The sequence below is a fragment of the Chrysemys picta genome, chromosome 1 (assembly GCF_011386835.1).
Source record: "Chrysemys picta bellii isolate R12L10 chromosome 1, ASM1138683v2, whole genome shotgun sequence".
NCBI classification, from domain to species: Eukaryota; Metazoa; Chordata; order Testudines; family Emydidae; genus Chrysemys; species Chrysemys picta.
Window position 1 is genome coordinate 85,562,896 of NC_088791.1, and position 144,179 is coordinate 85,707,074.

The following is a 144,179-nucleotide window of genomic DNA, read 5'->3' on the forward strand; positions in this document are numbered from 1 at the left end:
GTGCTGAGAGCCATTGAACCAAACTGTAAACCCTTCAAGCCAGGGGCTGCTGCTGCACCCCCAGCACCTCTAGTTCCAGCACCTATGTCCCCAAGACCTCAGCATGGATTGATGAGAGGAAGTTAACTAAAACACTGACAAGGAATTAGATTTTAATACTCATAATGATTTTATTGGAATATGGAAATGCTGATGTAATTTAAGATATTAACAGTTTTTCTTGTTAATCACCAAATGGCTAAGCCATGCATTCCACTAATAAGCAGATAATTTATTAGACTTAAGTTTCTTAATATTAATTAACTGGCCAGTTTTAAGACCACTCCTTAAATGGCATCTTCTAATTAACTGATTTAAATATTTTCTCTGATTTCATAGGTTTTAGTTCTGATTGCTTACCTTGCCCATCTATAAACTGTCTGGTTAGAGCTCACCAGCCTTTAAACAAATTTGTTTGCCTGTTTATAAACAGTCTTCATTTTCTTTTGATGCACTAAGACTGCACTCACAATCATTTGGGGAAATAAGAACTTGGTCTCAATTTACCATGAAAAAAGTACTCCCACCAAAGCCCAGGTAATCTCTTCTAAAGGCTCTACACCAGAGGTGGGCAAACTATGGCCCGTGGGCTTCTTCTGCCCAGCCCTTGAGCTCCTGGCCCGGGAGGCTGTACCCCCTCCCCCTGCTGATCCCCCTCTCCCGCAGCCTCAGTTCACTGTGCTGCCTGCACAATGCTCTGGGAGGCGGGGCTGTGAGCTCCTGGGGCAGCGCAGCTGCAGAGCCCGGCCTGACCCGGTCTCTGTGCTGCGCAGTGGCGAGGCTGGCTCCTGCCAGTCGGCGCAGCTGCCTATCCTGCTGCTCTAGGCCGCGCGGCTGTAGCACGGCCAGCCACTGGTGCTCCAGGCAGCATGGTAAGGGGGCAGGGGAGTTCGGGGTGGGGGTGGTCAGGGGGCGCGGTTATGGATCAGGGTCAGGGTGGTCAGAGGACGGGGAACACCTGATGCGGCCCTCAGGCCAAAAAGTTTGCCCACCCCTGCTCTACACTGAGAGGCAGACAGAAGAGCTTGCAATGGAATTCACCAGTTAATCATTTATGTTCTGTCATTTGTTTTGTTTTGTGCAATGTTTTTCTTTTCATTTCTCTAATAAATAAAATAGCCATGATTGTTAGGGTACGTCTATACCCAGCCGCTAGTTCGGCGGCTGGCAATCGAACTTCTGGATTCGACTTATCGCAAGTGCTCGCCGTCGACTGCGGTACTCCAGCTCGGCGAGAGGAGTATCGCGGAGTCGACGGGGGAGCCTGCCTGCCGCGTGTGGACCGAGGTAAGTTCAAACTAAGGTACTTCGAACTTCAGCTACGTTATTCACGTAGCTGAAGTTGCGTACCTTAGTTCGATTTGGGGGTTTAGTGTAGACCAAGCCTTAGTTGTGATGTGATGTCTGCTATGTAAAAGAACCCCAGTGATGAAATAGTGGGAGTAAGTAAGAGAGACAAGTAGTATGAGCTGAACTGCCATTTCTTGTTTCTCTAGACTAAATATTTTTAGTAATTTGGGGGATACAATTACTTGTTGTCCAACAATTTAAAATTACCCCTTTCTACACCATACCTGAGTACATAAACAATACTACATACATAAATAGAGACAATCCACAGTTCTACTAAAGCCTCCAACAGTTGCATGTTGGTGGTGTAGTGTGTATTTGGAAGGCTTAAACCAAAGTGGAGGTGCCTGTTCGTGTACAAACACAGTTCAGTCAGAAATGTGGGTATCATCATGTTTGCCTGTTGTATTCATCACCATAATTGGTTAAACTCCCCCACTTGCTCTTTAATAGACAGTGGAGTAAGGAATCTGAGAGCTTTCACAGACACTGCCACCTGTATCTTATGTGCATGATACCTGCTTTAGGCAAGTGAACCAAATCAGAGATCCATTGTGCACATATTTTGCTATGGCAGGGTTGTCTGTAGCTATGGGTGCTGGTGTGGTCTAAGGCAGGCAGAATTAAATGTTAGCCTTTGGTGCTATTAAATATAATTGTTTCCTGTAGCTGTGGTGATGAGTCACCTTATGGATCAAATATACAATTCTTCTTATAATCATTTTTTAACTTAAGTGACTTTGGATGATTGAGGTTATGAAGCAGTGAAGTGGTGCTGTACTGATGATAAATTTAAATGTGCTTGATGAGTTGAACAGAGAGAAATGCTGCAAATCAATTTTCTTAAACACACAAACATGCATGACAAATGCAATAATGCTGCCAGCCCAAATGAGTGCCTATAAAATCTTATATCACATCACATTTGTCATTTGGTCTCTTTGTATATATGTATATGAAAGAGTGGGCCGTCTCTTGCTCTGATAAAATAAGAAACCCTCCAAATGTTCATCCAACACTGGAAATGAATCAAACTCCTTTGAGGGTTTAAAAAAGTTTGTTTACATGTATTTGTCATTATTTGTATGCCATGTAGTTGTAGCCGTGTCGGTCTTAGGATATTAGAGAGACAAGCTGGGTGAGGAATTATCTTTTATTGGACCAACTTCTGTTGGTGAGAGAGAAGAGCTTTCAAGCCACACAGAGCTCTTGTTTAGGTCCAGGAAAGTATCTTCCCCAGAAGAAGAGCTCTCTGTGGCTTGAAACCTTGCGTCTCTCATCAACAGAAGTTGATCTAATAAAAGATATTACCTCACTCACTCTGTCATTATTTCTCATTTTCAAACACTTCTGTGCTGCTTTGGGAACTGGAAATAGAAATATCTGGAGTTGCACAAGTAGGCATGTTTTCACAAGATTTCAAGCCCAAATCTATAGGCACAAGAGAGGGGAGGGATTGCTCAGTGGTTTGAGCAGGGGCTTGCTAAACCCATGGTTGTGAGCTCAATTCTTGAGGGGGCCACTTAGGGATCTGGGGCAAAATGAGTACTTGGTCCTGCTAGTGAAGACAGGGGACTGGACTGGACTCACTGACCTTTCTAGGTCCCTTCCAGTTCTAGGAGATAGGATATCTCCATTAATTTATTATCCAAAGCAAGAACCAAAGTGATCTCCTAACCATTAGAGGTTCATCCATCACTCCTCTATAGTAAAAGTAATGGCTGCAATTATATCCTTGACTACAGTTAAAAATAGCAGCATTTGAACTCAGTGATGTGTTTTATACAGTGCCAAGCACTGTGTTCTTTTAATCCCCAGCTGAGCCTTTCCCCCCCTTTTTCAGCTGTCTTCCAGGACCCCTTGATGGTTCCATGTGCTTTTTCCTAGCTTCTGCTTCTAACTCACAGTGAGTCAGGCTCACCTGGGGAAACTCTACACCTCCCAGGACCCAATCAATTTTTCACATCAATTACTGAAACTAATAGCTAATTTAACACACTTCCCATTATAGCCTACAAATGCTTTATTATACACAAACCCCCAAATTCTGTACAAGTTTTTCCTCCATGAAATAGTCATTCAAAAGGCAGATCTTTCAAGAAAAAAAAAAAGAAGAAGAAGAAAGGGGAATTTCCCAGGGAGAAGAATACCCCATTGCAAGAGGAGAATAAAGAGTAAACAGTGTGATGATGACTTATTGAGCAGAACTCTGAACCTCTCACTTACACCAGGTTTACACAGACATGGCTCCATTAACTTTAATGGAATTACTTCTGATCAACACTTCTATCAGTGAAAGGAGAATCAGGTTCGATGCTATACTCAGGCGGCTAGACTTGACCTCTTTAGGTCCCTTCCAGAGCTACATTTCTATGATTCTATACTGGTAACCTTCAAAGGGTCATTCACCCATAGTTGCTACAATGTCTGAAGTTATTGCACAGTCTAAGCATAGGAGGAAAGGTCTGTGTGTGTGATTCTAACTAATCCAATTTGTGAAACCAGAAAGACTATACAGATTCTTTCCTGGCCAAACACAATGCATCTGGCTAAGATGCCAGGAGAATCTGTAAATGTATCACTATTTCTGTCTAGCCAGACAGTGGTGTGTTGTTTGTTTTGTGCCAAAAACATTTTTCTGGTTAGCTGTTAGCTGAAATGTAGTGTTATGAATCTCTTTCGAGTCCAGTTTCAGAGGCTCTGGGGGCACAGATGTTCCCTTCTGTGCCTCTGTACTGCAGTGAACAGAAGAACAAATGTGCACTAAGTGCATGCAAAAGGGACCATTTAGATCAAGTGAAATGTGGAACACAGCTATTATTAATAATAATTATTTGTGTTACAGTAGCACCTTGAGGGCCCAACCAAGATTAGGGCCCCATTGTATTTGGCACTGTATTCAATACTTAGCATAGGACAACTCCTGTCCCAAAGAATTTGCAGTCTAAAGAGACAAGAAGAACACAGGGTGGGAGAGGAAACAGAGTCACAGAAACATTAAGTGACTTACCCAAGGTCATATAGCAAGTCAGTGGGGAATACAATACAGATCTCCTGGCTCCCAGTCCAGTTCCCGGTCCACTAGACCACACTGCCTCTCTCTCTAGGGGGGTATTCTCTTGCTAGTTTGTAGCTGGCATCATTCCCTCTGTGACAATAATATAAATTTTAAGATATTCATTCTTGTGGCAGGCAAGTGCCCTGTGTGATATGCTCCAAATGAAAGGGTCTTAATTTATATGCCAGATTACTATGCATGTTAATGATGATTATTTCAATGTTATCTCCCTCTCTTGGTGGGGGAAGAAGTGCTTAATTGTAGTAGGGGAGTAAATGGCAGCATGACAACTAGCTATCTATGCTGCCAGGGGAGTGGGTGGAAAGAATTCAGAAGATCTGTCACTAAAACCAGATGGCACATTGATGTCACATTTCCCATGGATCCTCCAACTTTACAGGGAGTAAAGCGTGAAGTGCTTTTTCCATACACAGAAGGCTACTGAGTTCTAAACACTCATTTTCATCTTCTGTGCATTTTTGCACAGAACGCGATTACTTGCGCCTTGAAAATGTGCCCCTGAATGTTGAGCTTCTGTTTTTTATTTATTTATTTTTATTTCTGTAGCATTTTGCATGAACTATATTTGCTAAGTAAGGTGCCTCATTATTCCTGGATGTAATTCATTTGAAGCAACTAATGGGTTTTGATGTGTGGTTCTTTTTTTTAAAGATGGGACAGTACAGTAACCTTTTGGTAAAGCTCCATCTCATTTGTTGGCATTTCTGTCTATCCTGATCTCATTTGGGTTTTCAAGTGAACTGGATGTACATGTCTCTTTTTCCACTTTCAACAACAACAAAAGAAATTTTCAAAAAATAGGAAGGAACTGAATATTTCACTTATTTTAAATGGCATATTTAGGTGTTCTCTTGTGTCTGACTTGCAATTTAGAACCACATTACGTTTTGTAATAAAAACACAGTGTGTCCTATATAGTTCATTTATGATTTCGTCTGAGAGACAACCTCCATGTGTGTTTTTAACCTTCCTTTCCTGTGGCTTTTAAATGCTTTTGTTTAGCTTTTAGTTCTTGTCATGTGTTAATGAAGATGGGATCGGTAGTTAGGGAGACTAAGTAACATTTCACTTTCATGTGTTAGCTCAACACATTGAAAATAGATCTTAGACTTTAGCGCTTCATATCCATCTCCATTTGGCTTTTGAACACGAATGAAAAAGTGGCATTGTAATTTAAGTTGTTCTGGCAGTAAGCTCTGTAGAGCTCTCATCTCTTTGAAATGTATTTGAAAGTGTGTTGTTTATTGTTTGAAAGTCTGAAATGTCATTTTAGCCATGTGGGGTTTTTAGTACATGTTTTGAATTGTTGTTTTTCCTCTGACACACATTTGTGTATTTTCTGCCTGTTTTCTTTTTGAAACTGCCAGTTCTCATTGTTGATCTGAATTGCATTTATTGTGTAATAAATTTCATTTTTGTATGGTATGTGCCTTTATATGGCTCTGCAGCAGCCTAAGTGTTTCAAATGCATCCCTGAGAACACCTTCCTTGCCACCATGGCTGTCACCTTCTTATAAACCAACATCCCTCACCATGACAACATCACTGTCTGCCTCAAATACCTACGAGATAAAGTATAACACTTGGAAAACTATTCTAAACAAATTGCCAAGATCATCCATTTCATCATCACCCACAACAAATTCACATTTAACAACACTTTGTCCAAACCATGGGAACAGCCATGAATATTAGGATGCCTCCCCAGTTAGTCAGCCTCTGAATAGAATCGTAGAAATGTAGAACTAGAAGGGACTTCAGTAGGTCATCTGGTCCACTTGCCTCCACTGAGGCAGGACTAAGTATTATCTAGACCATGCCTGACAATTGTTTGTCTAACCTGTTCTTAAAAACCTCTAGTGATGGAGATTCCACAACCTCCCTAGGTAAGTTGTCCCAGTGCTTATTTACCCTTACAGTTAGGAAGTTTACCCAAATCTCCTTTGCTGTAATTTAAGCCCATTATTTCTTGTCATGTTCTCTGTGAGTAAGGAGAACAATGTATCACCATCCTCTTTATAACAACCTTTTATGTACTTGAAGACTATTATTGTGTCCGTCCTGTCCCCCCAACCACTCAGTCTTCTCTTTTTCAGACTAAACAAACCCAATCTTTTCAAATCTTTCCTCATTCGTCATGTTTTCTAGACCTTTAATCATTTTTGTTGCTCTCCTCTGGACTTTCTCCAATTTGTGCACATCTTTCCTGAAGTGTGGTGCCCAGAACTGGAGTCAGTACTCTAGCTGAGGCCTTACCAGTGCTGAGAAGAGTGGGAGAATTACTTCTCATGCCTTGCTTACAATGCTCCCACTAATACATCTGGGATAGGGTATCCACCCCACACATGGCCTGGGCTGGGAGTGGGGAGGGGGAATAAAAGAGCCAATTAACCCTATAGGCTGCACCTGGAGGTAAGCCAGGGATGGGTAAAGCCTAATTGAAGATGAAGCCCGGGAGCAGGCTGAGCTTGTATAGAGCCAGGAAGTTGAGACAAGAGGGGCTGCAGGGAGTAGCTCTGCAGTCACTTCCTAGAGAGAGAGGGAGTTTGCTAGGGTCAATGCAGAGTTCTAGGGGAAGACTAAGCCCTGATATCCTGCTCTGGACTACAGAGTCTCCTTAGAAGCTGAGAGGGGGAGTAGCCATTGGCAGCGGAGAAGCTAAGGCTGGTAAACCCAGAGATGGGCCAGAAGATAGAGAAGTGAGGTACAAAGGAGCCCAGGGAAACAGCAACGGGGTCTGAGATTGAGTAGATTGTGGTTGCTGGCCATAGGGTCCCTTGGCTGGAACTTTGAATATTGCGTGGGCCTGAGTTCCTCTACTACCCATGGGAAAGTGGCTCCTGACCTGGATTTGGACCAGAAGACTGCTTGGCATGACATAGGACAGCTTGCTCAGTGGGATTTTAACACCTAACAAGGGGAAGACTAATAGTGACCTGACCGGAGAGCCAAATCATAAAGCGGGAACACCCAGAGTCCCAAAGAGAGAAAGGCCAAGTGTGAGCAACTGATAGAATGGGGTGCCAGACCAGGTGAGAGCTAATCCTTAGACCCTGCCACAAAGAGACCCCCTAGTAGTGAGTGTATCCTGTTACAACATCCCAAAATGATGTTTTCTCTTTTTGCAATGGTATAACATTGTTGTTTTATATTTAATTTGTGATCCACAATAACCCCCAGATCCTTTTCTTCCAGACTCCTTCCTAGGCAGTCATTTCCCATTTTGTATTTGTGCAACTGATTATTCTTCCCTAAATGCAGTACTTTGCATTTGCCCTTACTGAATTTCATTCTATTTATTTCAGACCTTTTCTCCAGTTTCCTGGGCCACTTTGAGGAAGAATTTTTGGAAAAATTCACCATGAAACCAATGATATAACTGAGGTATTTTGATGATATTTTCATGCTCTGGACAGACGACCTAATCTCCCTCATAGATTTTCACCACAATAACCACTGCCCATCCGTCGAACACTCAGATACCAGTGTGAGACCCTGGCACCCCCTCATTCATCACTGTCATATAATTAGGATATGTTTTGCACAAAGTATGCCTTGTGAGGTATCAGTCTAAAAGTCTTGATCTGCTAGACTTTAATATCTTGAAGTTTGGCTAGGTATGTGTTACGGAAACATGTTGTGAGATTGAAAACACCCACAAGCAGCCTTTCACGTACAACAGTAAAAAGACCAAACAATGTTAATGGCTTATTGAGGAAAGGCACACAAGCACAAGGATTACCCCAGGACCTGTGTACAATAGAAACCTCTCAGAGATAGCACTACACAATGGGAACTGTTTAACCCAGGTCACAGCAAAAGAGCTTTCCAGCAAGTGGGAAGAAGATATAAAAGGGGGAAATGACATCAAGATGGGACCTCACTCTCCCTACAACAACACACCTGGAAACACCTGAGAAACAAAGACTGAACTGGAGAAAGTGATAGTCCCAGGCTAAAGAGATTTATAGTCTGTGTATGAAAACCTGGGAAACCCAAACTGCAAAGCAAAGGCAGCTTGTATCTTATGAAGCTGCCACCCTGTTTATCACTGGTGAGAATTTGCTAATTCATATCCTACCTATCTAGTATGTTGAGCTCAGTTTGCGTTTTTGTTTATTTACTAGGTAATCTGCTTTGATCTGTTTGCTATAACTTATAATCACTTAGTTAAAATCTATCCATTTTTCCAGGGCCCCCCAATTGGCTGGGCCCCATTGGGCCAGTGGCTAATTCACTACTGCTCCTTGTATATAGTAAGAAAATGGCATTGTCTGCCAAATGACTGCTCTGAGAAGGTAGGTGTACTATATGCTATATGGCAGGAGTCGGCAACGTTTGGCACGCGGCTCGCCAGGGTAAGCACCCTGGCGGGCCGGGCCAGTTTTATTTACCTGCTGATGCAGCAGGTTCGACCGATTGCGGCCCCCACTGGCCGCGGTTCGCCGTCCCGGGCAAATGGGGGTGGCGGGAAGCTGTAGCCAGCACATCGCTCGCCCGCGCCGCTTCCCGCCGCCCCCATTGGCCCGGGACGGCAAACCGCGGCCAGTGGGGGGCCGTGATCGGTCGAACCTGCCACGTCAGCAGGTAAATAAAACTGGCCCGGCCCGCCAGGGTGCTTACCCTGGCGAGCCGTGTGCCAAACGTTGCCGACCCCTGCTATATGGTCTCAGCTTTCAATGAGTTAGGTTGGGTGGGATAACCTAACCCAGCTAACCTTTGGCTTTGCTCTGGCACTAGTGAGTTACATGATCAAATTAATTTTGCTCTTTACCCTAGTGACAGATTGGAAGGGTTAAAAATGAAACCATGGTTCTCTGTTCAGAGTCCGTCAGTACTCCCATACTCTGTTCTAGTAGTATAAGAAAGGTTGATTTTTTTTTTTAAATTGAATGACCAATTGGTACAAGCATTTACCTTGACTACATGCACAAAGCTGGCATTTCTGTGTATATTTAGCAGGATTTCATAAATACATCTGGTATTTATGTGTGAACTTGGCCCTTTATGTGTCAAACTTTCTATTTGCATGTACAAATACCTAATTTGTGTATAAAAACCACACAGAGATGTCCATTTTTGAAAAATAAATTGATACTATTAGGTTTGAGAGTCAAAACCCCATTGGGATGTATCAGGGCAGGGGTTTTTTTAGAGCTATTGTTCCTGACTGTCCTATGCACTTAGAGAGCTCTACACTGGTGGATATGAGGAAGGGTTATTTTACAACTTTAAAGGCTGCAAATTTTTACATTAAATTTTGCTAAAACTGAAGGAACTCTCTCAGCAGTGTTGGTTCTTTGCACTACTGAGAACCAGCTCACCTTGCCTTTTGTCTTTACTGTTGTATGTTAGGATTTAGACAATAAGCTGTGAGGAGCTGGCATTTTTTAAGTTGTCGCCCTCAGAGATCTTTAACAGAGACTTTGATCCCCAAACTTATATATGTTTTAGATGATGAAAGGCCAGAATTTTACTTTTATGTTTCAGTAATAAATTAGGATCCCTCTGAACTGTTTAAAATAGCAATTCTTATTAATTGTAGGTGAAGGTTTAAAGGGGGTTTAAATAAGGGAAGCTAAACTGATTACTTTAGTGATGGCTCTGACTGCATATTCCTTTTTTTCATTTTCTTTTTTCCAATTTTCATTTCTTGTCTCATGACAGTCCTCTCTTTGATAGCATCATTTCTGACCTCTTCCCAAGGGTTGTCTTACCAACTCCTAACCATGGCATCCTGGATGTATCCATCAGGGAAATCATGCAGAAAATGAATCTGTAGGCTGTTCTCTGGTACATCAAGAAGATAATACAAGTCAGGCCACTTCTCTTCTAATTCTTTACAGCCTGAGTATGTAAACTGAGTAATTTGGTTTTAAAGTAATATAAAAGAACTTGAAACCATCCTAATATATTAATATTTGAAATGCATATGTAGCTTTTCTTATAGTGGTAGAATTACTATTCTGTACCGTTTAAACAACTTGATAAACACTTCTGGTGTAAAATCTTTACAAATGAAAATGGTTTACCTCTGGAGGAAAAGAAAACTCCCTGTTTAGGTTTTCTTTATTTAGGGAAACTGTGATCTCGCTCTTTAGAAGAACTGCTTCCATTTTGTATAATTTATTGCATTTCTTAACTTTTAGATTCATACCATAACTCCTTAGACTAAATTTCTACAAAGCCCTCCCTTTTGGGGGAAAATTTAAATCTTGTCTTTTTAGAGAGGAAAAAAATTAGAATATGCACAGCTACTACTTTTATGGGGAAATGAGTGATCCCTCTGGGTTAAATATTTCATCATTATTATATAAATGCAATTTTTTTTTTACAAGAGCTACAAAATCATGCTAGTTCGGCATGGCTTTATGTTGGTAGGAAGCCCTCTAGGGGGTAAAACCTCTGCTTTGAAGGTACTTGCTGGGGTTCTTGAACAGCTGGAAGCAAAAGGTCTAATGGCTGAACATAGAGTGGAATATGTTTTCATCAGGCCGAAAGCTATCACTATGGGACAGCTGTATGGTGGATTTGATCCAGTTTCACATGAATGGAATGATGGTAGGTGTTTCAGAAAGCAGAACAGAGCTCCTGTAGTGAAAACTACTAACTGTTTTAATTATATTTTCGTGTTTAGCCTATTTTGTAGTGCAATTTTCCAGAAGGGCTTGCCATTTGATTTCTAAGACACAGGAGATTTGTTTGGGTGTTGTTTTGTTTAATTAATTAACAGCTGGTGATTTTTTTTCATTGTAAAATTAACTTAATTTGTTTAAACCCACTTTTGAATTTGATAGCTAAATGGTAAGAGGACAAATTTCACATAGACTATTTTTAATGTGGCTAAGTGGACTAAAAATAGAGTGACTGGTTCAGACAAACTTCTAACTATTGCTCGCTTTGGGTTAGGAGAGTAGTCATGAAAGTATCTTTGCAGTGCAGGAATAAAAATAATAAAAGTGATGAGATAGCCAATTATGGAAAATCCTGTTCTGATTTACAGCCTCTGCAGCCTCATGGAAGTAAGGGCGTTGCCTGCTGTCAAGGCTGATTCCTCACTCTGGCACTTCGAGTGCAGAAGGTGGGGGCCCGCAAGGATTTAAAAAATTAATACTGGCCACTCCAGGCTTGTATTAAACTCCCAAGGTTACAGCTTCTCTCTGACCTCGGATGGGTAGATGCTGCTACCACCCCACATTTCGGAACCCAAGAAAGCGCACTTGGGAATTTCTTCCTGTGGGATACCCTCAAGCCCTTTCATCCCCCCTCTGGGGAACAGCTGAGAAAGAGATCAAAGGAAATGAGCTGTTGCCCCCAGCTAATTAAGCAGTGTATGCACAAACCGATTAGGACGCCAAAAATCCAATCCTGTTCTTAAAAAAGGTAAATTTTATTAAAAACAAAAAGAAAGGAAATACATCTGGAACTTAGGCTTTTGCTAGATTTAAAAAACCCACTTACAAAAATTAAACATCAAGAATAACCTTCTTGAGGTCCAGCTTAAAGGCTACAAGCAAAACAAAAGCATTTGGGGTTAGCACAGAGGAGTCCAGAAGCCAATAAGAAATAAACAGAAATAAACCCAATTGCGTCTTTTTAGACATTTTCTGATTTATGAGTAGGTTTTAGGTATGATTTGATGATTTCCATACCTGACAAAAAGATTTTTACAGCATAGTCCCAGTCCTGTCTCTGCTCTGTCCCTTCTGTCCAGAGAACAACAGAACAGACAAAGGGAAGTTTTTTCCCAATTTTAAAAAGTTCTAGCCCTCCGATTGGCTCTTTTGGTCAGGTGCCAACTCCCTTCCTTTTACCTGTGGGCTTAGAGAACAGCTATTAAGAGGGATTTTATAGCTAACTGGCTGGCTGGACATCCATAAAAGGGAGCTCCCCTCCCCACCCCTTCATTTATCAAACCTGCATTGAAAATCAGGGCAGAATTTGGCCACTGGATTGAGATTGAAATTTAAATCCAGCTTTTTACAGTTCTTAGATATTGAGAGGGGAAACTTATTAACTCAATCATTTAAAGAATATACATGCTTCTTTCCTGTAATACCCAATTCATTGCAGTGCTAGAAAGAGGATGTATCATAAGAAGATTGTTTTGTACTATAGTTTAATCTATTTCTAAACCGAACCAGTCACAAGGGAGCATGAGGAGGAAGCGGTCCAGAGAGGATGGGAAATGAATATCAGGAAGCAAAGACATTTAACAAACAAGAATTTCCAAAATGAAAACAAACATGTGGCTTGAATCAGCAGTGCACGGTCATGAATGTGCTCATTTTCATAATGCCCTAGAAGCAAATATGCCATATGAGAGAGAAGCATAGTATATGACACAATGGCAAAGGCAAGACAAAAAGCTCCCTTCGTACAAACTGGATCCAGAAGTGTAAGACAACATTCAATAATTAAGTTACAACATTAAAATATACAGTGGTGGCACAGAAAGAGAGAGGCAAATTAATAAGCCTGGGCCAGGGAGAGTGACTGTATTGTTAGCAGTGTTTTGCAATGATATGAAGAGACTGTCAGATGGATTGAGGAAGACCGTTGCAGGTAGTAAGAGTTTGGGAGGGGAAAGTCTTTTAATGAGAATAACAGGATTTTCCAAAGAAACAGAGAGAGGGAGGCAGCGCTAGGTTAGTGAGAGAGGAAAGCAGAGAGACAGAAAAGTAATTGCACAATTAACGTGTGGTAATTTGGTGCTACATCCGTCTCTTCATCAGTGAAGGTCTCAGTCATACTTTTGTAGAGATAGCTGTTGAGGCTCTCAGTATTTTCCCTAGCAACGCATTGCCCTCACATAAGGAAGTGTAGATAATAACTGAAAACTGTCCCAGTCATGCAGGCAGAAAGACAAGATGTGAGAGGATGTGGTTTAAATAGGTTGCAACTTTATTAACTTAACTCATCTGGGAACTATCCAGCAATAACCCATTCAGTGCAGGTCATCTCTCCTTCCCTAATCTGCTCATTTGGCAGAGGGCAGCTGTTAGCCTGCTATCCCTGGGGCCCCATTGCCCTCCCCAGGGCGGCTCCAGGCACCAGCGCAACATGCACGTGCCTGGGGCGACAAGCCGCGGGGGGCAGCGTGCCGTTCGCCATGAGGGCAGTAATCAGGTGGCCTTCGGCGGCATGCCTGCGGGAGGTCCGCCAGTCCCACGGCTTCGGCGGCAATTCAGCGGCGGATACGCCGAAGGTGCAGCACTGGCAGATCACCTGCAGGCATGCTGCCGAAGGCCGCCTGACTTCCGTGCTTGGGGCGGTAAAAACATAGAGCCACCCCTGGCTCTCCCCTAGTATGAGGGTTAAGGGGCTAGGGAAAGAGGGTTGTGTCCTCACTGTACCAGACATAAGGAGCCCAACCATGATCCCCACTTTCCTTAGGAGATGCTTTCTCCTAAGTCCACTCCCAATTCCAGTTTATCAGGGACTCAGAGCCCTGTGGAACAAGTATCTGCAGTGGACTCCTACCAAATTGTGACAATTTGAACTGCACCTCCTGACCTATCCACTGCATCCTGGGGCTGCTATGAGGAAGGCAAGAAAACCCACCCAGTCTGTCAGTGAGGGAAAAATTCCTTCCCACGCCCTAAAAAGGTAACTAGTGCAACAGCAGAACAAAATTCTCAGGGGTGGGAACAGTTGATCTGGGCATGCAGTGGTGTCTCACTGCAGGCAAAAGGCTTATATGACCTCCCCTTGTGTGTGTAGGAGCCAATGGACTTCTGCTGAGCCCTCCTACAACCAGCCAATCTGCTTGGCCAATGCCAGCCCCACTCCCAGCTGCTCCTCCCTCAACCACAAGGGAGCTGGCTTTTAGAAAAGGGGGAGGAGGAAGAAAGATGAAAGAAGAGAACCCCTTCAATGGGCCACAACCCTTTTCCTCCTGCTAGGCCAGACAGACTCCACACCTTTGAGGCTGTATAGATGCATTTGTACTCCCTTTGGACAGTTGGTTCCACTCATGGCCCTACCACACACCCTACATCTGTGTTCACAATAATCATCTGATATATGCCGGTCAATTTGTTCATTAGTGTAACAGGTGTGGCTATCAATAGAGATGTGTTGCCTGATCTGTGGACTTCTTATCAAGCATAATGCAAACTACACTGAAATGGACTGGGCAACAGAATGCCATGGGTGGGTGGCAGGGGAGCGAAGAGAATAACAAATCAGAAAAACAGATAAAATAAAGATCAAAAAGGAGACGGTGTGATCAATTTTTGATTGTTTAACTTTAATGGGACTACTTGGAGCGCATAAAGTTAAGTAAGCGCTTAAGTCTTATTGGGATATTTTTGTTTACGCAGGTGCTCATCTTGCCATACATACATTTTAATTTATTTAATGAAATTGACAGTACTGGATTTCCTAGGGACTGGTACCAGTTGAGTCAGGTTGTAGCTTTCCTGAGTATTTTAGGATAGAACAAATGTAAAGAATATCTTACTGAAAATATTTTACATATTAAAAAACAAGCCGAGGGAGGGGGGTGGGGGGGGAGAACATAAAAGGATGCAAAAATCTATAAAAACATTCACCAACAGATGAACTGTTGTTTTGCTAACTTGACTTTTTCCTATGTGTGAAATGTTTTAGATCAGATATCAGGTTTTGCTTTAGGAAAGTGGTAAAATTAAATTACACATGCTATGTTGATGGTAAAAGTTAATAGAAATTTTAATGAAAGTGCAAACTACATAGGGTTTGAACTCAATATCCTTGAAATATAAGGACTTTATCCCCCCTGGCGACACAGCTTTTGGTAACATCCAAAAACATGAAATGTGGTTTTTCAAGGGATCAGAAAGAGCAGAGTTAATACTCTACATGAAATGTTCCTTCTTATTAAAAAAATTGCATTAATTAAATGCAATTAAATTAAGAGTTGAAAATGTAGTGATCCAGTTATTATTATTTTTCATAGTGGGGACTACATTTTAGTAGAGCAATCACCTCCTCTCCAAACCTCCCAGTTATGATTGCACAACATCCCTGGAGCAACTGCAATAAATGTGTACATAGAAAAGTATTATTAGGTAAGTATTTACATATTTTAATACACTAAGATTTTTATGTCTTCTGTCACTGTCACACTTTGGGGCGCTATAAAATAATAAATTGTGCATCTTTAATGAAGGATCAAATGGTGTCTGCAATATGTTCCGTATTCCGCATATTTGCAGCCACAAAATATTGAAGTGGCTGCTTCCGTGAGCTGCTAAGAGCAAAAAGCAGGGGAACAGGGCAAGGTGTGTGGGCACAAATCTTGTCCCCTCCCCCAACAGAATCATCATGGGGGAAATCTGTGGAGCAGAACCTCAGCTGGTGCAATTGTGTAACTTCAATTGTGTAGCTGGCAGACCTTTGCCTGAGACCAAATCTATGTTTCCCACCTGCTATGCAGAAATAATCCCCGCTGGAGACAATTTGGACCTATAGGTCCGTATATCCTGAAATACAGTTTGGACATATGGCTCAGTTGCCTGCAGCTAAAATATCAAAATAGAATTGTATTATGTCTCATTTAGATGACAGAGATACTGTTAACATGTTGCAAGAATAATAGCTTAGTACCGTGTAGAAGCAGACAGGAGATGTTTCTTCTTATGTTCTATTCATAGCTTTTTTAATTTAAATTTAAAAATACACTTTTCAAACTCAATTCTGCCAATCTATGCAGGATGGCTACACTTCAAGGACTATTTATTTATGTAGATCTATTAAAGCCCTGATCTGTGAAGCATTTAAGCACATGTGTAAGTCCTATAGGCTCCAATGGTACGCAAGCATACACTTAAAATTAAGCACGTGTTTAAATGCTTTGATGAATAGGGATGCACTTAATTATGTCCTTAATGTTAAGCTTGTGCTTAAATGTTTTGGGGCCCAAAATGTGCTATCCAATATTCTTGGTCAGCGGTTCTCAAACTGTGGGTCAGGACCCTTTTAATGGGGTCGCCAGGGCTGGCGTTAGACTTGCTGGAGCCTGGGGCTCAGGCTTTGGCTTCAGCTATGGGTGGCAGGACTCAGGTTACAAAGCCACCACCACCACCCCCCACCCAGGGCTGAAGCCTTGGGCTTCGACTTTGGCCCCCCTCCGGCCCAGGGCGGCAGGGCTTGGGCTGGCTCAGGCTTCAGTCCCCCCTCCTGGGGTCGTGCAGTACTTTTTGTGGTCAGAAGGTGGACACTGTGCAATGAAGTTTGAGAGCCCCTGCTCTAGGTGCAAATATGGCTTTTTAAAGCTCATGGAAAACATTCAATTGGATCAATATCCACAGAAAAGTTCCTCTTCAGCCCACCAATAATTGTACATAGACATTGCACGAAGAAGAGGCAGATGATGACTAGAAATTGCAAATTAAATGTCATCCATTCCCAACCTGCCTTGGAAGTTCTGTGCTTTCACACGAATTTCGCAATGAATATTGCAGTAAATTCTCCTGTGTGAATTTAAAAGCATTGGCTATTTCATGCGGAGGAGGGAAGTAACTGCTTCAGTGCAGCAATGTAATTCATCGGGGGAAATTCACATGGGTGCAGATGGCCAACACAAGAGTGTCCACAAGGTTTTAAATCTGTAATAGGGGGATAGACGGTGGAGCAGCAATGGAGGGGAGGTCTCTGCACCCCTGTACATTGCAGAAGTAGTCTCCATGCTGTCCCTATATAGGTCAGTGTGGACAGTGGCACTGGGGATGGGGTCAAGGTTGGCTATGAGATCCAAAATCACGTGAACCAAGTGGTTCCCCCTATCCTGTGAAAGTGAAGCAGCGGGGCTGAAACCAGTATTCCAGCCTATAGACTGGTCCCAGGGTTATCTCTACAGTGCCACCTCCTTACATGCACACTTCACATGTCTACAGACCGATTGTGCAAGCTTTGTACAAGTGACATGAATGTCCTACCAGCTGCACAATTACCAATTTCTTTCGCAGGAAACAGAGATGGGCTAAACTAATTCAGAAAAGTCCCAGTTCCTCTGAATGTGGGTATAGGGCAGGATACTCCCACAAACCACAGGGTAGATCCTGAGAAGTGTTGAGTACCAACAACTCCCAGCAAAGTCAATGCGAATTATGGATGCTCATTAACTTTAAGGATTCAGGCTTCCCATCTTCAAGAGAACGTTATAGTGTGTTGCTGTTTGCACTGCCTGTTCATTAACTCTAAGTGAGGTTTTGCAAAGGCTTTCCCATATGCCCAAACCCCCTTGTTCTGTCCTGTTATCACTGTGACTTTCCAGAATGGCCAGCAGCAATTTCAGTTTACTGCACACTGTAAAACAACATTGTTTGTCTGGCATCTGTTGAAATAAACCACGTGAAAATGTTTTCATTTACAGTGCTACTTAACAGTGCTTCTCATTTTTTAAATCAGTTAAGAGATATCTGGAATAGTGATACATCAGTCTCTCTCTCTCTCATCATCTGTAAAAACAACAACAACAAGCATTGATAAGGAAGTCAAAATTAGAGCTGTGCAAATAACAGATTTTCCGGTTCACTGGCAATTCTGAAAAATAGGGGGGAAAGTTTGTTTTGCATCGAGCCAAATCACAGCTGAAAAAAATTGCTTCTGATTGAATGAAACTTTCCATTTTGATTTTTAACATTTTAAAACACTATTTAATTTTTCAAATAAAATTAAAGGAAATAGCAAAACATAAAGTTGTTTTGAATAGAAAAACTGAGATGTTTCATTCTGAAAATGTAAAAACAAAATGTTGAGACTCTTTTGGATTTTTTGTTTTGTTTTATTTTTGACCAAAACAATTCACTGAAATCAGCACAAATGCACACGCATTTCAGTTGAACCAAATCTTCGTTTTTCTCTGAGACACTCAGGAGGCCTGTGGCTGGACACTGAATGGCAGGAAGGCCTTTCTGGGCCTGATGCAGCCACACTTTCTCAATTTGCTCTGGGTACTGTTGCCCCAGAATGGAGGGGTGTGTTACCCCAGAATTTGATCAAGCTAATTGCAACCATATTCTGTGTATTCCGCCACCATGAATTAATAAAGTAGAATACCACATAGTTAAGGGTTAATTTGAACAAGCCAGGCTGCTGGCAGCAAGGTCAAATGCTAACTTCAGGCTTGCAGTTTCTGCTAATCAGAATGGAAGGAGGGGAGCAAAGAGTCAACAAATTGAAACTGAAAGAAAATAAGTGAATGGAGACCTTGAGTTTAGGCCCCTTTGATCTTGAAGCTTATTATGACTAGGGCCCTACCAAATTCACGGCCGTGAAAAATGTGTCAGGACTGTGAAATCTGGTCTCCCCCCGTGAAATCTGGTCATTTTTGTGCTTTTGCCCTATACTATACAGATTTCACAGGCGAGACCAGTGTTTCTCAAATTGGGGGTCCTGACCCAAAAGGGAGTTGCAGAGGAGTCATGAGGTTATTTTAGGGGGTCACAGTATTGTCACCCTTACTTCTGCACTGCCTTCAGAGCTGGGCAGCCAGAGAGTGGCGCCTGTTGGCTGGGCACCCAGATCTGAAGGCAGCAGCACAGAAGTAAGGGTGACAATACCATACCATGTATCAGAGGGGTAGCCGTGTTAGTCTGAATCTGTAAAAAGCAACAGAGGGTCCTGTGGCACCTTTGAGACTAACAGAAGTACTGGGAGCATAAGCTTTCGTGGGTAAGAACCTCACTTCTTCAGATGCAAGTAATGGAAATCTCCAGAGGCAGGTATATATCAGTGTGGAGATAACGAGGTTAGTTCAATCAGGGAGGGTGAGGTGCTCTGCTAGCAGTTGAGGTGTGAACACCAAGGGAGGCGAAACTGTTTCTGTAGTTGGATAGCCATTCACAGTCTTTGTTTAATCCTGATCTGATGGTGTCAAATTTGCAAATGAACTGGAGCTCAGCAGTTTCTCTTTGGAGTCTGGTCCTGAAGTTTTTTTGCTGTAAGATGGCTACCTTTACATCTGCTATTGTGTGGCCAGGGAGGTTGAAGTGTTCTCCTACAGGTTTTTGTATATTGCCATTCCTGATATCTGACTTGTGTCCATTTATCCTCTTGCGTAGTGACTGTCCAGTTTGGCCAATGTACATAGCAGAGGGGCATTGCTGGCATATGATGGCATATATAACATTGGTGGACGTGCAGGTGAATGAGCCGGTGATGTTGTAGCTGATCTGGTTAGGTCCAGTGATGGTGTTGCTGGTGTAGATATGTGGGCAGAGTTGGCATCGAGGTTTGTTGCATGGGTTGGTTCCTGAGTTAGAGTTGTTATGGTGCGGTGCGTGGTTGCTGGTGAGAATATGCTTAAGGTTGGCAGGTTGTCTGTGGGCGAGGACTGGCCTGCCTCCCAAGGTCTGTGAAAGTGAGGGATCATTGTCCAGGATGGGTTGTAGATCACTGATGATGCGTTGGAGAGGTTTAAGCTGAGGACTGTAGGTGATGGCCAGTGGAGTTCTGTTGGTTTCTCTTCTGGGCCTGTCTTGTAGCAGGAGGCTTCTGGGTACACGTCTGGCTCTGTTGATTTGTTTCTTTATTTCCTTGTGTGGGTATCGTAGTTTTGAGAATGCTTGGTGAAGATCTTGTAGGTGTTGGTCTCTGTCTGAGGGGTTGGAGCAGATGCGATTGTACCTCAGTGCTTGGCTGTAGACGATGGATCGTGTGGTGTGACCGGGGTGGAAGCTGGAGGCATGAAGGTAGGCGTAGCGGTCGGTGGGCTTTCGGTATAGGGTGGTGTTAATGTGGCCATCGCTTATTTGTACGGTGGTGTCCAGGAAGTGGACCTCCCGTGTAGATTGGTCCAGGCTGAGGTTGATGGTGGGGTGGAAGCTGTTGAAAGCATGGTGGAATTCTTCCAGGGCCTCCTTCCCATGGGTCCAGATGATGAAGATGTCATCAATATAGCGTAGGTAGAGAAGGGGCATGAGTGGACGGGAGCTGAGGAAGCGTTGTTCCAGGTCAGCCATAAAAATGTTGGCATATTGTGGGGCCATGCGGGTGCATCTTCATCATCTGGACTCAGGTTCTTCACCCCTGTCCAGGCTAGTGCCACAGGACAATTGGTTGGCCCGTTAACCCAGAGCATTTGGGAAGGTTAGCTGGCACCCCCGTCTCACTCCAGCAGCAATTCCCACTCTCCTCTCGGATCGAGGATAGGGGATTGGAGTATGGTTTGCAGAGGCTTTGGCCCACAGAGCCCCACTTCTAGATTTGTTGTTGCTGTCTGTACTTTTCTTGGCTTAGGTTTTCCTTTCTCCCTAAGTCATTCTACACATACACACACACACACACACACTACCCCCTTCTTTTACTCCCTCTCTATACGTTTCTTGTCTCTTCCCCTTCTCTCCACTTCCTCTCTCCCACCTCCTGCTCCTTCTGCTTATTTCTCCCCCATCACCACCACTTTTTTTTTCTTTTTGTGTGTGCTTTTTGTTTTCAAAGTTAAGGGTTAAATCCACAGTTGGCTTTACTGAAAATATTTTATTGAAATTGGAGTATCCCATTCATATAATCTCGAGTCATATTCTTTACCACATTGATAATCCACAACTGCATTTGCATGCATGACAGGGACAAGGAAATATTACTCTGAAGGGCACCAACAGCCTGTAGGAGTTGGAGGTGGTCCTCTTCTTGGGATTGCTCCTATTCCTCTAAACCTGTGCCACCGCATCCTGTATGGAGCTTAGCTGATCTCAGGATACCTTCAGGAGTTGCTAAATCCTTTAGATGTTGACCCATTGCATTCCTTTTATTCACAACCACTTCCTCATTTATGCTATGTGTTAGGACATATTGCTGTTGTCTATGTATACATTTCTAAGGCACTGATTCACCACAGCAATCAGGCACAGATCTGAAAGCTGATACTGAAAGGCCCATGAGGGCCAAATTCAGATGATGTCCTCTTAGGAAAGGAAATATTCCCAATCGGGCTTCTAGCAATGGAAGTAGATATCAGACATTAAAATCCTAATATTGTTATATACACAAAAGCCATTGGGCAACTTCTCAAGTTTTCTAAAATGTGCAAGGTAATTTTTTTCTCTCCCTTCATGGCCTATACAGTGGTATTTGTGCTGCTAAGACATGAGGTTTCATAGACAAAGGGATAAAAAACAGTACCTTTAAAAGAAAATGCTTTAAAATATTTCTAAAATAGATTTTCTGCAAAATAGGTGGGATATACAGAATACATTATTCAGGAATAATGTGGCTATCCAGAAACTGGGACTGGCAGCCGGGACTGGAGACTGGGACTTGGAGGTGGGTGGGGGGGGGGAAGGACAGGAGTGGGGACTGGGAACAGTCGTGGGGGGGACAGATCAAATGAGGATCCAGTTGTGTATGAGACTGGGATTGATTCAACAAGGAGGCTGGCAGCAGCGGGGGATTGGAAAGAGGAGCCTAGGGACGGGGGAAGGAGACAGGTACTCAGATGGGGAGATTGGGATTGGGTTGAGAAGCCAGGGGCTTGGAAGGGACTGGACTGAGAGAGAGAGAGAAAATGCTGAAGGGAAAAATAAGCAGCTAAAACCAGAAAATAATCAAAAGAAGGGGGGAAATTGCTTGATAAGAGGAAAGGAGGGTGGACTTAGAGAAAAAATATGTAAAACAGCTTCTTAGGGAAAACACATCTGATGAAGTGGGTTTTAGCCCACGAAAGCTTATGCCCAAATAAATTTGTTAGTCTCTAAGGTGCCACAAGTACTCCTCGTTGTTTTTACAAACACCAAAAGCGTCTGAGAAAAGGAGAAAGCCAGACACAAGAGAAAAGAGAAAGTGAAATGAACAGAGGGGGTTGGGGAAAAACAAAGTACACATAATTTATTCAATAGAAGGTTTGCTGCCAAAATGTTGTGATGAAATATACACATAATTGAGCAATGAGGCATGACAGGGTGCAATTAAGGTCTAATAATTACACAACTTGGTGTTTGTTAGGTATGAGGACAAAGGCTGAGGCTTGCTGACTGCCAAGGTTTCTTTATTTGGTTTACAGATTTCTGCATTTACTCTGCTCTTTTTTCAGCATTACTCTCCTGCCCCGTTTCTACACCCTCTGTGCTCTCTTTGTGTTCACCTGCTTCCCTATTAAATCATACATGGGCAGTGGCTTTAGCTTCAGCCCGTTGCACTGCAGCCATTACACTCTTGTTTGCAAATTGCAATAGAGATTGTGTATGACATACCCCCCATGGATCTTTATTTGTCTCTCTCACTATATATAGATCACACGTATAAAAACTATGTTAAGAGAAAATTATTAAGGTTGCGAAGTTAAGCACTCAAAAGTTAGGAAATGTCCGATGCTTCAGAAGAGATTACTTTCTGACGAAGTGGTATTCACCCACGAAAGCTTATGCTCCAATACATTTGTTAGTCTATAAGGTGCCACAGGACTCTTTGTTGCTTTCTGATTGGGAATCACTAACAGGGTGTGGTGAAAATGATGGGGAGGAGGGGAAATCAAGATGGTGGACTGTGTGAAGAAGATTAAGAATAAAACTGCAAATAAGGCTGAATTCATAACTTGCTCTGTGACTATTTAGCTGAGTCTGTTTGCAAAAGTTCAGATGTCGTCCAGTGGAAAGGCAGAAAAGTTTGAGATTAAATTGAGAATTAGCAATGTGCAAAATGGGAATGCTGGAGCATTCTAAACAAGGAATGTCTATTTATTTATTCTAAATGAGAACTATCAACTTGAAGAGCAAATTGAACCTTTATTGTCTGAGCCTTATGGCTTCCCTGAAAAAGTCTTCAATTTGTGAGCATAAATACATTAGATTTTGTGACACTATACTGGTACTATAATGATAGGGGCCCGACAAGTATCAAGGATACATTGAGCAATAGATTTTATTCCTCCAAAATCCACACTCACACTTTAGAATCTATGAACTTCGAAAATATGATTCTGGAGTGCATACTGATGATTCTCTGACCCTGAATTCTTTATATATCAACATTTAGCCTTATTATAAATTGGATCTACTGAAAAGAAAAAATAGATCAGAGCTGGAAAGTTTGCATCTGGAACAGAATCAGAATTTAAACTTACTCAGAGGTCCTGGGTGTTCATATTGGTTGATACAGCTCAAATTATGTGAGTCACAGAGTTCAGATCCAGATCTGGATTTGGACTTCCCCAAAGGTTTTGATTGGTGGTTTATGGATTTGATAATCTGGTTTGGGTTTAAAAGCCATAACATTATTTATACAAGAGAATGGGAGAGACCCAGGCTTTTGTATAATTATCTTGTAGCTACCACAGCTTTCAGTTGAAAGCAAGGGACAATCCTATTTCTTTCTCAACACTAAGGATGCAATGACATTTGTGCAATCTAAGTAACTGGTGGGTGTGATGTTTTCTAAAGAGCCATCAGATCAAGGAGAGGACTCAGACTGAATTCTAACCAATGAAAATTGTTTTCCTTCTTTCCAGTTCATGGGAAATTTTCATTTAATTTGCAATAGGTAGCTGTGGCTGAATGGATAAAATACAATTTCAGGGGGACCAGATTTTTCTAGCTTGTCCTTGCTGATATTTGTTATCTGTACAATCTCTCTCTCATGTAGGCTCCTAAAATGAGATGATATCTTTCCCCAGAAGGAGGTAGGAGGAAATTTTTTTGCCTTAGTAACAAACATGTACATAATGTTTAAATGTTTCTTAAGTTATCCTGGCAAGTCAAAATTAGTTAAATATGTGGGGCCACAGGTCAGGGCCAGATTTTCAAGTGCTCAGGACCCAACATTCTCAAAAGAGCTCAACAGCCAGCAGTCACCACTGTATTGAGCTCTTTGAAAATCTGCCCCAGATTGTGGGTGAAGGGCCAAAATCCATGTGCTGTGTATGTAAAACCCAGACACAGGCTCTGTCGGCAACTTTTTACAGGCCCAAAGTCCAAAGCTTCTTCAAGAGGCCTGGGGCCTAGCAAACAATGAATAATATTAGCTAAGAGAAGTTGAACAAACAAGAGACAACTTTATTTTTTACCAAAATAAGCATGGTTAGCAAAACTCCAGATGGGGAGCAGTAATTGGCATCCTTATCAGAAGCTACAGGCAGACCAAAGTATTGAAAGGGGCCCACTATGTCTATGTCTATGTCCACTCCTTCTGCAGGAAGAGATAGCCATACCCTCCCCCCATACCAACCTTGAGTTCATGGAGAGGCTAGATATGACATCCTCCCTCCTAATTGGTGCACCCCCACCCTCCGAATTGCCAGTGTCTGCCTTTGGAAACACAATGGGGCAACCTGAAAAACAATTTCTATTGCCATGTACTTTTCAATGTCTTTTTGTTTTAACCCCCAGGAATGTACCTGTTGGACAATCAGAGGAGCTACCTCATTCCTATAGACCCCAAATCACAATTCAACATATATATTTTATAATTATACACTTTATACAGTGTTTAAAAGAAAACAACCTGTGTACTAACAGTATGTTACATGTTAACCTGAAACCCTGGGCGGAGACATTATGTAATCTTTAGACTATTGGCTTACTGTGCTTATCTTGGCTTGCTGCTAGACCTGTCCAGGGGCTCGGGACCTCCCACCCCGTCCCTTCCCTCTGCCCAGGAAGATTCCATATAATCCATTGTAATCAATGGCTTGGCAGTCTCTCTGAGCCTAATAAGCAAAGTGACACTCCGCCAGCGCTGTGCGTAATAAACCCACGTGCTTTACTCGACACGGTGTCCATTTTGTTCCTTCAGTGGGTGTTGAGCTAGTTTTGAAAATTCTGGCCTGAATATGTTGCTAGTATGTGAGGAGACTGTGGTCACTGGCAGTGAGTTACTATCCGCAGTCAGTTTTACTCCTGCTTTGTGGTGTTAAGGTTTGTTTAGTAGTGTTAGGCCAAATTCATTAGGGGTTTAGGATGGGATTTTTAAATGAGCCTAAGCGAGTTAGGCACCCAACATCCATTGAAATTCAGTGGCATTTGGATGCCCAAGTGCCTTAACTGCTTTTGAAAAGCCCAGGCTTAGATGGTGGCGTAAGTTACATGTGGTGCGTAAATGGGTCCAAATACAGTAAATGTGGGAGTAGTGTAATTTGCAACAATTTTGTGTTCAGTGGGTGTAAAATAGGCCATGTCTCTGATGGTGTAAATAGATGCAAGTCCATTGAGTTCAGTGCTGTTTCACCCATTTACAGTAGAGATTTCAGTAGAGATTTTGACCCAAGGAGTACAATTTACAAGCAAATGGAGAGAAGGGAGTATAACAGGACAACCAGCTAAGAGGAAGGTATAAGTTAAAGGGTGAGGAGGGCCTGTTTCGTTATATACCCTGCTGTAAGTTGCTTTACCAGCGGCACTCCCATAGTGAGTGAGTTACCCTAGTTGCACTGTATACATTGCATGCTGCACAGTGTACTTGCCAATCTTGGGATATTTTAAGGGCGTGTCTGCACAGAGACTTAGGGTATGTCTACACTGCAATCAGACACCTGTGGCTGGCCTGTGTCAGTTGACTTGGGCTCGTGGAGCTCAGGCTCACGGGGCAGTTTAATTGCAGCATAGACATTCGGGCTCATGCTGGAGCCCGAGCTCTGAGACCCTCCCTCCTGCCGCTATCCTAGCTTCCCCTAACCTGCATATTCCCCCCACACTCGCACCTGACAGCAGTAGTGCTTGTCTCCAGCACCCACTCTTCATCCAGTCTGGCAGCATGGACATTTCTTGCCTGCTTTATTATAAGGTGACTGCTCCCTTCCTGTTATTCCCCCTATTAATGAAGCAGGACTGAAGGGTACTTAATACTTCCCCATCCCCTCCCAATTGCAATGAGCTCTCCTGGTGAGTCTCCTCTTGCCCCTCAGAGGGTGCCATGGGACTGCCTGACCCTACTGGTCCTAGGTGGTAGCCCGAGGGGGCTCCTTTTCAAATGAGAACTGGGTGTGGTCTCTGCAGTCCCCAAAAGCACTTATTTTTGTGTGCGTGACTCTCGTAGTGGGCAATTCTGATTGCAGGTCCCTTAGTACTAAGTGAGCACCAAGGAGGACGCAGTAGTTTACATGAAATGAGAAAAGAACCTGTTTCTGTACCTTACCTTTCCCTGGATTATGCTCAAAGTTATACAAAGGTGCTCTGAAAAATCCAGCAAGTTCAACCTCCATTATTTTCCTGTGGTGCCACTCTCCCTGCCCAGTTATTGGTGCCACAAGGCAGAGTGCCAAGAAATCCATCAGTATGGCAGCTGTGGGCTTTTTTAGGCTGATCCAGTAAATATTTGCTGGGCCATTTGCACCATCTGCCACACAAATGTCAGTCAAGGGGAGGATAGCAGACACCTGGGGATATCCATGTTGAAACACCATTTAAAATGGAAATACCAGTTCCAGTGGCTGTGAGAACAAAGATGCTGAGGCAAGAAGTGAGGAGGAGGTGAAGTCAGAAATGATACAATTCCTGACTCCTAGAGGATCTTCTGCATTCATTTTTCCATCATCCCCTCCCTCCTTCCTGCTTTATAGCTCCTCTGAAAATGAATATGCTGGTGTAAAATAGCTCCAAACCCTTCCACAGACATCAGTGAATTCAGGAAATCAAGGACACAGGATCATGGCTCTGCACTGGGGATGGGAAAACTAGTTTGGATAATGAAAGGGGGAAAACAGAATCTTTGTCCAAAACTAACAACAAAAACGGCTTTTCTGTGATTTGAGAAACCTTTGGTTATCACTTTTGTTATCTTCTTATTTTCTCTTTCAAATATGTTCGGATGTTGCTGCATTTCCAGCCACAACCAGGAGGAACTGATATACTGCACGGAGAGCTATTGTTCTGATGTGGCTAGTACAGCCAAAGCAAAGAAACATTAAAAGTCATGTGAGAGAGACTGATTCCCATTTTGCTTTCCAGGCCAAAGAGGTTCAGATATATTGAAACATGCTGAAGGTAAGTATTTGAGGTCTGATGCTCCTCTCATTTATACTAATTTTAACCTCTGTCCATCTCCTTGGATTTGAAGGGAGTCACTCCTGAGTCACACTTGTATAAAAAACAGAAGGATCAGGACTCAGAACTTTAGAATGCGTATCCTCTTAATTCAGAGTGGTAGCCGTGTTAGTCTGTATCAGCAAAAAGAACAAGGAGTACTTGTGGAACCTTAGGGACTAACAAATTTATTTGAGCATAAGTTTTCGTGGACTAAAACCTACTTCATCGGATGCATGCAGTGGAAAATTCAGTAGGAAGATATATAGACACAGAGAACATGAAAAAATGGGTGTTGCCATACCAACTGTAATGAGAGTAATTAATTAAGGTGAGCTATTAAGTGGGCTATTATCAGCAGGAGGAAAAAAAAACGTTTGTAGTGATAATAAGGATGGCTCATTTCCAACAGTTGACAAAAAGGTGTGAGTAACAGTGTGGGGGGGAGGGGAATTAGCATGGGGAAACAGTTTTTACTTTGTATAATGACCCATCCACTCCCAGTCTTTATTCAAACCTAATTTAATGGTGCCTAGTTTGCAAATTAATTCCAATTCTGCGGTTTCTCATTGGAGTTTGTTTTTGAAGTTTTTTTGTTGGAGTATTGCGACTTTGAGATCTGTAATTGAGTGAAAAGGAAGGTTGAAGTGCTCTCCGACTGGTTTTCGAATGTTATAATTCTTGACATCTGATTTGTGTCCATTTATTCTTTTGCGTAGAGACTGTCCGGTTTGGCCAGTGTACATGGCAGAGGGGCATTGCTGGCACATGATGGCATATATCACATTGGTACATGTGCAGGTGAACAAGCCTCTAATACTGTGGCTGATGTGATTAGGTCCTATGATGGTGTCCCCTGAATAGATATGTGGGCAAAGTTGGCAACGGGCTTTGTTGCAAGGATAGGTTCCTGGGTTAGTGTTTTTGTTGTGTGGTGTGTGGTTGCTGGTGAGTATTTGCTTCAGGTTGGGTGGCTGTCTGTAAGCGAGGACTGGCCTGTCTCCCAAGATCTGTGAGAGTGAGGGATTGTCCTTCAGGATATGTTGTAGATCTTTGATGATGCATTGGAGAGGTTTTAGTTGGGGGCTGTAGATGACGGCTAGTGGCGTTCTGTTAATTTCTTTGTTGGGCCTGTCCTGTAGTAGGTGACTTCCTCGCTTACAGACAGCCCCCCTACCTGAAGCAAATACTTTATATTTTCCTACTGTATTTTCCACTGCATTCATCCGATGAAGTGGGTTTTAGCCCACAAAAGCTTATGCTCAAATAAATTTGTTAGTCTCTAAGGTGCCACAAGCACTCTTCGTTCTTATCCTCTTAATGGAACCAACCTCTTTTGGAGTTTGTTAGATACATACAAGATTAATTAATATTCACTAAAGTTTTACAGATTATATATGTCTCAGGGAATAGTGAAATCCCATGGGAGTTGGAGGAATACACTGTGGCAGGGAGGAAGGAAACAAGAAGCTATTATATCTTTAAAGGGGCTTGTATCTCACACTGATGGATGCAATATAAAAACCTAGGTAGATTATGTTTTCTTTTTCTGTGAAACACAAGGCAAACCAGTGAAATGCAGTATGTTAGGCGACTCACCACTCTGTTGCTGCTGCTTCTGTGCCATGCCATGCTATGAATGCACACGCCTGCTGCTTGACTTAGAATTGTTGAAGTGATTGAGAAATTGCTGAATTTCACTTTGCCCCACTGAAGCATTCTCACGACATTTGCCATAGTAGCAAATCATGTTACCAAAAAATGAGGTATTCATGTCAAGACAGTGGAACAATGACTTACAGACACTGAAAGCAACTGGAAACCAAATACTCAGTACTGAGAGCAGTGTTTACTAATGGAAGAATGGCTGTTTCCATAGAAAACCCCAGAGAAAACTTGGCTCTCCCTTGGCAAAGTAATAAAGTAAGCTACCACCAATAACTATCTTGGATAACAAGGATTATTAAATCAAGATGTATCACTTTTCATATTAAGAATATCCAGTTTATACATTTCAAATTAATATTTGGTGATGGAATTTAATTATTATAGATCATAGATCAAACCTTTGTACAATAAAAATTGAAAACAATAAAAGCCTTTAAGATCAGCTCAATTTACTGGTGATACTTTGCTGACCAAGAGAAACTGGTCATCTGTATCTTTTTGCTAGTGTGATAGGGAAGTTAAAAAAAGCACCCTACTATTGCAGAAAAATTATAAATAAGTCAGGCATTGGTAAGAAATAACTGAATATTATTCAGGAAACCTACTTTACTTGTTCATATTTTTAGTGCAGGGGGACAAAACTATTTTTACAACATATGATTTTTTTCTGGGTTTGCTGTTACAGGTAGATATTTTTCATGTTGTTAGGGAGGAGAAGTAAGAGAAGTGTTATTTTTTTTCTTTCCTGTTTGTAGGGGAACAATGAATTCATTTCCCTAAGACATGGAAAAGAGAAAGAGTAAACTAACTAAAACTAAACTAATGTTGATAGGCAAATCAGTGGCATACTTTCTTCCTTCCATGCTTCCTTTGCTACTGTTTAGGCTATCTGTGTGAAAAGGAATTGTTATACCAGAGGTGAAGTCATGCTAGTGGATTAGGAAGAGGATACAGAGGTGAGTGAGTCTGAGACTGTTATCTTTCTATTGTTTGACAAGACAAAAGGTAATTTTTAACTCAACCCTGTCTGTCATTCATATGTATTCTGCATCCCCTGCAGCCCAGTCCATCTGTCACCATCACTCAACCTGAGAATTCTGATGCCCATCTCTAGGAAATGGAAAGCATATATTAAAAATAATGAGCATAGCTTTTTGCAGTATGCTTTTTGCAAAAGGTCCCATTGATGGGGGTGGCTTATTTATTTGTTCTGATTGCTTATTTCCTCTATTATGTAACATTGGTAAAAGACTTGCCAGCTATCAGCTGCTAATTGATTTATCATGATGGGGAGAAGGTCAGTCTCTGGTTCTTTCGAATTTTGTTTTCAGACAATTTCTTTATCATTTTTATGCAATGGGTTCACTCACCATTCATTCCTTTACTCCTTGCTATTACAAGGAGGCACTTTTCTCTCCTTCAGGATGATCAACACCCAGATCCAGCAAGATGTTAAAAGTCACAGTTCCCCTATATACTTATCTGCCCTGATTGCTCACAGTGGTCACAGACTAACTAAAGGGATCATATCCTTAGAGATTACTAACACTGAGACATGAGAGAGTGTTCTGATGTGCTCCCATACCATTACCACAGTGGACCAGCCATATGAAAAATAGAGAGAAAATGCTATGTATTTTCCTAAAAGGAATTTACAGTCTCTGAAAGACAACCAAGTTTGCTAATTTGTGTCTACCTAATGACCAACTCTAGGAGATGGTTTACCATATAATATGTGATCTTTTCTTAGGATCCCCACTGTTAATCCTGTGCAGGCAGAGCAAACACATACAGTGCCTCAGTAATTTTGCTTTTGAAGGGCTATCATACACTTTGGCGTTGAGCAGTCCGTTTCTATTGTACTTTTTTGGGGTGATTGACTATTGTTTGGGGGCTAGGGCATAACTACAGTATTAATCTTAATTCACATCTTTGTGGTTCATTTTGACTATAGTGTCATTATGTGAGGACATTTTAAAGACAGTGATTTCTTTAAAACTGCAGACAATTAGATTCCACGCAAAGTGTCCATGAAGTTCCAAGACATTCACTGAAATAGAAACTTGGCAGTCTGAAATGCCTGTAAATGCCACATTTTCCTTATCTGCCTTGTTCTGGTGGCCTAGTCTTGGCACAGTATTAACAACAGGTGTGATCAAGTGTAAAGAGGCCTTTGATGCCAGCACTTTAGTTCTTGTTCAGCGTGGGGATCTATGGCAGAAAAGATGGCACTTGCAGGGTTAGGCAGAGTGCCATGTAAAGCTTGGCACAAATCTTCTATGCCAAGGTTCTGGGCAACTTTTGAATGGGCATTGTGCCTTCCAAACAGATGGACATGAACATAGGCAGGCAAGAGACCATTTATTTATATCAGCTTTGTTTGCTGAGGAAATTATTCCAAATTGGAGACATCAAAACTACATTCTGTCCAAAGCTTCTGCAGCTATGATTGAGAGGATGTATCATTGCGAGTCCAGCTAGATTAATTTTGAAAAATAAGAACAATATATCTGCAGCACTTAGGGACATCTTGTTGGCTCTGTATAATTACTTGGAGTTTTGCACAGGAGTGGTGAATTTAATGAACTTCCACCTCCGGTCCCCTCTTTGGCTCTTCATGGGAATGAGCCAAATGAGTTTTCACAGCTAGTTAAAATTTAGCCAGAATAGGCCAGCCAGGTGTAGAAACCTACTCTGTGATCTTTTCCATAAAGAAATTTTCAAAGGAAATAGAGCTCTAAATGACATGGCTTATTTTCCCATTAGAAAATTAACTTCTGGAAACAAACCCCCTTTAGTACATACTTAATTCCTACCTAGACAACTGGCGCATCTAGTCCAGATCCAGCAAATGATCCCCAAGTTGTTTCTTGCTTTCTATGGTTAAAATCTCTTGGCCTGAAAAACTTCTCTCATTCCCATTCAATCCAGGAGCAGTTACAGACTCAGCTGGAGGGCTAGCTTCCCCCTTTTCCAAGAGGACTTGGAAACTAGAAATCACCATCAGGAGGCTCCAGCAGAAATTCTTAATCTTCTGCATGTGAGTGATGAGGTTCTCAGTCTCTTGACAACATCGGGATCATTCAGTATTATTCTTGGAGTCTTCAGCAATTAGTACTGTCACCTCTTTAGTCAACAAGAGAGGACCTGAAGTCTAGAGGCTTCCATCCTCTCAAGATGAAAACTCCTGGGTCAGAAAGACACACCCCGAGGCCTGGTCTACACTAGGAGGTTATGTCGAATTTAGCAGCGTTAAATTGAATTAACCATGCACCCGTCCACACAACGAAGCTATTTAGTTCGACATAGAGCTCAGCAGCACTGGCAACGATGCAGAGTTCTCCAGTAGAGCTGACCATGCAATCTCAGAATAGAAAGAGGGCCCCAGCATGAACTGATCGGGAAGTCTTGGATCTGATCACTGTGTGGGGCGATGAGTCCGTGCTTTTGGAGCTGCGATCGAAAAGATGGAATGCAAAGATCTACGAGAAGATCACAAAAGCCATGACAGAGACAGGATACAGCCGGGATGCAACGCAGTGCCGCATGAAAATCAAGGAGCTGAGACAAGCGTACCAGAAGACCAAAGAGTCAAACGGATGCTCCGGATCCCAGCCCCAGACATGCCGTTTCTACGAGGCACTGCATTCCATTCTACGTGCGGCCGCCACCACTGACCGTGGACTCTGAGGATGGGATATTGTCGACGGCCGCTTCCTCGGAGATGTTAGTGGACGGGGAAGATGAGGAAGGTGAGGAGGAGGACAAGGCAGTCGACAGCACTTACAATGCTGATTTCCCAGACAGCCAGGATCTCTTCATCACCCTCACAGAGATCCCCTACCAACCGTCCCCAGGAGTTAACCCAGACCCTGAATCAGGGGAAGGATCAGTCGGTAAGTGTTTTAAACATGTAAACATTTATTTTGGACAGAACAGGAATATTAACAATGGGTTTTTCATGATTTGTTTGTCCTAGGCACTTAACGTTTTAGTCCTTGGCAGTGCAACTAGTGCAAAAGAATCTAACAATGTCCGGTTTATCATGATTAGTTTGCCCTAGGCGCTCTACTTTTTAGTCCTTGCCAGTGCAGCTACTGGAAAAGGTCTATATGTCCGGGGATAGAGCTGAAATCCTCATGGGACATCTCCACGAAGCTCTCCTGGAGCTAATTGGAAAGCCTTTGCATGAGGTTCCTGGGGAGAATGGCCTTATTGTGTCCTCCATGGTAGGAAACTTTTCCTCGCCAGGCTATCATCAAGTACTCTGGGATCATTGCCTTGCAGAGCATGGTGGCATACGGCCCTGGTTTTTGCTGGCTTTCACGCAGCATGCGTTCTTTCTCGGTCTCAGAAATTCTGAACAGAGTGATGTCACTCATGGTGACCTGCTTAGAATTAGGGGAATGTTACTATTGGGACTGCTTGCCTGTTCCTTTACAGAACTGTCACCAGCAGTTTACAGCCACGCGGTGGAGGCGGGAGAGGGGCAGCATACAGGGATCTTTCCCGGGGACAGCCGCAAGGGGGTGGGACGGGGCAGAGTTCATGCTTGCCGGATTGCCGGCAGCAAGAACTGGCCAACAATAGGAGCATTGCTTTGAACGTGAAAGCAGGGCACTGCTCTAATTTAAGTTTTAAGCAGCCAAAAGTCTACAGCTTACCATGTCAGTCTGCTACCCGAATTCTGCTGTCCTGCCTTGCTTGTCTGATCTCCACTGCAAGACCCCAGGCACTGAATGCGAAGGCCAAAAATTCGACCTTGTCCTGAGTGCGCATGTGATAGGTGCTGTGCATGGTCTTGTTCACAGAGAAAGACTATGTTCATTGTTCACAAAAAATTATCTTTGTGAGGAATTCACTCCCTTTTTCCCATCCCACAGCTGCGACTGTCTCCTGACCTACCCTGGCATCCCCCTCGCAGAGGCTGGCGCAGATTAGGCGGAGAAAGAAAAGGACACGGGATGACATGTTCTCAGAACTTATGGGCTGCTCCCAAGCCGATGCGGCCCAGCAGACCCAGTGGAGGGAGAACATGTCGCAATACCATTGAGCACACAGTGAACGGGAGGAGAGGTGGCGGCAGGAAGACAAGCAGGCGACTCAAACACTGCTTGGACTAATGAGGGAGCAAATGGACACGCTCCGGTGCCTTGTGGATGTTCTGCAGGACCAGAGGCAGCAGGACAGAGCCCCGCTGCAGTCTATCTCTAACTGCCTTCCCCCGCCACAAACTCCCATACCCCCCTCACCCAAAGTTCCAAGAAGGAGGGGCGGCAGGGGCCGTGAAAACTGTCACTCCACCCCTACAGACTGCTCAAGTACCAGAAAGCTCTCATTCCCAAAAATTTGAAAAGTCCTTTCCTTCCCGCCTCACCCAAGCCCCCGTCCCAGTTTCATCGCCTAACTGTGTAGTTGCTAATAAAAGATATGTTTCTGTTAATTACTGTTTCCATCATGTTCTTTTAGGGGAGAGTGTGTTTGAAGGGGGAGAAGGGGGTTGGTAATTGGAGAGGACAATCACCTTTACCAGGGTACAGACACGGGGGCAGGTTCAGCAGAAGGTCACACACACATTGCAGTCACTAGGCACCCTGGTCAATCTGGGAGGTGGTTTTCATGTTCTGGGGGGGGGGCATGTGACTTTGTGGCGGGGGAGGGCGGATAGAGATCTTATGCAGAGGTCCTTATCCTGGATCACAGAGCCACTCAGCAGGGGATCTGTAACCGTCCTCCCCCGCCACAAAGTCACATAGCCCCCACATAAAGAGTCCCGAAAAGGAGGAGTGGCAGGCTCCGTTGAAACAACCAGTCCACCACCGCGGACCACTCTAGGAGCAGGAGCCTGTCATTCCTCGAGTTTAGAAGCGTTCTTTCCATCACTACGCCTGCTCCCCACCACAGTCTGCGTCCCAGTTTCAACACTTTACCGCGAAATCCGTAATAAAGAAAATGGTGTTCATTAACTACGTTCCATTTATTTTATTTTTAAACGTGTGTTGGGGGGGGGACGGGGTGAACAGGGTATGTAGCTGGAGAGGATAGTCAACAGTAAGTGGGTAAAGAAACGGGGGCATGTTCAGCTTCTCTTTAAACAAACTTAATAGTCACAGGTTACCCTGCTCACTCTGGAACCTAGCTTTCAAAGCCTCCCGGATGCACAGCGCGTCCCGCTGGGCTCTTCTAATCGCACGGCTGTCTGGCTGGGCATAATCAGCAGCCAGGCTATTCGCCTCAACCTCCCACCCCGCCATAAAGGTCTCCCCCTTGCTCTCACAGAGACTGTGGAGCACACAGCAAGCTGCAATAACAGTGGGGATATTGGTTTCGCTGAGATCAGAGCAAGTCAGTAAGCTTCTCCATCTCCCCTTGAGACGTCCAAAAGCACACTCCACCACCATTCTGCACTTGTTCAGAAGGTAGTTGAAGAGTTCTTTTTCAGTGTCCAGGGTGCCTGGCGCCTTCATGAGCCAGGGCATTAGTGGGTAGACTGGGTCCCCGAGGATCACTATAGGCATCTCCACATCCCCAACAGTTATTTTCTGGTCCGGGAAGTAAATACCTTCCTGCAACCATCTAAACAGACCAGAGTTCCTGAAAACACGAGTGTCATGAACCTTGCCCGGCCATCCTACGTTGATGTTTGTAAAACGTCCCCTATGGTCCACCAGTGCTTGCAGCACCATTGAAAAGTAGCCCTTTCGGTTAATGTACTGGCTGGCCTGGTGGTCCAGTCCCAGGATAGGAATGTGAGTTCCATCTATAGCTCCACCGCAGTTTGGGAATCCCATCCCGGTGAAGCCATCTATGATGACCTGGACGTTTCCAAGGGTCACTACCTTTGACAGCAGTAACTCAATGATTGCATTGGCTACTTGCATCACAGCAACCCCCACGGTAGATTTGCCCACTCCAAAGTGATTCGCGACTGACCGGTAGCTGTCTGGCTTTGCAAGCTTCCAGAGGGCTATGGCCACTCGCTTCTAGACAGTCAGGGCTGCTCGCATCCGAGTGTCCTTGTGCTTCAGGGCAGGGGACAGCAACTCACAAAGTTCCAGGAAAGTTCCCTTCCGCATACAAAAGTTTCGCAGCCACTGTGATTCATCCCAGACTTGCATCGCTATGCGGTCCCACCATTCCGTGCTTGTTTCCCGGGCCCAGAATCACCATTCCACAGCATCAACATGATCCATTGCCACCATGATGTTCACGGAGCGGGGTCCCGTGCTTTGTGACAGGTCTGTGCCACTCTCAGACTTAATGTCTTCACCGCGCTGCCGTAGCCTCCTTGCCCGATTTCTCAGCATCTGCCTCTGGAAAAGGTGGATGATAAGATGCGAGGTGTTGACAACGGCCATAACTGCAGCGATGGTTGCAGCAGGCTCCATGCTCGCAGTGTTGTGGTGTCCGCACTGTCACTCACCAGAAAAGTGCGTGAACTGATTGCCCGCCGGCGCTTTCAGGGAGGGAGGGCGGGAGTGACGGTTGGATGACGACAGTTACCCAAAACCACCCTCAACACATTTTTTTCCCCAGCAGACATTGGGGGTTCGACCCAGAATTCCAATGGGCAGCGGGGACTGCGGGAACTGTGGGACAGCTGCCCACAGTGCACCGCTTCCAATGTCGACGCTTGCCCCGTTAGTGTGGACTCACAAAGTCGAATTACTGTCCTTAGTGTGGATACACATGTTCGACTTTGTAATATCGATTCCACATATTCGATTTAAGTACAATTGAACTACTCTCATAGTGTAGACATACCCTGAGAGTGTGGTTCTAGGCACTGTACCAACAAATAGAAGATCGTAAGAAAGAAGCACATAGGAAACTGAGTTAAGCTAAACTATTTTTACATCAAATATTTCCCAATCAATTAATTTTCTTGCTACTACTTATTTATAATTATGCTATAGGTCAGTGGTATAGTTATGTAACTACATAGGTAAAAAATCTTTTTCCATTTGACCAAGTCAACATTAAATCTGCTTGATTTTTTTGGTCCAAATTCTGTTGACTTGGTCAAATGGAAAATTATTTATTTATTGACCAACTATTGTTAGAATATGCAAACTAAGGATTATTCAAATGTTTACTGGTTGAAAATGTAGGGCCTGATTCCTCTAAGACCTATGCACATGAGTACAATTACTTAGGGGTAAGTGGTCCTTTGAAAGTCAATGAGAGGGAATCCTCATGTGAGTACACTTACTCACATGCAAAAGTTTTTGCAGAATTGGGCCTTCAGTCAGTCAAATGTTACAAGCTATAGGGTGGACCAGTTAATTAATAACTGAATTAGTTAAAGTAGAGCAACTCATTCTATGAGATAAATATTGGCGGCTGTATGACAGTAAATATCTTGGTTTCGTGCTAAGCATGATCAAACCAAATAGGAACTGATTATAAACCTGAAACAATATTTTACTGGCAAAAATGAAGTATTCTGTGAGAAAAGAGTATCCACTTTTATGAAGGAATTTATTGTAATGTATTATTAATACACAGAGGATAGCTAAAAACTGAAACTTGGCTAGCTGTCAAATAAAAAATGCAGAGTGATTCAAAAATTTATAAACCACTATTGAGTTATTACAATTCAGTTATAGATATCAGTAATCATTTTTGCTGAAATATACTCCCTAGATTATTTTACTGCTGAGACATTAGGCTCCTCTATCCCTGCTACTCTTTCTTTTGGAATAGCATACAATTAAAAATTTTAATTTTTACACAGTAGATGATTTAGCCCCAGTTCAGACTTGGATTGAATAAAAACAATAGAGTTAAAAATAATGGCAGTATTTTTCCTTTATGGACTGTATTTTGCTGACTTACATGAAAAATTACTACTATTATATTCAGACAGAACGAATTGCTTTACAGAATCTGTAAACTTAATTTGTTCACACACTCAAGCACTAGCAGAACACATGATACTGTTCAGAAAAAAAATAACCTGGTAAAATGCTTTCCCATCTATGGATTTTCTCTGGTGTGAGTGTTTTAAACTTTTATTACCTATGTCATTCTTATATATGAGTTCTGTTCTTTGTGAATGCCTGGATCTTTGGTGGATACATTCTAAAATGGGCATATGTGACTGTCAGTATCTCTCTATTTGTACCTTCCTCTATGCACAACTGCACCTGTATTCCCACTCTGTGGTCCAGCAAGGGCATCCACTCTCAGGCTTCTGGCTCCCCACATATTGCCTCTTTTGGGCAGAGACATGCATCTCTCTTCCTGCTGACCAGGGTATGTCCAGGCTGACAGCTCCCTCCCTTAAGCACACCTGCTTTACCTACCTTCCCCAGACACTATAAATAATGTAATTGCTTCGATTAAGCTATCACACAGCTCTTTCTAAGCAAGCACATTTATTCTTAAGGTGAAGCACTACAGAGAAAACATATTTAAAACAATAAAAGAACCTACATGCATACAAATAAGCTTACCACAAATCACCCCAACTCCCAAAAGGGCTCTGGCCAGTGAACAGCCCTTCAAATCCCATCAAGAGGTTTTCCTGTGGTTACAAGTTCATAACCACTTGACTCACCCCCATGAATCTGTGAGTCACGTCTTTGATCTGTCCCCATGTAACAGGTGATCAGCACATAAAAGGTCCCTACCTCAGAAGGTAGCTTCAAAAGGCTGAGTCTGGAGGTGGGAAATTTGCATTCCCTTGCCCCCTAGGAAATCCACTTAACTTTAAAGGTACACGTTGTTTCAAATAGTGCTTTGAGGCTCATAACACTTCCCAGGGTTTATATTAGTCAGAGCTCTCCCTTGGAGCTGTTACTTACAATCTCACAGTAATACATAAACATTTGCATTTTTAATACAATGAACTCCTAAACTACTTACACTTGATTCAATAATGTTTAACTTAATTCAGTAAGGTTTGTCCAGGAAATTATAGGAAATTGACATATCTGTCATAATAGTTGAAAACAAAGATAGCTCGAAATAACAATTCTTCTGCTAGATTTCTGATTTGTCTGTCTCATTCAGAATCAGCAATTTTGTATTACCAAAAAAGTAAAAATTTGGCTTACATAGTTTAAAGCAATTGAATTCAGAACGGGGCTAAAACTTCACCTTCTTGTCTCCCATTGTACAGCAGAAGTCTCAGAACAGAACATATGCTTGCCAAATAACAGAGCTCCTAAATACATTAAAAAAAGTGTTCTTAACTTGGTTTAGCTAACCCCAAGTTAGCAAACTCAGGTTAAAATAGCAGTGAAGAAACAGCAAATTTGCTTTCAATTTAAGTTAGCAGTTTGAGTTCAACCCCTGAATCCTCTGTAGGTTGTAACTCAAGCTGCTAACCTGAGTTTAAAAACTGCATTGCTGTGTCTTCGTTGCTATTTTAATCCAGATTAGCTAACTCAGGTTACCTAGCCCAAGTTAAGAGCATACCTTTTTTTCTGCAGTGAAGACAGAGCCCTAAGATTGGAGGCCTTAATTTTTTAATTTACTTGCTTTGCTTTCATCAGATTGTCAGCCTCTGCCTTTATTTTCATGTTGATTTATTAATTATTTTAAATAAAATAATAGTCATCTACCTTTTAATTATTTTTCATCATATGAGACAAATTGGAAAAAAAAATATGCTACCCAGAAAAGGAATCTTTAGGACCACCTATTCCTGTCATGATTAATTCAAATTTTTGGGAAGGAGGAAGAAGAAGGGATTGCTGGGGAATCTTTAAGTGTTTTGATCGATGAAAACCTTAAAATAGTGCACAAGCTTTCTGAGAATTAGTCTTTTTATATATCTACTAATTCATCTAACCTATGAATGCCAGAAAACGAGGAGCATTCATCCATTCACAAGCATAAAATAGCACAATGAACCCACACTTGATATCATGTCCCATGAATTGTTATCTTTATCTTGACATTTCTTTCACGTCACAGAAGATGTTTTCAGGAATGGAAAAGAAACAAAATTACTAGGTTCTTTTGAACAAAGAGTCTGCTGTCAAGTTTATAATTTTACAAAAGTATCAGCAGTTGCCTTAAGTGACTTTTAATAGATAACGATACACATCAAGTTGTAATCTTGTCAGATCGCAAAACCCAGCAGGGTCCAGATTACTTAATACCTGACTGGGAAACTGAAGAAAATCAAGGGAGCTGCAAGAAACTCTGAGAACAACAGGTTATATATACATAACATAGTTAATTAAAATTAACCGACTATACTAAGCTTTCTCACAAATTCCTTTGATTGCAACTGCTTAAGCAAAAAATAAACCCAAGATTACTTTTTAATTTAAAAGAAAACAAAGTTGATAACACAATCAAAATTACTGTTGATGTGTGAGGAACTTTGTATTCATCCCTCTGGCATTTGGTAAGTGAAAATGCTAAGACACTAATTCTAAGATTGTGGTGGCTATTAAGGGTCAGATTCTGATACTCTTTCATTGTGTAGGAAATAACTCCAAGTATGATGGTTAGTGATAGCAGAAAATAAGTATATTATGGTAGTTCCCAAACTCCCCAATTGCAGTCGGGGTCCCATTCTGCAGGACTCTGTACAAACACAGAAAAGAGTCAGTTCCTGCCCATTGGGGTTTACAAATGACAAAGGGTAGGGGACAGAGACACAACATAGAAGCAAATGAATATGGTGGTGAATTAGCTGAAAAGAAGAGAGATACAAGTAATAGATGCTTATCTTTGCTAGATCTTTCAGCGTTACTAGTAGGATGAAATGGATAATTTCTGTTTGAGTGCAACTGTACATTATTCTTTATCTCACGTTCTTTGTATGTGTTTTGGAGTATTTAATCTGTGTATTTTTAACCATAAATATGGTAGTAACTAGCTTTGCTGTTACCTAGTTTTTGTAACACTCCCACTTTACTTTGGTTGGATCTGAAATTTTCCACACCACATGGCCTTTTCCAACTTATAAATTAAATGGTACAAATTAACATTTTCCAACATATAACTTAAATATTTAATCTGATCTCTAATATATAAATGCATATAAGCACTAATATTTCTATCACCTGTTACTATTGTAACAAATAAATCATGTTTAACTCATTCATTAATTTAATATAGCAAATATTGCTATTTGACCTTGTGGTTATGTTTCCCTAGAAAGAGGATTTTTTATTAAGCTGACACTTGTCATTTCAGGGGCTCTTTCTTCAAAGCTTTTTAAACAGTTTTAATTCTCTCTAGAATTAACTTAATCAATTTCCTTTATGTTAATGATATTAATTATTGTAAATGGGGTAGTTATTCTTCTCTGTTGGTAGCAGCTTAAGCACTGATTCAGATTTATGTAACAATTTGGTTGTCTGCATTTCCACTGATAAAGCATTTCTATGAAGAGTAGCACCTTGGTCCTTCAAATTCCCTTTCTTTTGTATTTTTCAGTTTCCTAATAAAGCTCACTTATTTAAACTCTCTTTTTAATCTACTGAACAATCATTTAATATGATTAACTTTCAATTATTTTATCCCTCTTTTCAAAAACTCACTTACACTATGTGATTAGCTAGTTTTAGCTTGACCAAGCTTAAAGTCCTATTTGTCATTCTTGGGCAACAACTAAATTGCATTTCTGAATTTAGGTTTAATTCCTATAATTCAATAGCTAATTAAATAAACTTTTGAACACCCTATAGGTGCACTTAATATTTCTTAAGTACTATGATATTTAATATTTTAGGTAGTTAAGATAATACGATTTATATTTATGGAATTTAGTTCTTTTATAATAGCACCTTTGAAATACATTATTTAATTCCAGGTTAATATTTTTGGTATCCACTACTTATGTCTTTATCCTCTGAGTCACTATTGAGCTACTGCCATAGCATGGTATTAGGGGCACTGTTATTATTGTTATTTATTATATATGTTACAGTACTGCCCAGAGGCCCTAAGCTTGATTCTGCAGGTGAAGTGTCACAGTCCCTGCCTCAAAGATCTTACAGACTAACTTGCCAAGACAGACAAAGGATGGGAGAAATTAAGCATTATCATCACCATTTTACAGAAGGGAAATAGAGACACAGAAAGATTAAAGAAAGATTGTGCCAGCAATTGAGCTTAGATCTCCCAAGTCCCTAACAGTGCCTTAGCCACAAGACCATACTTCTCCAGTGTGCCGTTGAGCTCTCTTTCAAAGGAGATGTAAATCGGACATCCTGGCCTTTTGTGGTCATTAAAGATCCCAAAATTGTTTTTCACATAGAATCATAGAATCATAGATTATAGGACTGGAAGGGACCTCGAGAGGTCATCGAGTCCAGTCCCCTGCCCGCATGGCAGGACCAAATACTGTCTAGACCATCCCTGATAGACATTTATCTAACCTACTCTTAAATATCTCCAGAGACGGAGATTCCACAACCTCCCTAGGCAATTTGTTCCAGTGTTTAACCACCCTGACAGTTAGGAACTTTTTCCTAATGTCCAACCTAGACCTCCCTTGCTGCAGTTTAAACCCATTGTTTCTGGTTCTATCCTTAGAGGCTAAGGTGAACAAGTTCTCTCCCTCCTCCTCATGACACCCTTTTAGATACCTGAAAACTGCTATCATGTCCCCTCTCAGTCTTCTCTTCTCCAAACTAAACAAACCCAGTTCTTTCAGCCTTCCTTCATAGGTCATGTTCTCAAGACCTTTAATCATTCTTGTTGCTCTTCTTTGGACCCTTTCCAATTTCTCCACATCTTTTTTAAAATGCGGCGCCCAGAACTGGACACAATACTCCAGCTGAGGCCTAACCAGAGCAGAGTAGAGCGGAAGAATGACTTCTCGTGTCTTGCTCACAACACACCTGTTAACGCATCCCAGAATCATGTTTGCTTTTTTTGCAACAGCATCACACTGTTGACTCATATTTAGCTTGTGGTCCACTATAACCCCTAGATCCCTTTCTGCCGTACTCCTTCCTAGACAGTCTTTTCCCATTCTGTATGTGTGAAATTGATTTTTCCTTCCTAAGTGGAGCACTTTGCATTTGTCTTTGTTAAACTTCATCCTGTTTAACTCAGACCATTTCTCCAATTTGTCCAGATCATTTTGAATTATGACCCTGTCCTCCAAAGTAGTTGCAATCCCTCCCAGTTTGGTATCATCCGCAAACTTAATAAGCGTACTTTCTATGCCAATATCTAAGTCGTTGATGAAGATATTGAACAGAGCCGGTCCCAAAACAGACCCCTGCGGAACCCCACTCGTTACGCCTTTCCAGCAGGATTGGGAACCATTAATAACAACTCTCTGAGTACGGTTATCCAGCCAGTTATGCACCCACCTTATAGTAGCCCCATCTAATTTGTATTTGCCTAGTTTATCGATAAGAATATCATGCGAGACCGTATCAAATGCCTTACTAAAGTCTAGGTATACCACATCCACCGCTTCACCCTTATCCACAAGGCTCGTTATTCTATCAAAGAAAGCTATCAGATTGGTTTGACATGATTTGTTCTTCACAAATCCATGCTGGCTGTTCCCTATCACCTTACCACCTTCCAAGTGTTTGCAGATGATTTCCTTAATTACTTGCTCCATTATCTTCCCTGGCACAGAAGTTAAACTAACTGGTCTGTAGTTACCTGGGTTGTTTTTATTTCCCTTTTTATAGATGGGCACTATATTTGCCCTTTTCAAGTCTTCTGGAATCTCTCCCGTCTCCCATGACTTTCCAAAGATAATAGCTAGAGGCTCAGATACCTCCTCTATTAGCTCCTTGAGTATTCTAGGATGCATTTCATCAGGCCCGGGTGACTTGCAGGCATCTAACTTTTCTAAGTGATTTTTAACTTGTTCTTTTTTTATTTTATCCGCTAAACCTACCCCCTTCCCATTAGCATTCACTATGTTAGGCATTGCTTCAGACTTCTCGGTGAAGACCGAAACAAAGAAGTCATTAAGCATCTCTGCCATTTCCAAGTTTCCTGTTACTGTTTCTCCCTCTTCACTAAGCAGTGGGCCTACCCTGTCTTTGGTCTTCCTCTTGCTTCTAATGTATTGATAAAAAGTCATGTATACAGTAGGATGATGTAACTAAGTGTCTTGGTAAACTCCAGTTTGGATGATTACATTCTGCCCCACTAAAATTCTATAGATTCTATTGAATAAGTTATTTTTCACTTGCTGTCCTAAACTGTTGCCCAGTGTTGCTGGCAATATTAAACAGTTACTGAGTTTCACCTCACAGGCAACTACATTAAAGCAACTGGGTGAAATGATTTGCATATGCAAGGCCTATACGCAATTCCTATATACCTATATGCAAAGGACTTCAATGTGTAGGATAGCTTCTGTTATTTATTATTTATTGTTTTTATTTGTTTATTTATGTATTTATTGGCCCATTAGTGGAGTAAAGTACTTTGAAAACATTCTGGATAAAAAGTGATTTATTTGTCTTTACTATTCTGTTCTATTTAGGTTCCTTATACCACATGTAATTCATGATCACTGAATATTTCAAAACTCTCAATACACCCTTTAACTTTCCAGAGGTTTGCTAAAGTCTGCTATGTCTATATCAGCTTATAACTTTGTTATACACACCAGTAATCTTGTTAAAAAAATTCACTGCTAACATATACATTTTGACTAAATGGAATGGTCAAACCCAATGAGTACTGACATATTTGCAAATTCTGTTAAAGAGAATAGTCAAAAACGAAAAAATGACCTCCCCACCTGCCCCGTGTCTGTTCATAAGTTACCAGCAAATGCCCCAGGCTGGCACGACTCTGTTTTTTCAATCTAGGAAAGAGATAACCCTTATCACGAATCAGGGCATTCAAGAGTATCTTGCAGCCCTGATAAACTTCAAGGCTGCAGGCCAGGTTAATGGAACATAAGAGATGGTGGAGGAAGATCTTCTGAAGCCTGTAGCATCTGATTTCTGTTTTATTCAAAAATCTGATTGTTTGATTGTGTGTTTTAATCTCAAAGTATTTTCCTCCTGTGTGCTGCTGAGCATAGCTAGGTAGGGTACATCCTTCAGGTAGCAGTCAATTGTAACAACAGAGTCTGTGTTTGCTGTTTTTCATCTCTGTGGAATGTGCTTTGTTTAAAATGCTAGGGATGATTTTGATCCTCTGTGCTGAATAATGGTAGCAGTTCAATTTCAGCAGAACACTTCATCTATACAGATACTGTTTATAGCATGTCCTTCCAGACTTACCAAAGAATAATTATTTACCTTCCTCAATCCATCTGAAGTAATTTGTGTTGACATCAGAAACACCTATTGGCAGAAATCAACCCGAACCACTGCAGCATTCCATGTTATTCACTAGCTACAAATTTGTTCCTAAGGTACTGGAATGCCTCCTGGTGCAGTTTCTTTTCCTCTCTGGAAGAACAATGCTAACATAGTTCAAATTTGACTCCAGAAACTTAATAACAGGAGCTGACCTGACCAGAGATGTCAGGATTGCAAAGTCTCAAGAGTTTAGTTACTAACATAATGAATCATTACTCTGGTGAGCCAACCTTCTTGCTTGCTGTTTGCAGCCACATTAAATATAAATAACTGAACTAAATACAAACCATTGAATAATGGTCTAATTAAATTCTGCAATGAGATAGTCTCTTGGCTTTTAATGGTTTTAATTCCCTGTGAAACACAATATTGCGCAAGCTCTTTCCATCTTGCTCATACTGGTAGCCTGATAATTGTTCACATATCGAAAGGCTAAAAGCAGTTGGTGTTGTGCAGTAGTTAGCTAAATACCTCATCCTGTGAATGCACACATCTGAGTAAACTAATTCACAAGTAAAGTTACTCAAGTACCTAAATCGGGGTGGGCAAACTACAGTCCGTGGGTCAGATCTGGCCTACCAGCCGTTTTAATCTGGCCCTTGAGCTACCGCTGGGAAGCGGGATCTGGGACTTGCCCCACTCCAGCACTCCAGCTGGGAAGCAGGGTCGGGGGCCACTCCGCACAGCTCCCAGAATCAGCGGGATGGCCCCTCTCTGGCTTCTAGGTGTAGAGGCACCCAGGGGGCTCCACTCTGCATACTGCCTCCTGCCCCAAGCACCGCCCCTGCAGCTCCCATTGACCGGGAACCGCGGCCAATGGGAGCTGCAGGGGCTGTGCCTGCAGACAGGGCAGCGCACAGCAGAGCTGCCTGGCCGCACCTCTGCATAGGAGACGGAGAGGGGACATGCCGCTGCTTCTGGGAGCCACTTGACATAAGGGCCACCCGAAGACTGCACCTGTGAGCATCCCCCTGCACCCCAACCCCCTGCCCTAGCTCTGATCCCCCTCCCGCCCTCTGAAGCCCCTCATCCCCACCCCAGAGCCTGCACCCCCAGCCGGAGCCTCACCCCCCCATCTGAGCCCCAACCCCCTGCCCCAGCCCTGATCCCCCTCCCACCCTCCGAACCCCTCAGTCCCAGCCCGGAGCCCCCTCTTGCACCCTGAATTCCTCATTTCTGACCCCACCCTGGAGCCTGCACCCCCAGCCAGAGTCCTCACCCTCTCCCACATCCCAACCGCAATTTTGTGAGCGTTCATGGCCTGCCATACAATTTCTATATCCAGATGTGGCCCTTGGGCCAAAAAGTTTTCCCACCCTTGGCCTAAGTGTTTGCAAGATCAGACTCGAAAAGAACAAAATATTTGTTTAAACACAATTATGCACTCCTTAATCTCATTTGCACAACCCCGTGCACAGAAACAGTACCTTGCAATCCAGCCTAAGAAAAGGGCAGAACGTTGCTGCACTACCCAAGAGCAAGGTAAGTACTGAATTGTGACTCTGAGTCCCTGCTTCCCCCTGGCTCTGTGAGAGAAGATGTCCTTCCCAGCTAGTGCGGGAGAGAGGGATGGAGCTAAGGCTCTGCCCACTCCCTGCCCCTGTCTCCTCACGTCCCACCCACCTACATGGGAGTGGGAGTAGCAACCTGACACCATCTTCTCCGCTCACCTCTCGTGCAGGATCTCATGATGTGAGCAGCCCATGCAGGGGGATAACTGGATTTTTTGCAACCCCTTGCTCCCTTGTGCGGGAGCACAGCTGGACTCACAATTGCACTCCATCTTGTTAGTGCCTTGATAACCAAATGTTTGGTATTACTGTTAAGATTTGAGATCTCTACCATTTTTTGACATCTTTACAGTTCTTCCTTCCTGAAACAGGTTTACTCAGCAAAACAGAGATAGCGGTAGGTTTTGTTGGGCCTTGTGTGAGGTAATATGTGCAAACTTTTAGATTGCCTTGGTAAACTGTGTCGCTAGAGCTGCATGACACCTTTAGGTCAAACATCAAAAGTCCTCCTAAGTATCCTTTTTCAAGGCCAAGCTTCTTCTGTAAATGTGTTTCACACTATTTATTTATTTGTTTGTTTGTTTATTTTGCCATTCCATGGGTGTTGGCAAATATACAGGGAAAAATTTCGCATTGTATTTATAATTTTGAGATGGTTGGTCACTAGGTGAAAGTCACATGATATTTCATCTGTTTCTCTGATTGCCTAATGTGCGGCGATGGGTCAAAGTAGCTATTTTCACTAAGTTTCGCATGAGGTGGTTTGGCATTTAAAGTGCTTTCTGCTTCTCTCTGTGAACCTTGTTTACAAGTAAGGGAAAAGGTTCTCCCATCTTTCAATTCACTGTGGCTTTTGGATTCCAGCAGGTAGTTGTTTTGCATATTGTATATTATAAATCCTTCAGTTAGTGGGAAGTGTAATATTTGCTATATCTCCTCACATTATATCTGATTATAGCTTTACAAGGGAAATCAGAGGTCAATATTGTGTGCCTGAATTTCTGACAGAGGCCAAAATTTCTCTTTTACCTCCTGAAATTTTCTGTTACTATTGCCTGTTAAATGGTTTACCTCTTAAAGTCTATGTAATTTCTAAGAGTCTCTGCACCGCTGAAGCATGGTGTTTTCACCTACGCAAGAAGTGCACCAACAGCCTACTAAAGCATACCGTGTTATGCATTATTGATAGTGGAGTATGGCTGATCAATTTCAAATATCTTTGTTTAAAAAAAATAGTTCATAGTAGCAGAGATAAGAGAAATCAGAAGGTAAAATTTAGACACTTTCCCTCTACTCTTTTCAGCATATTCATTGCTTATCGATTTATTTGTCTAACTTTTCTATTTATTTAAGTTTTTATTTGAACCCTCCTCCTCTCCCCCAGAAACCTGTCTGTCTTAACAGCCACTTCCAGCTCATTTTCTATCAACTAAGGCTCTGATCCTGCAAGGTGCAGAGGCCTGTAAAAATCAGTGGGGCTCCATGCTGTCTAAAGGGTGTGCCCACATGAATCAGATTACAGGAATGGGTGTAAGGCACATGTGACAGGCTCTGTCAGGTCGTGTCTGCCCCTTGCTGGATGCATCAGCACCCTGACCCCCTTGCTCAAGAAAAATCCACTCAGACTGGGTTATCAATAAGACAGTCCTCTGGAGGTCTAGAGTGGCCTGGAGGAAATACTGGCCAGTCAAGACCTAGCAGGCCAGTTAAAAAGGCTTGCCTGCTTCTTCTCAGTGGCACAGCAGAGTGAGACTGGGATAGTGCTAGACGAGAACCCCAGGGCCAGGTTTACAACACGGGCCACCTTGCTCCAAGCAGGCAGCCAAAACATATGGGCTAAGGCAGGAAACACCTACAGTACCATGCCTGGTCCCATAGGGGGCTGTTACAGAGCAGCCCCACCCGCCACACTACAATCTTGCAAATGATTTATGCACATGCTTAACTTTAAGCACTTTTCATTGCAATCTGTGGAACTACTCACATGCTTAAAGTTAAGCAGGTCTGTAAGTCTTTGAAGAGTCAAGGCCTAAGTTTTAGAAGTGAGTTAGAAGTGGCTGGATGTCTACATGCTGCTTGTTTTCTTTCCTCAGCAGTCCCTTTTATTTAAAGTGTTCATAATATAACTTTCTTCACCTGCATTTAATTCTCCCTAAAGAAGAAGCATCTATTAAATTTCTTGTGGTTTGTAGCCAAGTAAATTTCTTCAGAATTACAGTATTTTCACAAGCAATCCCCATACTGCATTTGTTTAGCTCAGTAGCAGTACTGTGTAGAAAATACCTTCTAGCCACTTCCACTTCTGATTACAATAGTGTATTGGGAAAATGTCCACTACCACAGGTGTCCCCAAAGTTCTCCCCACACCCACCCTCCCAAAAAATAGGATATATTAAAATCACTACTTTTAGAATCCAAGTGCCTTTTGGGGAGGAGGGGGGTGATTTGTGTTTTTGACATTTCCCTCTGGTTGCAAGTTGATAAATATCAAAGAATGAAAACCCTTTTGATTTGTAGAGAGAAAAAAAGGCAACACTCCAATCTCCAGAGCCATATTGGATAGTTTATTTTATTTAGCAAAGAGAGTGATGAAAATTGCACTAAAGGTATCAACACTTTGGTAGCCTGAAAGCATTTTGGCATTCTCAAATTGTATAAATTGAATTGAGAGAAACAGTTCTATTCCCAAGCTATCATCTTGCTTTAACAGGTGTGTTAGTAAATATGTGTCAAAAGCATGCCACCAGTTTGACAAAAGGCAGAAAATGGTGCATTTTTGATGTGCCAGTGGCTGCCATTTGGATACAGATTATGAACACACGTCCTAATGATAATAATATGTAAAAACACAAGCAAAATATGACCTTACTTACATCTCTGAGTAGAGTGTTTTTCATGCAGTTTGTAGCTTCTCTGGGATTAAACAATATACTTTAAATCGAATCAGCAAATGTTTTCAGAAAATAACACATTATGTGGGCTTTAAAACTCAGCAATCATGAAAACTCCTTTTGGCTGATTCCCAAAATGTGCAGGCTGTTACAATATCCTAATGACAGGGTTTCTAAATATATATATTTGTGCTACCAGAGTAGAATATTCTTATAGTCTTTTTAAACATTTGCAAATGACAAAATTGTTCTTATTGTAATTAATGGTGCTGACGTGTATGGGGATATTGGGGAAACATGCCTAAAGGCTCTGACAATAATTCTATTACTAATATATTCCCTTGGTTTGCCTTTTGAACTCTGTCATTCCTTGCCTTGCAGCTGTGTTTAATGAGTGGTGAGATTATTCAAATGAGCCCACAGGAAAACATTATTTTTTGAGGTCCTAGATCTTGAGCAAGCATTTCCTGCCACAGTCAGTAAGTAAGACCTTAGGATCAGATTCGGTTTTATACTTAAGGGTTTGTAGGTACTTTTGTACCCTATAAATATGATTGTGCTCAGCCATGATATAGCTGATCTCAGCTTAGAGCAGCTGCCAACGAGCGGCAATAAAACAAAGGGGAAAACAGATCAGCCTGTCACTGATGAGTGAAAAGCCAAGCATTAGTGAGCTTATGTTATAGCATTCAAGCTTTTACATGTAGGTGGTGGTGTAGCTTATAGGATATCCAAATACAAGCACAGTTATGTATGGGAGCTTGTAGCCATAAGTTAACTCCTGTTCTTAACTGGTGAGTTTAGTCCCAGGGAGAGAAAAGAAAGACAAAAATAAATTTAATTCTGTACAAAAATATACCATATGAGATACATTTCCAGCAAGGAAAAAATTAATAAGATCTAATTTAAAACTGATCAACAGTCAATTTATTATGGTAGGATTAAGGATTTTTCCTAAGGACTTTACAAAGAGATAAGCATCTCATGAATAAATAAAGTCAGAGAGAACAGACTAAGGTGTTTATTGATTCGCAAGCCATTTGTTTGAGAGTTTTCCCCGAAGGGGGGAAGTACCCTATTATTATTGATGATATAGGAGTTATAGTTATAGTCGCAGACAACAAACTACATTTAAATGATGTCTCAAGGTTGGAACACAAACCAAGCAAAGCCAGGAAATTCAAAGTTAAGTCTGACACTATGTCACACTGCTCAGTGTCAGTACAAATGATAGCTGTGTCTTTGCATATCCGAGCTTCTGGTGGTTTATATCTCAATTTTAATGGCATATAAGTGGTATTATTTCTTTTTGAATTAATTTTTGTTTTACTTTATCATTTAAAAAATACCATGGGCGCATGTGGTGAATAATACAACAGACCACAATCAATCTTTTATGGGTGATCCTGTCTGCAGTATAAACACCGCTTTACCACTTGCCTGAATGTGCATTTGCTGAATTAATGGTTATTATATATTAATTATGGATTTGCATAGCAAAGCAATATCTAAGGTGTTTTTGCAGGCGGATCAGAAGATGAGATCCCTGATCCAAAGAGCTTACAACCTAGGCAGACAACATGGCGACAAAGGAAGGCAGGAGGTGAAGCAACAATAGCAGTGTGACTGAGTGGTGAAGGATAGTGCACCTCTTAGTCGTTCCATGATTTTGTTAGGATATTTTCTAAGGTGTCAAGATTTTTAGTCATTTAGTTTATTAACATTTGTCAGGGGAGACTGCTATGGAAAAAAGACCTTTTCTAAGCAATGGATTTTAAAGAGGGGACTGAGAGAGAAGAATCATTTTTAAACCATTTTATGCTCTTCAATGAACAATGGCAATTGTGGAGCTTCTGCAGAGTGCCAATCTAAATATATGCTGATTTACACTGGCCCTGTGTAGGTATATTCAGGAGCAAATGCTCCTTGCAGATCCACACTATGGATATCAGAAGTACAAAAATATTTTGCAGTAAAACATTGATCAGAAACTATGGCTCAGCTCCACATCCCAATCTGTATCGTGTTAGTGGATCTCCTGGAGGAAGCATGGTTAATGCTAAAAATGAGCATTTTGAGCAAATAAATATGTTTTTCCACATTCTGTTCTTTGGGAGACATGAATACAGAGGCAAATCAGTGAACTTCAATTATCATTGGCAGGAATATTTTTTGCTCCCGAGCCTCCTTATTTGTGTAGCTAATCAAGAGCTTTCAGGCTACATGAGCTTTTTTACCCTTTTATTTTTCAACTTCAGTAAGTCGGATCCAAATGCAAAACCTAGGACTCGATGCCATGTAGATGTGTTGCATTAAGATTCATAACTGTATTAAGAGGAATTGCTGAGGTGCTTCTGTGTTCGAATCCAGCAGGCACGCAATGAAGTAAAGGATGGACAGCCTATCTCCTTAGAAAAGGAGATTCAGACAAACAGGGCACTTTAGAGGGCTAACAATGAGTTTCAGTTTCACAGAAGGAGGCTTTAATAAAACAGCCAGATCTCCCAGCTGGAGAATTAAATCAGCAATGCAGATTCCTGTTTTGCAAATCTGAGTGTTGATTTTAGTGTGAATATGCAGGATTTACTGAGGAGGCCATATTTGAACATTAGGCTCAGTGTTTAATTTTTGCTTGCCCGTATCCCAGCAGGCACTTGCCTGCAAAATGAATCCAATGTTCGCATCCCGTGCTTTTTGTGGCACAGCAAATGTGGAAATAAATTTGCAGTTAGCCATTTTTCTTAGTTTTTTCATATTTTTCTGATGCAATGATGATCATTTTTATTGTTTGTTGCGGGTGTGGAATGATCTCTATAAAAGCTGTGGTTTTAGTAGGGGTGGCTCTATGTTTTTTGCCGCCCCAAGCACGGCAGGCAGGTGGCTTTTGGTGGCGCGCCTGCGGGCGGTCCGCTGGTAACATGGATTCGGCGGCATGCCTGCGGGAGGTCCTCCGGTGCCGCATCATCGGTGTCCCCGCTGCCGAATTGCTGCCGAAGCTGCGGGACCGGCGGACCTCCCGCAGGCATGCCGCCAAAGGCAGCCTGACTGCTGCCCTCACGGCGACTGGCAGGCCGCCCCCTGCGGCTTGCCGCCCCAGGCATGCACTTGCTGCGCTGGTGCCTGGAGCCACCCCTGGGTTTTAGTATGGTCACTGTTAGTTCAGATTCACCTGGGTACAAAACAGCCAGAAAATCTCACATAAGAACAGAAACAGACAGTGCAGGTCAGATCTTTGTGATCCACGTATCATCTGGGGGGAAGGAAAATAATTGTTTTTAAGGCAATTTTACAAATAAATTCCTTCCTTCCTAAAGAAGCTGACCAAATGCCTCCCAAAGCTTACTTAGAAACCAAGCAAGCATACAGCCCATATTCTTAACCTCAAGTAGAAAATGATATATATGTACAAATAGAATGAATAGATATAGTAGACCATAACCTTTACGGAGATATATTACAGGGCACAGGCAGCACAAAACATATTCCAGTTATGTCATACATACATTTATAAGCATCCCCTCCCCATAAAGCCTTATGGGGTACACCGTCACAGATGGGTGGACTATACTATTTATCTTGTCATTGCTACAGAATGAGTAGTATCCTGAACCAACAGTATCTTCAGTTCAGGAAATATTTAAATCTGTACTTTTTGCTGTTTTCAATTCTGCTGTGGCCTTTTTGCATCTTCAGGATGAACGATCTTGTTGTGCAACTCTGAATGTTGTCAAAGTGTCTTTATGGTTTGAATTATCCACCAGCTCTTAAGATCCTTTGGTGAGATAGAAATTAGAAAGCAAGGTTCTTCTCTCAACATCAATGTTAGCATGAGAGAGAAAATGTTTTTTAATCCAACAGACATCATATAGATGACCATTGGTATGGTCAATACTGAACCCGATTAGTTCCATATGTGCTGTTTGACTGTTTGCAGGGTCAAATGCGGGGACAAGATTCCAAATATCGAAATGCTTAATCGTTGTCAGATGTCTGGCATTCAAAGCATGCTCACAAAAACCCAGCTGTATTGGTCTGGGCGTCTTGTTCATACAGCCAACTCGAGAATACCCAAGGCCATATTTTATGGTCAGCTGAAGCAAGGGACCTAGTCTCATGGTGACCAGTAAAAATAATATAAAGACACACTGAAGTCAAACTTGAAAGAAAGTCAGGTAGACCCCAGCAACTGGGAAGCAACAGCCCAAAACACAGCAAGGTGGCAGCAGACTTTTCATGTCACTGTTAACCACTTTGAAGCAAGGCACATTAATTAACATCTTAGATGAAAAATGTGAACAGTGCAAAGCAAGGATACAAGAGTCTGTAATGGTCCTGGACAGTCTTGTCTGTCCCACATGTAACTATGTTTGCAGTTCTCGCATTGATTTGACCTGACATATACGTGTTCTCCTCCTATAGCGTTTGTTGAATTGACTCCATCAATACTGAACCTGTATAATGTGATTTCTGGAGATAATGGTTCATGACTGTGAACTTTCTGTTTTATTGTGTTTTCCTTCTGAAGAAGCAGATGGGATTTAGCTTAATTGTTAAAATAATTTGTCATATGGAAGAAAACACAGCAGATTATTATATTAACACTAATTTTAATGTTTCATCATATTATTACAGTTGCAGTTGCCATGATACTCTGTTCAGTATATTCATTCAAGAAGTTGAATGCTATATCTTACAAACTGAGATCCGAGTACTAACATATGGTGTATAAATAGATCTTACCACCTGGAGCCCGTTAAAAATCTGTAAGGAAGAGATTGCCACAGTGTTAACTCCTCACTGCTGGAAATCAATTTGCCAATACCAGACATTTTAAAGAAACTCTTAGCAGTGGAAACTCCTGATTTGCTGCTGTGCCAAAGGGTTAATGATGGTAATTGCATTGGAATACCTGCCTCAACTTAGTCTTTCCCTTTTCTGATGGTCTTGGGAGTCAAATTGTTTTTAAATTGGTTTGTCACTTGAATGCTGTTGTAACTTTGTGGTTCGGGTAATGGAAAGGAAGATAATGTCAAAGTTATATAGCAGTTCTTTCCCCAATCAATCTCTGCCTTGTTTTAGACCTACCTAGGAAGTGTTCTGTATCACATGGGAATAGGCAGATTTAGGGTAGAACATACAGGAGAGAAAACTCTCTGCTTGTAGTGTATGCTTTATTTCTTTCTAGAGACTGATAGCTGTATGGAAGTTTGTATTTCCGAGGGATAGTCCCACAACTATAGTGAGTCACCATGCACCAGCTTAGTACCACACTCAAAATGTGCCTAAAAAATAAAATTTCTCTTAAATCTGAAGAATTTTTGCTTAACATTGTTACCTGCTTTCCTTTTCTGCCTGATGATGGGCATAATGAAATTGATTCAATGCCCACTGAAGTCAGTGGCAAGTGGGCAGGGGGTCTGGCCCAGTGGATCTACCAATAGTATTTCATGCTGTCCAGTCTGGTACAGTGGAAGATAACTATGATAGTAAGTCTTCCAGCTTTTCGTTGGTCTGTGTGGACTTCTTATTTGTTTCTTCGTTTGTGTCACACTACAAATATTAATTTATCACTGTGGAAGAGACTGAGAAAGCAATATGTATACCAGTAAGAATATTTCATTCATTGAATGAGTTTTAAGGAAGTGAGTCTAATGATAAGTGGTGATTTAGGGGGAGGTAGCAGTGCCTACATTCTGTAATGACTGGAGCACTATAAATGCTCAAGATAGATGGTTAGATTTGACAGGAACTCAGTTACTCCAACAGGGGCCAAGTAAAGGGCAAGTAATTTCCCAGACAAGAAAGTGATAAAAGGCAAGGGGGGTTAGGTGGAATTTATTGTGGGACTGGGGAAAGCTTGCTGTGGATGGAGTGGGAATATAATGAGGGTTGAGTGGTAGTAACAGTCAAATAGAAATAGTGGAAAGGGATAAAGGAGAGAAGAGACTGAAGATGTAATAAGAAAGAAAGAGAGAGAAAGATATAGAAATAGGGGTTGGATGAACAAGGAGTGGGCATGGGAGATTAGAAGTTGGGGGGAAAGTATAGTAAGGTACATAGGGAGAGTAGGAAGATGGAGAGAAAATCATTCAAATACAGACGTGGAAGAGGTGGGGTAGGAAGTAGCACAGAAAGGAGCAATGAAAGTTAGTCCTGCAAACAGGATGAGAATGGAGAAGAGGTTGTGATAGGGAATGAGAATTGGAGCTGAAACCATAACACCATCTATATAATAAGGTTTCAAGGGTGTCATTCTGTGTGGCCTAGAACATCTGTTGAGTAAATGTGAAGTGATGGAAACTGCCAAAAGCATGGTTGAGAGCTCTTTTTGTTCAGAATATCACCAGGTTGAATCATCACTGATGGTGGTGTACAGCTACCATAAAACAAGTATCTGCCCCACGCAAGAGTTTTAGATCATTATGTCTTAATGGGGGAATCTGTGCCCAGTTTGATGAAATGTGTATGTAATATTTGTTTTTCTTTTAGCTGCTGCACACCTGGTCACTTTCACTTGGATTCTATTGAAAATTGGTGTATGTTTGTGGTGCAGTCTTCTATATGCATTAAACCTTCATACCTTTATGAATGCTTATGGAATCATAGCAGATTTTAGGTAAGAAAACAATATATAAAATTACAATACATTACACATGACATAACATGAATTGTTTGGGAACTGGTAAGATAGTGGAAAAGTCTTTCCTAATTATCTGTGAGATATATGATAAATATTTTCTGTGCCTATTTTGTTAGAGATATCAAATTGTAATATTGTACTCAACCTCTCTTTTTGTTATTTCTAAATGGATTTTAATCACATCATGTCCAATAATTTCTAATGCTCCATTAAGGATTTGAAATGCAATTTATTAGGAACTCCCCAAAGTCATCTTTAAGCTGTGCAATCTGTGTTTTGTTAAAACTTTACATAAAATCAATACAAAATTATAACAGCACAAATACATAAACAGTTCTGAGTTAGCATTATATTTCAATCTGTTTTGCTATCAATAGTTTTGAAAATGTATAGTACAGAGGAGAGGTAATCGAGGTCTCAGGCACCAGTTTTGTTGCTCTGACTAATCAAATGCAACACGAGATCACCAATCTATCATTGGCCTAGAGCATCTTTGCATTTTGGGTGGGAATCCTTTGAATTTTTGGAGGACTCCTAGATGTATTTTCGAAACTAGGGCAAGTGAAATTTTTCATTGTATGAAATGTTACTAGGAAAATGCTTAGACCTTAATGCCTTTCTGTGAAAATAAATTTTGGTTTTTGTGTCATTAACTAAAGTCCAAATCATCTCCTCTGCTCCAGAGATTGAGGACAAGTGGACAGAAGCAGGTTCTGCATTAGTAGAATCAAAACACACAAATGAAAAATAAACTACAGTATATTCTGTACTTAGGAAAATTACCCTCACCTTATGTTCCACCCACACAACCAATTTATTTACTGAGACAGCCGCTATATAAAAACATTATAAATTTAAACAGAAATATTTCCTCAGCCTTGCATGGTAAGTTCAGCTCTTTTATTATGAATAGGGCTCTACCAAATTCACGGTCATGAAAAACACATCATGGACCATGAAATCTGGTCTCCCACTGTGAAATCTGGTCTTTTGTGCACTTTTACCCTATATTATACAGATTTTCACAGAGGAGACCAGTGTTACTGAAATTGGGGGTCCTGACCCAAAAGGCGGTTGCAAGGGGGGGGGGCGGATCACAAGGTTATTTAGGGGTGGAGTCGCAGTATTGCCACCCTTATTTCTGTGCTGCCTTCAGAGCTGGGCGGCCTGAAAGCAGTGGCTGTTGGCTAGGTGCCCAGCTCTGAAGGCAACACCCTGCCAGCAGCAGCACAGAATTAAGGGTGGCAGTGCCATATCATGCCACTCTTACTTCCGTACTGCGGCCTTCAGTGCTCAGAGGCCGGAGAGTGGCGGCTGCTGACTGAGGGCCCAGCTCTGCAGGCAGCAATGCATAAGTAAGGGTGGCAATACCATATCATGCCATCCTTATTTCTGCGCTGCTGCTGGCAGTGGCTCTGCCTTCAGAGCTGAGCTCCTGGCCATCAACCACCACTCTCCAGCTGCCCAGCTCCGAAGGCAGCACCACTGACAACAGCAGCGCAGAAGTAAGGATAGCAGCACTGTAACCACCTACAATAAGTTTGTGTGACACCTCTTCCCACCCTCAAACGGCCCCCCCCACAGCTCCTTTTTGGGTCAGGACCCCTACAATTACAACACTGTGAAATTTCAGATGTAAATAGCTGAAATAATTAAATTTATGATTTTTAAAATCCTATGACCGTGAAATTGACCAAAATAGACTGTGAGTTTGGTTGGGCCCTAATTAGGAATCAAATGTTTGTTCTACTTATTGAAATAAAGTAATGGATTAGTCAGAGCTGGTGTTAAAACGTTGTTTTTGAGCACAGCTTGGCTGTATCCTGTATATCAAAAGAGAGATCCCAAATGTCACATTTGTACCATTAACAAATAGTTCAGACCCCAAGCAGGAAACATACATATTAATTCTCTTTCTTTCCTTGACAAGTAATATTAAAAAAATCATCTCAAAAGTCATTTCAGGACACATTTGCATTTAACAGACACATGGACAAAATGGACAAAAGGCAGATTTTTTATCATGTTGATTTCCATTGTATTATTTAGGCATAGCAGTATTTTCTGTGTTTAGCTTGTTAAGGCACACACACTAACATATTTACAAAGGATTTAAATAGACCCGTATCTCACATGTTTCATTTGTAGATTTGGTGAGTTTTTTAAAACCCTGCTGTCTGGTTTTTGAGATCCCAAGACCAAAGGAATTTCAATTCCTAAGAGCTTTGCATACCCCTGAAAAGAGAAACAATCTTTGATTCTCTCTGCCTCAAAAAGAAGTTTTCCTCATGGTCTTTGTGGAATGATCTTTTCTCACCCATCATAATGGAAGAGAATAAGAAGACATGCAATGTTATGCCAAAAGCAAGATATACAGTATAGGTCACAGCACTGTTATCTTGGTAAAGCAAATTGAAACACCGTAATGCAACCAACCTGTTTTGCTTAACACCAATCAACATAAAGAAGAAGAAACTATGTTTTTGGATTTATGAAAACATTGACAATCCTTTGCCACCCAAACATCCTATTTTCTTTGGAGGCATAAAATCTAATTTCTTGATGAGGAAATACGTAGATCTTATCAAACTGCAGTTAATGATAAAAGCAAATCTTATAAACAGACAGACTTTAAATAACACATTAAGCTTATCACTGATGATATCTTTAATTATACGAAAGAAAAATGTAAGACAGTCTAATGGGAAATACAAATTACTTGTTAAAATTATTAACAGAGTTAATGTGTTTACATTTGTTTATGTGTACGGGAATCATCTCAAATATTTGACTGCAATGACAATATGTGTAAAGATCAATTAAAAGTCATGGAGATGAGATATTGGATTTTCAGACCTTAATAGGATTTCATCTGCACTTGTTATATTATGTTATTCACTTATAATTGAGCTTCCATCATATCATAGAATCTGTCACCTCACCAATTTATTTTTCCAACCTCTAATGAAACTTTTATTCACTATGGAGACTGTTTTAAAAAGCATTATCGTAGAGGAGCTGTGTGGCGCAGGGATTTATCCACACCAGATTGTCACTTCTAGAGACTTGGGTTCAAATTTATGATAAGCAAAACAAGTTTGGTAGTTTCAGTACAGTTCCCAATAACCATTTGTTTATATCACAGACACCACCAACCAGTTGAGTATAATATGGTCTGAAAGGCAGCCTGCACCCTGAGGAGATTTTAGACTGGAATAACACCAGAATCCATAGGACACCTGATATGAAATGCGGTGGCAAAGCTTGCAGATTTGTGCCTTTTCATTAGCTGTAATTGCATCTTCTGAAGGCAAAAACGTTTACAGTAGTGTATTGCTGCCTCATGTAGTCTGCGATTAATTTACTATCTTTAGTGAATTAAAAAGAAACAACTAAAAACAGACCTAAAATGCTTTTGCTGAGTAGGGGGCCTGATTCAACCCTGTTCATGGAAGGATTACAAACTGCAGTGCCTGCACTAGTGGGGCATTCATCCTTGTGGGAGGGAGGTAATTATTCTATAGCCTCACTCCCTGGGGTTCCATTCCAGATGGTCGCTTTGATTTTTGGCTTGAGCACCATAGGAGCCCTGCTGAGGAAGGATGCTGATTCGATGTCCTGGCCATGCCACCTCTCCATCCAGCTCTGGTTATTCTTTAGGCTGAGTTGACTGGGTGCAGTCTTCCTGGGGGTTTGAGAGCCATGTGCAGGTAGACTCACTACTGCTAGAGGCTCTCTGTTATGGCCTACTCCAGCAGAAACCAGCACAGAGCCTAGAATTAATTAAGCCCACTATCTTTAATGTCATCAGGCTGAGGCTATATTAATAAGCCCAATTACTCCAAACAAATATCCTTGACATTTAACTTATTTTTAATTCTGATTTCCATTAACCTTTCTGAAATAATATGCAACACTGACAGACCCCAGTTGTCAGCAGGCGGGATTGAACCTGGAACTTCTGGAACTCAGTGCATGACCCTCTACTGAAGGAGCTAAAAGTCAGCTGGCTGTTAGCTAAGGCTGTAGAGCAGACTCATAATCTCTCTCTAAGTGGTTTTGGTGCCACTAGATGAAACAGAACACACACCCGGAGGTGTGTGGGTTACAAATAAATTGTGCATAAAGTGTATTTTAACCAGTGAATGTATACATAGTGCTAACTTTTTAACAGAACTTCATAACATCCATGTTAACCCTGAAACTAACAGATACTGTTTTAAACTGATATAAATTAAGCTATTTTGTTAATTCTTAAAAACACTATTTTAGCTCAGATGATAATGAAAGAGAAAAACACTAGACATAGAGGATGTATTAATGCTGTATATGATGACCACATTCAGACATCTGGCCAGACAATACAATCTTTATTATTAGAGAGTAAAATAATTTAAGTTTTTGTTGCCACCAAACTGACCTTATTTAAGTGTTTTAAATCCAGTGCTAAAGGTCATTTCAATTCACCTCTCTTTGAATACTAAGTAGTGTGCTTCAAAGGCAGTCACATTAGACTCTATCTCCTTTTTTATTTTAGTACAGGTGTTAAAATAATGAGTTTTTACAAGTTGGGAGAAAGAGAAGAAGAGATTTTTTTAAGATGGGCCAGAGCTTCAGCTGCAGATCTGGCTCAATACTTATTTACAGAAACAAACTCTATTACTGGGCTATTTATTAGGGATATGAAAAGAGAAAAAGGCAAATTGAAGCAGGCTTGCAAAATAAACAAATAAAACCTATAAGAACCTTTATGAAAACAAATTTCAGACTATGGGCTGTTCACAAACTGAGCTCTGAGTATTCATTCATGGTATACGAATAGCCACCTAAGTCACATGGCCTTGCTTCTGTTCCCTGACTGGATCACAAGCATGTTTTAAACAGCTGAATAATGAATAGCAAATACTTTTGTCTAGGCATAAATACCCTTGTTTGTGTGGAAATGTGATGTGAAAATATTCCATTCATATAAGTATTTGTGAATAACAAAGAATATGGCTGTTGGAGCAGCAGGGGGAAGGGCACTTTACCTGGCTCCCGGTTTGATAGGGGCCTCAAATCAAGTGACTTTATATCCAAGTGCACAGGATCACAGCATCACTCAGATTTGGTCTGCCGCCCACCTCCATCATGACCAGCAAAGTGGCACCTGGTGTGGGGAGCAGAGCTCATCCCCAAGAGACAGGAGTCACTGCTGTGGGATGAGTGTGGAGCAGGCTAGTTCTCCAATCCCCCCTCTCAGTGGTAATTTTTTTTTAAAAGTAGGGGGTTCTAGGTTTCAGATTTTCCTGCGTCCCCCAAAATCAATGTGGCCCTGACAAAGAATAAGGCATATGAGGACGGCTGAACCAAACAGGGATTAGCATGTCAATGAATGTTTGCAAACACTGTTTTGAAAGTATTCAAACAGATCAAGATTATTTATTATTATTATTGAATAAGATAAAGTAAATGTGTGGGTCCATATTCTCTCTTAGCTCATAGAAGTGAGAAATCTATATTCGGCAGGCACAAAAATGGGCCAGCGTTTTGGACTAGTAGTGCGGGATTCTCAAAATCTACAGGGTGTTGGAAGTGAGGACTGTATCTCTGCTTCCCCTACAGTCTACCCTGCCAGGCTCTGTAGGCCAGGAAACTCTGAGCATCCTCCACTAACTCTCTTCCTTGCTCCCCATTAGCCTCAATGGTACAGGTAAAAGTATTCTGGATGTACTCAGTGTATGGTAGCATATCTGGGGGAGAGGGAAGGAGGACAGGAGGGGGAAGTGGATAGAAAAAGATAAAACAGACATACTATGCTGTAAAGGAATTCATTCCAGCAGGTAAATGGCATAAGTTAAATGTGGAGCTATCCTATCTACATAGTATTTAAATATATACACACATTGCCTAAGCTCATCTCTCTCTCTTTTTTCTCTTTAGTTCACCATTGTTAGAAGTAATGGAATGTGACCAATTATTATTTTTGCCAAGGTGAATTGGAATACATCCCCAGTAGTCAGTGAGGGAGGAGGGTGGTATGATCCTTTCTGAAGCTGCTTGCTTAACCTTTTTGACATTCACATGGATGATGTGAGGTCAGATTTTGTTCCCTGGTGTTTACCATGCTTTCTTATGCTTTGTGTAAACTAAAATGTTTTCTATTAAGCTATAAACCAACATGTTTATGGTGAGCACGTGCACACACACCACATTTATGTATATATGTTACTCTGAATAATCTCAGCCATATTTTAAGAGTCAGTCTCCCATATCCTGTTAATTTTCCATATGATGTGGGTACCTAACTGCCTTACATTTCTTTGGAAATCCCATCCTCTGGATCTACAGGTATTACCATAAAACTGGTTACTTTTAGCTTTTAACTTTGGCATTTCTTGATTTTTTGAGTCCTTTGCTTTGAAACCTTAGTATTCTTTTAATAAATATTTTTGCAATGAATGTATTAGGTTATTGAAAAAAGAAGAACAATAGAAAAATGTTCCACAATGTGGAAGTAGGTGTTAGACAACATTGGAATGCTCTGTCCCACACAAGATGAGTCTCAGTGAGGCATCAGTTGCTGTCAAGTCTCCTTTATTCAACATGAACAATAAATGACCACATACAGTAAGTCAGGCATATGCAGTTATGATACAGTTCACCTGTATGACCAGATAGGAAAATTGCCTGACAATTTCCTTAAGAGCATGCTTAGCTTTCAGTGCCAATGAGCTAAAACTTATGCTTTCCTTAAAAACAAGAGGCAGCTTTCATTATTTTATTTGCTGCAGTGTTACTAAGGCAACATTTATATAAATAATTCATTTCTTCTTTGACTTTATCTTAACAAAGTCAGAGACTGCATTCTAAATTTCAAAGCAGACCAAAGGGTTTTTATACTCTCCAGCTGGCTTTTGTTATCCTTTACTGAGTGATTGTGCCTTAAGAGAAGAATCATTCCTAACTATCTATCATTGGTCACGTATTGAAATTTAAAAATATGCACTCCATTCCATGATATTTGCACAGTGACAATTATTTTTGTGCCACTCTTTTTGTTAGTGTTCCTGACATCAATTGAGGTCCCTAAGATAAACTATTTTTAAAAGAATACCATGAGACATTAAAACCCCCTTGTCATTTTCCTTCGTGATTTGATATGACATATTCTCTTGACTGATACTCTGAAGCCTGAGGAGAAAGAATTCCCAACTGTGATGAGTAAAATATCATAATTTCATTTTGATGATGAAGCTTATTATCATTATGCTGCCCATAATAGTGAGTTGTGGTTATCACTGTTTCTAGGTTTTACCAAGTGAGCCAAGAAAGACACACTACAAACTTACTGCCATCCAAGAACAGAGCTGCACTGTTCTTATCTAACCACTGGAACTGAAAATAGGCCAATGTAGAAGGCCACAATAGGAGTGGGTCAGAGGTGGTGCCAGAGTAAGGCCTGGGGCATAGATCCATATTTATATGTCTAGTATCCCCAGTACCCCGTATAACTAACCATGGATGAACTACAGCTGCTATTCCAACTGAAAGGCTGAAATAGCATCTGTGAGGGAGTAAGGTGGGAGATAGCTACAGAGCAGCCTCACACATTGGCCCTTGATTGTGGGGCTGGATATCATTTTAACAACCACTCCACATTCCACTTGCTTAAAGCGAGATGCTCCCAATAATTCTGTTTGCCTTCACTTACTAACAGTGCTTTCACCAGAAATCTAGTAGTATTACTAGTCATGAAGTAACCTCTATCGAATACTCCTAGGTGCATGTCAGCTGCCAAAATATTAATAAGCCACTCTCATGTCTGTAGTCCATGGGGCTTCATTTGGCCAGAAAAACTAATCCTCCAGCATTTGCTTGTGCAAAATATTTTCATTGTTGCACATATATGGAGCAATTTCATAGATTCCCGATGGCTTCCAATGCCTCTGGCCAGAGTCTTGTTTTTAATTTAGTAGATCTTTTGAAATGTGCAGTTTCATATGAAGGCACTTCAGAAGTTCCACTTTTGATCCATTTTCCTCAAAAGGCACCCTGATTTTTATTGACTTAAATTCATATGAAAAATATGATTGATAGAACTTTACTTCAGTTACATAAAACCCCATGCAAATGAAGAAGGACTGTCAATACTTTTCATAATGTTAAGAATCCAGTTCGGGATAGCTGACATTTTATAACATCAAAACAATAGCTCAGTTCAATTTTTAATACATTGGACAACTCCTGAAATGAAAAATGGAAAAAATTCTGTTGACTTAATTTTGACTTGATACTGATATTTTTATGAAGTTCTCTGCTAATTTCATATATAATATGCGTGGCCAGAGACCGGGGTTACATTTTTTGCCATACTAACTATGCAAAACATATAACACTCATATGGTACAGTGTGCAGAATATCAGTTGTTGATTGGTTTTCAACTTTACCCCCTTATGCAGTGACCCTCTCAGACCTCACTAAGCCAAGGAAGGGTAAATCATTATTACTTAGATGGGAAACCTCTAAGGAACACCTAGATTCTGCAGCAAGCAGTGGTGGAGTTTCAGTAGACTGAACTTTTCCCTCTCAGTCAGAGGGAAAAGTGCCCCTAATGGTGTCAGAGGGTGCCATATTGCTGAAGATGCCATCTTGCAGATGAGACCTATAGCAGCAGGGGTCCTGGACACCTCTGTTTATTAAAGATACTTGGCACTGTCTCTAAGAGTCAGGTTGTTAATGTTGATGTCTTGCACAAATTCCAGTCTGGGTGAATCTGTTCTGCTACCTTAAGTTCTCCCTGTAGTTTCAGTTGGAAAAGCTATTCTTCATTTTCTGTCCTAACTTGATGTGTAATTTTATTCTGCATTGTTAAATGGTTGCTGAATCTCACCCCCGCAATGGCTAAGTTTCAGTGGGGGGAAAAAGTGCTCCTGTCCATTGTTCAGGTGTGTGTACGTGTATCAGGAGTAAGGCCCTCAGCTATGCCTGCTCAGAACTTCTGATGCCCTAATGAGCCAGCTAGACTGCCCGATGGACCACCCTGCCTGATTGGCTGAGAAAGCCAGCAGGCTGGTTCTGAATCATAGCAGCAGCAGTAGCTTGCTTGCTGCTCAATGCAGATGCCCACGGACTCTCTGCCTGCTTGTGCTTGTCTCTCCAAGCCTGCTTTTCTCCTCACAGCTCCAGCCCAGATTCTGCCCTGCACCAAGCCTTGTTCCCATTCTGTTCCAGCTTTGCTCCTGCCTCAGAACCAGCTCTGCTTCTGCCTTTGCTGACTCTTTTAATCTGGTTCCAATCCTTGGCTCTGACTCCTGACTCCAACTCTGCCTCAACCCTTGGCTCTGGCATTTGAACTCTAATCACTAAGCCTGATTCCCACTCGGACCACTAGGTTTGACCGCCTATGACCCAGTCTGCTGACTCTGTGTGTGTGTGTGTGTGTGTGTGTGTGTGTGTGTGTGTGTGTGTGGCACTTTGGGGTCATCCATGATGAATATCACTATGTAAAGTCAATATCGTCATTTTTAGTAAGGCCCTAAGACTCAAGATTTAAAAAAATCTTTACTCAGAGTTTAACTCTATTAATCAAAGTAGTGTGGTCCCTTTTGACAGAATACCGCAGATAACTAGTTTATGGATTTGAGTTCAAAGCACAATCCAGTAGTTATTTGAGTTATAACACTATAAAGATAAACACTGTACCTTGCTCATACAATTATGACTGCGGCAAAGATAATGTTTTAATAGATTCTACCAAATTGTTGTAAGTAATATCACCTACAACTGAACTCTTCTTACAGTTATATTTATTCTAAAGTACTGTACAATACTTTCCTGCAGGGGACTCTATTTTATATATACATCTCTCTCTCTCTCTATATATATATATATATATATATATAGAATATTATCTCATTGTGGCTACATCCTGTGAGTCACTGGGGTAGGGTAGTTGAAGTAGAGAAGCTGTTTGCATGGGAAATGGAGCCTGATTTTTTTTACAGAACAGTGTCACCGAGCTAGGACCATATAAGTTAAATAGTTTGTTTCTTCTTTAATACTTTGTGAAAAATAAATAGCCTTTTCCATTTATTTTTATCAGAAGAAAACATAAAAATACACTGCATCCTACCAGAAAAGACCAATATGCTTATCTCCCTTTATTTTACATGTGCTACATTTTAAATATGTTGGCAGTCCCCCTACACAAAGACCCAGAATGGAGCTGATTAGGTCACATGCTGGGTGTCAAAGCCCTTGATTTATTCCTATGCTCTATCTGGGCTCCATCGTGAGCAGCATCTTATTTTTAAGAGACGTGTGTGATAATTTAGGCCCCGATTCAGGGAAGTTGCCTAATTCAGAAAAGGCTTTTAAACACATACGTTTTAAGCCTGTGCTTAAATCCCATTGGCATCAATGGGACTTAATAATGTGATTATAGTAAAGCACATTCTTTAAGTGCGGTTTTGGGTAGGGATGAATTTAAGCATGTGACTTAGAATAGGTCTATACCAGGGGTAGGCAACCTATGGCACGCATGCCAAAGGCGGCACGCAAGCTGATTTTCACTGCCTGGGTCCTGGCCACCGGTCCGGGGGGCTCTGCATTTTAATTTAATTTTAAATGAAGCTTCTTAAACATTTTAAAAACCTTATTTACTTTACATACAACAATGGTTTCGTTATATATTATAGACTTATAGAAAGAGACCTTCTAAAAATGTTTAAATGTATTGCTGGCACGCAAAACCTTAAATTAGAGTGAATAAATGAAGACTCGGCGCACCACTTCTGAAAGGTTGCTGACCCTTGGTCTATACTATGGCAAGGGGTGTGATATCCAGCTCATGTGCACATACTCAATGAGAACTAGGACATGTATAAATAGTATCATAGCCATGGTAACATGGGCAACTTCAGCATGACTTAGCCTTGCTGAGTACAAATCTGCCTGTGTGAATGTCTCAAAAGGTCTATATAACTCTACTACAATCTTTTTGGGCACCTAAAAGGCAGGGTTGAGGGGGAAATGAATACCTGCATGCTCTTTTAGTATGTTCATACACAGCAAGGAAAAAGGAGACTCTATCCAGATAGTTTTCACATCATTTCCAATCCCACAGTGACCATGCTGATTCTATAACTTATTCTTCAGTTTCATGAACAAGTTGTAATATATTAGTGAAAGCAGTTGCAAAGGATTCATATAGCTGACAGGATTCTTGAGAAATGGTTTATACAGCACTGATATCCCAGGAGGCCCAAAATAACAGCCTAAATGTATGGGACAGTGATCACTGGGTTTATTACTTCCGTTTCAGCCTGGTATTTTGCAATTTATAGTTTCCTGATAAATTGGAATCCATTCAGCTGATGCATATTATGTAGGACTATGGAACTGTCTGTGGTACACTGGAGGATTAGAGTGAGTTGCAAATGACTTGGAGGTGTTAATTTAGCAAATTAACGTAGATGGAAAGCATCTTTGCTCCTCATACACCATTATTGAGACTAAGACACAGTAAAACAGCAACATGTATAAGCTCATTTAGGTAAGTGCATTTCCAGCGAAGTCCCTGTTTTCAGGGATTTCACATTTGACTATTTGAAAATATTGCTTCAAGCTAAAACTTGGATTTGTAATACAAGGTTTCAGTTCAGTGCCCTATTATTTTCCAGGAATATTTTTAACGTGTGGGGGGTGGAGGGGAGTCCAGCTGCCATCTTTTTACAATAATATTAGAAGAGTGGAGAAAAGAGTAAAATTTGATAGTATCAAATATATTTTTACTCTACTAATTAGCTCCTTGGCATTAGTAATCTGGTTTTCCATCTCAAATGTCCACGGATAGGAGCAGACATGCTGTTAAACACTGGTGAGAATTATTTTTTTAAAGGCTTTGCTGTTTAAGCTAACGTCTTTGAGATTATCAGTCTTGAACATGGACTGGTGCTTTAGAGCATGTTGGTTGCAAAAATATTAACACTGATTACATTGTTTTGTTTGCACGTGAACGTTAACTTTTTTCAACAAAAATCTGGTATGGATTTTAAGCATTCAGATTTTGGAGCTTTTACAAAATCTAGCTTGTGATTTACTACTTAGAATGGTTTACAGAACAGACCACAACACTGAAGAATCCATTAAGGTCTCTTATTGTATCTTGAGTTAATGCCATAACATGAATTTACACTATAGAACAAGATGGCAGCCTCAAAAAAAAAAAATAGTAGTACCAGGTCACTGACTCAGTACAACCCAATCCAGTTTAAGCCTTGAACATAGATCTGTATAAGTGCCAAATTAGTCCATCAATCTATTAAGTTACCTAGTCCTCTAGTTGGTGGAAATGGAGGGGGAAAGTGGTGGTACTTTTCCAAGCTTTTCCCACAAACCGAGCTCCACCCATTTGAGACACCAAAATGAGACACCACTCACAGCAGTCTGTGCAACCATTCAAAAATATGATCATGAATGGTCTGATAGGCTCAGCTAAACTCCTCAGGTCTGGTTCCTGCTCAGTAGAGTTTGGATACACCCATCAAGAGAGCTGGATTAAGGCATAATGACAACAGGCCCCTCCTACGACCCCAGTTCTAGAGTCAGGTGATGATGTCAGAATCTAAACTTTCATTTAAAAAATAAGTTATAGTTCTGTCCCTCATGGAAGCTAAGAAACACTCGATAACGTAACATGGCTGTAACTAATACAGTGATGTCTGTGTGAGCCTTAAGAGAGCTGGCAGCAGCCCCTAGGCAGAAAATTACTGTGCCCCATACCCCTACTACTAGAGCAGATTAGGTCACTATGGTATTCAAGGCTACATGCTGCAGCTACTCAATGGGGCTTTGCCACCACTGCTATGAGGGGAGACAACCTAGTGCCAGTCACCATTCCAGGTGCCTCCTCGTTTCCCTAGGTGGCAGGGAAGAGAAGAGGAGACCTCCAACAACCACTACTGCCTCCTCCAGCTGGCCTTTTGAGGAGCATTTGTTGCCAGTCATATCTCCTTGGAGCAGTAGGACAGAGAGGAGTGGTGTCCCCCAAGCACCATCATGGCACTAAACTAAGGTGTCACAGACTATTGTACAGATTTCATAATATAATTGTCTCTCTCCTTTCTTACATGCTTTGATCTGCAGTGAAATACTTAAGAAAGCCAACATTTAAATTATCACCAACAGGCATCTGAGTTAAATCCCCACTGAGATGAATGGGCACTTCATACCTCTAAGATCTTTTGTTTCCAGCTCTCTGAACAAACTCAGGTGGACATTTCTGTATTGGTTATACCGTTCATATTTTCATGGTTTTCCTTGCAACAGATTTAGGCCTTGTCTTTAGATAAAAATTGTCTTAGTTCTCATATCAGTGGGAACTACCATGTGTCCACACACAAATTCTTTCCCAACAATGGCTCTTTGGACTTTAGCAGAAGCTACTGCATATCACATCTGAAGTAACTCCATATTGGTGAGAAGTAAAGGCTTTGTGGCAGTATAGTCACATCCCACTGCTGAGTTAACTGAATTGGAGCAAAATGTCCTTCCCCATTATCCTAAACTGCTCTAATCACTGCAGACGTAACCTGTTAGGTTAGTATTCTGTCCTCCACTGCTTTGGGGTCATTTGGACTAGAGGTCACCCACCTGTTCAAGTAATGCTGCTGGCAAATGCATGAGTCCCATTTGCTAGTGAGTTGCTTTCAGAATGAGTGAAGAGCACTTTCCCTTTGTTCAGAATGTGTCATTGCCTCTGGCTGGAGCCTGTCGGTGCATTGTTCTGTGGGATGAGTAGCATGCCTAGTCCATGCCAGAAAAGACATGCCAGGATCACTGCAGGTTTTCAAAAAGAGGCTGGAGAGCCATCTGTCTCGGATAGTTTAGACACAACAAATCCGACATCTTGGCAGGGGGTTAGATTAGGTGGCCCTTGAGGTCCCTTCTAACCCTATGATCCCGTGCAAAGATTTACAAGCAGCTGTCTGGACAGATGACCAAACTGAGGTAGCCCCAAGATGAAATGCAGTGACAAAACCTGTGACAGACCTAGAGAGATGCATAGGACCAAAACAGCTCCTATAGGAACTCACACAAGATCCCTCTTATGAGGAAATTGACAGGATTTTCTGCAAGGAACCTGCCACTCAGCCTAGCCTGGTTGTGAATAGTGCTGATCTTGCTGGAGAGATCCTCATATAGGCATGTAGTGGTCACTAATTTTTTTCTGAAAGCTGAAATTCTGAACCATTCAATGACATCTTCAGAACAAGTACCAAGTTGCTAAACTGGTGCAAGCCAGTCCAATTCAGGCCTTGAATCCAGATCTGGATAACTGCAAATGCACTTGGTGTGCAGAATATTTGTTTTACTAGCAACTATATGCTGCCTATAAAGTTTTCAATCAAGTGAAACGAATGCCGTTCTTTTGTTGCTAGGAAATATCATTCCCAGATTTCCTAATGATTGTGTTTTCTTGCAGTTTCTTATGCAGTGATGTAGAGTGCAACAAGCTAAACAGAGTCGTGATCACGCACCAATCAGAAATATACAGAATTCCAAGCAAACAAAAGACACCATCTGGGTGCACAACTGCCAAGACTCATGCCTGAAGTGAGAATCTCATGCATGGCTCTTTCCCCCCACTCTTCCACCTGTTTGATCCTCTCTCCAGGGTTGAGACAGGTTGCCTGGTCTGCTTTTTGCTTCCCATTCTCACAGGGCCACTTGGTTGTTGCTGTGTGACAAACAGCTGAATCTGTCTTCGTTTCCCTATGAGCCTCTGAATGGACAGCAATTTCTGTTCTCTCCCATGCATTCCTTGCCTCTGGTGTCTGAGTGCGTAGCTCACCCATACCAGTTCCAAAATCTGAATCTGTTTATCACCTGTATTTTGCAATGGGGCTGCTCATTTAAAGTGTGCTCTTACATGTGTTTTTGTAGTGCTGATGCTGGTTGTAAGTGTTTTTTAGATGTTTCCTGCAATGTTGCATTGTTGTATTGAAACAACCTCAAGTGCACGTGGTTTTTAACCCTGTGTCTAATATCAAACCTTTAAAAAAAATAAGATACACCGTAGAACAGGAGGAAATTTTCAAATAGTTTATTCACCAAAAAAATGCAGTTTCAGGTTCACTGAAACTATTTATGAATTCAGATCAAATTCAGTGACCAGTTTTGGCTGGGGGGAAATATTGAAAATGTCAAACTCTTTCATTTCAGCATTTTCAAAACATTTTGACTTTTCATTTCAAAACTACATTTCATTTTTAAATTTAGCTACATTTATTCAAAACACAAAAAAGATGCCACCTAAAACCAAAACCAAACAGAAAATGGGGGCGGGAAATGTTTTACATAGAATGAAAGATTTAGTTCAACCCAAAATGAGATTGTTTTTTGTTGTTCTAGTTTCAGCAAGGAAAAAACAAACAAAAAAATTCTGTTTCAGGTTGAGCCAAAAAGAATTTTTTTCTGATTTTTTTTCAGTTCTGCCACCAAACAGAATATCAAGTATTGGCTCAGTTCTAGTAAACAACTGGGGGCAGATGATTAAGATATACTCCAAATCCTCCTTTGGTTTTGTATTCTCTCTCTCTCTCTCTCTCTCTCTCCAGTCTCTATCATAAGTTTGGTATCTCTGTGTACATACTGTACAAAAAAACCCACACAGCTAAGTATGCAAGCCTACAATAATAGTGAGAAATTAATTTGTGAGCTTTTTAAAGTATTTCTACATCTTAAGCTAATATTGAACTAAATTTGAACGTTTAAGCAAAAGCTGTTTCCATGGTTATACTGGAGGCATTCTAAATATAGTGCATGATGTAATCAGCTAGGTACAAAATTGATGTTTATTTCAGTCTGAAGTTTATTCCGTGTAGAAACCTTGGAGATGTGTCTGTATCACTTGAAAAACTATTTTTGAAATTATTCCTATTGTCCAATGGTTTCCTGTTTCTTGGAGCTATTCCATTTAGCAGTTTATAGGCTAGAGCAGGGGTAGGCAACTTATGGCACGTGTGCCGAAGGCGGCACGCGAGCTGGTTTTCAGTGGCACTCACACTGCCCGGGTCCTGGCCACCGGTCCGGGGGGCTCTGCATTTTAATTTCATTTTAAATGAAGCTGCTTAAACATTTTTAAAACGTTATTTACTTTACATACAACAATAGTTTAGTTATATATTATAGACTTATAGAAAGAGACCTTCTAAAAATGTTTAAATGTATTGCTGGCACATGAAACCTTAAATTAGAGTGAATAAATGAAGACTCAGCACACTACTTCTGAAAGGTTGCTGACCCCTGGGCTATAGCTTCTTTATTATAAATTATATACATTAGACCACTTTAGTGCCTTTACAGAATTCTTAACATTACATATAATAGTCCACATAACAGCTCATTCCACTGCTGGCAACAGAAAGGTTATCATTTTTTAATCTTTTTGCACCCCACACATTTTAAGCCCTCTTACCAGTATCCATCTATTCATCCCTCCAACCGTCCCCAATACTGTTGTGTCTGAGGTGTACTCTGACTTTACCTCTTGATGCATCACACATCCATGTGATGAAGGGTAGATGATGCCTCCTATTTGATTAGCTTCCACTGACCCTTCCTCTCATCCACATCAGAGGGGCTGATAGAAGCTAAAAAAAGGAGTGCTCTATACTTTAAAATTAGATCAACCTAGCTACATTGCTCACTCCCCGAGTACTATAGTTAGGTCAACTCAACCTCCAGTGTAGACGCAACTAGGTCAATGGAAAAATTCTTCTGTCAACCTAGCTACTGCCTCTGGGAGAGTTGGATTAACTATATTGACATGAAAAAAACCCTTCCGTTGATGTAGGAAGTGTCAACACTACAGTGATGTGGCTGCAAAACTGCAGAAGTGCTGCTGTAGTGCTTGTAGTGTAAGCATAGCCTTAGCTTCCTTTCCAATGCAGCTTATTTTATCCAGGGAGAAAAGGATGGTCTAGTGAGCGTATCGCCTTCTGCAAAATAGGGCTAATAATACTTCCTGACCTCATTCCAAAGTGAATGTCATTTCACAAACAACCCATTGAGTGAAATTTATTTGGATGAAATATTCAGCAAATGTTTAAGGATAATGATAATACATAGAAATCAAGATTAGTTTGTGAACAGGAAAACAAGAGTTATGTTGATCAGGAAATTTACTAGCAATGAATAATTTTTCCAGCTCTAAATATCTCCTTTCCTGGCCCTTTGTCCTGTCAACATCCTAGTTTATTTGCCATTCAACAGATACAAATGCTCTGGTACATACTGAGTGGTAAATAATAATACACTACTCACCATGGACAGATCACTATGTCTCATTCTCTGAGTAGCTTCCTCAGAGTATTTAGTTTCGCTCATTCCTCTTTTTAATATTCTTTCTTTCTTTTCTTTCTGTTTCATTTAGTGTACTGCATTTCTAGCTTAATACAGTTGAAGTGAAATATTGGGTTTCAGATGTGTTAAAAAATTCCTGAAGCTTTCCAGTAAAGTATCCAAAAAATGCCCTTTCAGGAAATGACACGACATTCTTTGAGACTGGAAGTTTCTTTGTTCAAGAATAGCATTTTGACAACAATTAATTTGTCTTTTCAAAACAGTGCACAGCAGATCATGCAGTGTCTGTAACATTGACACAAACCGTGTTCTTGGCTTCCATAGAAAAAGGGTACCTAAGGAGGATAAAATGATACATAACAGCTAGAAGTCGGAATCACGCCTCCTATTGTGTTTTTCTCTACATCCAATAAACCTGTCATTAAACTTAGCACCTAAACAAATCTTTGTAGTGCAAATAGCCTGAAGACTATGATGTGACAGTGACTAAAGATTGCAATAAAAGGCAGCTGAAACTTTTTGGGGTGAAGTTTTCCATTCTTTTAAGACTACTGGCAGCGGTGGATGGACAGAAATGAATTCGGTTTTCAAAGTGCAGGAAGGAAGTTCATAGAATTATAGAAATTAGAGAAGAAAAAGATATATTGGATCATCTCCTCCGTGGCAGAGCCAGTGGCAGATTTGTCCCCACATTATAAGGTACTTTGTTGAGTCTAGCTTTAAATGTCCCACGAGACAAGGCTTTATGCCTAGCCTTGGAAAACTGTTCCACTATACAATAGGTTTTACTGTCAACATTTTGTTATATAGTCAGCCCCAAGTATATATTTTTTAAAGTTCATCCTATCACTCCGAGTTATACTACTTTCAATAAGTCCTTTCCATCCTTGATGTTTATCTACTTCAGATATTTCTAGATGATTCTTTTATCTACCCACTCCATAGCCCAAATTGTTGGTCAGGCTTTTAATCTTTCCTCATAAATCAATCCCTCCAGTTCCCTAATGACATTTGTTGGTAAACAGCCTCTTTTCCACCTGATTATTAATGATGTTGAATAAGACTGGCAGCATGGGGCAGGGATCGCTAGCAGGAGGGTTCTCTGAAAATTGAAGTCACCAAGACACAGGATTTGGGACTTCATCAGCAGAGTCAAGGGAAGAGTAGGGACGGTATTGTGGCCTGCAGCATGCAGGGGGTCAGACCAGATGATCATAATGGTCCCTTCTGACCTTAAAGTCTATGAGTCTATGAGTCTATGAGACCTCTATTAACATCATGGTTACACAGTAGTTTCCTAAGTGGTAGCTACCAGTCCGTGTTGTAATGCTGGTTTCATTTCCCTGCCATGGAAATTAACAATAGTAGTGTTCAAAGCCAATAAGATGTAATAAAGTCTCTGAAATTTGTAATTTCAGGTTACTTTAAACAGAGACATTGGATGAAATCCTGGTCCCATTGAAGTCAATGGCAAAACTTCCATTGACTAGCATTTCACCCATCATTTTTAATCAAAGCAGGGCTCTTTGGTTTGCATCACATCTGGAACTAATATACTTTCTTGTTCACTTACAGAACGTATGCTTGATTCAAGACCAGTGGGATTCACATAGTGGTTCATGACCTGCCTGTGATTTTCTAGTGTCCCATGTGCAGCTGTCACCCAGGGAATTTTGCCAGTAACTTTAATCAGGTCAGGATTTCATCCACTGTCTATAAATCTGATCAGTGCTGCTCTCACATTGAAGTGTCTACAGAATGAGCAGAGTGTGAATCACTGGCATCCTTCTCATACTTCCTGAATTATGTAAGGTAGTGCAAGAGCACTGTACAAATAGACTAGCAGAGTGAGAAATGAGATGGAGAGGAAATGAGTGGCTAGTTCCTTCTTAAGAACCAGTGGCTGGTTCCTTAGGACCTATTTAGGAATGATTGAGTGGGCAAAAGGGGAGGGGGAGGGGCACTCAGTGTCAAACATGTTGTTTCTGAGTCACCGATAATTCAGAAGAAAAATGAACTTGAATGATTATGGATCAATGCCCTAACAGATAAAGCACAAGATGAGGAATCAGTTGTTGTCTGCTACAGACAACAAAATCACACTGGAGAACAGGATGGCCACCGCCTTAGGTACCTATCTATAATGTGTAGGGGAGAAAGCTGCATCATTATGGGGGACTTCAATTTGAGTGACATATGCTGGAGTTCTCATGCTGCCAGGACTAAAACATCCTTGGAAATTCTGAACATTATAGATTACAATTTCCTAGCTCAAGAAGTGTTGCAACCAATGTAGAGGAATTCTTTATTAGACATTGTCTTAACAGATAAAGAGGAACTGATCACAGAACTAAAAATTAATGGTAGCTTAAGTGCAAGTGGTCATGACATTTATAATGTGCAAGCAGGATAAAGTCCAGACCAGTAATATAAATACTTGGTGCTTTAATTGGGCCAATTTCACAAAATGTGAAAATAATTATGAGCCAAATCAGCTGGGAGTAAGAATTTAATCAGAAAAATTTAAATAATAACTGGGAATTGTTTAAGAATCTCTTACTAGATGACCCCAAAACCACAATCCCACAATCAAGGAAGAAGGTTGTACTAGTTAAAAAAAACAGCAACCTGTGTTAGAGGGGAGGTGAATGCAGCTACAAAAAATAAAATATAGCAAGTGGAAGAAAGGGGAAGTTGATAGTAATGAATATAAAACAGAAATTAAGAATGATAAAATATTGATAAGGCCTATGGCCAACAGAGTCAAGGATAATAAGGTGAACTTTTTCAAATGTATTAGGGACAAAAAAGAATCATGACAATAGTATGGAAATGGTAGAATTATCAATAATAATACAGAGAAGGTAAAAGTGTTCAATAAATATTTCTGTTCTCTATTTGGGGAAAAACAGATGATAGTCTTATCATATGTTGATAATCACACTTTCTATTCATTAGTATCTCTGGAGGATGTTAAACAACAGCTATTAGTGTTAGACATTTTAAAATCAGCAGGTTGAAATAACTTGCATCCAAGAGTTTTAAAAGACCTGGCTGAGGTGCTCGCTGGACCATTAATTTTGATTTTTTTCAATAAGTCTTGGAACACTGGGGAAGTTCCAGAAGACTGGAAGAAAGCTAATGTGCCAATTTTTAAAAAGGGTAAATGGGATGACCCAGGTAACTATAGACCTGTCAGCATGACATCGATCCTGGGAAAGATAATGGAATGGCTGACATGGACTCGATTAATAACGAATTAAAGGAGGGTAATGCAAATCAACATGAGTTTATGGAAAATAGAGCCTGTCAAGCTAACTTGATATCTTTTTTGATGAGATTATAAAGATCATATTGTTGACATAATATACTTAGACTTCTGTAAGGCATTTGACTTGATATCACATGACATTTTGATTAAGAAACTAGAAGAATATAAAATTAACATGGCACAAATTACATTGATTAAAAACTCGCTAACTGTTAGGTCTCAAAATGTAACTATAAACACGGAATCATCATTGAACAGGTAAGTTTCCACTCAGGTCCCACAGGGATCAATTCTTGGCCCTACACTAGTTAACATTTTTATGAATTACCTGGAAGAAAACTTAAAATCATAATTGATAAAGTTTGCAGATGACACACAAATTTGTGGAGTAGTCAATAACAAAGAGGACAGGTCACTGATTCAGAATGATCTAGATCGTTTGGTAAAATGGGCACAAGCAAACAATATGAATTTTTATATGGCTAAATGTAAATGTATACATCTAGGAACAAAGAATGTAGGCCATACTTACTTGTCCTAGGAAGCAGCAACTCGGAAAAAGATTTGGGGATCATGGTGGATAATCAGCTGAATTTGAGCTCCCAGTGTGATGTTGTGACCAAAAGAGCTAATGCAGTCCTGGGATGCATAAACAGGAGGAATCTTTGGTAGGAGTAGACAAGTTGGTGCGACCACTGCTGGAATATTGTGTCCAGTTCTGCTGACCAAAATTCAGCAAGGATGCTGATAAATTGGAAAGGGTTCAGAGAGGAGCTAGGAGAATGATCAAAGGATTAGAAAACATGCCCTATAGTGATAGACTCATGGAGCACAATCTATTTAGCTAAACAAAGAGAAGGATTAAGGATTGAGTTGATTACATCTATAAATATGCACTATATAAATATAGATGCATCTGAAGAAGTGAGGTTTTGACCCATGAAAGCTTATGCCCAAATAAATCTGTTAGTCTTTAAGGTGCCACCAGACTCCCTGTTGTTTTTATATAAATATAAATATTCACAAATATTTAATAATGGGCTCTTCAGTCTAGTAGAGAAAGGTAGAACATGATCCAATGGCTGGAAGTTGAAGCTACATAAATTCAGACTGGAAATAAAATGTAAAATTTGAACAGTGATGGTAATTAACTATTGGAATAATTAACCAAGGGTCATGGTGGATTCTCCATCACTGACAATTTTTAAATAAAGATTAGATGTTTTTCTAAAAGATAGACTCTGGAAATTATTTGGGAGAAGTTCTCTGTCCCGTGTTATACAGGAGGTCAGACTAGAGAATCACAATTTGGAATCTGTGACTCTATAAACTTTTACACATCCAGCAGCCCCAGGGGACAGAGGGAAATCCCTCATCTGTATGAAAGCTGGGAACGGGAAGGAGAGAAGAGACACATCTCAAGCCTCTAAAGAGATATGAGAAGGAGACTCATTTTTCTCTTTCCTCCTTGACACAACCTTCCATTCTCCCTCACTGTACTGAATGTGCAAGAATATTTGCACTTTACTACTTTTACACTTCAGCTCTCTCTTTTATTTCATCTTGTTTCCTTTCTAGATGAAAAATGCTGTTCCTAACTCCTTAAAGCCTTTTCTGTCTCTTTGTTCTATTGTGCAAAGCAGCACAGATGCATGTGAAGTTGATTACCCTCATGAAACAGCTACCATAACATTTAGATTCAGGCATTTTATTTGTCATTAGCCTAACAAAGCATATAGAGTTGTAGCTAACCGGAAAGATACAGAACATTATTATTATTATTATTATTGTTTATATTTTTAAAAACTTGTGAAGTGCTAGAATCCCATGGTGATGGGGGTCATATAAGCATCTAGATAGATAGCTAGACAGACAAACAGTCATTTAATCTGAAATGGAGAGCAAAATGTAATTGGTAGGCATAGGTTCATTAGTATGCTGCAGCCTGAGTCTATGATTCTTACTAAAAAAAATATTTAAGGGATGCTGTTCAGGGAATTGAAGATGGCACAAACAATTTAGTGGAGTTTTTTCTTAATACCATACAGAGGGGTTGTAGCTTTTTGACTTTTAAGAGTAGAATACTATATTTAAGGAGATTTGTCCCCCAGCATTTGTACTTGCGCCACAACACACTATCCTTTGAAATACAAATCATTTGATAAAGGAAAAATTTCTCTGTTCAGCTTCAATTTGTATCCTGGGGCTGGAACAGTTATTCAAGCTTTTGGTGCTGCGTGGCTTTATGCACCAAAGTAATACACAAACAAAAAAATATCAAAAGGAAAATGCCATCCATGTACTTGTAATTATGTAAAAATTCTTTAGAAAAATCAGGATGGATACATCTCTTTCAAATATTTTTGAGTCACATAATAAAAAAGAAATAATACTGTTTCACTAAATCGATGAAGGATGGAAAACTGGCATTTTTCAGTGAATACTTATATTAAGGCCTCTTTCTTGCATGGACATGCTAAGAATATACAGTAGAATTTTGCTTTTTATTTTGAGTAGTCAATATGCCTCCTTTAAATTGTGCCACGATTAATTTTATCTCCAGAATTAATGATGAATTTCTCAGAACAAGGCCAGCTTATTAGAACTGGAAAGATGATCATTAAGGCCCTAATTTAAGCTTGCAGTTTCAATGAGGCTATTTACATGCTTAAAGTTACATACACACATAGGCCTGGTGTACACTACAGAGTTAGGGTGACACAAGGCATCTTACTTCAACCTAACTCTGTAAAATTTCACCTCACTGCTGTAACTCACCCGCTATGCTGACTTAATAATTCCAACCCTGCGGGAAGCGTAGCACTTAGGTCAACATAGGTTGGGTGACACAGTGTCAGTGTAGACACCGCATTACTTACATTGACTTCAGTGGCCTACAGGAGGTGTCCCACAATGCCCCACTATGACCACACTGTTTTGAACTCCACTGCCCAGTGGTCAGGTACACAGGTACACTCCTCGTGAATTTTTGAAATTCCATTTCCTGTTTGTTCAGTGTGGAGAACTCATCTACCGATTGCCCAGCAAACCATGCTAGCCCCATGCTGCAGACACACTCTTGCCTGAAGCACACAGGAGATGGTGGATCTCTTGGGTCTGTGGGGAGAAGAGGCTGTGCAGGCACAGCTCTGACCCAGCCATAGAAACGCCATAGAAACATCGATATCTATGAGCAAATGTCTTGGAGTGTGGGGGAGAAGGGCTACAAGGGGGGCCTGTAGCAGTGCCACATGAAAGCCAAGGAGCTGTGGCAGGCATACCAGAAGGCAAGGGAGGCCACAGATATGCTGCTTTTACAAAGAGCTGCATACCATCCTCAGCGGAGACCCCACCACCACCCCCAAGAACCTCAGGGATACTTCGGAGGAGCTGCAGTCACAGGCCCCCAACACTGCACAGTGAAGAGGCGGTGTTGGATGAGGAAGAGGAGGAGTATGGGGGACAGGTGACCGGGGGATCCAGTGGCATGGGGATCCAGTGTCACAGTGAGACAGGACCTGTTTTTGATTCCAGAGCAGTCGAGCCAATCCCTACAGTCCAGCACAGACGAGCCCGATGCAGAAGAAGGAACCTTTAATGCGTATTCAGTTTGCTTTGATATTGCAGGGACACATCTGTTTATTTACTCTTTTTTACCAGGCTAGACAAGGTAGTGAAATAACTAATAGAGGCAGAGTTTCTATCTGCTTCTCATTCCCCTGGGCAGAGGGGGCCTTCAGAATGATTGGTTTATGTGCACCAGGATGTCCCGTGAATCCTCCATAGAGATCTCAAGGAAACTTTCCTCAAGATAGTCGCCAATCCTCTGCTGAAGGTTCCTGGGGAGGGCTGGCTGAAGGTTCCTGGGGAGGGCTGCCTTATTTCTTCTGCCACAGTAGGACGCTTTCCCATGCCACTCAGCAATTACTTCAGTAGGCACCATTGCAGCACACAGGCTAGCAGCATACAGACCTGATCTGCAGCCAGACACATGTAGGGGCTGTTTCCTTTCAGTCTCTGTTACCCTTAAGAGTGAGATATCAGCTAAAATTGCCACCACCTGTGGAAAACATGCCAGTATTCAGTTCAATTGCCCTATCTGCATAGACTCATGCCCATGAGCTACCACCACCCCCTGCTTATTGTCCCAATTTGCCCCCTCCCTCAGGCCATACTCAACATGGCTGGGATTGCCACTGTCGCTATGAATCCCCAAGGAGAAGTGAGAATGTAGTGCTTGTAAACTTGTGTGGATCAAAGGGAGTGTTTCCATTTATCTTGTGAATACTCTCACAATAGTACCTCTGTGCATTGTGTCTTTTGCAGCTGGAAATGTGGCCTTGAAGGTCTCTCCATCCACACCAGCGCAGCGGCTCAGTCAGGTAAGGAGGAGAAGGAAGAGAACATGGGATGACATGTTCCAAGAGTTCCTCTGATGCTTCGGATACTGAGCACAGGGCTTGGAGGATCACCCTTGTGGACAGAATGGACAGGGATAGAGGGAGAGGAGAAAAGCACAGGAAAAGGAGAGAGACATGCAGCAGGGGAAAAAAAGCAAGAGATGCTAGCGCTTCTCAAGAGGTAAACATATGTGCTGGAAAAAGCAACAGAGGGTCCTGTGGCAACTTTAAGACTAACAGAAGTATTGGAGCATAAGCTTGCGTCTGATGAGGTGGGCATTCACCCACGAAAGCTTATGCTACAATACTTCTGTTAGTCTTAAAGGTGCCACAGGACCCTCTGTTGCTTTTTACAGATTCAGACTAACACGGCTACCCTTCTGATACTTGATATGTGCTGGAGACTCCTGTTGACCTTCAGGTTCAGCAGACCCAGGCTTGCCTCTCTCTGCACCCCATAGAGAACTGCATTCCAGGACCTCCCTACATGCACACCCCACATTCTATGTGGGCCACTGCAGTACCCCTACCTCTCCTCCCCAGGGGAGAGTACAGGTAATCATAGCTGCACGTCACTGACCTGTGAGAGACACGGTTGGTGTAGGTGTTTGTGAAATGTAAATGACCGTTCTTTCCCTTTCAAGGGTTCTTTTCCCTGTATTTATAAAGTTTCATTCAGTATAAACATATCTGTTTGTATGGGTTTGGAATAAAAGTCTATTTATGGAAACTTAATTCCTCTTTATTAGTTCACATCATATGCTGGCTGGGGCTGACACCATTCACAGATAATAGCAATAGGTGCATTTGCAATGTTATATTACCCACCCCCCACAGCACTCATTACATTACAAGGTTCATACCGGGCTGCAAAAAAAAATGCCAGGCAGCGCACATGACAGCAATACACATTACTGTGGCTCACTATTACAGTGGTCTTTCAAAGCATCCCTGAGCCATAGAGCTCTCTGTTGAGCTCTTCTTATAGCCCTGGTATCTGGCTGCTCAAAATCAGCAGACAGCTGCTCTCCACCCAGGTGGGAACTTTACCCCTTTGCTTCACAGATATTATACAGGACACAGCAGGCATCTATAACCATTGGGATATTTTTTTCACTGAGATCTAATCTCGGGAGTAGACAGTACCAGCGGTCTTTCTAACAGCCAAAGGCACATTCAACTGTCACTCTGCACGTGCTGAGCCTGTAGTTGAAATGCTCCTTACTGCTGTCAAGGTTGCCAGTGTATGGCATTATAAGCCACTGGAGTAAGGGGTATGCTGGGTCTCCCAGGATCACTATTGGCATTTCAACATCCTCAATGGTAATCCTCTGGTCTGGAAAGACAGTCTCTGCTTGCAACTTTCTGAACAGGCCAGTGGGTGCATGCATTATGCATCTTCCCTCACCAGCCTGCATTGATGTTGGTAAAAAGTCCCCAGGGACCCACCCGTGCTTGCATTACCATATAAAAGTAGACCTTTCTGTTGTGGCAAGGTAGTCTGGTGCCAAAACAGGGATGTGCCACAGAGCCATTTATCACCCCACCGCAGTTTGGGAACCCCATTGCTGCAAAACCATCCACTATGTCCTGCACATCGCCTAGAGTCACAGTCTGTCATAGCAGGATGCAATTAATGGACCTGCGCACTTGCAGTACAGCAACCCCCACAGTGGATTTCCCAACTCCAAATTTATTCCGGACTGATCTGTAGCAATCTGGTATTGCCAGCTTCCACACCGTAACTGCCTCTCATTTCTCCACGGGCAGTGCAGCACTCATTTTGGTGTTGCTGCATTAGAAGGCTGGGGCAAGCTCCTCACACACTTCCAGGAATGTGGCTTTGTGCATCCAAAAGTTCTTCAGCCATTGCTTATCATCCCAAACCTGCATAACGATGTGATCCCACCAGTCAGTGCTTGTTTCTCAGGCCCAGAACTGTCACTCCACCATCTGCAGCTGCTCTGTGAATGCCAACAACAGCCTTGAACTGATTCTTTCTACGTCCCACAGCAAGCTAGCCTCCAAGGAATCAGCATGTTTCCTGCGGCTCCTTTGGCAGCTCCACAAATACTGCAGGATCAGGTATGTCCTGCTTCACAATGCTCATCATAACACTCAATAGTGCTGAACTGTGCAGATATGACACACTGTACCTCAGGGTGGCATCCTGTAACCCCCATATTCATCATTCATGTATGGTTGTGATAGTTCAGACAGGGCATGCCATGTAAGATATATGAAACCCATTATTCTGTCCAAATATGTATGTCATTAGTGTGTATGACAGTATGGGATTTTGATGTATAGTTGTTACGGAAATATGCTGTAAATTTGCTAGTGACATACAAAGGACCCCCACCCAGGAGGGTGTTCAACAACCATTAATCAGCAGGGGCGTTTGTAGTCAAGGGATGTACAATTCAATGACAGCTGCCCAAGCACCACACAATGGGGACTGCTCAACTCTATGACTCAGTTGCACAAGACCACACCAGGGATATTGCCCAGCCCAGTGTCTCTGCAAAGCCCACCAGGACATATCTGGGCAAGTATCTTCTAGGCACATGGACTTAGGATATAAAATAGGGAACAGGTGTAGCATGCCTTGGTCTTTTTCCTCCCTCACCTAAGCTGGAAGCAACAGTAACACTGAGAAGAGGAAAACTTCAACAGAGGAGACTGGTCCAGGCTTAAGAGAGGCCTATATATTAAGAACTGTAACATCCAGTGGGGTGACAAAATTGCTTGATCTAAATATTGCCTAGTGCAGAATTTCTCAAACTGGAGTCAGTTCAGGCCATTTAACCTCACTTGGTCTTCCCTAACCAAGGTGCACCCACAACCCGAGTCTACAAGACCCTTAACTATGGTTCCTCCCACCCTAACTGCTACTACCCCTGGTGGGGCCACCCTCACTTTAGGACAATCGGGGTGGTTCCCCCTTGAGAGCTTCCCTGGGTCACCCCCGGTTTACCATACTGTCCAGGCCACTCATCTCTTTCAGCCTCAAAAAAGGCTTCAGCTCACTCCACCACTTGCCCCACTGAGGCCACCTGGAAGTGCCTTTCCCAGCTCTGCTCCCCTCCTGGGAGAACGGTTCCAGAACTTTCTCCAATGAACTAGTCTCTGAGCAGAGCCAGCATGTTGCAAGGTCCCATAATTTCTGGGCTACTACCTGTGGTCGTGCCGCTTACGGGAACAGTTCTACCCAGAACCTGTGCCTATAAGCCTCTGGAGTCAGCCCTAGCCAGACCAGGATGTCTGCCTTCACCACTGGGTCGGAGTTTGTTGTTTCATCACTTACTGCCCCATAAGCCGCATGCACCTCACTTGTCAGAAACAGTGCTATGTGGACCACACAAGCCAATGCCGCCCAGTCTGCTGCCTTTGCTACCCGCTCAAAGGAGGAAGGTCCGGAGGAAGGTCTCAAGGCAGGGCTGGCCTTAAGGAAAATGGTGCTCTGGGGAAACATGTATTTTGTCACCTGGGCCCCTCCAGGGCTACCCAGGTCCCCCCCCCTCCACCGCCCCTAGCCCTCGAGGGCTCCCTGGGCCTTGCTGCTTCCCCTCAGCACTCAATTTGTAATGAAAGAGGTGGCAGGGCTCAGCTCTGGCAAGCCCCAGCACAAACTAAGCATTGCACAAGGCATCTGCAGTAAAAAGTCCAGTGAGAAGGTTTGTGTCAGGCAGGGATCCACAGCCAGCCAGCACATCCCTGGTGCAGCCTTTGTCATCAGGATTCCTGTGGAGCCTCTGGCAAAATAAAAAGCTGTTATGCTAAACAGAATCCATGGGGGCGAGTGGTAGTGAATCCCCTCTGGAGTGCTGCAGCCCTCCCTGGCAAAAGAGGTGTGATTTCACCTCCCTAGACCAGCAGGAGTTGAGTCTGGCACATTGTTTAATTAAGATGAAAGAAATGACCTCATCCATGTGAACTTTGTATCTGAAAAATAGAGACAATTAACCCAATACCCAGGATTTTCCATCAAGGAAGACTACATCCATGGGTGAGCCTCTCAGCTGTCACTTAACCCCGTTAAATCAGTTAATGGTGGTTTTGAGGGTGCAAGGAATGCAGGATACCCCACATGTGCCCCTTTAGACAATCCATTTACCTTATCCCAGAAGTAAGAAGAGCTTCTGTAAATCCTTATTTAGAGTTTGAAGCACCTACCAGATAAAAAGTCACTTCTGTGTTCAGCTCTTAGCTGAATTCCACATTAAGAATCTGATGGGAGGTGTTAGCTCTAACTATCCAAAATATTTTTAATTAAATGTTTATTGAAGACTTAGATAACAGGCTGTCTGGAGTGGCTCACAACTGTGAGTGCCTACCTCAGGGCAAACTGTCAGAAAACAGGGCAGACAGCCCAAACTGGTGGTGTGTGCTCTAATTAGATTTCACCAAACCAGTGATAAATGTGAACTCCTGTTTCACTACACCAGTCTTACCATGGAGACACAGACAGTCCTCTTAGACTCTCCAGTCTATCTTGCCACCCAAGCAAACTGGACTTTGTGATAAAATGTCACTTAAACCAAAAATCACAACACATCAGGTTGCTCCCAGTCCCAAGCAACAAGTCACTTACCCCAGATCAATTGATACTCTAGATCTTACTCCAAATACAACTCTAATAGCCAATTCTATAATAAACTAACTAAAAGTTTATTAGCTAAGAAAAGGAAATGAGAGTTATTGAAAGGTTAAAGCAGGTAAAATGTATGCACAGGTGAGTCACAGTTTGTAATTCCAAATGGTGGCAGTGATGTAATAAATTTACATAAACTTAGCTTATAATTGTGTAACTTAGCAACCACTTAGCAACATCTATGGTAGCTACAAAATAAAAAGCAAAAATATAACTATATAAACAAGTGCAAAAACCCATGGCATCAAGGGTATACATTTTGGACTTGGACATACATTGTCTGTTATTAAACAGTCTTTACAAAACTAATCATTTGGTTGATTATGCTAACCAGTATTGCAACAGTTGATTCCAGTGCTTATTCTGAAGAAATTATTAGGAATTAATTTGTAGGGAAATTCCTCCTGTGCAAACTCATGCATTCTAGCTTTAACAACATTACACATCTGCAATGTCTGTCTCAGAGTTGGCTAGAAAACATGCTTTATCTCTCACAACATGTGCTCTATACAGCCAACAGGAGTCTGTCATATGCTTTAAAGACATTAATTAAGGGCTAGATTGTGTCAGGCAGGCGTATATCTGAATAGGGTGTGTGCCCCAGGGGAAGTGCAGTCCCTTCCTGAGCTCGGCAGCATCTTTTAGGATTGTCTAGCCTGCTCCCATGGTCCCACATCTCCCAACCCCTTTGGGACAATGCATATCCCTGGGGCACATGAAGGAAGCAGATCACTTCTGTGGTCCCGAGTGCAGGGCCTGCTATTGTCTCTGTCCCTGGCAAAGGGAAATGACATGTATTAGTCCTTGCAGAACATTTTCTTTTGGGCCTTGGCTACACTCAGGACTTCCCAGCGCTGCCGTGGCAGTGCTGTGAAACGCGAGTGTAGTCGCACCGCCAGCGCTGCAAGAGCTCTCTCGCAGCGCTGCAAGTACTCCACCTCTCCGAGGGGAATAGCTTGCAGTGCTGCGAGCGAGCGTGCAGTGCTGCAGGCTCTGATTACATTGGCACTTTACAGCGCTGTACTCACTGCACTCGGGGGCGGGGGGGAGGCGTTTTCACACCCCGGAGCGCAGCAAGTTGCAGCGCTGTACAGAGCCAGTGTAGCCAAGGCCTAAGAGCTACATTGGGAATGGATGATTTTAGATTAAGCATTTACCCTTAGGCATTAGTGCAACCTGATGCAGAGAAAGAAGATTGCTATTTTTGAATGGCATCAGATTGTGAAAAAAAACACAGCTTGTGATCCACTATATACCCCTCAGATCCTTTTCTGCAGTACTCCTTCCTAGGCAGTCAATACCAATTTTGTATGAATGCAACTGATTGTTCCTTCCTAAGTGTAGTTCTTGGCATTTCTACATATTGAATTTCATCCTATTTACTTCAGACCATTTCTCCAGTTTGTCCAGATGTTTTTGAATTCTAATCCTGTCCTCCAAAGAGCTTATAACCTCTCACAGCTTGGTATCATCCACAAATTTTATAAGTGTAATCTGTAGGCCATTATCCAAATAATTTATAAAGATATTGAATAGATCTGGACTCAGGACAGATCTCTGCAAGACCCCTCTCAATGCGCCCTTCCAACTTGATTGTGAGACACTGATGACAACTCTCTGAGTAAGGTTTTCCAACCAGTTATGGAGGTTTATCTAGGCTATGTTTCTCTAATTTGTTTATGAGAAGGTCATTTGAGGCACTGTCAAAAGCCATACTAAAGTCAAGATATATCACATCTACTGCTTCCTCCCATCCACAAGGCGTGATCATGTCAAAGAAAGATATTAGGAGGGTTTGACATGATTTGTTCTTGACAAATTCATGTTGACTGTCTCTTATCACCTTCTTCTAGGTGCTTACAAATTACAAATTCTTCTAGGTGTTAGATTGTTTGCTCCATTATCATTCCAGGTACCAAAGTTAAGATGAATGGTCTATAATTCTCTGGGTTGTCCTTATTTCCTTTTTATAGATAGGTATTATATTTGCTCTTTTCCAGTCCTCAGGTATCTCTCCTGTCCTCCACAAGTTTTCAAAGATAGTCGCTAATGGCTCAAAGTTCTCTACAGCCAGTTCCTTAAGTGTTGTAGGATGTATTTCATCAGGGCCTGTTAATTTATCTAAGGCTTTGTCTACACTGCCACTTTACAGGGCTGAAACTTTCTCGCTCGGGGATGTTAAAAAACACCCCCCTGAGCGCTGCAAGTTTCAGTGTTTTAAAGTGGCAGTGTAGACAGTGCACCAGCACTGGAGATGTGCTCCCAGAGCTTGTAGTTACTCCCCTCGTGGAGGTGTTTTTTTCACAGCGCTGGTGCTACGAATACACAGCCACGTTAAAGTGCTGCCGTGTGTGAAGACATGCCCTAAGTAATTCTTAACTCATTCTTTTCCTATTTTAGACTCAGATCCTACCACATTTACACTGATGTTCACTATGGTAGTCTCCAGTCACTGCTAACTTTTTTGGTGTAAACTGAAACAAAAATAGTATTTAACACTTCAGCCATTACTGCATTTTCTGTTGTTGTCTTTCCTTCCTCCTTAAGTAATGGGCCTACCCTGTCCTTGGTCTTCCTTTTACTTCTCATCTATTTGTAAAATGTTTTCTAGTTACCCTTTATAATGCAGTGTCCAAATTAATTATCAACCTGTTATGTGTTTTAATGATAGCTTTGAGTACAAAATAAAGCCGACTCCAAAACAGCTTTACAAAGATATCACACATCTGTGTGCTAAAGTGCAATTTTTTATAAGACCTGGTACAAGTTAAGTGTTCACTGCCTAGAGAGCCACTATTATTCCTTTCCAATACAGAAATGCCAATGGAGACATTTTAATGTATTACTTTTAATCATAATATCATAATTCATTCACTTAGAATTCATTAATTACAATCAGAATTCATGCTGCAAGAAAGCATATTAAAACATAGTGACAGTGGGCAAGCAGATTTGTGTTCACAGCAATGTCATCTGAACAACTGTATACACTTGTAGTAATGTGATTAACCTGCAATCTTTGTTAATAGTATTACACATACCTCATCTGGAAGATGGCCCAACCTGACAGCATTGAACTAATGGCTTTATCTTTGCTAGCACCATATTTTCTCCTCTTTAATTTGCAGAGGCAGCTCTTGGCCACCCAAAAACTCTCAAACATTGTTAGATAGGATTTCTATCACACTCATTTGGCTATGTGTTCTATGGCACCAATCCTGCAGTTGGACCTGCACCAATCTGATTGCGGGTTCATGACTCAAGTATAGTAATTTTTAATCTCTCTTTTTAATGTTATATTGTTCCCATTATAATGTGTCTCATCATAGATTTCAATACAGAATGTGCTTTCTTTTCTCTATTTCTCTGTTATAATAATGACTATGACTAATAGTATTTATTTATTTATTTATTTATTTATATAGCGCATACCAGTGTGCTAGACATTTTACATCTATATAATCAGACAGAGCCCTGCCCTCAAAGCTTACAATCTAAGTAGCCACAACTGCCCACTTGTGGTGGTAGGCACCAGATACTAGGGGATGGGGAGTGTATGTAAAGCATATCGCATCAGGTCCCTGCATATTGCATTTGCATCATTTCTGCTTCTGGGTGAAATTCAAAGTGTTGACATTGATCTATGTCTGAAGTCCCCACATGATGTGGCTCCTACCTATCTGAGAGACCATTTGCCCTCGCATGAATTGCTCTGAGCCACTCAGTTTAGAATCTCTTGATTTGAACAGCTGGGAGCTGGAGGCAGCTGTTTGCAATGGGGGTACCCTCAGCTCTGGCACTTATTTCTCCCGCTGGTCTGACAGAATCTAAGTCTGTTGACCTTCCGGGCATAGAGGACAGCTTGCCTCTTCCCCAGAGAAAGCCTGAGAGGTGTGAGATGGGAGTAAGATTGGCATTTAGTTTATTTTGACAGGGAATCTTTTTGCTGACACTGGTCAGCGAGACCTATGTTTTTAAATGTTGCATACACACCCAGAGAGGCTCTGGACTAGGTGGATTTTATAAAATGAAATAAATCTCATTCCCTGACCGCTGTAGAAATGCATGTGTTTTATAGAATAGCAGCTCCACAATACTTTGCTTAACAAATAATTCCTTTGGGATTATTTGTTGATATGCCAGGAAATCATCATCCAACATCTAGTAGAAAATGTTATGGAGAATGTGTGATATTGGTGCGAAAAGGGTAGAATCTGACATTTTAAGATAATAGTAATGGTGGAGCCTTAAATGTGAATCATCATGATAAGCTTGACAGCAAGACAAATATGAGATGCCAAGAAGCATGAATGGGTTTTAGAATCGATCCACTACAAACCACTGTCCACAAATTTAAACAATAAAATGGAAAACTTCCAAAAATCTTTCAGAACACATGTAGTTCCAGGTTGGCTATACAGATGCAGGGGTTCAGATGTATACATTATTCCAGCAAACATCTAACTAATCCAAAAATCCACCTGGGAAAATTTTCAGAAAGTGAAAAACTTCAATGTTAAGTATTTCCACCTGCTTGGAGTCTGTGCCTACAATGTAGATACTAGGAGGACTTTGTGGTCCATGCATTTTTAGAAGGATATATATTATGTACTCTCTCTTTCTCTTGCCATATATATATTTAGAAAGAGAGTGAGAGAGAGAGAGAAAAATATATATATATATATATATTAGGACTGTCAAGCGATTAAAAAAATTAATCACGCACGATTAATTGCACTGTTAAACAATAATTAGAATACCGTTTATTTAAATATTTTGGATGTTTTCTACATTTTCAAATATATTGATTTCAATTACAACACAGAAGACAAATTGTACAGTGCTCACTTTATATTTATTTTTGATTATAAGTATTTACACTGTAAAAAACAAAAGAAATAGTATTTTTCAATTCACCTAATACAGGTACTGTAGTGCAATGTCTTTATTATGAAAGTTGAACTTACAAATGTAGAATTATGTACAAAACCCCCTGCATTTAAAAAATAAAACAATGTAAAATTTTTGAGCCTACAATTCCACTCAGTCCTACTTCTTGTTCAGCCAATCGCTCAGACAAACAAGTTTGTTTACATTTGCAGGAGATAATGCTGCCTGCTTCTTGTTTACAATGTCACCTAAAAGTGAGAACAGGGGTTCTCATGGCACTGTTGTAGCTGGCGTTGCAAGATATTTATGTGCCAGATGCGCTAAAAAGTGATATGTCACGTCATGCTTCAACCACCATTCCAGGTAACATGCGTCCATGCTGATGATGGGTTCTGCTCGATAACTATCCAAAGCAGTGCAGACCGATGCGTGTTCATTTTCATCATCTGAGTCAGATGCCACCAGCAGAAGGTTGATTTTCTTTTTTGGTGGTTCGGTTCTGTAGTTTCCGCATCAAAATGTTGCTCTTTTAAGATTTCTGAAAGCATGCTCCACACCTTGTCTCTCTCAGATTTTGGAAGGCACTTCAGATTCTTAAACTTTGGGTCGAATACTGTAGCTATCTTTAGAAATCTCACATTGGTACCTTCTTTGCATTTTGTCAAATCTGCAGTGAAAGTGTTCTTAAAATGAACAGCATGTGCTGGGTCATCATCCGAGACTGCTATAATATGAAATTTATGGTAGAATGTGGGTAAAACAGAGCCAAAGACATACAGTTCTCCCCCAAGGAGTTCAGTCATAAATTTAATTATTGCATTATTTTTTAACGAGCATCATCAGCATGGAAGCATGTCCTCTGGTGGCTGAAGCATGTAGGGGCATGCGGATATTTAGCATATCTGACACATAAATACCTTGCAACGCCGGCTACAAAAGTACCATGTTCTCACTTTCTGGTGACACTGTAAATAAGAAGAGGACAACATTATCTCCTGTAAATGTAAACAAACTTGTTTGTCTTAGCAATTGGCTGAACAAGAAGTAGGACTGAGTGGACTTGTAGATTCTGAAGTTTTACATTGTTTTGTTTTTGAGTACAGTTATGTAACAAAAAAAAGCTATGTTTGTAAATTGCATTTTCACGACAAAGAGATTGCACTACAGTACTTGTATGAGGTGAACTGAAAAATACTATTTATTTTGTTTAGCATTTTACAGTGCAAATATTTGTAGTCAAAAATAATATACACTTTGATTTCAATTGCAACACAGAACACAATATATATGCAAATGTAGAAAAACATCCAAAACATTTAATATATTTCAGTTGGTATTCTATTGTTTAACAGTGCGATTAAAACTGTGATTAATCGTGATACATTTTTTAATCACGATTAATTTTTTGAGTTAATTGCGTGAGTTAAATGTGATTAATTGACAGCCCTAATATATATACACACACACACATACAGAAAAAGAGAGAGAGAGTAAGTAACATTGAGTATGTATGGCACTTCACAGACATATAAGACTCAATGAACTTACTGTCTAATTGATATAAATAATACAACGAGAGGAAGCATTGACTCCTGTGAAAAGGGGGACAATAGTGAGTAATAACACAAGGGGAGAAGGCCAAAAGCTCTTGGAGAGTATTTTGTGTGTGTGTGGAGACTATGGATTACAATTATTTGAGTTGACATGGTATGTTAAACTCCAGGTTTTTTAAGTTTTGTTTCATAACCCTATCATAGTCAGTCATGGGAGTGACAACAAAGACTGCCCATATAGAGACTACTAGAAGAATGCTAGCTGAAATAACTGAGTTTTGAGGGGAGGGGAAAGTTGAAGGATGTGTGAGGGCACTATGTACAGTGGAAAAGAGAGGCTATTCCAGCCATAAGAGGTGGCATGAAAGAAGGTATGGCATCTCAAATAAGAAGAGAAGGGGGAAAGCAGAATATTAACAGGCAGAGCTGGTAAAATACAGAGTCTTCAGGGCTGACTAGTAAAAGATGAGATTTGCAAGGCAGGCAGGGCATGAAGTCACAAAGAGCCTTGAAGATGACATTGGGAATTTTGAAAGTGATTCAGGAATAGAGAGAAGGAGCCTGTGGAGAGAATTAAGGAAGAATGTGACACAGTCATAGTAAGAGAAAAAATGATTTTCACAGTGGTGTGTTGGACAGAGTGGAAGGAAATAAACTGAGAGTCCAGGGAAGAGAAGAATGCAGGAGTCTAGCCAAGAGACAAAGAAGGTGCAGACAGACAAGGATTTAAACAATGGGGCTGGATCAGGGCGGAGGGGGCAGGAGAGGGGAGGGCAGATTTCAGAGATATTGCAAAATAAAAACAGAGTTTTGCAGCAGCTTGGGTGTAGAGTTCAAAGAAGAGAAAAGAGTCAAATATGAACACAGGTTTTGGTCCTGGCTTTCAAGAATAATCATGGAGATATCAACTCTGTTAGAGGAAGAAAGCAGGTTTCAATGGGAAAGATAAAGATTTCAGTATGTGTTGTGTTGAATTTGAGTTGGTAGCCATGTGCGTGGGCTCAGATGTGAAAAAAACAGATACACATGTGAGACTGAACAGAGGGAGATATATGTGTGGGAGTAAACATGAAGAGTCTTTTTTGGAGCCACACTCATGTTATTTACAAGGAAAATAATAACTATTCAGTGCAGACCAGAGAGCCAGGTTTGGCCATTAGTGCACTATAACAGTATTTTACAAAAACAGCTCTCGTGTTTTTGACAGTTGATTTCACTGTTCAGTTTTAATTATATTTCATCATTTGAAACTAAATGTATTCCCATGAATTGTTCTATCCACATAGCAGTTACCCTTTCTTCAAATTACAGTGAACCTGGACCTTCTAAAGATTAGCAAGCTTTAATGAACTTTGTCATTGCTAATTCATCTCCCCATTATTTTGACAGTGTGATTTTTGTCACAATTAGTGCAGCTAACACCATGTGGGGTCAAATTGATTGAAAAAGCTTCTGAAGTTCATAAGAACACAAAGGGCCCTTATCCTTCAGAATATTTGTTATATTTTTTCTTTAACAAGAAAAGTCTCTTAGTCTTGATCATTGTCCATGCCCTCTTTTTTTTTTTCTTTCAAAAAAAGTCATGGCTGGATAAAATTTGGATTGTTTTGAACTCCAAACTCTGTCAATAGTAGATGAAGTATATGTGTTCATATAATGAACCTAATCAGGTCAATTTGGAGACTTACAAATGGATTCTGCTTTAGGTTGCCTTTCCATTTTAGCATATGCTGAAGGCACTATTATGCCATTGTTTGAACATATGCTGTCTACCCATTGGAATTTTTGCCTGTGAAAATAACCAAACAGGCACAATTCCCCTGCAATCTCTCTTGTGTTCTTTGGTGTTTTCCTTTTGCAAAGGAGAATTGTCATGAAGTGAGAAGTTTTCACTGTGGTACTGTTAATAACAATAACATGCATTCATCTGGTATCTTTCATCCTGATGCACTACAAAGCACTTAACAAACTGAGGCACATGCAGTCGGTAGGGCTTTCTTCATAGCCATCACTTCAGTGCAGCGGCCTCTGAAGTGAAATACTAGAACGGTTTAACAGTTTACAGCAACTCTGCACAGAAGTGTAGGGCAAACAGAACCGCAAGGTACAGCTCCGACTGAAGTCAATGTAGTGTAACTGCAGTGGGACAACAGGCAGACAGAATAAAACCACCAGCGTTGGAACTGAGCCAGGCCGCTGGGGCTAACATCCAGACCCTTACAAAAATTATCATAGGATAAATAATGCTAACAAATAGTCAGGACTTCGGGTTTTTTACATCTCTTCTGAATGATGGAAGCGGGATATCCTTTTATACAAAACCATCCCTGGTATCAGGACTCACTGAAGCCCAAGAATTAATGCATGTATATGAATCGGAATGATTAATAGCATGAATACTGTGGTGTTCACAATCTTTTTTTGCATGTCTATAGACAGAGGAGTCTATCTTTATCCTCCTTTTATTTACAGTTGATGAAATCCAAATATTAATCCAATCTCAGCTATCAATAAATATGAATATCAGACCCCGGAACCCAAATTGGGATCAGAACTTGAACATTTCTGACATTGACACGTAAAATTTATTTTTTATCTTCATCCAGAACAAGAGAGGAGGAAGTCTCCTCCAAAGTGCACTTTGAAACTGCTCACTCATTTACCAGCAGGGCACATTGCTCAAATGTCAACGCAGTAAACATATTATTTCTGTAAAACAGACAGATTTTCAAAGGGGAAAAAGAGAGTTTGGTGTCCAGATCACATTGAAATTGAATGGAATTTGAGCACATAACTCCATTAAACTCCAGCCATAGTCCATGAACAATGTACCAGACCTATTGGGAGCAATCATTATGATGGAGATTTCTTCAGTACATGAACAACTGATACCTAAATACTGTCACCTTAATAAGTTAAGTTTGAGCCATTTCCCATCCTCTGATAGCAAAATAGATTAATTTGATCTAGTTCTCCATTTTCAGTTTGTTTGTCATACGGATGGGGGAACAAGATTGCAATACTATTCAGTCAAATTGCAGTTTACTGCTTTCACCTTTTTAAGAACTGTATTTTAACAAGCTTCATATTCACCTTCTTCACACTGCTTAAAGTGAGGGGGAAGATGAATTACTGGTGATACATGGTTTTATATACTTATCCTTTAAGGCTGGGAGTTTGGGGCCATGGTGAATGAAACTACTCTGAAATTAGGGTCATTGATGTTGTGTAGGTCAAAATGTGGCTAATTCACAGCTAAATTGTATACACTCAGGAACACACAATGTACCCACCAGAACTACGAAGTCTGGGCAGTAAGTAAATAGCCTCCAGTTTCCCCTGGCCTTCCAAGGTCGTCTTCTGGTTTGTTGTCCCCCTCTTCTCCTTTGGGCCATCCCCCACCATCTAGGAAAGGCCTCTAAAATCTGGATCTTAAAGGCACACACATACACAAAACAATAATATTCCTCATTTTGGAACTCCCATATGCACAGCGCTGGGCAAAACAATATTGGATAGGTCAGTGGAAAGATGTTTGCCCCATCCTCCAATGTAACCAACTCCCCTATCCAACATTAATATACCACTATGACTAAGAGGAATGGGAAGCGTGTTGGAGAGATGGTTCTTTGGGAAACACTTCACATATAACAGACTTCTTTTCAAACGTGGTGGGAGTTGCAGTGCCGTAACATGGGTGAGGCGAGTGAGGCCTGCATGTGCCTCGGGCGCACAAAGTCGGGGGGGGGGGGGCGCAGAAAGTGGTGGAGAAAAAAAAAAGCCGCTGGCACAGAGATATTTATAACTCAGGTGATCTCCCTCCCCCCCGCCCCACCTGCCGCCCCTCCCCCCGGACCTCCACCGAATATCCCCGGCCCTGACTTGCTTCCCCCACCCCCTTCCCCAACCGGAGCAGAGCGGCTCCATGCTGCTTCCCTGCAGCAACTGCTGCCACAGGGTCCTAGTGCCCCCCATCTCGACTGCCAGGGCAGACTGACTGTGAGCTTGCCCTTCCCCCTCAGACCCTTTAATTTTCCAATGGGACCCTCCAGCAGCACAGGGCCCCCCCCTCCCCGCCCACAGTCACTGCTCCTGCCCCATGCTGGGCAAGGAGGCAGCCCCATCCCTCACCCCCAGTGAGGCTACAGTTAGGGGCAACAGCAGGGGAGGAGGCGCACGCAGCACCCCCTGGCACCCACCACGGGGGAAGCAAGGGAGATTCCTGGACCTGAGAGGGGCCTTAGGAGCACATGCAGTGATAGTGGTGGGGGTGAGTGTGCTGCTGGGGGGGCAGGAAAGGAGGGCTCCTCCCCCAGAGCTCGCTACTGCCGGCAGGGAAAGGGCTGGGGGGAGTCTTCCTCTCTGGCCCCTGTGCCAGAGCAGCCTACCTGCACCCCAAAATCATCCCCAGCCCTGCCCCACCCCAGAGCCCACACCCCCAATCAGAGCTTTCACCCCCCCACTGCACCCTCTACCCAAGCCCTGAGCCCCTCCAGCACCCCAAACCTCCCATTCCCAGCTCCAGACAGAGCCCTCACCCCAACTCTCTCCCTGAGCCCCTCCCACACTCCAAACCCCTCATCTGCAGCCACAGCTCTCACCCCTGCACCCCATCCCTCTTCACCCCTCCCATTCCCAAACTCCCTCCCAGAACCTGCACCCCCTCCCTCCGCATCCCCTTCCATCCCCAAACTCCCTCCCAGAGCCTTGGGCGGGTGGGGGGGCGGAGTTTGGGTGGGGGGCACCACCAAAATTTCTACAAACCTGCCACCCCTGATCCTGCCCTGCAAACCTGAACTCCCAGCATTCTCAGGACACATGCTGATCCCTAGTGGCCACTACTGATATCCAGCACCTCCCTCCTCTCTTAACCTGTGAGTCCCTCTCTGGATTGGAACTGGACTGGAACCAAAGACCATCTTGGAAACAACATTACCAGCCCAAGCAGTCAAAAATCATGAGTTGACCCCTCCAAAATCACAGGCTATACCACCGCCCCTTCATTCATTCTTCGGCGGCAGGCCCTTCCCTCCGAGAGGGAGTGAGGGACCCGCCGCCGAATTGCCGGCAAAGTGCTGGCCCTAGGGGAGGGCGCAATTTTATATTCTTGCCTCGGGCGCAAAAATACCTAGTTACAGCTCTGGGAAGTTGCAGTGTGATCTTTAGGTTTCCTCCCATTCCCCTACGTTCCTATTCCAGTAATGGAGCCCAGTTGCTTTTGCTTGGATTGTATACAGTTGCCAACACTTTAAAAAGCTTCACAAAGGACATTTGTCCAAATAAAGAGAAGGCTGCTTGGTCCCCACGCATTGGAGGGCTTTGCATATGTTCTGGTGTATTTTAGCATTTGTATTGGCTCTGTACAAACATTAACTACTTACTCAGCTCACACAGCGGTGAGGATGGGAAGCATTATCATTCTGGCTTTACTCCCTGAGAAGGTGGCATGGTTTAGTGGAGAGGGCACTGAACTGAGAGTCAGGAGGCCTGGGTTTTATTTGCAGCTCTGCCACTGAGTTGCTACTATGACATTGGGCAACTCATTCCATCTTTCTGCCTCTCCTTCCCCTCTCAGCCCATGTCTGTCTTGTCTGTTTAGATTGTAAATTACTCAGCGCAGGGATTGTCTCTAACCATGTGTTTATGCATTTCCAAGCACAATAGGGATAGGTGCTACTGTAATACAAATAGATAAAAATGTACAGATGAGACATGTAAAGCAGAAAGCCTAAATGATTGGACAATGGCCACAGATGTAGTCCATGTAAAAATGAAGATCAGAATATAGCAGGCCCTTTTTCTTAGCCCCTTGCATAATCTACAGATCAACTTATACTATTGTGGTTGAAGGCCACATTGGCTGCTCAACAGAATAGTTATTTTAGCTGCAGTCAGCCAATTGTGAGGGAGATGGAGGCCGCACTAGTGCTGTGGTTAGTAGCGTAGGGAGTGCAGCCTCCCTTGACTGCAAACTGATATGAGGTTCTCACAAACGTTGAGACATCTATAGCAATGGTTATCATGGTGGCGAAAAGCAGTCCTGGGGCACCTGTAAAGGGGAATGTGAACAACTTGTGATTTTCAGGAAACATAAGTGACACACTTTCCACCCCTCACATTCAGTCTCTATCCATGTACATCGCTTACGTTTACAAATGGAAAAGGGTTAGAAACTTAATCTTTATATGGAAGCTGATATTTTCATTTGCTAAGCACCCTTAAATAAGCTGGCTCTGGATACATGAAATTGTTTTGTGAACCTGCAGTATGCACCACACATTCCCGCAGCTTTCTCATTAAATAATAGTTGCAGAAAGTTTACAGTATGCCCCACAGATTTGCAAAACAAATCCATTACTAGTACACTAAGTTAGCTTAAATCCTTTGGATGGTGAACTGGGGAGGTTGTATAGTAAAGTCATTGGCCAGACCTATGAACGAATATGAGAGTCTGGGGTAGGGGCATAAAACAGGTAAGAGGAAAAATAAGTGCCAGTTGGATATACGAGTACATACCAGGCTTCAAGCATTGTTCCTGCCCTTTTCTTTGTGGAATAAATGAAATGACCTTCCAGTTAAAGTATAAAAGATTGGAAAAGACAAAATAGAACAGTGAGACCTTGTTTCCCAGGGTATGTTCAGCATTAGAATTCTGCTCTCACACTCTAGTGAAGAAAAACTGTAGCCTGAACAGAAAACAGCTTAGCATTAAGCCATTCTTGTGTCAAATACTGTAAAAGAAAACAGTTAACAACACAAACTCTCTGCATTCTCATTACAAGCTGTGTGTATAATAGCCTGTCTCTCCTCAAATACCAAACAGGAATTCTTAGTGCTCTTTTGTGTTTAGCCTTCCAAGTTGGCAATTCCACCAGGCCTGCTGCTAATAACCTGTAACTCCTCCATCATTCACAGGTATTTTCTGTAGTTTTCGCTTTTATTGTGACTTGAAACTATTTTATGACTGAATTCTATTGTTGTTCTGCATACAGTGGGTAATGAAGCATTTTTATCTGCATCTTTTGGTTCTTTCTTTTATTCTCACAGCTTAATGACATTATTGTGAGCACCTCTGGGACTGTTATGCAGAAGTACTTTCTGGAGAAGTTGCTGCTTCAGAATAAGCCATTACTTTTTGTTGGCCCCACAGGCACTGGAAAGACAGCTATTACAAACAACTTCCTGTGACAGTTACCTCATGAAAAATATGTTGTACGTCAAATTAACTTATCAATGCAGATCTCAGCTAATCAAACCCAGGATATCTTCCTAACGAAATTCGAAAGGTACCCAGAGTTTTAATTAAAATCAAGTATGTAACTGTGCTTAGTTTACTCCACAGAGATTATCCACAAAATAATATAAAGCACTCTCCTTCAGTTTCTGACAGAATAAATGAAAGCTGATTTGTTTCTCCCTGTAATGTTTATTAGTGAGGAAACTACATTTTAATTGTTGTTGATAAATATTCTGATTCATGGGGGTGCATAAAATGGAACAGTCTAAAAAGTGTGTCTACTTAACTTTTCAAATTTTGGTTTTAGGAGAATGAATCAGATGCCTGTTTCTGGGTATTCTTCAATCTAAAGCATATTAAAAGGAATCACCAGATTGGGTCTTGACTAGTAAAGAGAGCCATCTGTTAGGGAAAGATCTGAGCAGTGGGCTATATATGGTACTTGCCAAGACAGAGAGGGCAAAAAGATCAACTGGAAGAATGGCAGCATCCAGGGGATTCTGTCTGGTAAATGGTTAGCTTTCCAGAATCTAAATCATGCATTTTTAATTAATCACATGACAGTGAAACGAGTCAAACATTAATTGGCACCATAAAAGAAAGCTTAGTCTGTATTCTGCACTATCAATATGGAGAATTTTGCCAGCCAGTCAGTGCAAAATGTGTAACTTTTTATTTGTAAGCACAATACCTTAGACTTGTGGGCTCCATTGTGACAACACATATTAACAACAACCACAAAAAAAGCAGCTAAGTAGTACTGAATGTTCTCAAAATGCTGTTAAGAATTACGTAAATAGCACTTTTGGTGTTAAAACTTATTGTAATAAAATTCAAATGTTCAAGCAAAACAAAATCAAGAACCACAGACACAGACATGACAAACAGTTGAACTATTTAAAGAACAAACATTGCATGCACACTGGGGATCTAAACATAATAACAAAAACTGATATACTATAATGAAAGATGATATATATTCTACCATTAATACAAAGGGTTAGTAAATGTCATTAAGGTATTTATTAAAGATGCTCATGTGTCATAATTTTCATCTCTTGATACATTCAAATATAAAACCATTTGTCCAATGCATTTTTATTTCATATATTTTTCTTTATGTGTCCAAACTCACACAATCAAAGGTAAGAAGGTAGCCTATAAATCACATATATGGCAATTGAGCTGACCCTAGGAAAAGAAGTAGTCAAATGTTCTGAATTTAGGTTTTTTACTACGTTTTATCAAAATTTTGATTCTTCAGTTAACAAAGATTCAAATAATTTTTCAATAACACTTCCCTGAGTTTTTTGTTTTGGGGGCAGGAGGAACAGTTTGCCAGCTATATAGCTGTTGTGAATTTTATGATTTGAAAAAAAAATGAAGTTTGAAAAACCAGTCAAATGTTTTGGAAAGAAAACTGACATTTTTTATCTTATTTTCAACTAGTCAAAAGCAATTGAGGAATGTCTAATATGGTATTCCTAAGCTTCTAACACAAAATGGGTACAATATGTCCCACTTGATTGCAGAATTTCTACATCTGCATAGCTCAGAAAGTTGTATGGCTTCGAAGATGAAGTGGCTCCTTTTCACCCATCTAGGATCATTAAGGGGTATGATATATAGTGTAGATGAACATAGTGTCTGAGACCTGTATTGACAATCTGCACTGTAATTTTGTATGATATTAGAAACAACTTTTCGAAAACATTTTATCTGGTATTAATGAATCTTTTATGTTTGTGTCTGTAAATGCTTTCTGAAAATTATATCAAAATGTAGTACAGATGTTATGTAGATTCATTTTAAGATTTTCTGTTGATCACAGAGGCTTGTAAAAGTAAAGAACAAAGAGATTATTCTTGTAAGAAAGGTCATCATTGAATATTTTATTAACTTTTTCACAGTTTAGCATCTGGTACTAAAGCATAAGCCTCACAACATGTCACTTTGTATTTTATGTACAAGTCAACTAATACTAGTACTGTATTGCAAAAGTTCTAGGCTGGCATGAAACAGCAGCCTAGTGCAGCCCAGCAATGTAGGAAGTTATAGGTCTTGTGTATGTATGTTATAGAAGTTGAGTGCTCATTTGTGAACCAAGACAACTTCTTGTAGAGGTGAGAATTATATGTATTCAGCATTCCAAAGTTAGCTGAGCCATCAACAGAAGGCTGCAATCAGAAGAGTGCTAGGTGTGCTTTGACTTTAATAGGTTTCAAAAATCAGGAGAGACACCCTGAAGTGAAAAGCAACAGCCACATAAAGAAAAGCTTCTGAAAGACCCAAGCTGGTCTGATGTGAAACATCTGCAGTGCTCCTATTTAGGAATGAGGAACATGGGACCTGTGTGTAAGGTGCCGGGCTCTCTAAAGGATGAATAAGTTTCTGAGTAAAATTTAAAAAGCCAAACTATTGTGAAGTCCAAAAGAAACAATCATCAGTAGAATCAAGGCAGAGAGGAGAGAGCTAGTGGGAAATGACAGTATGTGGCATTAAAGGCAGACTGGAAGCTCTAGGAGGCTGTGACAGGTGGTACACATCTTTTGTATAACAGATACAGCCAAACATGCCTCATTAAAGGGGATCCTAAATCACATACAGTACAAGACAGCTTTCTGATCCATATATAATCCAACTAAAGGACAAGCTATCTTGGATCTCTTCCAGTGATTCACTCAATTTATTATTTCACTTGAATATTTGACCAAATGACTAAAACTTCCAGGCATTTTGTCAATGGACTGACGAGGAACACCAGACATTTGACTTTATGCCTGAAGTCACACACTGAATTTAACAGCCAAGCAGATCAACGTATTAAATGCTACTACATAGTGCACAATCAAATAGGCAAGATTCTGTGTAACCAGGAATTCAAAGATTATCCCTTGCTTCGCTTGGAGGGGGAATAAGGGTACCACATATCTTATTGCTTGGCTCTGCTCAAATTGTGACTCACTTCATACTCCCCACTGAGAATTTGGGGCAGGGAGTGGGCAGAGCCATTGCTTCATCCAGTGCCAGATTAAGGAATTTTGGGGCCCAGTGCACAATGGCAATGTGCTCCAAGGGGGTAGGAGGCCACGCTGGGGCAGGGGGAGAGACAAGGTCAGGACCTGCCCCTGTAGTGGGCAGCCCAGGGCCAGGGGATGGTTGGGTCCTGCCTCCAGGAGGTGGGAGGCTCAGGTGGGGGCCAATAGGAGAGTGATCCTATTCTGCACTCACCCTGGAGTGGGCTTCTATCTTGCAGGGCTGGCCTGGCTCCCTGCTCTGGCCACAGCATGCAGGTGGGGCCCTCCCCTCATGACACCTTGCCTCCATGCTGGGCCTGAGTTGTTTTGTGTGTGTGTGTTCCCTTCCACCCCTGGGTGGTGGTCAGAGGGGCCTCCTGAGATAGGGGCACTGTGAATGTTGTTTAATCTGGCCTGGCTCCACCTCCTTCTCCTCTTGCTAGTCAAAGTGGCTGGCTGAGTACCCAGGACACAGTGAGTTGCTCTTCAGACAGTGCTGAAGTAACTTATTCCCCCCTCTCCAGAGCAGTTGTGCTCTGCTTCTTACAGGGGGCACATTGTAAAGTTACAATATAGCCCTAAGCTCCTACTTATTGGAGCAAATGATGTTTGAGAGACATAAACTGTTAGATTCAGGCTTCTTGTTTGTTTCTTAATTCTTGGGTGATTAAATTAATGAAATCTTGAATGAAAAGAGAGATTTCTGCTGAAAAACTTCGCTCAGAGATGCAGTGTTCTCAGGATTTACATTCAGTTCATGGTGAGTGAAATCTTATCTTTGTAACAGTGTTTTCCATTAGCTCGGTTCCATGGTTAAGCAAATCACTTAACATCTTCTTGTTGAATGGGAAATGCTATGTTGAAAGGGAAAGAGTGTGCTAGCACATTCCCTTACTTGTCTGCACAGTCCTGTGATGAGTGAACAGGAGTCCTGATCAAAGTTCTTCCTACAGATTTACAGTATAAAAAACGCATACATTTCCCTATGCTCCTCTCACCTGGAGGACTATGAAGAGACGCATTTATCCTTCCCAGAATCCCTGTTTCCACCAGAGACATCTCCAAATCTTACTCAGCCTCCACAGTCACAGAGAGCAAAGATGCAGCCTGACAAGAGGTTCCCGTTGAACTGAGGCATGAAACTGGAAGCTGATATTCCAGCAAGCACAGAGTGAAGAAGAGGTGTCAGTGGGCAACAGCTCCACCACCACAACCGTCAATTGCTGAACATCTGAGAGAGGCCAAAAATACCATCTTAAATCCAACCAATTCAAGCTTTGGGTGGGGTCAGTTTGATCTGAGCTGACGCCTGTGGTTTTGATTTGGGATCATATCTGATTTTGGATCCTTCTAAACTGGAATGAACTATTTTCAATTTCTGGTTTGGATGTGACTAAAATATCATGACATTTTAGCCCAAGATGGTGGAAATCATGTAAGGATAGCTAATCTTATTTCCACCCATGTACTGAGATGTGGTCTAGATGAAATTACTATAAGATGGGGGCATAAATGGTTGAAAAACTCTACTCAAAGAGTAATTATCCATTGCTCACTGTCATACTAGGAGGAGTTGCCAGCACTTTGGAGGACAGGATTAGAATTCAAAATGGCCTTGATAAATAGGTGAATTGTCTGAAATCAAGATGAAATTCAATAAAGACAAGTGCAAAGTACTTCACTTAGGAAGGAAAAATCAAATGCACAACTACAAAATAAGGAATATCTGGCTAAGCAGCAGTAGTGCTGAAAAGGATCTGTGGGTTAGAGTAGCTCACAAATTAAATATGAACCAACAATGTGAGGCAGTTGTAAAAAACACTAATGTCATTCTGGGGTGTATTAGCAGGAGTGTTGCATGTAAGACAAAGGTGGTAATTGTCTGGCTTTACTTGGCACTGGTGAGACCTCAGCTGGAGTAGTGTGTCCCATTCTGGGCACCACACTTCAAGAAAGACGTGGACAAACTGAAGAGAGTCCAGAGAAGAGCAACAAAAATGGTAAAAGGCTTAGAAAACCTGACCTATGGCTAAAGGGTTAAAAAAATGGGTATGTTTAGTCTTGAGAAAAGAAGACTGAGGGGGAACTTGATAACATTCTTAAAATATCTTAAGGGCTGTTGTAAAGAGCACAGTGATCTCCAGGCCCATGTCCACTGAAGACAGGACAAGATGTAATCAGTTTAAATCTGCAGCAAAGGAAAATTAAGTATGAGATTAGGAAAATCTTTCTAACAACCAGGGTAGTCAAGCTCTGAAATAGACTTCCAAGAGAGGTTGCAAACCCCATCACTGCAGGTTTTTAAGAACAGAGTAGACAAACGTCTTTCAGGGGTGGATATACGTGGTCCTGCCTTAGCACTGGGAGATGGATGAGATGACCTCTTGAGGTCCCTTCCAGCCCTACATTTCTGTGATGTCATTTCCACCATTTTTGACTGAAATCTGGTGAGGACATCTTTCAAGCTTTCTATGTAAACTATCCCAAACCCTTGTCCTGATCCAGCCTGTCACCCTTATTATTAATTTCCAGTACTGTCCACAACATTCTAGAATCTAGTCCCATTCCAGACAGAAAAGAAGGTACAATCACATCCTTGAGATGCTCACATCAAAGCCTGAACACAATCCAAATGCAGATCTAAATACTGCCTCCTCAGCCCACCTCCAGTGACAATGAAACCTCACAGGAGCTACCCATTACGGGGTGGAAGTGTAAAGAAGAAGACATCTGATGCATCCCCCTAGCAGAACTGAAGACCAGAACCATCAAATAAGAAATCAACCTGATTGCCTATTTATATAAAAATCTGTTCAAACAATCTGTCTATAACCATTTTCAGTTATTCCACCAAATACTTAAAAGCTTTAGACATTTAGTCAAATACCCAAGTGAAGGGGATATTTGATCATATGACTAAGTAGTTTGATGGAATAACTGTAAAACAATCTTTTAAAAAAAATTGGGGAGTGGCTGATGAGGAATAATAGGGAATATTGGCACCATTCTCCATGAGCACCTTTAATTTATTGTAGGAAGGAGCTAGTTCACAGAATACCATTAGTATTAGATTTCAGGAAAACTAATTTGGGGAAATTTAAAAAATCTTATCATGTGAGAGTCAAAGTGAGGAGTTAATAAAACCCATCAGTGTGGAAGGAATCTGGGGAGTCTTTAAAGGACACCGTCGATAAGGTGCAACAGACTGAAAAAGAAAAATGCAAGGAGCAAGAAGTGGCCAATATGGTTTCACAGAGAGATGTCTCAAACATGGGAAGTTTTAGATAGGAAAAGGAAAGTAAGGAGGCAACCAAACAACAATATGCAGAGACTTTTTTAATTTATAAGGGAAAAGGCAGCTAATAATTATATTAAGGTCACACTTTATATTAAGGTTCTGATTTATAAATGGTTTATAAAGTGTTAATAAATTATTAGTACATGATATAAATGTGTTACAGAGCTGAGTAATGTATTAGAGATGGTTATAAACACATCTGCAGAAGGCATTACTGCTGATTATAAGACAAAATTATAAGAAATCTTTTGACCAGTTGAATAGTATAACAATCGATAACAATTGATTAACCATTTATTAAAAGATCTATTAATCCTTTACATACCATTTATGAATGGAACCTTAATATAAAGTGATAAAATAAAAATAATACTTTGCCATTATATAATGCCTCCTATGTGAGGATCCCTATAAGGGTCTGAGCACCAAAAAATTAATACTCATAATACTCTTGTGAGATAGGGAAATTTATTACCCTCATTTTACAGAGAGAGGGAATTTGAAGAGGAGAGAGAGAAGGTGAATTGGCTATTGTCATGCTGGAAATCCAAGACAAAGTAGGCATAGCCTCCCTCTCCAGACTCTCAGTTCCAGGCATTAGCCATATTCTTCTAGAGTAACGATGAAATAATCCAGGTGACTAGTGGGCTTGCCATTAGTCGTCACAGAGGATTAATGCCTTGACCTGTTTGCAATGGGAGACATATTACACAGAGAAAGAGAGAAAGCCATCATCAGAAATACCCTCTTGATATTTCTGCAGTGCTACATCATCCAACCTCTTTCAGATCAGATCCTGATCACCCAGTTGAGCTAACAGTTCCCCAAAATGGGAAACAACAGCCTAGGATAGAATTTAAATTAATCTGTTTACTAGATTCTTTCATTTTGATAATTATATGACCGTATATATGATGATGATGAATTGAAAAATAATAACAGGAAATGATAGCCAGACAGGGATTTGTAATAGAGCTACTTTTTAATCTATCATGCTTACATGTAATTTCTACCACACAGTGTTTTATGAGCTTGTTAGCACTCTAGCAGGGCTTGCAGAATATGGCAGGCGGAACTGCAGTAGCTACATGCTCCCTTAAGACCAATGTGTGTCAGTTACTGTTGCCACATCAAGCAGCACATGTCCTGTGTCTAGATGACTGGCGGAGTGTAGGATGACTCAGAGTATGATCTCCCCACCCGCCACTCCTCCACACACAGACACACTTTTAGGGAGAAAGACTGAGCTTTTAATTGCCAAGTAGAAATTTCATCATGTAATAAAGAGGGAGATGTTTGCCTAGAAATGTATTCGAGTGTTGCCCTTGAACTGCTATTGTTATGACTCGGTTGACAGATTCTGCCAGTTTTTGCTTAAACGAACAAAAGAAAAACCCTGTATATATCAGCCCATTAGCACTTGAGCATTGCCTTTAGGGATTCCCCCCATTCCTGATGATGCATGTGCCATCTGCAGCCAAGCTCCGAACAGGCTGGGGCTGAATACTCACCCTGCCTGTGTCCTACTACTGTCTACCAGGTAGATGAGGGGATACCCCTTAGTTCCTCCCAATAAATCAAAGATGTGGTGTAAGGCTCTGAAATAGTGGGTCCATTCAACCAGTCATCTCAAAGAATCAAAGTTACTATGGTAACCATTCTTTTTTTCAATTTGTCTGTCTGTAAAAAGTATTATTTTTATTTCATTACTGTATCTTTGAAAATCACTTTTGAGCCTCTCACCTCAGGATCACCAGTTCACACCCAGCCCAGGTTGGTAGAGACCAAAATTATTGCTGTCTTGATGCCTTTTTGATGGCCAATGTGAATATAGTTGGTCTCGGTTCAATATGTAGTGACAGGTGTCCACATTCTGAAAAATACTAGTACAGTTAGCACTGATTGGCACCCTTATTGGCAGAAGAAATTGGCCAAAGATTTAATGGATGTGAGGAATGTCCACTACTCTCTCACCAGCTAAGGTAACTCCTTGTGGAAAAGGGCAAATGTGGAAGCGTCAATATTTTCTGCCTATGCTGTTCCTGTCTGGTGAGTAAAGCTCTCAGTTTCTAGGGCTTTCAATTTGGCACATCTCAGGGGAGATTTTCATTTCTAGCCTCATTTTTGCAGACACACTTTTGCAGCTGCAATTCATTGTGTCACATCTGAGCACCTGCAATCATCTCTGGCTTCAAAATTTCACCCCGAAAAATGGAGACTGGGTCAGGCCTTAATGAAAATCAGGCCCTTTTTGAGCAGAGCAATAATAAACTATTTTAGAAGAAGTTTAGTAAAAACAAAAGCCATACTAGTGCAATACTGTTAACTGGTAAGCATTAGAGACCGAGGAAGAGACAGCAGTAATCTCTGTGTATTGCATTTTACAGGTTTTGTACAGGGCTTTTCTTTTCTTTCTCTTTGTTGAAAAATCCCTCCATTTCTTCTTATGCCTGACAAACAGCTATAACCACGTTAAATCATTTATTTGTGATAAAGGAAAGGGTTTTATTTATGCCTCTGAAGTTAGTTGAAAGTCTTCGAAACATGAAATTTATAACAAGTTCAAAATAGGTGAATTACACTCCAAGTAAGTGTTGGCAGCTCTTTATCTTTTCCTTGTTTTCCATATTTAATTCCACCCTTGAAGTGTGGAATATGCATCATTTCCCCCTCATCTCTCTCTGGTTCACATCAAGTGAAGTGTTTTGAATTAATTATGTTAAATTATTAATAGCCCATGATTTGAAAACATTACAGGATTTGAGTAATGTTGTATCAGGCACCGTATGATAATTCTGTGGTTTTCATACAGTGGAGAACACTTCCAGTTGATAGGTAAAAATGAGGGCTGTATTCCAGAAGCACTGAACTCAGTTTGTTGTGAAACTGTGGTGACTAGAAGTCATTAAAGCCTGTTTTACATTTGAAGAAAATCTCATCTTCAAACCTGAGAAGAAAAAAGACAACCCTTTTGCAAGTGATTCAGAGAGACTGAGATTGACCAGACTCCTTCGCAATTCTGGGCACGCTCCATTTCTTCTCCTGTTTATTTCCCCAACACTGACTTCTATCCTTGAATTATAATGACCCTCCTTCCAGTATGAGCAGTATGGACATGGCTTTCTTTAGAGCTCCAAATCACTTCTCCAAGTACTAGCCAGAGGGGGTTGTTTGAGTGTGATGAGAGGCACTCCCTTGCCCAGCTTTCTCAACACCCAGTGGCCCCCAAATGTGAGCAGAGTATCGTTTTGCTGATGACCATAATAGGTTTTCTAGAAATAATACAAGTTCCTACAGAGCATTTAATTAAAATTAGTCCTTATACTGTGTACTGAAATGGAAGGTGTAATATCCCAACTTTTTCCATTTATGCTGTTGTTTCACAGTGTCACAGGTGTTCTTGTTGTAATCAGGACACAAACTGGCAGAACAGAAGCAATCTGCTCTGTAGTTTCCTCTGTTTCAAGTTCTCATAGTCTTGTAATTAGATCGAGTGAATGCAGCTCCTCAGCAGTAACTCGGCACACTGTGATACACTTTGGAGTGAGTCATAGCACTGGAACAAAGGTCTTAGCTCAGGGTGCCAAAGTGCTTACTGTCGGTGCAATACTGCAGTTCATTTATTATTATCCCTCTTGCTTAATTAATTCCATTTAATGGCAGCAGAATTTTGTTGACACTCTTTAACAAAGGTTTTAACTGGAATAGTTTTATTAGCTTGTTTACTTCAGAATGGCTTGCCATCTTTGATTAAACTCCATGTGGATTTATAACTATGTCCTCCCCATGTTTCTGTGACCTTTAAGGCACATCTGATAAAAAATAAAAGGTCATGGATTCCAAAAGGATCGGTTCTAATAATAATGTTAGGCAGGTTCCCCTTAAAGTGTATTTTTTCCTTTTTATTTTTTTTCCCTGCGGTTTCAAATGAGGATGAAAATTAACATGAATAAAATTAATGGTTTAATTTTGCAGAAGAAAGAAGAGGGTTTACAGTGCTCCACTAGGGAAAAGGGCTTTTGTCTTTGTTGATGACCTAAACATGCCTGCCAAGGAGAAATATGGTGCCCAGCCTCCCATTGAACTGCTGCAGCAATGGATTGACCATGGCTACTGGTCTGACAGGTGCAATAAATATTAATTAGTGTGCTTGGCTACAGAGGAGTAATGATATACACTGTTTCTCTGAAGCGTTAAATTGTGGTGTTAGTCTTTTATAATTCCTCATCTTCTCAGTCACAACAGGAAAACATTTTGAGTTACACGATTCCCTGTATAGGAAAAGGAATAAAGGTTTATATGTTGCAGTGAATAACAGCAAACAAAATGCAAGCCTTAGCTGAGAGTGCCACAACAAGCATTTTCATGTTTTTAAGAAAACACCATTAGTACTTAAGCTGGTACAAAACTGTTTCAAATAAATTTTTATTTCTCGGTGGTTAAGGACTGAAACTAAAACACTTGTCTTTCAATGAATGATTTTATTTAAGGTTAAAATGTAGTTGAAAACACTTCTATTTTGTACCCAGTGTTTAGAGGAGCAGTGTAAAATAGAGCTATGCATTTTTTTTACATGATTTGGTTGAATATTGTTATAGGAAAGACTTCAGCATCTTACTGGTTTATGTCTATTACATTTTAGTGAGGAAAAGTTATGTAGTTTAAGCGCAAGCCTAGCAAATGTATTAATATTTTTTAAAATCTAGTAATGGAAGAACACAAAACAGCCATGGAGACTCTATTAAGTGCTCTAATGTTAGTCGAAAGGAGCAATGCTTTATACAGAGAGATTTTTAATAGCTTTTTTTAACGGTTTAAATATATACATCTGAAGTTGAACAAAACGACTACTATTTACTAGGACAAAGGCGCATTAATTAAAAATTGGTATTTTCTGAATCATTCTTTATCATAGATAACACATATTTAAAGCTTCTCTAGGAACTAATTTGTCAGAATATCATTACACGTTTTCACTTATTGAAGATCTTGTTTTCTAATGAAATGTTTGAAGTTTTATTGCAACTTTATTTGGCAGTCTTTGCCTGTGTGCTCTTTGCACACCCTAAAATAGAAAGGCCTGAAACTTGGTGTGGTATCTGAGCCTGGCAGGGAACTTCTGCCCTTCCTCCTCTCCTCAATGCAGGCACACAAATGGTTTAAATCTTCTCATCTGCTTTTCTGTGATACAACTGCAAAAAATAAAGAAGCAACATGATAGTAATTCAGGTGATTTCAAATGTGCTGTTTTCTCCAAGCTATAGAATACATGCCCAAATTGAAATTGAACTGCCGTTTGCCACATCAGTAGAAGTGGTGCAGTATTCGATAAAGATGAGGTAATGAACTTTGAAAATAGTGACTGAGCATATACGTTAAAGACTTAGAAAAATCTCTTCTCTCCCCCTCCCCTCCACTGTTTCTAATGAATACGGCAGAAGTCCCATTTACTTCAGTCAGAAAATGACACTTTAGCTGTGAGCAACATTCTTGTTACCTGCTGTATAAGCCATAAGCAGGAATTTTGGGAGAGGCAGATATGAGGCATTAGGCACCTGGCATGCAGTAAGAAGGCTGTTTTTTTTTTTTCCTTTTTCTTCTTCTTCTTCTTCCTTATGACAGTCCATAACAAGCAAATATTTGCTGATACTGTCTGACAACATAGCCACAGGAGTAAGCAGCTGTGGTATTGCTAGTATCTTCTCACTGCCCAAGAAGGCCATGGTTTTCTAAGGTGGTCAAAATATTGTTGGCAAAGCCATTAAGAATGCCCGATGGGAGAGATCTGCTGGCACAAGGCCCTGTACTTCATCAGAGCCCAACCTCTTCTATCAGCCTAGTTTCAGTAGCTTTTCTGTCTCCTAATGTCAACTTCCTGACTTCAGAACAAAGAATGTCTGCACTAGGAACTCTGTCACTTGAACATCATGCACAATACACAAAGACAAGCTGGTATTCAATCTTCAGAGTTTATCTCAAAGGTGAATACAGAATTCCATAACTCCCAGGGACTGTTATTTCCTTCTGCTTGCCTAAATCCTGTACTGAGAAGGAAAGGTTCTACCATGAACTGACACCAGGAAGGCAGCCTGAGTCTACCTGGAGAGGACTAAGCTGTCTCAGAAGGTCCTTCAGCCTTCTTTTTTCTTTTTCTTCTTCTTCGATGCAGCAGACAAAAGATGCCAAGTCTACTATTGCTAAATAGCTCTGTCATTGCAATGGAGAACTCCAACTAAGTGAAAGGTTTACCACGAGTAGCACTGCCCTACTGCCCACCCCAGAATCAAGGCATACTCCACAAGATCAATGGGCATCTTGTGTGCTGAAAAGGCCTCCTCACCTGTGGATGAAATATGTAAAGCAGTAACATGATCATTCAGTCACCCTTTATGTTACATTATAAGCTGGATATGTCAATTTCCTCTGATTTGGAAGGAGAATCATCCATATCTAGTAAAGGCCTGACTTTAGAAAGTATATTTAAAATATATTCGTCATTGATTGGTAACTTGTAAGCATGTTTATCTTGTCAGTCCTTTATTTTTTATAGTGTTTTCCCCCCCTCCCTAAACTGCATATTGACCTCATTGTTCCCTGTAGTGAAACCTGGAGACAGAAAAAAATGTCCTACTTGTTAGTTTCTATTGTTCTGCAAAGACTTATCACAAATCTCGGGTTACTGATGGGCACCTCCTGCTGGTTAGGTACTGCAAATTCCACAGTGTAGCCTGGTCTGCATAAATAGGGGTCTCCATGATACTAACTTGAGCCAAATTGTCTGTCTGTATTTGAAGAGGGTGGGGCCTCTGGGCTTCTACTCCCTCAAATCCTTTCTGTGTAGTCCCAGATTTAATAACCTCAGACGAGATGGACAGTAATGATGCCAAATGCTTACCAGTTCACTTTGGGGCTTGCCGAACCTATTCTGTCTGGCCAGTGTACCAGAGGTGTACTGCCTCCTCATAGGCATGGGGAATCAGTGACTGATCTTCTTGAGAGCAGTTTCCCTGAAGCTTTCCATGAGTTTCTCTTGGGATCTGTAGAACTACTGTGCTGTCTCCCAGAACTGCCCAGCCACTGGAACTTCCTGCCTTTAAACCCTTATTCCACCCTTGACATAATTGACAGGCCCAGAAGGCAGATCCAGCCATGCCCACAGCAGCTCTTTAACCTCTTTGCCACTGGTGCAGGATTTATACACCCTGCCACAAAAGTGTTCTACAATCCAACCCACCCTCTTGATTTTTGTGCATGAATCTCCCTAAGAATCATAAACTCTTAGAAACAAAATGTTCATATTGTTTGTATTATCATTTGGAATTTCACCCCTTTTGTTTTTATTTAAGTAATCATGAGAACTTTAGAGCCAGGACCCCAGTCTGCACATGCTTCTCTAAGTTGCTTTTCCATTTCCCTGGTCCTCAGGCCTAAGGGCTGCTCCCAATTTCAGCAGCTACAATAGTCCCTTAAGGATTCTTGTGCCGGTCTACGACTGCTGGAGTGCATAGTGCTTTTGCTCGACTTCTTCCTGCTCCCAGCCTGGCCAGGGAACACCCCCAATACCAGGGGCAAGAGGAGAAGCAGATGGTGTATTTCCATCTATGCCAGCCTTATTCCACCTAAAGATTCCTCAAGGAAATACCTAACTGCCATGTTAGAATGGCTCTATCCCCTGTGCTGCCAGAGCAGTGCAAAGGGGCGACAGCCAGTATCTGGCCCTTGGAATATATCCATCTAGCAGGAAGCTGAAGGAGAGGGTCGTTTGGTCGTGCTCCCCTGACGGAGTGCTCTGATCCATCTGCCTCCACAGCATGAGGAAGGCTGCACCCTCTAGAGAGGATTGTGAATGATCTCTGTATGAGAGAAATTAACAATCACAGCTAACTTTTCTAGAGATCAAGCTGCTATGACTTTTAATTCCCTTTTTGTCATCTGTTTAAAATCCATTGAGAATCCACAAGGTGCACTTCTATTTGTTTCTCTAGGTTTATTTGTTTGTGTCTGTATTTAACACATTTACAATGTCTATTGTGGGTAGGTCTCCTAAATATGCTAATGAACGCTTTGAAGAGCACACAAAAGCCATGCAAAAGCTGGGAGTGGGAGGGGGAACTAAAAGTACTCTTATGAGGGAACAGAGATCTTCATTTGGAACCAGGAAGTCTCACGTGCTATAATTAAATGCACTGCCAACATAACACAGGTGTACGCCACACGAATAGTTGAATAAATCTGATTATGAGAGGTATCATCATGCTTCTGTGTTAGCAGTGCATTCATCCTGAAGTTCATTTGTGCACCTGTTATATACTTGGGTCTCTGTATTCTAGCAAGTTTAAAGATATTTAAGCAGTTGAGCATCTACATCTAGTAGACCATATGTTACAGCGAGGCTATGAGATGGGAAGAGAAAGATGTCAAGATGTGCTCAACGGAGGTAAAGAGCTAAATGTTCTGGGAAGCACAGAAATAGACTTGAGTTGTGTCGATGATAAAGAAAAAATACTGCCTAGATGCAGGCAGAATGAGGTGAGTAATTTTTCAATATCCATGAGAAATGAGGAACTCCCAAAACATCTCTGTTTTTTTAACACTAGAAATTAATTTCTTTTAACAAACATCTCTACAGGAGCATATGCACTTGTATGTTCAAAGATTTATTTACAGGCGTCATTCCTGAGGAAAGGATCTATCAAAAAGCTGCATGTTAAATGCCCTCCTGAACACAATCAAGCTTGTCTTCAGTTTGATTTCTTCAAGTAACCAGTCTCCCAGGGTCCAGGTCACTGAGAGCAGACTGTCCTCAACTCTTTAAACCTGGGTCTCTTCATTTCCATGGTCCCAGTGAAACATTATAATCTTGGAAGGAGGTGGCGGTCCCTGATATAGTCCAACCCCAATCTCTAAAGGGCTTTTATTGAATATGACCTAGATTTTGATTTCTGATCCGAAAGCAGTGAAGTTTGCAAAACAAAGGTAAAGATGTGTTCACCTTGGCCTTTGCTGCTTATGAGGCTGGTTGGTGCTGGATGCCACACCAATTGCAGCCCTTTTTGAAATGGTCATATTCAACTCTAGGTAGAGTGTGTTGTGGTGGCTCTGACCTGGAGAAGACACAAAGATGGGTCACAGTCCTCATCTGAGAGGAGAAGTTTCCTTCCTCACCATTCTGGCAATCTGCATCCAGGAATCCAGCATGATCACACAACACTGACAACCTCATCATAGACAAAGGACTGGATTTTTGCAAGTTCTTCAGAGTATTTTCTCCTTCCTACAAACATTACTTGCGTCTTTCCTGGGTTTAGCTTGAGCCAACTGTTCTTCATCCATCAGCTTCCTTCTTCCAGGCATAGAACACTTTCATGATGGCTCTATCAGAGAAAAAGGAGATCTACAGTAAAGAGTACTCTGCATGTAGGTGGCAAATGATGAATCTGTGGTTTCTTATGATTATTCATGTAGATATTAAAAAGGAGGGGAGAGAGAATTGAGCTACGTGGAAGGAAATCCACATCATAGTGGCCATAGTGTCAAGGAGCGGGTAGTCTGATGGCACCTTAAAGACTAACAGATTTCTGGGCATAAGTTTTCCTGGGTAAAAAACCCCAGAAGAAGTGGGGGGGTTTACCCAGGAAAGCTTATGCCCAAATAAATCTGTTAGTCTTTAAGGTACCACCGGACTCATCGTTGTTTTTGTGGATACAGACGGCTACTCCTCTGATATAAGCTGATCACAGCTTTCTGGGATCTGTATCATAGGAACGAGAAGATATAGCTGAGTGCTACCATATTGACTCTTATTCACTTGGATCATGTCCAAAATTAGCATCTTGTTGGTCACTTGTTCTATATCACATTTTAAAAAACGACGGGCTTCAGTGCCCTCCTCTCCAGAATCGTGTATCCAGGGGTCATTGAACTTTGAGGAATCTGACAGAGATGCTAACCCAACTTTTGCTGCTGGCTGCTCAATTACTTGTAAGAGACTGAAAAGTCCTGACTTTCCCTCCACATGTGGGAATCAGTGCAACAGGCATGGAACTTTGCCACTCTGCACAGCTGTATTGTGAGAAGACATATATGTTTGCACACACCTGGTGTTATTTTGCTAATTATTTAAATAAACAAAAAACATTATGTAAATGGGAAAACCTAGGGGAAAATTGATGAATTTTCACTCCTCTACTTACCTATTCATGTCTTTGTCATTTCTCTCTCTTTCTTTTCCTTCCCTACATATTTAAATAGTATGTTACCATTATAATTTCTTTTTTGAAGGATGAAAAACTTCTTGTTGTATTTTGTCAGTTTTATGCATAAAATTGTGTAAAATTCTACAGCTATATATATATCTACATGTCATCAGCACTGTATGACCAAAAAAGTCAGAGACTGTTATATCTTGACTCAGCAGCAAAGGAGATAAATGCAGGGGGAGCTGATTTAAACACAGCTGTCTGCTGTGGTGACTTTATTGTTCTGGCAACAAACAGGAGCAAATGGAAGTGAGGCTCTGCACCGAGTACAGAGTGTCCAACCATTTAAAGGGGCAGGGCATCACACAGATCACTGCTGAATTTGACCTGGAGACTTCCCTCCCAAAGAGTCAAAATTCCATCCAGTGCAAAGCAAGTGCCTTGGAGCAGGAATAACTTGCTCTGGGAGCATTGCAGGGCTTGTGGCTTCCTTGTGGGGTTAGTGGGAGGTGGGGCAGATTGAAGAGAGACAAATAAATCCTCCTTACACATACACACACACACACTGAAAATCAAAGTTGGTGAAGCACTAAAATATTCTGGCAGCACATAAGACTGCATAACACACTACATCATTTATTATTTCTTCACACAGTAGAACTAATCATGAGATTATAAAGTTAAATTTATGTATATCATATTTTGAAAACTACCAGAGCCAGCTGTGTGGGCTGTTTATACTTGATCTATTAATGAAAGATCCCACTTGGCAGGCACAAAATCAAAAAAGAAGAATATGTTGCAAGCCTTTCTTTATGCTGATTTTTGGGAAAGTATTTAGCAGTTTCCTTTAATTTTCAGAGGTTTAATTTTTCATTTTATCCTCCATCGTCTAACATATTGTTTTAGAAGATTGAGGAAGAAAAAGTTAGGTTTGTATAATTCCCCAGCTCTGTGGGATTCTTCCTTATAAAGGACAGTTTGAGTTGCACAAGGGACGAGGAGGGGAAAATTAAGGTCCTGCCCTGGCCATTCCATAATTCAGAATGTACTTGGCTGAATTGATTTCTACCTCACAATTGCACTAGTGAACTCTGTGTATTAAATATACAATACATTCAATATATGTCTTGTGAAATGGACTAATACTTTTCTCCTTGGATTCACAAATCAGAGGGATGACATATCTTCCAAGAGGTAAGATGCTTCAAGGCTAAGCCACCATCACTCCACTGTCTATTGTTACATTGTGTAGACACTACATACAGTATTTTTCCATGTAAAAGGGGAAAACATTGGGTTTCCAGAGTCTTGCTTCTACTTACACAGCATCCATGCTCAAAGGCCTTACACCACATAATAGCCTTTCTCAAGCCCCAGGGGGCTGGTTGAAACTCCCTCCAGACACTCTCACTGGTGAGTCTTCAGTTGGCTAATGCACATTATTCGACTGTTACATGAGTTGCTCCTCTCTCCCAGATGCTGCCTCTAGGGATATGTCTACACTGCAGCTGGGAGCAAGACTCCCAGCCCCGCTAGACCGGGTCATGCTAGTGGGGCTCGAGCTAGCATGCTAGAAATAGCACTAAGGACATTGCTGTATAGGCAGAGGCTCAGAGTCTGAGCATGGGTGGCTAGCCCGAGCCTCTGCCAGTGCAGCAAAGTCCACACTGCTATTTTTAGCGCACTAGGCTAGCATGAGTCTGTCTTCCTAAACTGAGCGGCTTGCTCCCAGCCGCAGTGCATCCTTTGGTGACCATATCCCCTTCTCCCTAGGGGAATGAGGGATAGAGCTTGGAAACCAAACAGAGATCCCGCTCCTATTTCTCTCCCTTTCTCTTTCAGATCCTACTGTTTTCCAGAGCACTGTGTGCCAGCACTCCTGGAATGTTATATAGTTACTTCTCACCACTTTTAAACATCCCTCCGTCACTGGAAACATTTTAAAACACAGTTTCCTCCGGTTTACAAATGATGGTATGGCATTAAACATGCTCTGAGAAACAGGGAAGTATTATTTTTGAAATGGTGTGGTAGGAAGAGTCGTCCTAACATTTCAGGAGCACTGCTACTCTTACATTTACATCAGCACTCCTGGAAAATAACACAATTTAATGCACTGTTTCCCTTTTCAACCGGTGAGTCACAAGCAGATCTATAGACTTGTCCTTCCCACAATGATTTTTGTTCTGCCACTGGCTAAGTCATGCACCAGTGATAAGGCCCTTACTAGAGCTGCTTGAAATGTTTTTGAAAAATCTTCCTGGCCAAAAATAGACTTTCATCCAAAAGTATTCAGGGGAAAATGTTTTTTTTAATGAATTATTTTGAATTTTTGATTGTTTTGTTTCAAAATTTCATTTTGCTTTGTTTCAAATTGAAAACTGGAAAAATGTCAAATATTCAAACTTCCAAATGTCCATTTCCTGGTCGTTTTCCTTGGGAGTGAAATAATGAAATGAAGAATGTCCAGAGTTTGTTTCCTCCCTCTTACTCCCCCGCTTTTTCCACTCTGTAATTTTTCAGAACTTCTTAAGCTCTGTAAAAATTACAGAATGGGAAAAGGAAAAGTGAAACACTGTAACTTTGCCCCTCTGTAACATTTCAAAAGGACAGAAAGTTTTGAAACTCTGGAATGGAAAAAGGAATAAAAAACAAAAATGTATAGGAGGAAAAAGTGACCAAAAAAAGCCAACCATCAGCTATCATGCATTTTATTGCACTCACTGGTGGAAAAAAAGGGAGGAAATCCAAAATCCAAAATAAAAAAAAAATTCTGTTTTCAAAAAATGAACAAAACAAAAATTTCAGTTTGAATTGAAATGAAAATGTCTATTCATTTCATTCAGAAATTTTTCCATGAAAAAAATTAAAATGTTTCATGGGAAAAACTGGGTGTCTGGACAAACTCTAGCTATTAGGGACCCCCTAGACTGTCACTAAAGAAAATGGTAGAGCGCTGTCATTATGGCCAAGCAGCTAAAGGCTTCACTGCCCCTATCTGGTTGCAGTGACTTACATACCCGCTTAGAGGGGCTATGCAATGGAACTCACTGGTGGCACCATTACCCAGTGCTTTGTTTCAGGTCACAATCTCTCCCCTGCTTTTTCTGTGTCTGAATGGACCCCTGCAGTTTTCTAGTGCTAACAGGAAGCAGTAAAAAATCTGGACCAAGAGAGAGACTGATTTGGTCCATTCACACCTGCTGCTTTTCGGGGTCTCAGACAGTTTCCATGTCCCCCTCCTCCCCATCCCCAAGAGGAAGAGAAGAAACGTTGAGGAGCAGTAGAACTTTCCCATATTGTGATCCATTCTGTACCTTTGTCCACAGCACATTTCAGGTTGAAATTTACCAGATTTGAGTAAAATGAATTTTGAGATCTGAGAGACTGCTGCTGCGAGGGATGGTGGGAATTAACGATGAATGTATCCATGCACAGAGGGAGAAGAAATAGACAACAAGCCTGGTTGGTAATGCTCTTGTGTCTTGTTGAAATATAATAAAACAAAACAACCCCAATGACAGAAGAGTATTCATTTTTCACAGACAAAAGGAGAGTCACAGAAAGCCTCGATAAATAAAGTAGGACTGAATCACTACTGTGCTCTGCCTGGGTAACTCTGCTGAAATCAGAGTTGTGAGGGCACAAAAGTGAAGTTACAGAGTGGAGAATCAGGCCGCAACATGTGAACAAAGGAAAAGGGACCTGATCACTTGTGTGTAAATACGCAGTATATATTGAATGTATTGGCTGTTTCCTCCCTTCCCCAATCCATACTTGCTCTTTCCCCACACTGCCGAATTGAACATGATGGCCTCTGGAGGATAAATGCTTTCTTGGATGGCTCTTGCGCAGATCACTGCATCTTGCTGTTGCGGGGTTGTTTGTTTGGAAGGAGATGACATACGGAAGCAGCAATTTATTCTTTAAACATTTTTCACTGACTGATAGTTGAGGGATTTGCCTTCTTCCAGTAATTTGAGAATGTAAATTTTAATTTGCTACTCCTTAAATGCTTAACTAAATTCCAAGGACAGTGATTTTAAACTTAAACATTTAGAATGACAATAAGGCATCTATTTGCCTTAGAAAAGAGCTCTTTCTGACAGCATCAGAGGCTTCAGATGGAGACAGTTACCTATTAATAACAAAGTGAAAAGCTTCCCCTCCACTACCCCCCCTTCATTTGCAGTAAACAGCATAGCCTGTCCTTATTTTGTGGATATGGCTTTATAATGCTTTCTGAGGTGCATTTAGTACCACCAGGATAGCATGGTGTGTTTTATATTAGCTATTAAACAGGACACATGGAGGGGAAGAGGAGGAATTTGTTCAGTTTGGGTAATTACACAAAAAAAGCCCTTTTAAGTTGTTTTTGTTTTAGATGCGGGAAAGATACTGGTGTGATACAAGTCAAGGACACATTCATGGTTGTAGCTATGGCCCCCCCTGGTGGTGAAACGCATGAAGTGACTCTGGTTTCTACTGTAATCTCCATAGATAACTTTACTCGTGAAGCTGGAATATGATCTTCACAGCTAGAAGTTGATTGGCATTTTAACCAGGACTTTGACCCATCTCCGAACTGATATTCAAGAGTAAGACCTGGCAACTTTTCTGTTGTGTTCTATTCCAATATTTTCAATGGTGTGCACCATGCCCTCGAGTTAGCACTTGTATCCCATTGAAGTCAGTGGCAGTTGTGCCTCTTCCTATGGGAGGAGAAAACAGTGCATGGCGGTAATGTTCATCAATAAAGTAAAAACTTCTATTTATACATTAAACTAAATGCTCTGTGGTTTTCAGCTATATAAGTCATCAGTCCAATCATCAGTCATTTCCTGTATTTACATACAGGAGTTGCCAGACTGGGTCAGACTCAAAGTCCATTTAGGTTTCAGAGTAGCAGCCGTGTTAGTCTGTATCCACAAAAAGAACGGGGGTAATTGTGGCACCTTAGAGACTAAGCATAAGCTCTAATAAATTTGTTAGTCTCTAAGGTGCCGCAAGTACTCCTGTTTTTTTTAAAGTCCATTTAGTTCAGTATCCTGTCTCTGACAGTGGCTAGTACCAGGTACTTCAGAGGAAGATGTAAGAACCCCATAGCAGGCGGCTATGTGGAGATGACCCATGCCTGCAGATAGAGGGGGGCAGAGTGAGGCAGTGGCTTCAGCAGATGTTACTGAGCATCATAGGCGTGCGCAGCCCATTTCATTAGGGTGTGCACCCAGGGAGCCCCGCCCTAGCCCCGCCCCATCCACTCCCTCCTACTTCCCGCCCCGACTGCCCCCCTCAGAACTCCCAACCCCCCCTGCTCCTTGTCCCCTGACTACCCCCTCCTGGGACCCCTGCCCCTAACTGCCCCCCAGGACCCCACCCCCTATCTAAGCCTCCCTGCTCCTTGTCCCAACTGCCCCCCTAGGACCCTACCTCCTACCTGTCCCCTGACTGCCCCGACCCTTATCCACACCCCCGCCCCGGGACTCCCACGCCTATCCAACCGCTCCCTGCCCCCTGACAGAACCCCCAGAACTCCCGACCCATACTGCCGCCTCTGCTCCCTGCCTTCCCAACCCCTTTCCACACCCCGCCTCCTGACAGCCCCCCCAGAACTCCCAACTCATCCAATCCCCCCCAGCTCCTTGTCCCCTGACCACCCCCTCCAGACCACCCTAACTGTCCCCCCAGGACCCTCCTTGCTTCCCGTCCCCTGACCCCTATCTACCCCGCACCCCCTGACAGACCCCGGGACTCCCATGCCCCATCCAACCCCCACCTGCTCCCTGACTGCCCCCTCCAGAGACCCCCCCCCCCGCCCCTAACACCCCCGCCCGGGATCCCACCCCCATCCAACCCATCCTGCTCCCTGTCCCCTGACTCCCCCCACCCCTTATTCAACCCCTCCTAGCCCCGGACCCTTACCATGGCATGAGATGAGGCTCCTAGCCTCCCCGTGGGGCCAAACGCTGCCCCGCGGGAGTGCGCGCAGCCCCGGCCCCCAGAGCACTGCACACGCGGCGGCATGGCTCCAGGAGAGGGGGGAGGATGTCTGCCTCCCCGCAGAGGCGAACACTTCCCCACGGGAACGTGCAGCCCTGGCCCCCAGAGCGCTGCGTGCGTGACTGCAGGGCTCCAGGGGAGGGAGGAACGCAAGAGAGGGGCCGGCAGCTTGCTGCGCTCGGCCGGGCGCTCCAGCCCAGGAGCGCAGATCCCGCGGCTTGCCGCGCCTGGAGAGGGGGGCCATTTGCCCACCCCTGCATTAGGGTGTGCCCGGGCACACCCGGCACACCCCATGCGCATGCCTATGCTGAGCATGCTCAGTACAAGGCAAGCAGCAAATCGGGGGCAGGAGAGTGATATGACCCCATTGCCTTTGCAGTTATGGAATATTCTGCGCCCACATTAGCATTCATACTGATCTCTAATAGTTAGACATTGGGATAATCCCTGAAGCACAAAGTTCAATACGCTGTCCCAAATTGACATTAATTATAACAACGCTGGATTTCTACTTATTTAGATAAATCTCCAATCCTTTTTTGAGCTAATAATTTAAATAGTAAAAAAGCACTATTTTATAAATGGTCAAATAAATACTACTTACTAATGTTCAGTCATGAGGAAACAGCAGACTTTGGAGCATGCCCTATATTCAAGAAGAGACTTTCTCTCTGGGTCCTTACCTTATGATTTGGGGCAGAAATAAAATTGGCCTATGAGGATGGGAATTTTTGATTGGTTTCTCTGTAACATATTTTCCAGTTACTTTACTAGTCAGAGTTCATTTTCCTTGAGTCAAGTAGCCATTCTCTTATCCTCCTAGAAATGTTGGGAATGACTTAACAAGATGTGAGCTGGCACAAATGGGGAATGGTTGTACATACGTGATAGAACCTGACACTGGGGAAAGGTTTCAACAAGACAAGAGGTAAAGGCAGAGACTGAAATAATGTATGCCTTCAGTAAAAAATAAGGAAGCTAGCCCTGGGTAAGGAATAACTTTATACAGGAGAAAGATGAAGTTGAGAATGGCATCCGAAGAAGTGAGGTTTTTACCCACGAAAGCTTATGCCCAAATAAATCTGTTAGTCTTTAAGGTGCCACCAGACTCCTTGTTGTTTTTGTAGATACAGACTAACACGGCTATCCCCTGATTCTAGTTAGAGAGACACTGAGGCAGATACAGAGTAAGGAATAACTTTAATAAAGAAGAGAGGCAGTAAGAGGAGTAGGGGATGTTTTAAGTGGGCCATTCAGGTTGACAGAAGTGTCAAGAATAGACTCAGATGGGAATACAGCTGGTGTACTCTTTTTAGTAAGATCATATGGGGTGAAAAAACCAGCTACAAATAGCTCAGCTAAGAGCCCTGGCCAACCCCTCAGTACAAGCCGCTAGCACCAGAACCCCACCAAGAAGAGGTATCCAAAGGTGAAAACATGAAATGGTGTTAAATTATCAAATATTGTGTAGTAAAGAATGCCTATGGTTAATTGGAGCAAGTAGATCTTGTTTTTCTTTATTTTACGTTATGTGCATTTAGTAGTGGATTCAATTTGTCCTAAGCTCCATCAGTCCAAGGACGCAGAGACTCTCCTGTTTCTATTTCAAATCATTATGTTTGACAACCCAGTAGACTATTTTGTTGCTCTTGCTATCACTAGGCTAGCCTGAGTCATATTCTTCTTCTGTATTTTACATACAAGATAACACTGTTTTCCAAATACATGGCCCCTAATATATTTAGCAGGCAACAGAGCATCAGGTAAAGTAATTAATATCAAAGAGTTAACAGCCAAGGCTTCTTTGCTATGGAGAACTGCATTCGTTCTGAAATATCAGGTTTGTTATTTACTGAGGATTTCAATGTTCTGTGGAAAGTCTGTTCATCATGTTTTTTCAAAAGTCAAGTCCCATCTTTGTAAATATAAGAGTCTATCTCTGTTCCCATGTCATAACAGAGCAAAGAGGGCACAACAGCATGTCACTTCCTTGATCCATGTTCCATCAATATGAATAAAACGGATAAGGTGACTCTAGAAGGGGCACCGTTGCCTTCTGAGCACCCCAGTGTGGCGTGTGGCCCTGCTGTGGCCTGCCTCAGACATTTTCACTTGGGCTGGAGCCTGGGCTCTAAGACCCCCCACCACCACCCTTGTTGGGTTTCAGAGCCTGGGCTCCAGCCCAAGTAGGAATCTCTACACTGCTATTTTTAGCCCCGTAGTGTGAGTGCTACAAGCCTGAGTCACTCAGATTCGCTGCCCCGGGGTGGTGGTTTTTTTGTGTTTTTTTTTTTTTTGCAGTGCAGACATACCCTTAAGCAGCCCATACAAGGAGAAGCCAAACACTTAACTTTACAGCTGTATATCTCCCTTTAATAAAGCCTTCTGAAAGGAGCACTTGTACAATGGTTTAAAGGCTCTTAACTCAGAGCCCACATAAAATTTAAAAGTCCCAAAACAAAAGTTTCTAGGCTCCAGCAGCAGCAGCTGCTTCTGTTGTAAGGGCCAAGGCTTCTCCACTGCCTGGATTGCTTTTGCAGTCTCTCTTTTGTTTGTTCAGGGTCTCTCCCAGATCTCCCTAGCAGGAGAGTTTTTGTCTAGTTCAGACTCCCTGAGAGCTTCTCTCTGCAGGAGCTTCCTTTCTGCTCAAGAGCTTTTCCAACTAAGCCTCTCCTAAGGTTAGGCCAAACTATAAACTTACAGCAGTATAACTGTGTCACTCAGGGGTGTGAAAAATCCACACCCCTGAGCGACGCAGTTATAATGACCTAACCTCCAGTGTAGACAGCGCTTCTCCCATCAATGTGGAGGTGGATTAACTATGCCGTTAGGAGACCCTCTCCCGTCAGTGTAGTAGCACCGTCACTGAAGCACAACAGCGGCACAGCTGCACGCATGAATCTGTGCCGCTGCTGTGTTTTACATGTAGTCGTGCCCTAAGTCTTTGATTAGGCTCAGCTGCTGCTTACTTAATTAACTGCCTTTCAGCTACTTAGATAGTTAACTGTCCCCAGGTAAACTTGGGATGGTTCATTCCCTTCAGTGGAGCCAGCCACAGGCAAGTTGAGCGTCTGACTCCCTTAAAGGGTGAAGCTGTAACAGTGATCCACAGATCTCATCAATTTCAAGAAATCTAGCTTAGTTCTTCAGTGGCTTAGTGTTCTTTCCATGGAAATAAATAAATAAAAAAGTCTTCACAAACAGTGGTAGGATAAATCAAAGATTGTAACACTGTAAGTCTAATACTGTGCTTGTATTTCATTTATCATAAGGTTTTATGAAAGATCAAATTCTTCAGTCACATAAGAAACTGAACTGGATCAATATTTCTCCCTTTTGAATTCAATTTGTGCACAGATTCTTTTGTAATTGTATGGCTGCATTAAAGCTGTTACTCCAGTTAGAACAGAATCACATTTTTTGGCTTTTGAGCCTCTCTGAGCTGTACGCAAATCTTTGGGTAGAGGAGCAATGTAGAATGAATACAGTGCTTAGCATTAGATCAATCTCCAGCAACATTATGACATATTTGGCCTGAAACACCTTTTCTTTACACTATTTAAATACCAGAGTAACTCTTTTGATGCCAGTGGATTTACACCAGGGTAAATGAGTGAAACTCAGTCTCAATAGAGACAGTAAAATAAATGGTCATATTTTATTAAAAAATACAAAGAAAATGATAAGGCTTGTGTCTGTGTTGTCCCCACTTCGACAGGTAATGGGACCATCTCGATCAGGAAGTGATTTTGACTTGTACTTCAGTTGTAATACTCTGCTGGCAGGTGTCTTCAGGATTTTAAACAAATTCAGCACACAGTTGTTGCAAAATGAATACAATAAAGCCTACAATATGAAGCTTTGTGATCCACTGATGCCATCCAGCCAAGAGAGGGAGCACTAGTTAATTAACAAAAATCCTATTTCCAGAGCTACCTATGTTTCTGCAGGTACACAGTCAAGGAAGTGGTTATAGGAAAGCTATACTGGCCTTTGAAGTGGTACAAAATACAAACTGGTGAAGAATCATTTGCAAGCTTGTGAGTAGATTTTTCAAAAAAAAATGCAGAGTAGAAAATAAAAATGATATACATTAAGACAAAAGAAGACTCCCATGGTAGAATCCACTTTCAATGTTCAGCTGCTGTTCATAAGCAAGCAGATCCCCTTGAGTCAGTTGCAACCTTGTGATTCAGTCTGGGGCCATCTGTTACCCTATTTATTAGAGCTGGTCAAAAACAGTTCTTTGCTAATAATTTTAGTTGTGAATTTTGGCAGTTTTTCAATGAATAGTTATTTGCAAATATTAATTTCCCTCCCCCATTATCTCACCAGCCACATTCTTTATCTGAATGATTATATGACAGCAACAAGAAGCTTGAATCTCATAACAAAAAACTTTGCAAGCTTTTGTGTTTTCTTCTAACAAATGCATCTTTTATTGTTTCAGGGGAGTGTTTTTTGGCAGGAGCTTCAACTCAAGGATTCATTTGCCTTTCATACTTAATAGAAGTCCAACTTTACTTGACCGTTTGCACCTTAAAACATACGTCACGTTAATTCTTTCCTTGTTTATGAAAGGAAGATGAAAAATTACAACCAATAAACTTTTTAATTTGCTACAGTGGTAATGGTCTGCATTACCAAGTGGGAGACCTGCCTTGATTCCCGATCCCAGTCTGTGGCCCTCTGAGGTTCTGAATCTGGAACCCTAGATTAAATAGCATGTCTCTCCATGAGTAGTTCCACTGAAATCAGTGGCGGTACTTGCAGACAATGGCCCCAATACTGGAAGGAAAACTATGGGGGCAGACCCCATTCACTTAAGCAGGGTGCTGTATGAGCACACGCCTCCAGCCGCATGATTCCCATGCAGGATGGGGGCCTAAGACACTACTCGATCTAAGTAAGAAAGGCAGAATCAGGCCCTAGTAGGGCCTCGGACTGTGGCAGAAGCCCATCCCTAAGGAAGGCCCATTGGGGGCGGGGGGGGGGCGGATTTGTCATCCCTCAGTAGAGATTCCCTCCAGCTGGTTAAAGAGGTATATGAATGGCTTCCCTGGTGTGTCCTGTCTACTATTTCCTGGCTAGAAACCTGGTAGAGATTTAAAGGGGAGGGGAATATATAAAATGACCAAAAAAAATGGGGTGGTGGATGATCAAGCTCTTGTGGCCTGTCAAGAAATACTGAGAGAAATTAAAAGCTTTAAGTTAAGGCATTAAATGTTGCTATGGGGCTGTTTTCTTCCTGAAAAAGAAGAGGAGCACTGAATAAAAATAAATTAAAAAAAAGATAAAGGAATCTTAAAACTCAATGGTTATTTCCTTCTTCATATCAAACCTTTTTTGTTCACATCCAGGACCAAACTCACTGTTTGGTCAAATCCTGTAGATGCTGTGACTTGATTGTCCAGAAACATGATCAAAGGGCAACCATTTATAACTGTGGGAGGTTTCCTTTTCAATAACACTGGTCTACAACTTTTGAGAAGTCGTCTGCTTCAGAGATAAAATGTGCTATTTATTATGTATTTTGATGTGCTGAATTCAAATATGACAATTAAAACAACTGATTGGCTACTGTTTCTAAGATATTTCAGTTTTTACATTTTATGTCTATGTATATTGTGTAGATAGTAGAGTTTTAATCATAAATTGTAAACTTAGGTCTTTTCATGTGTTTATGGTTGCTTTACATGATAATATTTCACCTGTCCTGTTTATGTAACACTTTAAAAATCAGCAAAAGAGTTATATAAATAAAATTTATTATGAAACAAAAGGCAAAAAACTATTCTGTACATAGTTTAGTCCTAGTCAGTGTCTACTCGGCGCTTCTTGGCTTGTCTCTTGTATTCATTAAATGGAGCATCTCTTGTCACTGTCCAGCAATAGTCTGCAAGCATTGATGGGCTCCATTTGCCCTGATAGCGTTTCTCCATTGTTGCAATGTCCTGGTGAAATCGCTCGCCGTGCTCGTCGCTCACTGCTCCGCAGTTCGGTAGGAAAAAATGTACAGGAGAGAGTGCAAAAAATGTATCTTTAGTGACATGTTGCAACCAAGGCTTTTGTATGCCTTGAGGAGGTTTTCCACCAACAACCTGTAGTTGTCTGCCTTGTTGTTTCCGAGAAAATTTATTGCCACTAACTGGAAGGCTTTCCATGCCGTCTTTTCCTTGCCACGCAGTGCATGGTCAAATGCATCATCTCAAAGAAGTTCATGAATCTGAGGACCAACAAAGACACCTTCCTTTATCTTAGCTTCACTTAACCTTGGAAATTTTCCACGGAGGTACTTGAAATCTGCTTGTGTTTTGTCAATGGCCTTGACAAAGTTCTTCATCAGACCCAGCTTGATGTGTAAGGGTGGTAACAAAATCTTCCGTGATTCAACAAGTGGTGGATGCTGAACACTTTTCCTCCCAGGCTCCAATGACTGTCGGAGTGCCCAATCTTTCTTGATGTAGTGGGAATCTCTTGCACAACTATCCCATTCGCAGAGAAAACAGCAGTACTTTGTGTATCCAGTCTGCAAACCAAGCAAGAGAGCAACAACCTTCAAATCGCCACAAAGCTGCCACTGATGTTGGTCATAGTTTATGCACCTCAAAAGTTGTTTCATGTTGTCATAGGTTTCCTTCATATGGACTGCATGACCAACTGGAATTGATGGCAAAACATTGCCATTATGCAGTAAAACAGCTTTAAGACTCGTCTTCGATGAATCAATGAACAGTCTCCACTCATTTGGATCGTGAACGATGTTGAGGGCTGCCATCAAACCATCAATGTTGTTGCAGGCTACAAGATCACCTTCCATGAAGAAGAATGGGACAAGACCCTTTTGACGGTCACGGAACATGGAAACCAAGAATTAGTAAAGTTTGACTACATTTATTTCAGAAGCATTTTGGCAGTAGAGCAGTGTAATTTTTTCACTCTCCTTGGCAGTCCAAGAACACAGGAAATAGAGGTAGTGTCTGAGTTCACTTTATTTCCAAAGACTTTCTAAGAGCCAGGCATCTTCATAAACAAGATACAGTTGAACGCCTGAATGACAAGTGTTTTTTTCCAGTGTGGAGCAGCTGTTTGATTTCAGGGTTGCACTGATAAACTGGGTTTCAGTGTGATACCTTTATACATGTTCATTTTAGAAGGGGAAGGGGGATCCTTTTGCTGTACATTATTGTTTTGTTTTTCTAATTCTAACTTTGTTTCCCCTCTGCTAACAAATTTTTTGGAGTGCCTCACAATGGAAGGGGACAGCCAAGCTGTGGTGACATTTTAATGTACACTGCTTACATCTCACTACATTTTGAATCCAAAGAAATGTCTGTGTGTCATCCAGGTAACATTATCAGTTTGAAATAGCTATGTAAATATAAATGTGTGTTCCCAAACAAAACCCTGGGCTAAGGCTAACATTAAGACAGCACCAGCAACTTAAAAGGGGGAAAAGCTCACAGAGAAAAAGATCCAGGTCCAGATTCTCAGCTGTGACCAGTTTATACTAGATGCAGCTGAGGTGAGTGGGAGAAGGGAAAGCTTGTTCTAAGGCACCTTTCTGCTCCCCTGGTCCTGAGCCAGAAAGGGACTGAAAATAATTTGAAGCAGTGTAGGGGCTGTTTTAAATTATGGCAGCTACAGCAGTACTACAGGTGTCCCCTTCCGATCTGAACACGGCCCCTACGTTGGAAGAAGGATTCCTCTGCTGAGGGAATCCTTGACTGCCCCATTAGGGCAGCTTTCCACTTACTTTGCATTGCTGAGGCAGCATAAAGCAGGCAAGGTGAGGGACAAAAATCTGGCACATTGTTTATGTATCAAAACATTAGAAAGCAAGAAAATTATAAATCGGCGCTAAACTGAAACAAAACACCTCACACTGAAAACTCAAATGACCAAAACTCTGGCCCTGTGCTTAAGCCAACCTCCGAACTTCCAGTGAGCATAACCTTTGGTACCGTCTTTGTAAGATGTGATCTTACATAAATGAATTGACACTGTTCATAACGGGTTTTCCTTAGGACTTTAAGAAATCCAGTCATAGGATGCAAACATCTTAAATTCAGAAAAGCTGTAGTATTTGAATGGTTTGTATACTTTCACAGCTATGACCTGATGCTTAGGAATTTGAAGGTCGCATATGTCTTGAAAAGCCCATAGCGTTAATGCATTAGTTAGGGAACATGTAGAGGGGTCAGTAGATGCTCCCTAATTCATGCACAAACTAACATGGCTTTACTCAGTGTTCCTAATGCACTTGCAAAGTGCTTTTAAGAATAGGAAGCACCCTGCTTCCGAAGGCAGATCTCATGACCAAATTTGGAGTTTCCCAACCAAGCTGTTTATGAGTTATGACCAGGGCTTTGTGTACAGTGTGATCATGTAGCTGTGTAACTGGCCTAAGAATTTTCCTTTCTGCAATGATGCCCCATGAATCTCTTTGTGTGCCACATGAATAGTTAGTCTGGGGGCTCGGCACACACCTACACATCAGAGACTGAATGTTTTTGTTCGTCACGAGTACCTCTGAACTCTACTTCTCCAACAGGCAATGGAAAATTTTTTGATCAGCCTGACAATCCATGCATTTAAGTATAAAAACCTATTTTGTGAAAGGAAAAGCTATAGACTGAAGACTTAATATACCCACACACCATCTAATCTTGACACTGGCTCCTGCAGATGCACACGTCGATAAAATGGCATAATTTTCTACTTGTTTCTAAAGGTTTTGAGATCATGTTTCTTGGGATTTGCTTTGACATGCTGAGCGCCACTAGCATACTCATGTAATTATTGTACGGGTTATCGATTCGGAAAGATTCATATTCTCTGCTTTTTTTTTTTATTGATTGATTGGTTCGGGGGTGATTTTACTGAAGGCAGAACAAGCACCTTGAAGGAGCACAAAAATGACTGTGACTCTGGATACACAAAGTCTATTGGGTCCTTTGTGATAGACTTGTAGACACCCAAGCCTTGTAGGCAGAGACCTTTTCTTCCAGACTCTGAAGGTGGTGATTAAAAAAATCCAGCAAAGGATGGAAGGCAATTTTGGAAAGCTTTACAGTTTTAGTAATAAAAATATTTTGAAAGAAGCATTGACCCTTCTTGCCTTTGATTTTTTCCCCTCCCCTTGATGAGCCCCAAATATGCTCAGGTTAATGGAATTCTTGGAAAGTACTGTGTACAGTACAAAGACAAAAAAAAACCTGTTAATGTTAGGGAGGAAGTCAGGTGTTCAGTATTGAGATCTGTAAACATAATTACACCTTGTGGGTCCACATAAGTGATTACCATGTAACCTGCTCTTTGGTGAGTGAGGTAGAAATAATCATCCATTCATTTATCCTCTAATGATATGGTGAACTGTACACATATGACAGTATATGGTACTTGCCACCATGTGCACTCATTTTAAATGGTCAACAGTTACCAGCAAGTAAAAGGAAATTACTTCCCTGCAATCCTTGTCCTAAGGGAGTAATAATAGATCTCTACTCTTGGGTCAGGGCTTCTGCATGTGAAAGGATCAGAATGTCCTGAGCTCAGTGACTGGATTATTAAATCACCTCCCCTGCTCAAGAGCAATAGTCCACAAGCATCTCAACTGCCAATTCCTTTTTCAAGTAAGACCAATAACATAAAACAAATCCAGGGCTCTGCAAGACGGGAGAAGTGTGTGCAGTGGTTAAAGTTCATTTGTATAGGAGGGAGAGCTCACTGATTTTTAAATGGTCATTGGCAGGGCCAGCTCCAGGCACCAGCTTAACAAACAGGTGCTTGGGGCGGCCAAGGGAGAGGGGCGGCACCTGCAGCAATTCGGGGGCGGCAAGTCCCTCACTTCCTCTAGGAGTGAAGAGCCTGCCGCTGAACTGCCACCGCCTATCGCGGCTTTCCCCCCCTCTCCCCAATTGCCGCCGCCAATCACGGCTTTTTTTTTTTTTGCTTGGAGCGGCAGAAATGCTGGAGCCGGCCTTGGTCATTGGGATAGAGCTTAACATCCTGCAATGATGGAACATTGCATTTCTTGTGGTGGTGAGATTCAGTGTGAGGAAGAGAATGGCAATGTGAGAAAAAAATGTATCTGAAGCTAATTCATACCCTCAAGCAAGCTGAAAGCCAACAAAGGAAAGTGCATGTGTGCAGTTTGCATAGATCCATAGGGGCACACAAGGATGAATAGGTAATGATGGAACATCGGAATTGGGTCCCAGAAAATGATGAAGAACCAGATACAGTTTCCTGCATTTTAGCGATTTCACAACTTTTGAGAAAGTAAAAGTAAGCTGACCTAGTATTAGGTATAACTCACTAGTGGCAAACTATGTTCTATTTAAACATATAAACAAACATGCCCTGAAGCTACCAGGTCCCAAACATACACACATTTCCCACCAAGCATGCTCACTGGAAAAAAAAAACCAGCATTAACAATAAAAAGCCCTTAAAACAACAGTAGGTTATCCCTCTCCTATCCATAAGAATTCTGGGCCCCTGTGCTTATGTCCTATCCACAATGAAGTCTCTTAAGCTGCCTCATCCCCCAACCTTGTTTTCTCCAGAATTAACTTTCCTTCCCACTTCCTCCACACTCATGCCTTCTCCTCCTCCATTTTCTCCTCCCTCTTCTGCCCTCTCGGATATTTGAAGCCAAACCCAGCAACTGCCTTTATCGGCACTGGTTTGGTTTCGGTCACTTTCTTGTACAGACATATCAGTAGAATGGAAGACCAACAAATTCTGAAGCCTGTGTTCAAAGGAATGCTGCTACATGGCTGGCGCCATGTGGGCGCCTAAACGTTTGGTGGTGCAATAGAATTGCCAGTGATGGACATAAACTTGGAACTAGAAACCTACCACAACCATTCAACACATGAGGCCAGTAAAGCATTAAGGTGGGCACATCCACAAAATAAGGCAAACACCAGGGTGTACAACAGGTTCGGCTGTGCCCTGGACTCTGATCTGGCTTAAAGGGAATGGTGTACTTGAGGGGTGGGAGCTAGTGGAAGTGGAGGCCTCCAAAAATCCCACAAAGGCATCAAGGGTTTCTGAAGCCTATGTAATACTGAAAAATGCTCAATCACCAATCCAGGCATCAATCCTGGAGGGCAGCTCATCTTCTAAGTGAGAAGTCAAGCAACATGAGAAATGTACTGAAATGTGTCTTGCACATACAATAGAAGCTAGCGGACTCCTCCTAGGTTCTTAAAATACCACTGTAAGGCCTAACCAATCTGATCTGTGCTAAACTAAATGACTACAAAACAGTCTTGACTCCCAGTGGAGTCATCATCACACTATTTTTTGGGTGCATCCAGCAATTTTACCTCAAGACTTTGACCTGGGCATTTGAGATACTTCTGGGAAAGCTAGTCAAAACCAAATTTAAGATTGCACCTAGACCATGTCTGGAAGCAACTGAGTTGTATATTAAGTGACTGCCTGCGATGTCAGGGAACTGGGCTCTGACCAGGAAGAGAGGAAGGTGGTATCTTCCAGTCCTATGTTCTTATGCTCTTATCCTTCTGAAAAAATGTAAGGAAAAGTATCACAGATTAAAAACAGAAACCCAAAATGAAATTTATGGAACAACTCGATCAAGTATGCAGAAAAATAAATAACCTAAAGATACACTGAAGCTTAATACCCTTGACAGACACAAATACTATTTTCCTTTAATATGTGTAAGGAGTAGGCAGCTGAAGCAAAACAATTCAGAACTCCTGCAGAAGCAGAGAAGAACCCGTTAGATAGCATTTCAGCAGCAACAGAAGGCAATCTTCACTTCAGACCCGGGAAAAGCAGGGGACAATTCAGTCATGTGCTTCCAGTTACGTCTTAGTTGTGGGTAAACCCACCCCTCCCCACCGGTAAGGCAGTTTAAGGCTTAGAGCTAAGGATCTTCTTCATGCTGTCTCCATTGTCAAACCCTACTTTTCTCCCTCAGTCTCTCACATGCCCCAGCTCTTGGTTAATCTTGTCACTTCTTACTCTAACATCTCACCAAAATCCATTCTTTCCTTTTGGTTCCTACTGCTAATCTCTAGCCAATGCCTTGAAGTTTTTTCACCTCAACTGCTTTCTTCTTCCTTTCTGTTTCTCCCTTACATACATCTCAGCTTTTGCCTTGCCATTCTATCGAAATTTCCGATGTTGAGCTCATCTCCCCTGCCATAGCTTAGTATACATCTTTTAATGTTATTTAAATAGAATACCACCTAAAAAATTATCTGTGTTATTTTACTATGTTGGAATTTGAGACTATTTTTTTAAAAAGTTCTTGCCTAAATTGCGTGTGCAAAGCTCATAGAAATCATAGAAATGCTCATTCAGACCCTCAGGGCCAGATCTTTGGCTCCACTATGATATGTTTGTGCTACTCCAGAGGTGCAAAAGGATAGTAAAGCCTGCTTAACCAGCCTCCTGCTATTTCCCCCAACACAGGAGGAATCAACAGAGGAAACAGAACTGCCATAGAATCTCTGCATCATCCTGTCTCCCAGCAAAGGAGGTGTGGCCAGAAGGCTTTTGCTCTCCAGCAAGTCCAAAACACTATAACTCAGTCCTTTTGAGCTATAGATATCCAGACACAACTTAGAGCAGCCCTGATGCTGCTCTAATTGACTCCAGGAAACCAGGCTCCAGTTGGCCTCAAGAAGCTGCAAAAGTAAAGCCAAACCACCTTTGTCCTCCCTTCAATCCAGCACCAAGCAGAGCTCAGCCAGAGTGGATGCTTTAGCTGATCATTTCCATTTGGCACACCTGAGTGCCCATTGTACTCACAAATATAAGATTCATGCCCCCAGTCTATTTGGCTATGTTCATGTTTATAGTTTTTAATCTCAGCCATAAACTCCCGACTCTTACAGTATGCTACAGCTAGTAACAGTGTCCGGGTTTGTGTGTCAAGAGCAGCCTCAGGCAAGTCCATATTCTTGTCATCCTTTCATTGATCCCTTTGCACTTAAAAAGTCACAGCTTCTTCCATTTCAGGAGATGTATTGTAGTCCGTCTTTTAAACAGTATGACACAATTCAGTATCTAGAATGTGCTGCAGAGCTGGAACTGCCAGAAAGCTTGTTTTTAATTTTCTCCACAGGAAAGAGCGATGTGTAACTTCTTAGCAGAGTAACTGTCACAAAGAAAGAGAAGAGAATAAAAGAAGAGAAGAGAATAAAAGGAATATTTTGGCTCATGTCAAGGTAAAACTGAACAAACAAAAATTCTTCCCCACAGTTCTGCCTTTATATGCGGAGACTTGACTTTATAACAGGATTTCTGTTTAGAATGAGAAACGGGTCTGAGCCTCATGCTCCAGATATGGATACAGATCTGAACTTCCCCAGACTTTGAGTATATTTGGTTCTAGCATCTAGGTTCAAACCCATCTCTAATGAGAACCATGTAAAAATTCCAGAAAGTCCTGAATTTCCAAGTTTGTGAGGTCATCAGGAGTATCTGTACAACTGCCCCTGAGAACAGAAATTGTTACTAGGCACTCATTGTGCTAATGGAAGAGGAAACTTTTCATTTCCTAGATTGGAAGTAATGGTGGATTGGCACCTGCTGTGATGCATCCACAGAATATCAAGCAAGAAATCTTCCTAAGAAAACATGGTTTTGGTCAATGGTCTTTTTGAAGGGAAAGTTGCTAAATTATTAATTAAATTTAATAACCAAGATGAGTATGATAAAGTTTCAGATCTTTAGATAATGAAATGATCACTGCAAAAATTTTAGGCCCAAAAATACAAGCCACCAGAGGAAGTCCTCTCGATTACAGGTCAGTCATTTTTTAAAAAATACCACTCAGATCCTGTGAAATTAAATGAAAAAGTACTATTATATAGCACCATGTGTGCATGACATTTTACAAGTACATATAAAGATAAGGAGCTAGACTCTTCCTGGCTATGTGGCAGCTTTACATTTTGCATTGCTGGGAGAAAGTATTTCAAATGCTGGCATAGCCAGCTATGGAAGGATCATTCCAAATGGAGAGATCCCTTGGTGGCATAGTGGCAGAGTAGCAGTTCCTATGATACCCCTGTGGCCAGACTCTTAAGGGAAGTTGTTTTCATTAATATTTATTTATATTATAGGAGCACCCAGAGACACACACACCCCCGCATCATGGTGGGGACTCATTGGGGTTGGTGCTATACAACAACATATCAAGAGATGAACCCTGCTTCAAAGATCTCACAGCCTAATTTGTGGAAGCTCTAGAAAATGTACTGTTGGGGAAAATCCTAGAGGACAATGAATTAAACAAGTCTTCTGATCAAACCTGCCACTCACTGTCTACATTGGCTTCCCTCTGTACTGAATCAAGTTCAAGTTCTCAAGCCCTATCTTCAGGATGCTCCATGTCCTACATCAGCTAAAAGATCACCTCAAGGTCCAGGATGAAGACTGTGATCAACATCTCTGCTCCCCAGGCACAATGAAACATTCTACCAGAATGGTAAAACCCATCTGCGCATCAGGCAGAACTTTCTGATGGGCCAGTCTGAGACTGTGGAAGGAACTTCCCCCAGGAACGAACAACACAAACCTCACTGCCTTCTGCTCCAAGTGCAAGGTGGACTTCTTCAACCTTGCATTCTCTAACATAAATACAGAGCAGCATGTAATATTAAAAACAAAAAAGAACCCTGTGAAACTGCATACACAATTCCCCCCACACCTCCCTCCATCTTACCTCCCTCCCCAACAGTAAGAACATGAGGAGAGAACAAACCATATGTGACAGATGTTAGTCATTTATTTAGTGCACTACTAGAAGGCACTCTGATACCACAGTGAGGAGGGTGGAATAAGACCCTACACAGAACAGAACAGAACTAAATGACCTATTAGGACTTTCCCATCGCTAATTTTCTACACTTCTTTGCTTTTAGCTTTATAATGTTACAATGTTTTACATTTCTCCTGTTGGCTCTGCAGGAGCCATTTATTAATAAAAATTATTCCTAGAATCATCCATAATGTCAAGGCACAAACAAGGATGTTCTGGCATGGTACTGTACAAGTTTCAAATGTGTTAATATAGCTAAGTGAACTACATCTTCATTCATAACAGAGTCAAAACTTAATGTTGCTTTAATGGAAGAGGACAGTGGTGCCAAATTAACTTCCATTGAAGATGGGAGTCTTTCCATTGGAGCTGGCTCATGCCCAAAGTCTGAAGGAAAAGAAAGAGCTCACATTTCTAAGAAAGGGTGGCAAACAATTAGAGCTGGTGGAATTATTTCTTGGTAACAATACTCCCTTCAGTTTTGTCCTTTTCCTATTTATGATTCATTTACAAACCAGTCCTGATTTCTACAAAAGTACTTGTTATATGTAAGTGTTCATCAAGTAGTCCATACAAAAATATGTCAGCCTGTGGAATGTTCACTTTCATTATTTGTTGATAGATATTTGTGGTATGTGATAGGTTACCTAAGTCACTTGGTAATTTTTCCACTTCTTATTTGGATGCCTGAAAATTCTTAAAGAGAATAATGAATTGCAAAGAATGAATGACTTCTGGTGAGAATTTTGGATGAATAGTTAATCGTGCAAAAATTCATTCTACTTTTGAGTTTTGCATACGCTTTCACAAATACCTGATAGTAACCCAAATAGTCATGAACAATAAACACTAGCACCCCATAAAAATTCAGGAACTGACCTCATTGCTTTTACTGTCAAAAATATTTTGCAATCACTTGTAAGTATTATCCAACCAGTTCTACCCAACAATAAACTTTTAAAAAAATAAAATCTGCTAAAATGTGATTTGACAATGTTCTATGAAAAAAGAGCTGCCAAATTAACTAACCTAGAGGGTCAGCTTAAGAATCCTGCTACAGACTAATTAAATCCTAGACACTGACATTTTTGGCTAAAAATTACAACCATAGTAATTAGTGTTGCAGAAAATTTCCATATGCCATTATGCCAAATGAATGAGAGTATTTCAGAATTGTTCCTGTAGGATATGTTGCAAGGAGCTGGCAGGGATATGATTCTAATGAAGGAAATCAGCAAAGACATCATAGTACAATCACTCCAATAAAGGTGGCTTCCCAGGTTTGGGGTATGAAGGAGAGAGAAGTTTGCAAAATATTATAAATGATTGTTACACCAATAGGAATAATATAAATGATTATCATACCAATCTAAACTTTCTGAAGCATATTCATGGCAGTTTTTTCTTTTGTTTTTACTATCATTATTGTTGTCCTGGCCTTAATACTAAATTCCCATTCTTTTTAGGGAGATATTACTCATAAGGCTATGGATAAATACTGAATATAAAATTAAAAATCACTATTGCGGTCCATTTTATAGGCTAAAACAAAAGGTGTTATTTATTATTTTGTTTGTATATATTCAAGTTAAATATGTTAAAACATTTTGTTTATCATTAACTTGTTCAAAACCATTAAGGGTTTGCTAAATGTCAGGCAGTGAAATTAAAATGTCATCATATGACATAGAGGTCAAATAGATTTGTTAAAACAGAACTATATTATTCCACATTTATTCTGGAGTTCATTTTTATGCTGGAAAATGTGGTAAAATTGAGATATCATTTTGTACAGCCATTGCCTCTAGTATTCAATAGTCAGGTCAAATAGCTTATTCAAGTGCTAATCTCTGGGCTGGTCTACACTGGGGGGGGGGGAATCGATCCAAGATACACAACTTCAGCTACGCAAATAGCGTAGCTGAAGTTGAAGTATCTTGGATCGAATTACCTGGGGTCCAGACGGCGCGGGATTGATGGCCACAGCTCCCCCATCGACTGTGCTACCGCCGCTCACTCTGGTGGAGTTCCGGAGTCGATGGTGAGCACTTTCGGGGATCAATAAATCATGTCTTAACGAGACGCGATATATCGATCCCGGATAAATCGATTGCTACCCGCCTATACGGCAGGTAATGAAGACGTACCCTCTCTCTCTTGTTTCTGTTGCTGACCCTTCTCTTTTCAGGACATTGTGCAAACTCAGCTCAAAAAGAAAATGACCAATCTTTGTTTATTGAGCACTGGATAGGAGATGATATGAAGTGCAGCCTTTTCCTACATGATTCTGTATCTTCAAAGATGAATTAAAAGTCAGAACAGCCGTACAATAACCAATATGAATGAACTAAAAAGTGAAAGTGTGTGTTGTGGGGAAAGGGGTGTCAGTGATGGCCGAGATGGGATGACCTGTGACTGATGGCAGCAATCAGAGAACACAAAGGTGGCTATTTTGGACAAAGGGAACAAATTCTAGTTGATGTGTTCTTTCAAATGAACTCTCTAAAAAAAATTACATTTCATATTTCGCTTATAAAAATTCAAGGCTATTATTTCAGGCTCTCTGAAGACTCAGGTCTCCCTACAAGAAAACCCATGGGATACTGAAAGCTAGGCATTAAAAAATTTTGAATTTTTATAAGCGAAATATTAAAAAATGGTCATCATGAGACAGCAGAGTTTCGGACACGTCATGAAGTATGGCTAGAGTCTGGCCACATATGAAGTGAGCATGGGGCATAGCCCTCCCAACTCATGGATGTTCTGAGACCTACAAAAATTTTCCAGCTCTCAGGGTATTCACACAAGGAACCAGGCCCTCTGTGGTACTCCATGGACATCACCCCACAAAGCCTGTAAGAACTAGTCTCCCTACCTGCCTATGCCTGCCCCAACACCCCTGACCTCAGATGGGTATTGGCCTTATGGCTATTCCCATTTAATTGGTAGGCTTTCTATCCCATCTCCCCCTCAAATTTAGCTTAAGGCAGAAAAATCTCAAACCTGCTTTTAAAAATGATATTTACATAAGATTCATATTAGGGGTAAACAATCATGATACTCTGCCAAGCTCCACTACTTGAGATACTGAAATGAGACACCACTCAGTAGAAAGTGTAGATTTTCAAAATATAATCATACATGCTCATCCTGGGACTTGGCTTCCAGGGCGTTGGATGCCCTACTGGGTTTGGCTTACTCTCAGTGGGCCTCAGGAGCTCCTGCTGTGCTCTACCAGGCTCCTGGAGCTTGGCTCCTTCTCAGGTGAGAAAAAAAAATGTGCTGGTCCACCAAAAGGAGCAGTCTCTGCAGATTGTGCAGAGCTTCCTAATAGGAACATCCCTTTCCTTTCTTAAATGCTTTGATCAGCCATGAAGGTGTTAACATGTCGACATTTAAATCATCGTAATCAGGCATCTGAGTTAAGACCACACCGAAACGAACAGGGGCAGTTCACGTTTCTCAGCATGATCACTGTAGGCTCTGTGCAAACTCAGGCAGAGGGGGGAGGCACACTGTACACTTGTGTGTCTCCACAATGGAAGCCATGCATTTACAGTGAAAAAGGGAAAGAAAAAAAAAAGACAGTAGTGGGGTTACATTTAAACTACATTTGCTGTGGCATGGGACTGGAAGTCCCTTATTCAGGAGCACTCTAGAGGACTATCATGTTTTAGGCTGGTGGAGCTTAGGCTCCTTCATGGGGATACAGGCCAGTTGATCCAGAGAGAAATATTGCTGTTAGCTTTAATAGCTATACATCCTGGCTAAAATGCATTTATAGCAGCCACATTGGGGAGGTAGTGATTAGGGACCAGGAGACCTTGGGATCTACCATGGACCTGCTGCATGACCTTGGAAAAGCTACTTCATGTCTCTGTGCCCTAGTTTCCCCTTCTGTAAGAGTGAATATTGATGGTAATAATTAATTGAGGTTGAATTATGAAAAGTGCTATGCAAGAGCTAAATATTATTAGTGTTATTATATACACCAAATTATTTTTCACACACAGTACGTGTATGTATATGGTGCATTATTGTTTTTTTACAGATGTCCTAGCTTTCAGACTAAATCTTTTGTATGTTAGTCATCCCTTTTAACCTGTCAAAGTACATTGTACTTCTATAAATGTCCAGTATGTTCAATGCATTCTTCCATGAATGTTTTCAGTGCAAATATATTTATAAAGTAGGCATGGTGGTATCTCCTCTGGATTTTGAATGCCTATTTAAAATTTAAATGGTCTTTAGATATCTTCAAACAGCAGCAGGTTGCTGGATAATTTACATTTTACCTCAGTGAGGCAGATGTATTATCCCATAGCCTGCAGTTGTGTATACCACACACTGAGTACTGAGAGGTTACTTGTGCTTGTAGTATATTTGTGAGGAGAGCAGAGATGGGTAAGCTTATTGAGCAACAGTGTTTTTCTTGAAACTGAATTCATTCCATTTGAAGGATTTAGAGCATATGAAGCTGAGCTAATCATCAACAAACTCTCTAATCTCTATCATTACTTGCATTTTCATGTTAGTGATTGTGACAGTTTTTCCCTCTTGTCATCAAGTATAGAAGGCAATGGTCGGCACTCTAATGAGACTGGAGACATTTATGGCAAACTGCGAGCTCTACCAGCTTAGTATTCAGGTTTCATACACAGTGAGTGAATGGAGAGACAATCTCAAAAAGGTGCTGGGGAAAATGGGACTTCCACTCAGTTCCCCTTTGCTGATCATCAAATAAAGGTAGAAGCAGCCATTATTAAAATAAATTAATTTGTGAGGTAAATATAAAAATAAGCCTATCACTTAGGGCCCTAACTATTACAGTCAAAGAAATAATAGAATAAATCATTAGGAATGAAGAAATAGAGCAAGAGGCACTGAAAACGGAGAGGTGTTTTATCACAAAATTGCAGCATTAGTAGTGTTTTGAAGCTTCACATTTAAATTGCCTATTCTGACACGCAAAATGCACAGTAGGAAAATGATACTTATTTTATAGTTACTTGTTAAAGGGAAGGAAATAAATACGATGGTTTTAAAGCATAAATATCTTTCAAAACTAACAACCAATCCAGGAATATCGGGACAGGAAATAAACTGAAAGTGAACGGGTGATTTTTAAAATGCTTTTGGAATCTGTAGTTTAAATGAAGAAACTGTCTCTTCTGCTCTAGGAGGAGTCATTTTTAGAAGATCTAAATATGATCTTAAGTGCCGGTGATATTCCTACTTTATTCAATAATCAAGCAAAACTGGAAATAGAAAAGGTTATTTCTTTTTTCTTATAATAGCCCAAGTATTGTGCAATTATACTGTGTTTGTCTCTTCATTATATGATTGCAATTTTCTACATGTATTTCCCCACCTACAGATGCATCAGCTTTTCCCAGCTAATGAGCCACAAGTTGAGTTTACCTCGTATATCCTGCATAATAAATTCAAGGAAAGATTCAGAAGGAACTAGTACATTGGCATTCAGTACTATAGGAAAGGCTTTTCATGAGCACCTGCATCAATTTCCAGCTCTCGTTAACTGCTGCACAATAGGCTGATTCCAGGTGACTATTTGCATATCATCTGCATTTATCTAATTTTTATTTATTTTTAAAGAATTTAAAGTTATGGCTCATCTGCAGTGCTTCAATATTTGAGCATTAAACAGAAATGCAAATACAGCACTAAGCTGTTAATGAGACGTATCTAGCTCTTTTTCTTTTTTTCTTTTTTGTATTAACTCCATTTCTTCTATCACAATACAGCATCTACAATATATTGGATTCACCAATTCCAAAACTGTATTTTATTATTTCATGAGCTACTGCCAAACATTTTAACATGTTTATATCCTAATTTTGCCTACAAAAATAGCAATGATATTGTTTCACACAGAGGCATAATGCTGAAAGGGAAAGGACTGCAGAATTTTAGGGCTTGTCTAGACAGAGAGTTCGTGCACAGCAAGCTGGGCTGTCAATCTACAGTGCACTAGCCTGCTGGCTCCAAGGGTGTGTCTACACTGCAATTAAAAACCCATGGATTGCCCTTCCCAGCTGACTCGGGCTAAGGGGCTGTTTATTTGCAGTGCAGACATTCAAGCTCAGGCAGGATTCCAGGATCTAGGAACCTGCAATTTGGGAGGGTCCCAGAGCTTGAGCTGCACCCCACGCCCGAACAGCTATACTGCAGTTAAACAGCCCCTAAGCCCAAGTCCTGTGAGGCCAAGTCAGCTGGCATGGGCCAGCCACTGTTGTCTAATCGCAGTGTAGACATACCCTAACTGTCTGTGTGGACCCTGCTCCTGTGCACTAGAGGTTCCCTACTACACTGACTTATAGCTATTTGAAACAGGAGTAGGTCAAAGTGCTCTAGGGAACTTCTGGTGCTCAGTAGCAGGGTCCACACGGGTAGCTAGTGCATGGCTCACTACTGCGTTGTAGCTTTATACTGTGGCTTGCCATGCACTGACTGTCCATCTAGACAAGCCCTTAAAATCCCTGGGCCTGATTCTCTGTTCCCCTGTGCCTTTTAGAGATATCATAGTAAAATGAGTGCACAGAGGATGTACTACATCCCCTCTCCCCCCCTTCTCATTTGGTGGGACTTTACGCTAGTGTAAATGACTACATGAGGTGTAGGGCAATGGAGAATCAGGCCCCCTTTGTCATAGTCACCAGAAGGATTGACTTGTTACCACATTGTTAAAACAATCTCATTAGGGCTTGGCCCCCAAATAAATTTACATTTCTGTGGGGTGGACCTTATGCTACTTCCCTTGGGTCTTGTCTAGCTTCCAGAGGCCCTGACCTATTTCTCCAGAATACTTTGGTGTCGTAGGTTTCACAGAGCAGGACTTCTCTTGCACTTTGGAAGTGGATTATTAGCTCTGCCACTGCTTAGGATGTGTCTGCACAACAGAGACTATACCAATATAGCCCCATAGTGCAGATGCAACCTGCACCAACAGAAGAGGTTTTTCTATTGTTGTAGGAATACCACCTCCCCAAATGAAGTTAGTTATGTTGACGGAAGCTCTATTCCATTGTGCAGGCTGCATGGCTGTCCCTCCCTGTCAGTCTCTGAGGGAAGCCACGCCTCCTTGCTGT

General features: G+C 41.4%; 1 pseudogene; it reads left to right on the top strand.

Moving 5' to 3' along the window:
• Positions 1-8,749: 8,749 nt before the first annotated feature.
• LOC112058678 (dynein axonemal heavy chain 3-like) lies at positions 8,750-120,787 on the top strand (annotated as a pseudogene).
• Positions 120,788-144,179: the final 23,392 nt, after the last annotated feature.